Below are 139686 nucleotides of genomic sequence, written 5' to 3'. Positions count from 1 at the left end.
CACGCCACCGTCCTCCTGCTCCCCCAAACCCCCTCAGGTTCCCCCCGTACAGTTCCAGCTGGTGCCTCCCCCAGTCAGTGCTTCCCTGGACCCAGGCACGAGTCAGCAAGTGCCCCTTCAGAATCTGACGGCCGAGCAGCAGCAACAAACCCTCCAGCTGATTGGGGCTCAGCTACAGGCTGTGCCAACCATCAGCCAGCCCTCCCCTCAGCAGAAGCAGCTACTTGACAAGCTGCACCAGGTACGCCACCTTCTAGTCGTCAGTGGTAACTGCATGTGGCACAAACGGTAGTACATACCCTGCTGTGGCCTTAGCTTCTTCAACCTCCCTTTACACACCCCTTTCAGGTGACGCCAAGCATCATCCTCCAGTCGAAACCGCCTACCCAGGCCCAGCCCATCCCAATCGGTCAATTTAATATCAAGCAGGAACAACCCCTAACTCAGCCTGCGACATCATTAGACAGTCACAACAGGCCTGCACAGATGGTGCCAGTGCTGCAACAAGCTTCAGTTCTTGGTAAGGCTCTGGTGTCGAATAATTTCCAAAGTTCAACTCTAACATCCTCGTAAAAAACAAACCAGTAAAGAATAATTTAGGTGATAATAAGTAAATAAATAATAATCGTAAAGTAATGCACAAATTGTAATGTATGTTCTATGAGATGTGTGTCGCTTTGGAGAAAATCGTCTGCTAAATGAATAAATGTAAATGGAGTTATTACTTTTTCTCATTTGTCTGGTTTGATCTCTCTGTAGCATCCAATGATGTGAAGGTGATCTTAGGACCTCCAGGGGCCACACCAAGCAGCCTTACACAGTCTAATCAGGTGAGGCCTGTCAAAATAAGAACTGTGGAGTAAATATGTTAGATATAAATAAAATGTTGAGTTCTTTCCTTCTTTTACCGTATCCCATCCAAACACCAGCCGAAGCAGAGTGTGATTGGTTCAGTTGGGGGACTTTCCCTGGGAAAAGGTGGACTGCGGATCCAGGTCTGCAATACTGGAGTCTCTCAGCTGCCTACGGCTCTGGCTCACCCCCCAGTGCAAACGCAGGTGTGGAGGTTTATTGACTCCCATCCAAAAAGGTTTCAGGAGTTGTTGTATTCTTCATAAACGGGTTGCCGTATAGTAGTAGTGGCAAAAAGATCATTTGGTTTATGGAGAACTTTGAAACACTGGGATTCTGACTTCTGATCACATTTTTTTTAATTTGTAGACGGTTCCTTCAAAAAGATCTTTACCCATGGAGCCCAGCAAAGAGGCAAGGTGAGTCGGAGTGTTTATTATTCTTGATAAAATGGCTTGGGTAAAAGCACCTTTCCTGCTACTCATGAAGCAGGATATCACACTGAAGCAAGAAAAGTAAAGTATCTTTTTCAAGAGTGCAGCAGCCAGGCCTCTTCTGGTTGTCCTCAGGCCCAGAATGCTGCTTGCAACTCCATGTGAAGTTTCAGCTGCCTGTGCGCAGTGCAGTGCTGTTATTCAGTCCGTGTTTTCTCCTTTCTCCACGTGTGCTTTCAGGATGCTGGAGCAACTGAGGAGGCAGCAAGGATCTGTTCTGCACCCAGACTATGCCTCCCCCTTTCGTTCCTTTGAGGATGCCTTGCAAAGACTGCTTCCCTATCACTTGTACCAGGGCACAACCTCCACCCCTGAGGACTGCCACAGAGGTAATTCCTGATCTTTGTCCAGTAGCCCCCACTGTGAGATTGAATGAGTGGTGAGATTTGTTTTAGGGATCTCCTGGGTAGGAGATGATCGCCGTATCATTGTTCTCTCACAGTGGACGATGAGTTTGAAAGTGTGTCCAGCCAGCTGCTGAAACGGACTCAGGCCATGATTGATAAATATCGCCTGCTGCTGTTTGAGGAATCCAAGGTATGGTTTTGTTAACTTTCAGTTTGAGTTTTCTGTTTCACCCTATGATATTTGATGTTTAATATTTTTTGCTCTCCTCTGAGCAGAGACTAGGACCTTCAGCAGAGATGGTGATGATTGACCGGATGTTTATTCAGGAGGAGAAGGTTGCTCTGAACCAAGATCGGTTACTCGCCAAAGAGAGACCAGGTATGCTTCACTTAGGATGGTATCTGGACATTACAGAAGTACAACACACTGGGGAGCCAGAGCAGCACTCACCTTGCCTGTGGCACTTTGTGTTTGTATTATCTGTACAGAGGAGTATGTGGCACATTCCCGTTCCTTGGAAAGCACAGCGACAGGGGTTCTGCCACCTCCCCGTACTGAGCCCTTACCTGCAAGGGCTAGCCCAGCAACATCGGGGACATTGGGAACAGCAGCTACTGCCTTCCAAGCACCTACGCACTTAGCGCCCACCAAAATGGTCATCAAGCAGGGAGGAGGAACAGCGTCTGTAACCTGGTCCTCAAGTTTCACCCCCGGGCCTGCAGCAACAAGGCCATCAGTTGAGCCTTCCCCCCGGGGCTCATCCCTCAGCTCAGCCTCATCATCCTCACGCACTGCTGATGACGAGGACGACCTTCCCCAGCGCTGCAACAGGCCACCAATCAAGACCTATGAGGCGCGGCGTCGAATCGGCTTGAAGCTGAAGATCAAACAGGAGGCTGGACTAAGCAAAATTGTTCATAACACGGCGTTAGACCCAATCCACACACCGACTCAGCTGCATCCACAGCAGGACATACAACCAACACCTGCACAGGAGCACCAACAATCCAAATTCACCATTCCCACATCCACAAGCAATGCTAGGACTCCTCTTCCTGCTGGCAGTGCTGCCCCATCCTCAGCTGTCACCATAGCAACCACAGCGACAAACCCAGGGCAATGTACAACAGCCCTTTCGTGCACAACTCCCTCATTGTGTTCTTCGTCTTCCTCAAGTCAGATGAATGGGACCCTGGAGCACCATGCAGCGGATGGTGCCAAACAAAATCCTGCTGCCACAGTAGTTTCGCGCCAGATTACCTGCCGCCTTCCATTGCGCAAAACGTACCGTGAAAATATTAGCCCTCGCCGGTGTCCCGGGGTTCCTGGAGGTGGGGACGAAAGTGGGGTCATGGTCAGAACCTCGGTCCCCTCGCCAGAATCCCACGGCTCATCTCCCACTGCTGGCCGGACAGTGATAGCCAGCGTGAAGCTAGAGAAGCGGGCAGGCCAGGGCCAATCCCAGGCCCACCAGTGGCCTGGGCCAGAGCATGGTCCGAGAGTAGCTGGCGGTGCCCAGGAGCAGGACTCCTCACCCAGGCTCATCCAGGAACTAGAGGAGGTGGAGGAGGTGTTTTATCACGGGATGATGAGGAACACCCACCGTCGCTGCTCAGAGGACGACAAAGAGGGCAAGGATGATCGTGTAAGTACTGGCAGGTCCAGGGCAGGAACCGGGAAGGGTGGGGAGAGAGACAGCAGATTGTCTAAGAGAGACCGACAGGGGCCGGGTTCGTCCTCCCTAGCCCAGCCCCCCTGCCCATGGGACCCTTTGCTTCCGGCCAAGCGACGCAAGTCGGACTCTCCAGACATGGACAATGCCAGTTTCTCTAGCGGCAGCCCCCCACAAGATGACTCGCTCAATGAGCACCTACAGAGCGCAATAGACAGCATCCTTAACCTGCAGCAGAGCACCACCAAGGGGAGCAGTTCTAGGGCTCCAGAGGCACATCCGTCCCAAACTCATCGACTTGGTGCCCCACCCAGTGGATCCCACAGACAGCCAGTGTCCTCGTCACCCTCGCCCTCTATGGCTCCACGCTCACAGCTAGGAGGCGTCGCTGGGTGTGGGCAGAACGGTGGCTTGGTGTCAAGGACTTGCAGTAGATAACAGACCGTCGAACAGACGGGGACTAAGAGACGCAAGGGCTGGGGAGAGAGTCCTGCTCTATCCTTTTGGCTGTGCTGTGTTTGTCTATTTGAATTGTCCAGAACAAGATAACACTCTATTTTTGCTCTACAGAATGTAACAAACTTACCCTGTGTAAGACACAGCTATTCTAAAGAAAGTAGTGTAACAAGATGTCAGTCAGGCCAGCAGAGCGATGTACTTACACACTGGCGAAATATCAGTGTTGTTTCCCATCATTCTTATTTCAAGTGTAATGTACAAAGGTTTATTCTTTTTTTTTTTTTTTTAATCTTTGTCCTTACCCACCCATAGGAAATTTTTACATAGAGAGCGGTCAGCACTTGTAAGGATGGCTGGAAATTGATGTAAGCAAATACATAGTACGTTACCAAAGGGGCAAGGTTTAGTCCTTTGACACAGATAAGATTCATTCCTTAGAAACAACTTGGGTTATTCTGAGCTGCCACTGTCCGAAGAATAATATCCAAACTCATATAGAATTTATAAAAACGTGTGTGGTCTGCCTATAGGTGGCAAAATGTTACTTTTTAAAGCATTCTTGCTCTACATTAGTGACTGTACTTCAGAGCCCTTTTAATTCTAAGCTAGGATGGCAGTAAAATTCTCTTTTTTTTCATTGAGTTTGCTCTAACTGTGACTTAAACCATTTAGGTCTTTGTGATTCCCAGAGTCATGGATCAGAATTCTCTCAAGAGTTGTAGTCTTCAGATGTTGTTATGTATCCCTGTTAAGTTATGTATCCCATCTGACACAGCACACTGGAAGTACAACAAAACACATGTAGCTCCATTCCCACAACCCGGCTGCTTTATGTTTTCCCCATGAGAAACAAAAGGAGCTGGCTGGATTGGACAGGGGTCAGTGAAATGCCATTGCACGCTTCAAAATTCATCCTTATTCTTAACTATTAACCATTCAGTTGTTTCCAACTAGCCCATTTTCTGATTTTCCTGTAGACCTGTGGAAAGTGCTGTTTTCTTTAATTTATTTTTTTATTTTTTTTTTTTACTGTAGCCTTACAAGGTGTGATGTGGTTTCAGCTCCACATTTGATGCCAAACTGGTAAATGGCTTAACGTAGTTCTTTGAAGGTTATGTCTGATGTATGAGCACTGATGCATGTATGAAGATCAGGATTTTAGGTCTTTCATTAGCATTGAAATAATGCTCATACTCATTCACCCAATGATTGGAATGACAGATTGGTTACCATGGAAGTCCTCTGAGCCAAACCAGCACCACTGTAAAAGTTTGTAATGTTACCTTTGCAATGTTTCATGTTGTGGGGGGGGGGACTCTGGATGGTTCAGCAAAACTTGTTCAGACAAATGGAAAGTTTGTGAATGTAAGAATGTACAGGTGGTTGAAATAAGCTTTCAGGACCCAAGAGTAGCAGACTATTAGTGTACTGTCATAGCAAGACACTTTCTGATGACATGCCCAGTCTTTAGACAGTGTGTTTTAAACAAAGTTTACACTTATTTTTGAGTGAGCTATGCTTATGTAGAACCGAATACCCCAAAATTGTTCAAGTCGCATCTCTCAGTGAAATAATATCCCTACGAAAAAATCAGCGTTTATAAGTAGTACGTGCAAGTATGTGTATCTGGAACACAGACATTTATTAAGCACACCCGTGTACTGCACAGTCAGAGTTGTGGTGCTGTGCAACATGGATGGGCTTAGCGTTTAAACACAAAAACGGTTGGATGTCTCGATGGGCGTCTGTAAACTGATGTATTGATCTTGGAGTTGTGTGTTTTTTCTTTTTTGAGAAAAAAAAAGTCTTTTGTGAATGTTTCCTTTTCCCTCAGTCCCATTCCTCTGACATCGCTTCCAAACTCTTTGGACAATTTAATGCAAACACAGCATAAACAATGAATTGATACAAACTCAATAACAAAAACATTTAAAAGTGTAAGATTTTCAAATATAGTACTTCAGATTAATTTTGTACTGTATTTATTGTGTAAAATGAACATTTTTATGAACTGTACATTTAGTAAAACTGTACATTAAACCCTGCTTCTTAAAAAAGGAACATGCGCATTTCTCTTCCTTTTCTGCAACTTTATAAAGCAGTAACTGAACTACTCCAGTGTCAATAGGCTCGTGGTGTAAAACCACTTGTCATACCACTAACTGCCCCCAGATGGAGCCTGTGAGTCACAAAAGTTGACACTGGCTCTGCTCATATGGGTGGAGAAAAAATGGAGGGAAAAAAAGCCAACAGTGACAAAAGAAAAATGGCTTTTCTTCTTCACAGGAGTTTGTGCTGGAGTCATGCGAACAGCCAAGAAGCCTGGAAAACAAGCTCGAAAGAAGAGCTCGAAACGCTGGGATTGCGTGACTTCGCTTGCAAGCGAGCCGTATTTGTAACGGATGCGTGCCGGTGAGCACGTAGAAGGGTTCGCTTTAGTGTGTGTGTGCGAAGACTGTGGTGCTACAAGCAGAACATCTGACTCCTCCTTGACTCTTGACAATGAAGTGTTGCTGCAACAGAACCTCTTCCCCCCGCTAGAGTTCTACCCCGACTGCTCCTTCCACACCCCGCCTCTTTCAAACACAAGACCTATGCAGCAGATTTTCCAGGGCTTGCCCAAAAGTGTTCATGAGAGAAGGGGGGACAGGCCGAGGGAGGGAGTGTTTCAGTTGTCTCTGTTTACTGGCAGCTTTTCCAGCTAGAAAATCCAGGAGCTTCTGCAAGGCATAAGGATCAGCTGAAACCGATTAGCCCCTAAAGGAAAAAAAAAAAAAAAACATCTTTCAAGACTTCAGATCTGGCTCCTCATGTAATATTTAGGCTGTTTTGATTTGGACGAATGTCTGTATACAGAAGTACGCACATCTGCTTGTAATAGTTCACTTTACATTACTCAGAGGTTGAGGCTGTTGCTCAGAACTCCAGCAAGAGAGGAAAAGCATCCTGTTTAAAAAAGATCTTTTTTTTTTTTTTAATAACTTTTTTGCTTTTGTGGTTTGCCGTCCGTCGCTTCTACGGTCGCAGGTAGGACAACTGATTCTCTTTCTGTTGTGTATTTGTTTTTACTTTACGGCTCATTGAGCTTTACCCTTAGTGGTGACACTTTTTAAAATGAGCAGGGCTCTAGGAAACGCTACGATGCTCAGCTGTCAGCTGATCGAGTAAACGCCGTCAACCCTCAGCCCTCTGTGTCTTTTAAATGCGTTGGATTTACTGTCATTTTTAATGTTGACATTTTTGATGGCAACATGGTGGTTGGGGGACTCCAGAAGAGACTCCTTCAACTAGGAGCAGCAGGTAGCCTAATGATTAGAGCTGTTGCTGCTGGATGCAGGGGTTGTAGGTTTAAATCCCAGCTCTTGCTGTAATACGCATCAGCAACACACACATCCCCAATTGCTCCAGTAAAAATTACTCAGTTCTGTAAGTGGGTAAATAGCTGTCGAATACTATTAGGTATTGCTTTGCACAAGTGTCTGCTAAACGAATAAATACAAAAGCATTTGTTCAGATTCTCTTTACCAGAAAAGAAGGACTAACTCGCTTCACCTGAGGCTCAGTTTATCATAAAGAAATCTCAGATGTCTCATTGGGGATTTATGATTCACCTCTAAAATCTGTAGAGTATATGACACTGCCATGCTTTGACCAGTGGGCTGCACAGCAATGCTTCACACCATGAATCACTCCATGCAGTAAGTCTTGCTTTTCACTCTGGAGATGTTTGAGTAAAGCTTCAGGAGCAGCTGACTGAATATAATGAGCTCTTTATAGACCACCCATGACCACACGTGGCTGCAGCTCTGAATACACCTCTTGCTGGTGTCGCAGCTGAGGTATGTTCTTCCATAAGCAGTTTCCCCATCATATTTTCGTCGCTCTCCCCCTCAGTGTCAACCACCCATCTGGTCTCCTACCTCACAGGCCTTCAGTCTGAACCCATTTCATCTCTTCATCTGTATAATCTCTTCATTTTCAGTTGGTGACATTTTTATGGTGTTTGTTTGCTCTGCGCACCTCTGTGTGTGTGAGTTCTGCTGGCATTTATGTGGCACCCACACAGAATAACACTGTGTTCCAAGATTTCACGCAAACCCAAGGTGTGTTCTCGGGTGGCTAAAGGGCTCCGGAGGGAAATTTTCATTGTCAGATTATAGCAGTTAAGGACATGGACTTGAAGTGTGATGATTGCTGATTCAATTACCACTATGTAGTATTACTGTAGTATTCTTGAGCAATGTAATATCATCTAGCATTATCAGATGCTATAGAAATGCTTTGGATGAACCAAGTTATCCAACAAGTAAATGATACTTATTGTCTTCGTGTAGTGATCTTGTGCAGAAGTCAGCAGACACAATGGTCCCCTTTCTCTCCTCTCGACTTTACCCCGAACACATTAAACCTTAGGAGAGGGAAATACTTTGCGAGAGGCAGAACACCTCAAAATTACAGAGAACGTTCCCTCCTCGCATTTGCCACCTCTGTGCGTCCTTTCACAGTAGGTCGCTAATCGCCTTTCCAAACTTTCCACCGAATACAGCCCCTGGAAAAGTTTCAGGTCGCACGTCAATGCAAGGAAGTTAGCTGCGTGTGTGTCGATGGAGGGCTGGGCATGTGAGCAGCACTGCAAATCAGTCACATCTGAGCACCCGTGGATAATGCGCAACGCTCTCACCCAGCAGGCCTGGATGGATTGTGCATGGACTCTGCACAAAAGGCAGAGGAAGCTCTGGCATGCCAGAGGGGTTGTTGGATTTCACAGGCTCTTGGCCTGTACACAACATCACTGGATGGCGGTCAAAATGAGTACATGATTGATGTGTGGATATCATTTCATTATTTTTTTCACTGCAGGCAGTGGGCCAGAGAGAGCTGCTTACAGGAGACATACAAACAGACAAGTCCCAAGGTTTACCTTTGGATGACTGATACTTAGCTTTTCACATACACATCTGATAAAATATCCAAGGAAGCAGTGAGACATCCAGGCATCCACAAACCACAGCCAAGAGCGAACAGCACCTACAGTTCCACCATTCTGCTGGTGGAAAGTCACACTCTCAGTGGTGCCGCGGTCAAACATTCGCCATGTCTCGCTGGGGCCGGAAAGGAGACAAGAACCGGAAGATGCCAGAGGTGATTCGTACAGTGACGGAGGGTCTCAAGTCCCTGTACCGCAAGAAGCTGCTCCCTCTGGAGACATACTATGGCTTCCATGACTTCCACTCACCAAGCCTTGAGGATGCTGACTTTGACAATAAGCCCATGGTGCTGGTAGTAGGCCAGTACTCCACGGGGAAGACTACCTTCATCAGGTAGATCACCATACTTTTCATGCACAGTCTTTCTACCATAAACCTTTATGAGGCGAAGTCCGTGGGTTTTTATGTTCCATGATGTTATGAATTAAGGAGATATGTAAGTTATGGTTGGCCTTTGAGATGTATAGGGTCATTGTGTCAGCCATTGTGTCCTTCTCTTTGTCAGGTACCTCCTGGAACAGGACATCCCGGGTAGCCGCATAGGGCCAGAGCCCACCACAGATTGCTTCACCGCCATCATGCACGGGGAGGCAGAGGGGATCATTCCAGGCAATGCCTTGATCGTTGATCCCAACAAGCCCTTTCGAAAGCTCAACCCCTTCGGGAACGCCTTTCTCAACAGGTTTGCCAGCCGGGCTGTTTGACGATGTATACCACTTGTTTGAAATTTATCATGGGGCATCACAACAAATGCAGCAGCAAGAAAATGGGGGAAATTAGGAGAGTTAAAAGAAAAAACTCAGTCCTTCCATCAGTGGGAGGACAAGGAACAGGAGAGAGAGAGAAGTGTGTTAGTTTTTGCACTATGGAATGTTAAGTGTCTGTGCCAGAATTCTAAAGAGGGAGGGTCTTAAGTTATTCGTGGAAAAACTGAGTGGAAGCTAGATCACCATAGCAAGAAGTGTGGAGAGCAGGAATAGTGGAAAACATGCCTGCGGGCAAAATATCCTGAATGGCAAACATAGATGATTTTTTTCAACACACACACACATACACACGCTGTCCGAAACCACTTGTCCTGAGCGGGGTCACGGCAAACCGGAGCCTAATCCAGCCGCACAGGGTGCAAGGCTGGAGGGGGTGGGAACACACCCAGGATGGGACGCCAGTCCATCGCAAGGCACCTCAAGCAGGACTCAAACTTGGCTGCAGATTTTTTTAAATCTCTAATTGACACTTTGGCAAATCACTTGCCCTAAAATTTGTGCAAAGATAATTAGATTATGGGAAGGATCCTGTAAAGGCTTGGAGTGCTGGAGGGCAAGTGGCAGTGGACAAACAGATGTTTGACTGATGTTACAAAAAGATTAGTGTCACTGGGGTCCACTGTGGTGATGGACTATCCAGATGTGTACTGCAGATGGCACTAGACTTATTACTCAGTAACGCCATTATTCTAGATCAAGGGTGTCCATCCTTCTTTGGCCAAGGGCCACGGTCTTGACTGTGAACTGGTTTGAGGGCTGCACACGTAAAAATCATTTTATGATATACTACTGTAAATCTTAAATGTCTAAATTGGAACAATTGTTTTATTGGATTACACTGAGTTGTGGCGTCCGTTCAAGTTTTTGTGTCTGTGTTTGTGCGTGATTTAAAAGAATTTATAGTATTTATGGTCAGTATAGTATATCTAGTTAACCCCGCTTTATAGGTGTTCTTGTAGGCGACGCCAAGAGAAACAGTGGTCCGCATCCAGTCTACGAACACCCGCATTTTAGATGATGACTTTGCTTTCAGCCTATGTTTTTGAGAGAATATTTTTACCTTTTTTCTTATGCTTCCTGTCCGGGGAAAACTCGCTGGGGAAACTGTGTAGATGTTAAACTTATGTACAACAGGACATGAGTCTGTTATTCTAAGCAACACACCATTAGCAAGCCTCATTGTTTAGTCTTGGCAAAGGTGGTAATTTTCCTTCAGGAAGCTGAGAGAATTGAGAAGGCCACTTCCACACACAATGAGCTCCCATGGGAGGGTAGGGGACTGGGCTTTTAATTATGTTCACAGCAATGATAAGCCATAAGAGATTTCTTTTTTTAAAGAAAAAAGATCACTACATTAAAGTTCCAGTTTTCTGGTATGGGCCGTGAAGCACGATGTTACTTGCTGAAGTTTGGTTACTACCCAAGTTTTTCTGTATGGCTTGATGAGGAGATCTGCAGTGGTCGTACAGTTCTGAAAGTTGAAGTTTTTCACTCCCCTGTCTTCTAGGTTCCAGTGTGCTCAGATGCCCAATCAGGTTCTGGAGAGCATCAGCATCATTGACTCACCCGGAATCCTTTCTGGGGCCAAGCAGAGGGTGAGCCGAGGTAAGACATGCAGAAGGAGGGGATGGAGTGAAAGGAGTTCAAGGCTAAGGTCACATTCCAGAGTGACACATTCCACTCCTGGGCTCCCAGTCCAGTACATTGCATAACTCTAAAATGAAGGACAAAGGGAGATGGAGATGGGGGGAGGAGGTACGGTTATGACAAGAAGGAGAGTGATAGAGATGAGTGAGATGACTGTTAAAATTCCTCCAGCGCATCTGGAATTGCAAGATGCAAGATAAAGGGAGGGCAAGTATGGATTATGGACATTCCATGAGTACTGCAGCTGCTTTTCTTTCTTTGCTTCCCTCTGATTTGAATTAAAGTACATTATTTTTGAATAAAAATAAAACAGTTATATAAGATGTTCTGAAACACAAGCAAAAGCAGTGCAGGGTTAAAATTTCCATCCTTTGAAAAGTGCAAGCTTGGCTGTGTTCTGGATCCTTATGAGAAACAGAAGTCACCACCAATAGTCCGGACCGAGTCCCACTGAGTAGTGGGCTGCCGAAACACCTTGGAAAGGGAGTAAGGGAAGAGGAAGCAGAGAAACATATCAACAAAGGCAGACAGCGATCTGAAAGAAGGCCAGACTGAGAGAGCCAAGGGAGTGCAGTGGAAAAAACACAAGAAGAGTCCAAGCCTTTAAATTTTTGTCTTTCAGTGCTTTCCTTCTGTTAACCCACTTCAGGATAAATCAGTATCCGTATCACACATCCCATGAATCCTTACAACAGTGATGGTAAACTGATTCTGTACCCTCTCCTATGATGAACACCATCACCATGCAAATGGTTCCCAAATTTCAGGTTCACCTTGAAGATACTTATCCTAACCCTCTCTATATAAAGAGATCTACCTTCTGATGTAGCCTTAAATAGTCTTGGTTCATTAAGAGTCATGATATTCAAAATCACCATTTCACCCCATGTACCCCAACTAGTAGCCCTCAGTGCAACTGAAATCACACCACAACAAATATCGCACTGTAGATAAATTTGATGCTAATTGAAAGGCTCTCTTCTTCACTCTCTTCGTCCACAAAGGCTACGACTTTCCAGCTGTGCTGCGGTGGTTTTCCGAGCGCGTGGACCGCATCATACTGCTGTTCGATGCTCATAAGCTGGAAATTTCTGATGAGTTCTCAGAGGCCATCGGGGCACTGCGTGGCAATGAGGACAAGTTGCGCGTGGTGCTCAACAAGGCCGACATGGTGAGCACACAGCAGCTGATGCGTGTTTACGGCGCTCTCATGTGGTCACTGGGGAAGGCGTTTGGCACTCCCGAGGTGCTACGCGTCTACATCGGCTCCTTCTGGTCCGAGCCTTTGATGGTGCCAGACAACCGTCGCCTGTTCGAGCTGGAAGAAGAGGACCTCTTCGCCGACATCCAGAACTTGCCCCGTAACGCTGCCTTGCGTAAGCTCAACGACTTGGTCAAGAGAGCACGTCTTGTGAGGGTGAGTGACAATGGGCAGACCGCAGTAGTTCCACTCACCGTTGACCAAAAGCGCTTGCCTTCCTTTGTTGGAGGTGAAGACCTTTTATGGTTTGATCCATTCCACCACAAGCAAAAATACACAGGCCTCATTGTTTGACTCTTCTGATAGTCATGTGGGGTCCTCATAACTCACACAGCAGAGTTTACTTGACATGAGACAAGCTGGGACAGATATCAATTTGTTTTGCGGAAGCCACACACCAGAGCCATTTTACAGCACATCACTAGAAACAAATCCTGAAGTGTCCAGCTAATGAAAAAGACAAAGAGGATTCATAAATGTTATCAGTTGGGAAGTCATCCCAGGAACTACATTAAATGCATACCATTATTCCAGCGCTAAAAAAACACTGCTTGATTTTAGTCAGCAATTTCAGTGAAAGAAATTGCATTCCAGTATAATACTTTGGTAGGCAGAAGAACACTGAGGTTAAGTGTTTAAGGTCAGAAAGAAGGTATGTCAAATGAGCATTTGCTATCTCCTCTTACCCAGGTTCACGCTCACATCATTAGCTATCTGAAGCAGGAGATGCCGTCTGTCTTCAGGAAGGACAACAAAAAGAAGAACCTTATCAACCAACTTCCTGTCATCTTCTCCAAGATCCAGCTCCAGTACCATATCTCCCCTGGAGACTTTCCAAATTGTGCCCAGATGCAGGTGCACTTCCATCCACAACAAACACCTCTGCTGTCACCATGAGGTTCAGTTTTGTAGGCAGACCTTGAGATACTAAAGACAAAATGAGAAAACATGTTAACTGAGATAACTGGATTTCAGTGGTTGCATCCAAGTTGCTGGTCTGTTGAAAACACTTTAGACTTTAAGTGACTTATTCTGAACCAGGATATCAGAGAGGTTTCCTCTCAAGCTTTATAAGTTGTCCATATCCAGAGATACACTATAGCAGTGTCAAGTTCAACGCTCCATCTCTCCAATTCCTTGTTACAGGAGCAGCTGCTGGTGCATGACTTCACCAAGTTCAAGCCTATTAAGCCAAACCTGATGGCAGCCCTGGATGAACTGCTGACCACTGACATTGCGAAGCTGATGCCCCTGCTGCGGCAGGAGGAGATGGAAGCGGGTGTCCAGCCAGGAGTGCAGGGTGGTGCCTTCTTGGGGACCCGTGCTGGACCATTCCTGGAGGGTGACCCCTTCGCCCTCACAACTGAAAATGGGGAGGGCGGTGAGGAAGATGAGGAGGAATGGGTGGTGACGAAGGATAAGCCCAAGTATGATGAGATCTTCTACAACCTGTCACCCAACGAGGGCAAGCTGAGTGGCTCCAAAGCCAAGGACTGGATGGTCACCACACGGCTCCCCAACTCGGTCCTGGGCCGCATCTGGAAGTTGTCGGACGTGGACCGCGACGGCATGCTGGATGATGAGGAGTTTGCCCTGGCCAGTCACCTGATTGAAGCTAAACTGGAGGGGCATGGCCTGCCGCCTGAGCTCCCCCCACGTCTGGTTCCCCCTTCCAAACGTCGTCAGAAAGGGTCTGATGCATGAGAAGGCACCACAGCCCCACAGTGACTCTACAACAGCACAGTTGCCACACTACTGCCAATGCCAGCCTCTTACCCTACCCTTTGTCTGTTTCACTCTACCTGTCCACATGCCTATCCGTCCCTTCTCTATGAATATGTGTGTCTGTTTCTCTTTGAAAACATAGTGGTTGAGGGTATCTTTCTCCAACGATGTAATCTTTTTTGCGTCATATTTATCCTTTTTCTTGCACCCTACTAACATTTACTCAGTACTTCATATACTAACATATAAAACCAGCACTAAATTTTAACCTCTGACTCTCAACATTCCCCTGTACCCTGAGAGCTCATCGCTCAGGGTTGGTGCTGTAACCCTGTGTTTGTTTTGGGGGGGATGGTGATAGCTTTTGTATCTGTAGGAATAAGAGTAATTTTTCCTCAATATTGCAGCTGAGTTCACCCGCCGGCTCCCCTTTGCCCCATGCAGTCGCCGTTTGCCTCAACCTTCCTTGTGAAACACCGAGCCACACAAACTGCCGAAGGAACGTGTCCGATGTGAAGCGCGAAGATCGCCAAGCATTAAAGGCGTCTGCTGCGCATGTGAAAGACGAGGGACGCGACGTGCAGGCAAACAGATGCCACTGCCTCAGTGTTGTTCTTCTGCTGACTTTTATACACCTTTGTCAGAGCATCGCAGATATGGCAAAGCACCTCGCTTCTCAACGTCCTGTGCTTCCATTAAACTGCTCCTCTAATCTTCTCTTTTTAAATCCACAGCTGCTCATCTGTCCTTTCACGTGTGCTTTTTATAAATTTTTTTAAAAAAAAAATATTTTTCTATGAAAGAGAACAGTGGATCTCAGTCCATTGTTCAAATGAATGTCACACCTTTCATTTTGGCTCGGACTGCTTTATTAGAAAAATAATGTAACTGAAACCATTGACTGATACTTTTGCTGATTACGATACACTGTCTAAGCATCTCTCTTATGCTCAACATAATTAATATTCAATAAACATTATTTAAACCTTGCTCCAGTTAGTAGTCCTTCTTCATTTTTTACTGTTTTATGTTTTACTATATTTATTTCAAAATACAGAGGAGCAAAGAAGGAATAATTGTTACACATTTTTTTTCTGATTGCTCCTGCCGTTATATAACATAAATGTGTGCTGTGTAGCAATAGATAGATTTTTACATGATTTTTTCCGATATCTTTTATCTGAATGTTTTTTTTTTGAACATTTATTCACTTCTCCAAAACTGTTCATTTTGTCTGCACAGAGCCAGACACGTTACAAGACCCGTCACGCCACTCTTAACCATGGGTCCCCCACAATAGGATTCAAAGCTTCTGTGGGGGGATACAAACACCCTGACAGGGGCAATGTAGGGCTTCCAGCAACATGCTGTTGAAACCCAGGAGGAAACTGGAGAATCTGGGAAAAAAGCTCAAATGCAGCAAGATGTCAACATCACACAAAGAAAAGATGAGTACCCTGTGGTCAGTAGCAGTACTGCGATAACTCGAATCTATAGAGAACATACAATATGTCATACAACACATTACCACATCCACTGCAAGAGTTATGTGCTGTAGTTGGGACAGTTTAGATTTTTAGCAGTACAAGCTAGAAAGTGCAGGATACAAATGCATTTCAATTTTTGTTTTGGAGATGGATTCAAAGGTAGTAAGAAATCCACCCAAACCTATATATGTAATCTCTCAGTGAAAGTGATGGTATATGTGCATGTTAGTGCCCTTACACACAGAAACATGCCATCACATTCCTAAAAAAATGTTTTCCGCAACTGCACCCACACTTATGTTGTACCAGTGGTCTGCCAGTGACCAGCCACAGAAACAGTGACTCATACCTCTCACTGCCAAGACCCACGCCACTGTTTTCCATTTCCCTTCGCCTGAGCTCTAAACTTTCAAACACTCACACACAGATCAGCTTCACCTCTCCGCTACTTCTCGTACAGACCAAGTACTGTAAAAACACACCCGTGTTTCTTTCCAGTGTATATGCCCTTGGAGAATAACTGCGCATGGTTCTGTTGGACCATCTATGTGTATGTGTGTATGCATCTGTGTGTGGTAGGGTGTGGGACAGTTGTTCCTTGCTCATGTAAAGGGTGTGGTGGTCTTCCAGGTTCCTCCTCTGATGCCCCCATGGAAAGAAAAGCCAACAGAAAACAGCGGCAGAGCGTCCCATTCCCCAGCACTCTTCCCAGCCCGCAGTGACTCACACACTAGGAATGCGGTGGGTCGGACAGGGGAGTTATTAATATCTCCCTTTCTTGGGTTCGCAAAGTTTCCTTCAGCTCCTGCACACCACTTGATAGCCATATCTTTTCAAATATGTTTACAGCATCCCCGTATTTGGTATTTTCAATAGGAACAAACTGAACCCCACCCTTCGTTTGTATGTGAATTGCTGGGCAAGTTAGGCAATTCAACCAGGCGGAAACCCATGCAAAGGAATTTCTTTTTTTAATTTTTTTTGAAAGTGTACAGAGTGCCTTCGGAGGCAGGCACAGCGGCCTTTTTCGATCCGCTATTGAATGTTCTTGGGTTATCAGATTTTTCATGCCGCCCTTCTGGTTTGAAAGTTGCCCAAACATCACCCCTCCACTATTTCTTGGCCTTAAGAAACACTAGCATTTAGTACACTAAGATTCCATGACATTTCTCAATGTCTAATGTAATATGCTTTTCTAGAAACGGTCTACTGCAACTGTGGAACAAAGGTGCATGATTCTTAACATTCCATGTAGATAATTTTTTCCAAATTCTGGCATGAGCCTGCTTTTCCCCGGTCAAACAGCGATGTCAGCTGGAAAGTTTTCCAGCAGAAATGTACAGGTGGCACTTAATCTCCATGGAAACATGCTAGATCACATAAACAACAGGATTACGACATGGAATGCCTCCAATCCGGGATACCCCAAAACCTCCAGGAGGGCGGAAGTGAGGACTGACGTCAGTGCCTGTGCGAACGGGGAAGACCCCTCAGAAGGGCCCCGTTAGGGAGACACACTCAATGTACGAGCGCCCTCTTGTGGTACACTCCACGTGGACAAGCACGCGCGCGCACACACAATTACACCAAAAAAGGTTCTATTTACTACATAGATCAGTAACTGTCTGCGTGATTTTTTTTTTTTTTTTGCACAATGTGGTATCAAGTGAAATTCTCATACCATTTTATGCCTAATTTGTTTTAGGCATAACAAAAAGTTATATATTTTATATGCCACATATTTTATGGGAGACCTTACATTACACGTTCCCTCATAACCAGCTGGTTCGTGTTTTGAGGATTGGTTCGTTCAGGCGATAGCCAAAAACGTATTATTTAATCTCAAGAAGTCTGAAACCTCAAAATGCGAGACAATTTGAGTCGCACTGGAACAAAATGTATGGCTTTTGGTTTAGACTAATGAGAGGCGTATGACTGCGGACAGACGCGAGCAATAAAACGACACGGAGGTCCACAATTATTCCGAAGCTCAGGACCGCCCAACTTCCTCACACGTCCGCATCACCCAGTCGGGCACATACGGGTTTTTACGACAGTAGCAGCTCTTTTACGGCTACAACAAGTCTTTTCTGACAACTAATCCGCCTACGGCAAAACGGACCGATTTACGGCCGCAACGCAGCGTTTACGGCAGCAGTCGCGCAGTTGCGTGCCGGTGTCGTGCAATTTGCATAATCACTATGGCGGCCGCACTGAAAGACACTGTGGCGCTTTACGAGAATTTGAAGTCGGAGTGGAACAAGAAGAACCCGAGCCTGAACAAATGTGGCGACATTTTGAGCAAACTCAAGGTAGCCCATCTAATGGATGAGGTGGCCGTGCTCTGCCGCTCAGTGAATAGCCTCGTATCGTATGTATGTTCACTGCTAGCTTAGCTACACACCGACTCGAGCCAGCCGGCGCTTCCCTCACGAAATTGATGAATTTTCACACTAAAAATTTCACCAACTTTGCCGTTTAGTGACGTCCAAAATAGTTCGACCACTCGTTTACTTAACTTCTTGTTACTCTCGTCAAACATCGTCGTTTTACAGGCGTCGTAGCAGTAAACGCTAAGTATATTATTTATGATCATAATGATGTTTTACTTTTTTCAGGTGGACGCGTGACGTGTTAATTCAATTGTGTCTCAGTCATTCGACGTTTTTATTCCCTGTATTGACTTATTCCTGTATGTTTTACACGATGCGGTACTGTGTTGACTTAGGTCAGGCTGAGCAGACGTAGTTTAATTATATTATTTGATGTAAATTTTGGTGTAATGATTGACCAGGTGTACATGAATCATTGATTGTGGCCCATTCTCTCATATGTTCTCTAGATTTCCTTGCTGGAACTCAATTTCCTACCAACTTCAGGAACCAAGCTCACCAAGCAGCAGCTCATTTTAGCCCGTAAGTTTTTCTAATTTTACTTGCCAGTAAACACTGAGTTCGGGACATAACTTGTTTTAGAAGCTTGCTTTTCCCTTTCTGATTCCGAGTTGGAAGTTTACGTCGTTTGCAGGTCTCCACCACCTGCTTGGTTTTGCATCCAGGGTACGATTCTGTCTGTGAACTGCAGGTCACTCCCCCCCTCACACTTTGTGTGTTAAACGCTCTATATCTTGGGGAGACTCATTGTTTATACATTTCTGAGTGGCAAGCAGTATGCAAAGGTGTGTATACAGATCAGATGCCCAGTCCTGTAGAATTATGCTTCTTTGTGCTCAGGTGATGTGCTGGAAATCGGTGCTCTCTGGAGCATCCTGAAGAAGGACATCCCTTCCTTTGAGAGATACATGGCACAGCTCAAATGCTACTACTTTGACTACAAGTATGTTTGGCTCTGTCCTTATTCCCTTTTTATTGACAAAACACTGTTCTGATTTAGTCTTTGTTTAAATGTTGTCTTCATTTCTGCCTTTTGTCATTTAAATGTTTTTTTTTTTTTTTTTTTTACTATTAAGCTACCTGTATGATAGAGAAGGGTAGGAGAGCACACCGAAGCTTAGTGAGATATAGGAAGGCATCTCTCCCAGATGTGCGTCAGCACTGTGATCTTTATGTGTTTGAACTTGTGTGTGCTCTCCTATCTTGTCTAATTTCCCACATATTTTTGGGACTCTGGCACCCAATCTCATTATTCATTCATTTTTGACATTGAGTTGGGTGCAGCTTTGGATGATTCCTGTACATCACTGTATCCCAATAGCTGTAAGAATGCAAGCAGTCATCTTCGCTCTCTCCCCTTAACCCTTGCTCATTTTCTTTTTGTTGTTTTTTCCTATTTTTTTTTTCTCTGTTCAGAGAGGAGTTGCCAGAATCAGCCTACATGCACCAGTTGCTGGGTCTGAACTTGCTCTTCCTGCTGTCCCAAAACCGGGTTTCCGAATTCCACACAGAGCTGGAGAGACTGAGTGCTCGAGATATTCAAACCAATGTCTACATCCGACACCCTGTGTCTCTGGAGCAGGTGACTGGTTGACTCATCCTGAATCCGCCTACTTGTTTCACTGAAAATAGGGTGGGGGGTTGTGGAAGAAGCTGGGTACCTGCCAAAGTTAAAGATCATGAGCAAAACAAATGCAAGTTTACTGCTGGGGAAAACTTGTGTAAATTCTGTTAAATGTTTAGTGCAAAGAGATTGCAAGTTAATTGTACATCATCAGATGAAATGGGTAGTGGACCTTTTCTAACTTTAATTAAGAGGGGGAACTTAGGGAGGACTGTATGCACCTTATGTGGATTACATCAACATTTTTGTTTCAGTATTTGATGGAAGGCAGCTACAACAAAGTATTTCTTGCCAAAGGAAATATTCCTGCAGAAAGTTACACCTTTTTCATTGATATCCTGCTGGACACTATTCGGTAAGCCAAGAGGGTAATATATTATATGTACACGCAAGAATATGTAGCCCTGCTTATTAAAAGGGATGCTTAGTTGTTAGCATATGTATATCACTAAGGAATTGATAAATACAATCCAAAGGTCTTAAGAACTGGTGATGTTTTGCATTTTATTGGGTTCATGTGTTGATACTCATAGTCAGCTGTCATGGAACATTGTGATCTCTATCTTAGGACATTCTGTTTGTAGAGTGCTCTTTTGTGTTAGTGCATTTGTATTTTCATAGCCATTACATGACTGAGGCTGAAGGCAGAAATTATATATTGTGTGAATTTTTGGCAATATATTTTCCAAACACTTGTGTTCACAGAGATGAAATTGCGGGCTGCATCGAAAAGGCATATGAGCAGATCCAGTTTAACGAGGCCACACGTGTGCTGTTTTTCTCCTCATCCAAGAAGATGACGGAGTATGCCAAGAAGGTTAGTGCTTGGGTTCCACAGGTAGCTGCTTTAGTTCCTCTTCACTGCTCCGTTGTCCAGGCTGCAGTGACGTGCTGGTGGAAGTGACCATTTTTTCTGGCCCACATCTGATTTTTTTTTCTTTTTTTTTCTTTTTTTTTGTGTGTGTGTGTGTGTGAGTGAGTGCGTGTATGAGTGGTGTGTCCTTTTCTTTTTTGGCCAGTGCATTTACCGTTATCTCCTTATTTGCTTTATCAGAGAGGCTGGATTCTGAATGCCAATGGTTACTACTCATTCAGCAGTCGTCAGCAGCGCACAGAGGAGGCAACAATTCCCTCCACGGAACTGGCTCAGCAGGTCATCGAGTATGCCCGGCAACTGGAGATGATTGTGTAGCAACCCACAAGCTGTTTTTTGAGGTTATCTGTGTTTAGAAATTGTTTTGTTAGTGTAACATTGCAATTTAAAATGGGAACCAAAATGACTGAATTTCATTAATTTGGTCATCTGTTGGGATTCTGCTGGTTGTCAGTTTTGAAAACCAATGCATTTTCCATGCTTCTGGTTGCTCCTTGCTTTTGCTCTAGTGTCGTTCACAGAATGACTCCATTCTGGCGCCCTTGCCTTGTATCCTAGCAACTGGCAATGGAATTTCTGTGAAAGTCTGAGGGTTTTTTTTTTTTAAAAAAATAATTTTTGACACACTAGACTCCAATTGATCTGGCAAATGGCAAGTGTTTTTCTCTTATGGTCACAAAACTGTAATATAATTTCAACAATAGGCAAACTTTTTTATTCTACTGTTGAATCGTGTATATTCTGCACTTGGTGATATGTAAACACCAGGGATATGTTAGCTACAATAAACCAAGAGCAATTATGCGATTGCAGTCAACTTTGTACTTGTGATGCTTTTTTTTTGTGTGTCTTGTCATATGTATATATCTGTACCTCAGTCGCTGAGGGGTCTCTCTTCTCCAGTGTCACTTTGGCTCTTTCTTAGCCTATCGAAGGGCTGGTGATGATCCAAAGAGGTTTGCCCATGTTCAGCCTTTTGAGTGATGGCAGAAAAGGAATTGACTGGCAGTGAATAAGCAAAACAGTTTGTTTCTTAGACTGCCGTAGTGTTTTCAGCAAAGGGACTGGGGAGTTCAGTCAACTTTTCAGGTGTAGCCTGTAGGCCAGAAGATGATGTCCTGGCCATCAGAGGCAGCTCCTGTGATTTGTTCAGTGGAATGGGTCTACCTACTGGTGCAGCTTTAAAGTCTTTTGGTAATAAAGGCTGCAGGCAGATTTGGAAAGTAAGCTGTGTTTTGGCAGGTTTTTGTGGTTGCTACTGGCTGGAGAGAAGGCAGGGCCCGGTGTAGCAAACCAGTGTATAATGGAGATCTCCATCTAGCCAACAGAATCAAGAAAGAACCAGAAGTCTAGTTGTGTCATTTGGGTTGCAGTTTCTGCTTTATGGCGGGATGTCGAGTTGGTGCTGAAGGCAGAAAATATTTGGGCAAATAAAATGGTGTTTTGCTAATATAGTTGTGGGGAAACGGGAAGGATCCCTGGCTATGGACAAGGAGTGTGTGACTCCTCCATCCTCCAGCATAGGTGGATTTATCCAAAGACCACCTGGGGCAATCTGGCATTCTTATGGGCTTCCTATGGCTGAACCAGTGGAAAATGTAGTGGGCTGAAGAGGGAACAACACCAGATCCAGATTGCTGATGAAGTCCAAGAAGCTTTTGAGAAATTAGGTAAATGGGATTCCTTCTGAGGTCTGGACAGTACACCTCTGATGTTGCTTTTCCCTCTGACCCTAACTGTTTGTGTCCAGTCTGCTTTTGGTTTACCAGAACCTGTTGGATCTGTTACTCCTTTGCTTTAAAACTCAATTGCTGAGAAAGGCAGATTGCAGCATTTGTTGTTAATTGTAAAGTTATGAGAAGATTCATTCTTTTTGTGGTAAGCAAGGTCCTTACATTTATTTTGCTGACACTTTACTCATTTAAACAGATGGGCAATTGGGGATAGGTACTTTGCTCAAGGTGGTATTCAAAGCTGGGACCCCCATCTCTAACCACTACACTACTACTGCCCCCCCATGCATTTGTATACATTTTTTTTTTTAAACATTCTTTTCTCAAGCAGTCAGTTTGTTTCACTAAGGACTTTCTCCCACACATGACAAAGCTCTTTGTGGATAATTTTCACCTACCCCGCAACGGGTTGTTAGATTCAATAGTGCAACTATTCTGTAACTAAGATACACAAACCCTGGACCCTCCGATTAAGTCTGAGGCTCTGCTCTGAGCTATTTAGGCTCAGCTCAGAATAAGTCTTTAGGCATGACCACTTGTACAGGATGCTTTTTTTTTTTTTTTTTTTTTTTTTTTTTGAATCTGCTTTTGAGATTTTAGCAGTTCTCTGGACCATGTTATATAAACTGGACCAGTCACTTATGGAAGATGTCCAGGTCCTGTACATTAATTAGATTTAGGAAACCATGAGCCTTTTAGCACATTTGTTTCTTGCCTATTGATTGTGTCTAGACTTGCAGGAATATCATCTGAAATTCTGGCACAAATCTGTGCTAAAGCCATACTTGTGTAAGGAATACCTTTAATGTGTCTGTAATAACACCCCTAAGAGCTTAGTACATCCTGCTCATTTCCTGCTGGCTTACCCTCCCTGACTGCATCTCAAATGAGGAACAGAGGAACACTTATAGATACATCATTGGTGTTATTATAGGAAATGGATATGGTTTAAATATTAAAACATTTAATTTAGAAATATATCGTGCAGTGTCCATGCAGAAAAAGGTTATTCTCCTGTTAAAAAGAATTCACTGAGTAATAATTCAGTTAATCTGACATCTGATTTCAGAGTACGCTGATGAAAATCCATGGGAAAAATATTTTTTTAAACAGTTTTTGTAAATCGTTTCGATGACATGATTTTCCATATTACCATGCTTTTATGATGTTAAAAAAGGTGCTCTTATCTCACCTTACTACTCTTGTGGGTGTTGCACAAACAAAAGGAATAGAATAAAAACTGAATTAAAACATTGGTTCTTCTGTGGTGCTCAAGGTTTGTTTCACCTTTACATGAAATAAACTCAGTTTTTAGTACACTTGTACCTTGTGTCACGAACATGCAAGTAACCAATTCTTGAAAATAAACACCTGTTTATCAGTTTTTAATAGCATTTTATTTTCTAAAATTTGCTATTGAAGAAAAAATGGCTTGTGTTTCAACTTTTGACCACATTGAGATGGGTTAGAAGGTAAACTATCACTGTGGGGAGAGGAAGGTGCAGTGTCTCAATGCTGTACAGAGGCAATTTGAGTGTGTTTTTATGGATTATAGCTGTATCCCAGACTTCTACCGAAAATTCCCAGGAAATAAAGTGATGTGCTTCTTTGATTGGAAACTGAAAATAACTAGATATTGACAAAAATCTTTATGTAGTGCATTTACATGTAAACAAAACTATTTTACCAGCAAAGAGATATAGATGCAGACATGAGATTCTCAAAGCACGATCAGTTTGTCTGATGCCACTGTTTAAACAAGCATACGCTACATGGGTAGCTACAAATAAATATACGTAGACCTCATACACGATTCATAAAGTGCATCATACATTACATTACGAATAGCTGTATGTAGAATTTATGGGGAGTTTTTTTTTGACACAATGTCCTGAGTTTATGGAGCAGATTGGAGATCATGAGTTGGGTCTGAAAGAGATTTGTTTTGAGATGATTTTGCATATCAAGGGATTCAGCAGTTGTGAATGAGCAAGGGATTTCATTCTACCATATTGGAGTGAGAACTGAGAACCTTCAGGGTGTAAATTTTGGACCTCTTATTTGTGGTCCACCAAGTAGCCAGAGATTGAGTGTATTTATGACTTTGTAGGCCTTAACCAGAGTCTTGAACTCGATATGGGCAGCTACACAGAGCCAATGGAGAGAGGGGAGATAGAGGGGAGGTGCATGGGAACCCTTGTAGAGCAAACACAACTCATGCAGCAGCATTCTAGATAATCTTGCATTGGTCTCCATGTATCATGAGACACAGAGTCAGCATTTAAGATAAAACACTTTTTAATAAATACTGCCAACACAATCCGCTATTACACAGCAACTGACTGTGCCGCTAACGTGCTGGAGAATCATGGCATCGTCTTGCATGTATGAAGCAGAGCAACAAACTGAATAAGGAGTTTTGCAGGTGATGTATTCAGTCATATTAAAGTAGATAATTTCAATGTTGGATCACGTTAAAAGATTATCAGTTTTTATTATTTTATCAGTTCTATTTATAGGCAGAAATCCAGTCCATGGTGTATCACATCTCACAGCCACTGTTTCCAGTACAGAGGAATACGGAGACCCTTCATTGTATGAGCTGTTTATGAAAATGGAATAAATAAAAAATCTTACAGCAATTTTTTTTTAAATTTGTTACAGCCTTACTTGATGTTCAACCCATGAATAAACTGAAGAATAAACTGGAAAAGTTGGTAGTGTAGTGGTTAGAGCTCCTGGCTTTAGACCCAAAGATTACAGATTTGATTCCCACCTCCGAATGTAGTACTTACAAGGTCCTTTGTCTAAAATTGCTCCAGTAAAATGGCCTAAGTTGTATAAATGTGTAAATAATTATAAATACCTTAACATTGTAAGTCGCTCTGGAGAAAAGCACCAGCTAAAATGAATTAAGCTGTGTTATTAATCTTTTATTTATTGTGGCATAGTGGGTGGACTTTCAAACAATTCCAACTTGCAGATTTCTGGTTTCTACTGTTTGTAAGATGAGGTACAAGTGTAACTTTTAGCTGAGACTATACATTGGCTTCTAATGCTGTGAATATCCGACTTGCAAATTTTCAAGGATACAGTCTTTTCTAGTTTATTCCTTATATTTTTTCACCTATCTATTTTCAAATATTTCTGTTGTGGGGTGACAGTGGTGTGCATTTTTGTCCTCAGCTGATAGTTGGCAGTAAAACACCCCTTTTATACCGCAGGGTATTTGTACTACAGCAGTTCGGGGTAAACATGTTACTCAAAGGCAATACAGCAGTGGTAGAAGTAGGGTTCAAACCAACAGCCTTTGGTTTACAAGTCATTATCCCAAACACCTACATTACCAATTGTCTCATAATAAAAAAACCCAAAGTAACACTAAGACCAGTCAGTTCAGATTCTCAGAATCCAATCCAATGAAAAAAACACTACAATACAGACAGTCACTGAGTTACAATTTTTCGACTTTAGAAAGGTGCGATAGCAATACACGTTCAGTAGAAACTGTACTTCGAATTTAAATTTTTTTTCCCAGGCAAGCAATATGTTGTGCGATACTCTCTGGTGATGCTGGGTAGCTGCAGCGATCCGCAACTCCCAGTCTGCCATGCGGTCACTAGTGTATACAACCGATACTCTACAGTGTTCTGTGTTGCCAGCACTGTATTTGGATACCCCCCGTATCTACAGTGTGTTTTGTGCATCTATCATGTCTACGAAACATCCATCTGTGTCTCCTGCTACGACAAGAAGAAGAAGAGGATGGCAATTACTCTTGAGGAGAAACTCAAGAGAATTGTCCAGCATGAAGGTGGCAAGCTTGTAATGGCCATCGTACGTGAACTTGGACTTTCGCAGCCGACGATATCCACCATCTTATAGGATAAGAAGCGATGGTGTTTGGTAGGTTAGGTGTATTAAATGCATTTTCGACCTACAATGGGTTTATCGCAACATAATCCCATCGTAATTCAGAGACCGTCTGTATAGGGTTTGTCTTATTCTATGAACTTCCTTTACTCAGCCAGTCTAGCTCATTTGATAATTATCTAGCTAGGCAATGGTTCATTTAGAACATCAAAACTGGAAGGCAGGAAACATTAACTTGAAAACAAGTTAAACAGCAAGTTTATTACAGCTACTTTTGTGTTGTCGAGCTTAACTATTAAAGTCATTTTTCACAGCTGATGTTGACATTTGTCACAAACCCTAGAATAGACTCCCCCTTCTTGACCAAGGGAGTGTTCACATCTGATATCACTGGTCACTCAGGAGACCCAACTCTGATTCCACCTGACATTACAGGTCACTGTTGCCATTAGACTGTGCTGTTCTTCATGGAATCAACTTAATGCGCACCAGAGCATCAATCCCCTTCCTGTTCTGTTTACTTTGTGAAGTCACTATAGTCACTATCAGTGTGTATAGTTAAACTCTGCACCCGAATCCACCATTATACCTCTTGCAGTGTTTTGTCATGCATGACAGAAGAATCCACTTATAACATGCATTCAACAAAGCTGCATTCAATCAGGACTGTTCAGTCTATTTCTCAGAAACCCTGAACAACAAGTATGGTCTCTTTCTGAACCCATCTCCTGTGGGTTCCCAGCTTCTTCACTGGGTCCACAAATCACCCAGTTCAGGCCATCCTGGGGTCAACATGACTCTTCTGTCAGGAGAAGGGAGGTACAATAATTTGTGGTCGTTTTCACCACATGTGCTCATTCCAAAGTGCCTGCACAACTGCCTGCCGGACTCTTACATCTACCCCCAATACCTAGTAGGCCCTGGTCATGCTTCTCTGTCAATATCTTCATTGAACTGCCAAAGTCAGAGGACAGCCACTCGGGTAGTGGTGGACCAGTTCTCTGAAACTGCTGTTTAATTCCCCTTACAAGCCAACTGACTGCCAAGGAAACCGCAGAGAAACTTTGTCCTTTTGTTTTCCGCTGTTTTTGGCATCCCAAAGGACGTTGTTTTTTACAAGGCTCCTCAGTTCACCTCTTCTCCTGGGAGGGGCACTTGTGATCGGTTGTAGGTTTCAATCAGCTTAACCTCTGGTTATTACCCTCAGTAAAATGTTCAGGTGGAGAGACTGAACCAGGGAATAAGCAGATAACTTCCAGTGCTACTTTAGTGAGAACGAGGCTAGTCAGAGCTGCTCCCTACCTTGGGCCGAGTGGAATTCTACCTCCTGTGACATACCAGCATGGACGACTGGTTCTGGAGGAGCAAGGATGTCGTTCACTCACCCCATGCTCTCATCCAAAGGGCTATTCAGTCATTAGAAGTCAGATCTGACCAGAGACATCACACGACCCTACACTAACAAAGGCGACAGGTTTTGCTTTCAATATAAGACTGTAAATACCCTCCAAGAAAAAAAGAACATTGGCTCTTTCGAGATTCTTAATCAAACCAACCTAGTTACCTACATCTGAACTTTCATTACTGTATTTGCCCAATTTTTCATGTGTTCTTGAACCTCACCGTACTTTGGATCCACAGAACTCCTCAACTCCTCCGCCACCAGGTATTGTGGTTGACTGTTTGCCTACCTACACTTTTCACACCCTCTTTGACTCTAAGCACTAGGTTGGTAGCCTGTTCTGTCTGGTGGACTAGGACAACTATGGACCCAAGGAACATTTGTGGGTCCCTGCCCACTGACATTTTGGACCCCTCCCTTATTTCTGATTTCCACAGAAACCATTTGGATAAGTGCAATGCCTTAGGGATCAGCCTCCTTCCAGTTGTTGACTAGTAGTGGAAGGCACTAGGGATGGATACTATCACAAACTCCAAGACAGTGGACTCCTTCCAAAGGACTGTTCATGTCTGACATGAGCAGTCAATCAGGAGATTCTTTATAACAAGCAACTGCTTGCGTTGTTTTTCATGGACTAGCGTGAACCAGATCATCGGTTCTCTCTTCCTGTTCTGCTTGTTTTTTGCTGACTTTTTTATATTTGCTGATTTATTGTTAAAGTCAGTGATTTGGGGGGAAATTTATACTCTCCACGTGAGTCCACCATTATCCTTGTTGCCATATTTTGTTGTGCATGGCAATTCTGAAGTTCTGGTTTGAAAGTAAATACAGCTTGTTACCATTTTTAGTGAGTAGGTAGCAACCTAGTTACACAACAAGAGAAAAGCAACAGCTCACTGTAACATGTTGTTGGAGTGGAAGTGGAGTTCATGTACCCCGAGACTGATATCCTTTGGCAGACAAATATGACAATGTTCTTGACAAGTGTAAGTGGATGTGCAGCAGTACACTCTTTAGAATTAGGACAACCAAAAATAAAGATGATCAAAAATAAAAAAAATCTCCACAACCTCTTGAATTTCCATTGCTAACCAGTTCATCACACCAAAGTTTGCCAGCTTCTGGCCCCAAAAGAAAAGCATAGCAATAAAAGGAAAGAATATGCAAACTGAACCCGGTTCACTCCCTCTGAAGTTCTGTAGCAATAACCATAAAACATTTTTAAAATTTTTAACTTTCAGCGACATTATAATTAACTCAAAATTATTGAAAATAAAATAAATATAGCAGTTTCCACAAATTTATATTCAATGCTGATTATTGACTGATTTATCCCATAAACAGGTATAATGGTCACCATCTTGTCATTGATCATAAACACTCAGGAATAGTAAACACTGTGAAAGTGCGTTTAATCCAATGCCACATTCCTGTTTTTTTTTTTTTTCTTATTTAGATTCTGCGACATTTTTTAAACAAAGTGAAGAACATTTCATTAAAATTTTGCAAAGTGAAAAAATATTCATATCTTCAGACACTTGGGCCATCTCAAAATGAGGACCCAGCTTGTATAGTCAGAAATACACTCAATTAGAAATAAACTGACCTTTAGCTAAATATGTAGCAACATAAACGGAAATGTCGCTATAAAACGTGTACGTGGTTGCAAATAAACCGACAGCAGAAAAACAGATGTGAAAATAGAGATTTTTTTTCCTCTGCAAGATTTTTTTTCAAAGCTTTCCACTACAGGTATCTCTGCAAGATTATCAAATTCATTATGATATACTGACTCACTCACTCACTATTGATAACCGCTCGTGCTCGCCAGGCACGCGGTGGTACGGCGCCTATCCCTGAAACGCGGGTTAAGTACACCTGGACAAGACACCTGTCCGCTGCAGAGTAGCCACACATAAACACGCATACATTCATACCTTAGTAACATAATGAATGATACGTTACTGATTAAAATAAATGAGGTGCTATATATATATATATATATATATATATATAGTATTATCGCGTAGAAGCGCTGTATTCTAAAAGCTACACAGCCTGCTGCGCAAGTCGCTCGTCGATGTGTGATTTTAATGTACTTCCCGCAGCAGCAGCAACAAATGAGCATTTAGACATTTGCACGCAGAGAAAGAGCGGATCTCACGGGTGAACTAGTAGAGGGATGTATTTCAAAGAACCAACCCGCGTTAAGTGCGACGCGGCTCTGCGATGGCCGGGTCTCCGGAGGAGCTGTCCGTGGTCCTGAAGACGCCCTTTTTTTTTCCTTTTCCCGTCCCGCTTCCCGTTTCCCGGTCTGTGCGGTGAAAATACACACCGGCTTTTGCGGCTGTGCAGCCTAACCCCTCCACCACACACTGACGCGCACGCTGTACCACTGTCGTCGTCGTCGATGCTGCACCCCCTAGTAGTTCATTCAAAAAAATGTCAGCGCAGCCCGATGAATGATTCAGCAATGAATGAATCCCTCGCACGCGCTCAGCCATTCAGGCCGGCACGAGGCACGAGCCTCCAAAGCGGCACCTTTCGGCGTCGTCTGCGCCGCGCCTCTCCAGTTCATAACTGTGCGACGAAGCTCCCGTCCTTGTTCAAGTGAGAGTTTCCGGTAGGGTATGGGATCACGGGTGTGCGCGGCGCACCTCCGCGTGCCGCCTTTCGCCGTCGGGCGGTCTGAGCTCGCGCCCAAACTCGCGTGAAGCACAGGCGCATTAAAAAAGATGAGCGTCTACGCGTTCGCGTCCCGTATCTGCGTCCGGTGGAAGAGCGGCAGCGGCGGGGCAGCGGGCGTCCGGCGGCGGTGTCTTCCGCCGGGCTTCGGTGGACCTGCGAGCCGCTTTGACAGTTTAACAGCAGTCAGATGGGAACGCGGCAGGTAGAGGGTGCGAGGAAGAGACGTCGGGGGAGAGAGAGAGAGAGAGAGAGAGAGAGAGAGAGAGGGAGAGAGGGAAAGGAAAAAGAGAGAGGGTGAGCAAGGAAGGAAGAGAGAAAGAGCGGAGGGAGGGAAAGACCGAGCGAGAGAGAGAGAGAGAGAGAGGGGGTGAGCGAGAGAGAGGGTGAGGGCGAGGGAGGGAGAGAGAGAGAGGGAGAGAGAGAGAGAGAGAGAGAGAGGGAGGGAGATGGAGGGAGGATGCTGCCGCTGCTGCTAGCGGAAAATGGCTGCTACAACCTCAAGACCGTCCTGATGCACCGGGAGGACATAAAGGTGGAGAGAGGAGAGACAAGAATATGAGGTTCTAGGAGAGAGGAGGACCGCGGAGGAGGAGGAGGAGGAGGAGGAGGAGGAGGAGAAGAGAGGACGAGAGAGCGAGCGCGTGAGTGCGCGCGCTCCCCGCGCGCCCGTGTGTGGTGTGTGCCCGGAGAAGCGGGGATAAAAAAGAAGAACCCGGGGGCTCGGAGACATGGAGGGCGAGTAAGTGCTCGGTTTGCGCGCTTTCGTTTCGGGAAGAAACGGCGCGCGGCAGGAGCGGCGGAGAGGCGACGGTCCTGTGTGTGAAAACAGTCGCGTTCCCGTTTGCCGTCGCTGCTAGCGAGACTGACACTCGTCACACCGACAAACACACTGACACAGAGCTCGTGCGGGAACAAACATCACACTGCGTGCGCACACGCACACACACACGCGCGCGCGCGCGCACACACACACACACAGCGGGAATGCGCGGCACGGTGCGAGCGCGGCGCGCGGCGTGGCTCGCGGGCACCGCTGCGAAGCACGGTGTGACCGAGCTTGTGTGCGAAACGCGTCGAGGAGCAGCAGGCTGCTCCTAGGAGCTTCAGCCTCCGTCAGAGAGACAAACGGTTCCGAGGGGCGAGGGACGCGCACGGCGGCCGAGTCGAGTGTGGCGGAGATTCGTTCGGCGCGGCCGGGTGACGGGAGTGAGTGTGTGCGCGAGAGGGAGGGAAAGAGGGAGGGAAGCGGGAGGAAAGAGGGGGGAAAGAGGGAGGAAAGAGAGGGGAAACAGGTGAAAAATGGCGAGCTCGCGGCCGCGCTCCTTCCGAGAGCCGCTGTGTGGAGATGGGGGGTCGCTGGCGGCCGCAGGGGCTCGACGAGCCGCTCCTCTCCACCGCGCCCGGCCTTTCATTATGATTTTTAAAGCCCAACTTTATGAATGAAATGTGATATTTCTCTCCCCCTCGCCCCCCTCCTGCTCTCTCTCTCTCTCTCCCTCTGTCATGTCGCCCCCTCCCCCCCCCCAGCTGCCTCTTCCTCGTTGCCTTCTCATCACCCCCCCCAGGAGCTCGTTGGTTTTAACCACATCCCATTTTTTTTTTTATTGTTTTTGTTTTCCTCTTCTTGGAAATAATGCTTTTCATTTCGGCCATTCTGATTTTTTGTTGCCCTCCATTCATAAAAAGGCGGATGCTGCTGCGCGTGAATGTGTGCGTTCGGGGCGGGGGGTGGGCTCAGAAAAGGGGGATCGGACTCGTTCACAATTATCGCAGCAACGCCGATGAAGGTGTTTAACCCAGTGACGATGATGATGCTGATTGTGATAATGATGATGGTGATGATGATGAAGAAGAAGATGATGATGATGAGCACAGCTGTGTGTGGCGGTTGTGGCTTTGACACACCAGGCCTTGCCATGGCGAACGGGCGCGTTCATTGATACATCCCTCACCGAAACACACTCATCCTCCCTCCTCTTCTCTCCCCTCGCGGTCATTCCGCTCTCCATCAGCACCGATCCCGCACTGCCTCATCCTGCAAATTCTGCCTTTTCTTGCAGGGCCACAACAATATCTCTCCCCCCCCCCACCGCCACCACCACCACCCTACATACAAAAAAGACTTTCGACTTTTTGTTCGGTATTATCATTATGTTCATTGTGTTCGTATGTTCGCCGCTGTCGTGCGCGCGACGCTCTTCCGACATCATTCTGTGTGATATAACGGCCAGGAGGGGCGGGGCGGGGAGGAGGGGGGGGGGGCGGTCACGTGAGCGCCCATTAAAAACACCGCGCCGCTCTGCTGCCATTGATACAAACCTGCCTGCCTGCAAACGCAGCATCCTCGCAGCCAGAGCCAAGAAGCCACACACCATCAACAGCTCACTTCACTTCAGCGTGACAGATGTGAGAACAGCGTTCCGGCTACACCCAAGTCATCATGTATTGGCTGAAAGGGGATGTGAAAATCCTTCTTCGTCCCTCTCCTTTGCCATAAGTGACCGGGAGGTGCTCCGTTTCTGGCACATTTGGACAGCGTTGTGTCCGAAATGCAGAGCTTCCACAGATGCCCTCCGCCACGGTGTGTGTGTGTGCGTTGTGCGTGCGCGTGGTATCACGTGCGCTTGGCTTCCGATACCAGAGCTACAGGTTCATGGATTTTTTTCACGTATTTTCTTCCGCTGTATTTTTATTGCATAGGTATGCTGGGATCCCCTCTTACCGGAGACTCACATGCAGTTCTGACTTTGCCTTTCGATGGAACTTCTTTTGCTTTTGAGATTCGTAACAAGAGCTGATGTTGTGTTGATGCTTGTTCTGCTGACTTTGTTCCCGCATGTCTTCCTCTCACTCTCCTAACAGTGTGCGTGTTCGCGCAGTCGTGATGACACGCGATGACTCTAGTGGCGGGTGGGTGCCCCTGGGAGGCGGCGGTCTCAGTCATGTGATCATCTGTAAGGGGCGGAGCCCGGAGAGCAGGGGACGGAGAGACTACGTCATTCGTGGAGAGAGGCTGCGTGATCGAGCAGTGAGTGTGTGCGTGTGTGTTACGGCCATCTTCGACCCCTCTTGCCCCCTACCCTCCTTCCCCGGCCCCGAGCTCGGAGTGCGGCGGCTGCCGGAGTCGCCCCTCCGCCTCAGCTCTTGCCCCTGTGTGGTGACTCTCGCCCTCTCATCTGCAGCCGGTGCTCGAGTGCGCCGTACAGAGGGGCCTCGTGTACAACAAGGTGAACCCCATCTTCCACCACTGGCGGGTGGAGGATCGGAAGTTTGGCCTCACTTTCCAGAGTCCGGCCGATGCCATCTCGTTCGAACGGGGGCTCCAGAGCATCATCGACAGGTTGGATAGAGGTATTAAACTAAGACAAAGACAGCGTAGACATTCCGAAGTGTTCCGCTGATGGCATGGCAGGAAAGAGTGTAACTCCACATAAAAGAAGCAGTGACTGAGAGTTCGTAAAACCCGCGGCTGCGTCGACCCTTTGGCCGCAGACACGGTGGCCGATGACAGGCCGAGCTATTTAAACGCGGGGTTCGTGTCTCGATCTCTGCTGTGACGAGCCACGTCTTACTCCGTGTTATGGACCTGGAAGTGTTTCGCACCTGAAACACCACACAGTTTATTCCTGATCCCCGATGGAGTGGGTACCAGACTATGCCTGTATTCTTCTTTTCGGGAGAGCGTTCAGGAATTACACTGTGATTAATGGCTGTAATGGTTACTAACTACTAACGTCTGCGTTTGCTTACGGATTCTAAAATTTTAAAAGCAGCATTTAGTTTGTGAGGTTGTGTCACTAGTCATTAAAGACATGTGGGATTACCTTACAGCGTTCTTAATTTTGAGGGGGGTGCGTTTGGCCGGGTCCCGCTCTCCGGTGGGTCTGGGGTTCGAGTCCCGCTTGGGGTGCCTTGCGACGGACTGGCGTCCCGTCCCGGGTGCGTCCCCTCTCCCTCCGGCCTCGCGCCCTTTGTTGCCGGGTTAGGCTCCGGCTCGCCTCGACCCCACTTGGGACAAACTGTTTCAGACAGTGTGTGTTCTTAATTTTGTCATGTTTCCAATGTGAAATATACAGTTTAACATGACATATTTTATTATGTGATAGAAATATTTGCTTTTTATCTACATACCCTGTATATTCGAAAGTGTTCTTCTGGCCTTCAGGCTCAGACTCCCCTTCGTCCTCCACTCCAGAAGAGGGAGACACCGAAGATGATGGCCAAGCCGTGAGTGCCTTTATCACTCTGTCCTGTTGGCTTGGGAAAAAAGAAAAAAAAAACAAAAGTGACGAGATGGAATAGTTTTGCATGCGATTGACTTCCTCATGTGTCCCAGTGCTCTCGTTTGTCACCTTTGTCGGACGTCCCTCTTGTTTCCGTCATTTATTTGCGCGCCCTCCCGGCATCGCACCGTCCCACGTGTGCGTTGAACCTCAGTTTGTATCAGTCTCACACAGACAGCGAGTCGTCCTCCAACAGCAGGAAAGAAATGCTGCCCAAGCCTGTCACCATAGTGACCAGCGAGTCCTCCTCCACCTGCTTCGTGCGCTCTGCCGTGGAAGAATTCGGGTACGAAGTGGGGTCCGCTGCCGTCACCCCCCAGGCCCCTGTCCAGGTAAGGGCGCCGCAGTTTACCGTGACCGAGTGGCAGAATGACGAGAGCCGAAAATAAAGGTTGGGTACGGCGGCGTGGCCGTTCGGTTATTTCCAGCATTGGGGGCTGTCGGTTCTCCCGGTGCGCCGAAAGAAAGGAAGCTTATTTTAAGAGATTTATCTTAAGGTTTTTAAACAATTTTAGAATTCGGATAGCTTTAGAATTAGAGCTGTTGTCGTCCCCCCTCTCTAGTGGAAAAGAATCGTACGTTTATGTTCGCTCGACCTGTTGAGGATTGGTGTGAATTAAGAGCAAGACGCGGTGCCTTGAAGCTCCAAGATAAAGAAGAACCGAGATAGGCTCCGAACCACCGCGACCCTGACTTGCACGAGCGGATAGTGAGTGCGAGCGAGAGTGTAATTGTACTGCGACAGTGTGAAGTCCACCGGAACGACCGCAATGCCGCAGTACTTGTCCCCGTCATTCTGCGCTCCGGGAAGTGGCGAGCGCATTTTTTTTCATCTTTCCCGCAGAACGTTCTCTCCTTCCTTCGCTGCGGTCTCTTAAATAAATGAAGGAGAGAAAGCAACCGAAGTGTCCGGAAGTCCGACCGGATGGAGGAGCTACTCTGTTGTCCGGAGTCCATCGCGGCGTGACGGACAGCTGTCACGGCGAGTCTTGAGAACGAGGAGGCGAAACCATCTCTCGCCGTTTTTTAAAATAAAGTGAAGCCGCTTTCGGCTCTATGGCCTCGAAGAGCAGCACGTGCGGCCACGCTTCCTCGTCGTTGGGGGTCTTTCCTTGTTTAGTCTTTAGCTGCAGACAGGCACTCTGCCGTGCGTCGTGAAGGTATTTAGGTCTGGAAAGCCCTCCGATGTCAGTCGCTGCGCTGCTGAAGAGGGACGGACGCGCACGTCTCAAAGTACTTCGTCGTCCTCATCGCCTTGTGTAGTTTAAAGACCCACTTAACTAAAACGAGGGTCTTTTTCTGTTCTCCGGTCTCGTTTTTTTCTCGCAGATCCATACTCGAGCGATACAGCATCAGCCTCCACAAGGAACAGCTGTTCTGAATCCCCCCGCACCTCCGCCGCCGCCCCCTGCTCCCCCCACCCCACCCGTGCCGCACCCGGTCCCGACATCCCTCTCCCCGCTGTCCCCGACGTTCTCGCTCCTGGAGGAAGGCGACCTGCGGAGCCTGGACCCCTGCAAGGACCTGTGGGGTTCCCGCGGCTACGAAGACTACCGGCGGGCCGGGTCGGCCCGGACCGGGGGCGGAGGATTTGGGGGAGGCGTGGTCGGAGGCGGGGTCGGCGGGCAGGACAAATCAGAGCTGTGTGTGGTGCGCTTCGACAAGGAGCTGGCCGGAATGGGGGTAGCCGGGTGCGAGGTGACGGTGTCTCTGGACAGCAAGGGCTCGCAGCGGCCTTCCTCGTCCTCGCCGACCTGCGCGTCCACACCCAACGCCGTGTCCGGCGTGCCCGCTGTCGGGGGCTCCCCTCAAGATACCGGCAAGGGCTCCCCCTCCCCCTGCTGCATTCACACCTCTCTAGCCACGCCTCGCTCGCGGACTCGGAAAAGAGGCGGGGGCAGCGGCGGCGACTGCGGGCTAGGCTTGGCGGGCTCCGCCTCGATGGGCGGCGCCATCTCCCCCGATGACGACAGCCCCTGCCCTCAAGCATCGTCCTCGTGCTCGTCCCGCTGCGTGTACTGCCGCTCCGTGTTCAGCGCCTCCGAGAACGGGCGCGGGCGCTGCCGAGATGCCCCGGACCCCGCGTTGCACTGCTTGCGCCAGTGGACCTGCGTGTGGTGCGCGGAGAGCCTGCTCTACCACTGCATGTCGGACTCGGAGGGCGAGTTCTGGGAGCCCTGCTCGTGCGAGGACTCGATGGGCGGTCGACCGCACCCGCTGTGCTGCGCCCGCTGGGCGGCGCTGCTGGCCCTCTCCCTCTTCGTGCCCTGCATGTGCTGCTACCTGCCGCTGCGCGGGTGCCTGCGCTGCGGCGAGCGCTGCGGCTGCTGCGGGGGCAAGCACAAGGCCGTGCGGTAAGGACGGGAAGCCCGGGACTGAGCGGGCGGGAGGAACCGGGGTCCCGGCGGGGGGGGGGGGGGAAAGGGTCACGCCTCGATAAACTTTCCTCCAGGCAGCAGGCCCAGGTGTGTACATACCCAACATGATTATAAGCCTCTGCCCTTCTACTGCATTCCCTGGTTGTAACTTGTCTTTGTAATTCAGACTTCAAGCCGGTACTCCGCTGTCCGATGCCGTCGCCGCGCGCGCGCCGCAGAAGGCGCACTTGCTGGGATGCTCGGAGCGTTTTTGTACGGACGGCTCCCCGGGAGGACCGGGGGGGGCCGGGTCACGGGTTCAAGGGGTCGGGGAGCGGGGCCGAAACTCGTGGTGTCGTGGGCGATAGCCGGAGTGAGGATGTGTACCGTTTCAGAGGTTTTTAATTTAAAAGAGTAAAAAAATGAAAACAGAGGATGTTTATAAATATAATTGTTATCATTATTATCGATATTTTTATTCTATTTTATTATTTTGACTGTTCGGCCTTTGGAGCCGCAGGGGACGATTTGGACAAATCCATTTAGCGGTTAGCGTTTATTTTTGTATTCATTTAAAGGACACACTCTCCCTCGTTACCTCTAACTTATTCTGTTGTACCTCAAGTCCTAGAGAGAGAGAAGCGAACGTCACTCGCCGAAGGGGAGAGGGAGGGCGCCAGAGCCTGCGGGCTGACGGACGGGCGGAAAGAACCGAGCCGATGTTTCGGGCTCACGGCGATACCGGAGCGGAGAGGCACCGTCCACGTGTGACTTCTGCCCGGGCTAAGATACTGGCGGGAACGGCGCAAGCGAGCACGTCGAGCGAGATGGGAGAGGACGGCAGACGAGATAGGCGCTTAGCGCAAGCGGAGAAACGTTTCGGACGGAGTTGCGCTACGGTGTGGATCCGACGGCCTCGGAAACGGAAATGCGACGGCCGTGTCCGGCTCGGAGGAAACGTTTCCCGTCTAACGGCCTCGCTGTGCCCCATTTCTGCGGTTTATGGGTCAGTGACCAGGTGCCGGTGTCCGTCAGTCACGGGGCCTGTAGCTGGGGATGGTTGTGCTTCCGACGAAGGGATCGAATTTGATCGTGGGCCGAAATAGACTTTATGTTATGAGGAAGTGGCCAATTTTGCAACCGTCGTGACAAAGCATATCACGGAGGAGGGTCGGTCGTTTGGACCAACGTGCAAGAGTCCCGGGAAGCACGCGTGCCGTACATCACTGCCGCATCGAACCGCACGGTCGCCGTCTTTCATTGAGGAAGCGTGTCTAAGTACAAGCGAAAAAAAAAAACTCTGCCGCAAGCAATGCCGAAATTTTCCCAGTTCATCGAGGCGACCTGATAATTTCGCGTTTGTCAGGAGTCTCCCTTGGAGTCTCAATATGCTTAAATTCTCTAACGAATGGATCGAAGCAAAGTTTTTCTTCAAGGGTTCGGAATCATAATCCAGGCCTCGATGGACTTGAGCGTACAAGTTATTGATATCGCAAGAAAAAAAAAAACGCGCGTGGAGAACAAATGAACAGTGCAGAAATTAATTTTTTTAACGGTTGCTTTGTTTGGTAATGAGCAGAGTCACGGTGGGATGGTTTCCATCGAGAAAAAGGGAAGAAAAAAGAAAAAAAAAAAGGCGCCGTGTCAGCATGTCCCACAAAGCTCTCCGAACCATAACGCGAATGGGAGGATCGCTCCTCTCGGATCTTGCGCGGCATCGCAAACCGTGCCCGTCACGAGGGTTTTTATTGGTTCTTACGATTAATCGCGGTCGGAGAAAGAGCAGACGCGCACGTGGGATTTCGGGTCAAATACCTCATGGCGTTTGAATCCCTGGGAAAGTTGCTTTAAGCACTGCATCTCAAAGCTGCTTTTTTTTGAATCACCTCCAACCTCTTATTAGTCATTAGCAACCTGTGGACCAGGAAGGGGGGAATGAAATTAAGAGGAGCGCTGTTGATGTGGAAAGCCACCCTGCCCGGTGACGGGGGAATTATCGGAGAGGCCGACAGAACCGAGACGTCCTCCCGCAGTCAGGACGGCACGCGGAGGGGGAACTGCAGGCGCTACCCTAACTCCCCGCTTCGAGTCACTTTATAGTAGAATGTGTGCCATAATGGAAATATCTGATTTAAATCTGATCCGGCGTGGTTGCAGTCTTTTCCCAGGCTTCCGTTTCACATCCCTCCTCCCCTTCTAACTTGTCCATTAGGAGCGAACCTGCATCCTTAGACACGGAGACCCTAACCGAGGTTCCGTTACGCATAAAACAACACGGTCGTATTACAAACTGTATCAAGTGACATATCATACAAGTGCATTCGCAGTAATGCGTCAAGTACAAAATAAAGCCCGTCAAATGACATGTTTTCTTGAGAAAAAAAGGTGAATGACAATATCCCCGAAGGCCCCACCCTTACATCTTAATAAATGTGCCTTTTGATTTAACTAATGAATAAACTATTATTTTAAAGTAACTGTGTACTTACGTACTATTTACTTACCAAGTTCTTTCTTTTTGCCGGTGTGTATATTTTAATATGTATGTATTTATTGGTTCATTTAAAAGTAAGTGGTGATCTCTTACCTGTTTGTTCATTTATTGGATATTTATTCTGTTCACTTATTTATTTTTGGAGACGGATTCCTATTTTCTGTGCTGTCTTACTTCTCTGACTTTGTGCCAATGTGCTGCTTTGAAGTGTTACATATTGTGGGTTTGTATCATCAATTAAACCCTCACTCTATATTTTAATGAAACGTCCGCTCTCTCGCCGATGTGTTCGCGTCTTTAACTTTGGGTGCTTTTTCCGCTTTGCTCCTCGCTGTTCCGATTTATCGAAATTCAGTCGCCCGCTTCTCAGGTCTGCCGCTCAAAGCAAGATACCCGTCACAGCCGACGAGGGGCAAACACAGGGACGCGCATCCTGTGGCACGCACACACTGTCTGAAACCGCTTGTCCTAAGTGGGGTTGCGGCGAGCCGGAGCCTAACCCGGCACCGCGGGACGCAAGGCCGGAAGGGGAGGAGACACACACCGGATGGGACGCCAGTCCATTGCAAGGCACTCCAAGCAGGACTCGAACACCAGACCTACCGGAGATCAGGACCCAGTCAGCACCCCCCATGTGACCCTGTGGGCTTCACCAGGGGCTTCTCCAACACGCCTGCAAGAAAGTGCACGAGCAGCCCTTCAGACTGCTGTCACTGTGAGAAAAAGGGGGAACCTACCCAAGAGACCACAGGCCAATTTGTGTACATCGGGCCTTGTTGAATAGCGTCTCTAAAGTTAAGTAGTAAGAAATAATAAAGTAAAATTAGAGTCACTTTCAAAAACAATTAAGTAAAAAGTGAATTCAAAAATCTAATAAAGTATGTGTAAAAAAAAAAGTACCGGGGTCAAAAAACTAGTCAAATATGACATTAAACTGGCCCCTCGTCGTACCGACCCAACTGATACTGGAAGACTGTCGCATTTTTCATTGTCAAAATCACTTCTACCTCCAAGGTAGAGTCACTAAGACCTTCACACAAGTTTCACTCATACATCTCCTTCCGTGACAATTCAGACACATGAGTCGGTGTAATTTGTACCACAAAATTCACGAGTTATCAGCTCGCGCATGCGAGAAACACCTTAGTAGAAGAGAAATTTCACTTCAAATGATGCACCTCGGTGATGTCGGGCGTCACGCAGAGCTATCAGCTCCTCTCCGTGCGTTGCTTCTCCTGACCTGTCCATCTTAATTGTCACAAAGCTACCGGAACTGTTCGCAGACAACTCGTGCCGCTTGATCGTCTGCAATAATAAGGAGCCCTAAAGCAAGAAAAAGCCGACTGCTAAAAGTTAAAAAGACAACGGAAACCCATTTTAAAAGCTGAAGTGACAGAACACATCGAATTGTCTTGAAAGACAATATCATTACAAATGACTTTGTAATTTGATCTACTATTGCTTTCTTGCAAATGATGCTTGATGAACAGCAGAGATGGGTTAGGAATATTACATTTTTATATTTATATTACATTTATTCACGTAGCAGATGCTTTTCTCCAATGCATACACACACACACACTTTCTGAACCGCTTATCCCATATGGGGTCACGGAGCCTAACCCGGCAACACAGGGCGTAAGGCCGGAGGGGGAGGGGACACACCCAGGACGGGACGCCAGTCCGTCGCAAGGCACCCCAAGTGGGAGTCGAACCCCACACCCACTGGAGAGCAGGACCTGGTCCAACCCACCGCACCCCCTCCAATGGATACTATGTAGTGTTATGAGCCCACACACCTTATTCACCATGGTGACTTACACTGCTAGATACACTACTAACACTGGGTCACTCATCCATACATCAGTTGAACACACTCTCTCTCTCTCTCTCTCTCTCTCTCTCTCTGTCACTCACACACTATGGGTGAACCTGAACAGCATGTCTTTGGACTGTGAGAGGAAACCAGAGCACCCAAAGACCTACAATGCTAGATACACTACTTACACTGGGTCACTCATCCATACATCAGTGGAACACACTCTCTCTGTCACTCACACACTATGGGGAACCTGAACAGCATGTCTTTGGACTGTGACCAGTTATTACAATAATTACAAATAGAATTGCCTCTTTAGGTAGTGTTCTAGTAATAACCTTTATTTCATGTACTCACACACTCACTATCTTGTTGAATGCTGGACTGCCACCTATTCCAGAACCATGGGACATTATGGTAAGAGGAGTACATCCCAGACAGGATGTTAGTCCACTATAGGGAAGCCACACACAGATGCAATAGACAACAAGCAATTTAAAGTTACCGATCTGCCTCAAACACGTCACTCGATTTTGGGAGGAGATCCATACAAAGAGGTTGAAAATACAGAAACTCCACACAGACTGAATGGGGGCTGAACATATGTCCATTTGCACGACTCAGGCACTGTGCACCAGCGCTAACCACTGTACCACCATGTCACCTGTGTTTTATAGGTTGCAGACCAACTTCTCAAAGCCCTTTAAAATAAAGAAAGCTATATGGTTTACAACTCTAAAAAAAAATGAATATCAATTCATTATTAATTTGTATGTATCATTTCTTCACTGTCATATGACTGAAGGGTTCGGTAAAGTCAGCAGGACTTGCAAGGTTTAGGAAGTTAGCGGGGTCCGAAAACAAACTGCCTCTGTTTTCATCTTCATAGGGTTGGTCAGTCCACATCTGTGCCTTTAGAAACACTTTCAATATGAAGAGTTGCTTTTTACTTGGGATTTTTCAAACATGAATCTAAATGTCATGAGTGTGATATTTAATATCGCTAAGAATATGATTAGTATGTTTAATGGTTTATATTATTATAGATTTTCTCTTGGTTCAAAGGATAAGGCAGGCAAATTTGATGGATGGAAAAAATGATCACGCGTTTTGTGGCTCTGGAACGCATAATATATTTTTCCATTTTAATTAATAGTAATGAAGAGTTATTATGTAAGGAAATCCTGTAGAGATGTCTTGATTTATTCACTGGTTAGCTGCTGTAAAAGAAAAATGGTAGAAAGCTAAATTTTAAAAAACTGTAAGACTGGGCAGGTAAAGATTTTGTGTCAAGTACAAAAACATTTTGTAAAACAGTCATGAAGAAATTGCTATTTAAAGGAAAATTGAACACTTCTTCAAATTACTTGACTCTTTGTAACTAGAGGATCCAGTGTACATGCAATCTTTCATATATATGTATTTTTTATAGCACATTCATTTTTTGCAATTTCTTCCGAGAAAATAATTTTGTAAAAAACTTTTTTACAATTATCATGCCCACAGAGGCTTTCTTTGTTGATAAAGTTTATCACAGTGAATTTCATTCATCCCTTGGGGAAATAGTCCCAAAAACGGTTGGTTCAATCCCACCGTCACTCCTACAGACCATCTCCCTGCAACTCTCCACCTTTACCTCTAAGATCATCATCTCCTCGCTCTCCTCTAGCTGCTTCCTATTTGCCTTCAAAACTGCTCTCATTTCACCTCTGGTAAAGAAACTCTCCTTGGATCCCAACTCAGCGCAAAACTATAGACCAGTCTCCTTCCTGTCCTTCCTGTCTAAAACTCTAGAATGGGCGGCCTGTGATCTACTATCTGAATTCCTCACCCGGAACCATCTCCTCGATGGATATCAGTCTGGATTCAAAATTAGTCACTCCACAGAGACGGCACTCCTGGCAGTGTCTGATGTTCTCCAGTTGGCTAGAACCGCTTCCCTTTCCTCGGTCCTCATCCTCCTCGACCTGTCTGCAGCATTTGACGCTGTCACCCACCAGATTCTACTCTCTTCTCTTAGTCAGCGTGGGATCAAAGGAACAGCACTAAGATGGTTTGAGTCCTACCTATCTGACAGATCCTACCAAGTGGTCTGGCAAAGCTCCCATTCTTCTCCTCTGCCTCTCTCAAGTGGTGTCCTGCAGGACTCGGTACTGGGTCCTCTGCTCTTCTCGATCTATGCCTCCTTCCTCAGCCCCGTCATTGCCTCTCACGGATTCAAATACCACTGCTATGCTGATGATACTCAGCTCTTCCTCTGCTTTCCACCTGGAACATCATTCATTTCTGTGCACATTGCTGCTTGCCTGTCTGATGTCTCTGCATGGATGTCTGATCACCACCTCCAACTCAACCTCTCCAAAACAGAGATCCTTCACCTCCCAGCTGGCCTGTCCTCCTGTCACGATCTATCGATCAAACTGGACAACTCGCTCATTTCGCCCACCTCCTCGGCTAAGAGCCTGGGAGTAACGACTGACTCGAGTCTGTCTTTCTCTCAGCACATCGAAGCCGCAACCCAGTCCTGCAGATATATCCTGCATAATATTCGCAGGATCCGTCCCTACCTCACAATTGACTTTGCCCAACTACTTGTCCAGGCCATGGTGACTTCCCGTCTGGACTAGTGCAACCCTCCCTTGTGTGGCCTTCCCGCTACTGCCATAAGACCTCTACAGCTGATACAGAACATTGCTGCCCAAGTTGAGTTTGACTTGCCGACACTTCCCACGTATCTCCTCTACACGTTTCTTTGCAACGGCTTCCTATAGCTGTCCAGATCAAATTTAAGACCTTGGTTATTGCCTACAAATGCATCAATAGAACTGCTCCCAGCTATTTACAAGATTGCCAACCAGACTGTTTCACTCTTCCACATCTGCCCGGATCATGCCCGGATAAACCTTTACACAGCTACACCTGTAATGTAACGTAAATGTTTGTGTATCTCAAAAAAAAAGTAGGAAGGGGATCAGGAATCATGGATATTCTGAGTTTTATGCAGCTACTTGTGTGATGAACATTGCTTCGTACGCTGGAAAGAAACGAACTAACTGTACTTAAGAATCACATGTCTACGACTATGTCTCGCTTTCGCCTAATGTAATACACAAATAACTGTAAATGTAAACAGTGCTTTTCAAAACCCTTCACACTGTTCTGTCTTTTTAAAAGTCTATTTTTGGAATGTTGGCAAGAAGAATGACTTGTTTCTACAACATTGACTGGAAACGAGTTTATTTTATGACCTTTAACGTTGCCTTTAATTTACTGATTTTGGCACGAGGGGTTGAACATCTTTCCCTGTGTATTATTGTATGTACATGGAGTATTTGTAAAATTAGGTCCATTTTAAAATGGCTTCAAAGTCTACCGTGAAATCACTTCATGTCCATAGCATTCATGTGAGATGGTCTTTCTCCTTCGCATTAGATGCCAGGACCTGCAGCATGATGGAGCTTCATGTGGGGAAAACAAAGTAAGAAATGTTTCACCTTAAATGCCCGCTATGTGCCTCATGGTAATCTAATAAAATTGACCACAAGGAAGCCACTAATGCATCACATAATTGTTTGTCAGCATTTAGTTCATTTAAATTTGCTGTCAAAGAAGCAAAATAATAGAAACATATGTCTACGTCTTTGCTAGGTAGTTTCAGTAAACGTTTAGGGCAGAACTGTTTTTAAGAACACGGCAATGGAAATCCATCCAGGAAGCTGCCGTTCCCACCCTAATTGTTCCTATTCGCGCTCGGTGCATTTTGCTCCCCTCTAGCGGTGCAACTGGACATTTCCTCTCAGGAGCAAGGAAATTTCAGGAAATGTAAGGGTGAGGAAAGAGGGGTGTGGTGGTGCAGCAGGTTTGTCCGGATCTTGCTCTCTGGTGGGTCTGGGGTTCGAGTCCTGCTTGGGGTGCCTTGTGATGGACTGGCGTCCCGTCCTGGGTGTGTTGCCAGTTTAGGTGCCGGCTGGTTTCCCCTCCCTTTCAACATTCTGCCCAGGGTCTCTGGGATAGGCTCTGGCTCACTGTGACCCTGCTTGGGACAAATGGTTATTGAAATTGGTTGGTTGTGACAGTGAGAAAGTGCAATTAAATATAATAAACTAGGAAAACTATTTTTTTTAATTTGTAACTGGGATTTTCTTAACACAAAGTAAAAGTGTATCCAGATTTCTGTATGATTGTTCCTAAAATGTGACCCCATGCTCATCTAAGTTATAGTAATACCAACCAATTTCAATAACCGCTTGTCCCAAATAGGGTCGCAGTGAGCCAGAGCCTATCCCAGAGACACTGGGCGCAAGGCTGAAGTTACACCCTGGATGGGATGCCAGTCCATCACAGGGACGCAACTAGTTACCCAGGCACACACCTGGGTGATGGTGCTGGAGCGATTGCAGGGCAAGCACCTTTCTCAAGGGCACTACAGCCACAGGCGGGGATCGAACCAGCAACCTTCAGAGCCAAAGGCAGCTGCTCCAACCACGATGCCAAAAGTCACCCCCCTTTATTATAATAAAAAAGTTTTATTTAACAAGAAACACATTATAAACTGTTATATTTTTATTGAACAAATTGTTTACACAATCAAAGTCATTGATGGAAACAGCGTGTGAACCTTTATGACTAGCGGAACCTCCTTTATCGGCTATAACGTCAACCAAGCACTTTTTGTAGCTGCTAATGAGATGTGCACAGTGGTGAGGAGGTATTTCGTCCCATTTGACTACACAAAACTGTTTCACTTCATTCAGTTGTTCGCCAAGCTTGGAATGCAGACTGCACACATTTCAACACCAGCCAAGTTGACGTCATCATTGCTTAATGCATTGCGTCATTAAACTGATGATGTCACCTCGACTGGTGATGAAACGTCTGCAGTCTGGATGCCAAGCTCGGCGAACACCTGAACATCCGAATCAACAACCCGAGCTACAAACACCATCAATCTTCTCTATCTACCTCTGTTTCACTTCATGTTTATTTTTTGAATGTCTTGCTCGAATGGCCTTCCTCAAATCACACTATGATACTTCAATAGGACTGAGATTATGAGTCTGACCTGGCAACTTGAAAATACGGAATTTCTGCTGTTTTGAATCATGCTGTAGTTTACTCCTGTGTTTTAGGCCACTGTCACCCAACTTCACCTCAATTCTGTTATGAAGAACAGGTAACTAAATAGTCTTTTTATGTGGCTGGGTAGGGCACATTGGAACTGACTGCAATGGCAGCCAATGGAAATGACAGAAGTCCACTGACAGCGAAGAGGTCTTGCTCATGGTCTGTGGTAACGGCGACTCGGTAGGTGAAAAGGTAAAACATTCAACGCAAAGAGTTCAGAAGTAACAATGATAGAAATAAAACTTTTTTCTTTACTGTATATGTAAACATTTGCAACATTTACCATGAAAAGCACCACTCCTCAAAAAAATTAAGCACAAGTAATTGAGTAAGTGTAAAATGTTACCTCAAAAGGGACTCAAACCCGATGCCCTTTGTATGGTATGTGGCATTTTTCTGCTGGCAGTTTCCATTTGGTGTGGAAGGTTATACTTCCACTGTGGTTCTTTAATACCAATATTCAAAAAAGAAGTGACGCTTACAAGGTTCTCTACACATGTGTATCCAGTTCTGTTAAAATATACCTACAATATCTACAATGTCCACATGATGGGAGTAAAGATTTGACTCTATAACAGAGATACAATCGGACTGTGCGACATTCAAAGTACGTATGACCCATACATGGTGTCTAAATCCAGCAAAAACAGAATTGTTTCATTTTGAATATGCAGTGTTTTATGGAGGACAAATAATATTTAGAATACTAATTTATTATTATTTTCAATGTAATAATTTACAGGGACTGAAAGGGTTACCGTATTAATAATGGCTCTAAAGCAGTGTGATAGAAATCACCTCCAATTATTTATTGAAAAACAGTCTGAAGAAAAACAAGAAAACAACCCATGATCTTGAAGGCACAGAAGGCATTCCTAGTCCACCCATGACTGACAACACTGCAGACTGCTGCACCCAGGTGCTTTTCTCAGAGTCGAGCGCTTGATTTTAACCCACTTTTACTCTCATTTCTGCACCCTCTTCTGCACTGGTCTTCAGAGGTGCTGCCTCTTATGTTTCAAGATCTCAGTGGAGGTAAGGGTCAGGTCCTTGTTGCAGATGTCACAGTGGTAGACCCTGGCCAGGCTGGAAGAGGCTGACGTGGAGTGAGTCTGTTCACTCTCTGACTCTGTAAATGAGAGGAATACGATGAGCGCTCAATGACACCTGTCCAGTACAAAAAAAAACTACCTCCATTCCTGTATCTTTCAATAAAACAAAACAAAAATGAATTTGTGGGAGGTATGAAGGATTTGAAAGAACACCCTTCTCTCACAGATAGCCGCTTTTTTCATTACGCAGAAACAACATTTAGAAGTATTACCAGTGTGAAATCATTTTGTACCAGCAGGATTCTGTCCCTTCCCGTCACCGCATCTCACCTTCCACAGACTGCGACTCCCCGGGTGGCCTGCAGGTGGCCTCGTGGTGCATTCGCTCCAAGGGTGTGACAGGCATATAGAAGTCGCAGTGCGGGCAGCTCCAGAAAGCCCGAAGACATTCGCTGTACAAGTCCTTTGAGTCCTACAAGCACATACACAGCAGCAGCTGAATTCGGTCCTCCAGGTCCACACACACACAGCCCATGCACACGATGAAAAGGACAGTAGCCGCTGCTGTTGTGTGACTCGAACCAGCGACCCTCTGCTGTGACAATGTACACTCACACTCAGACAGTTGAAGGTGAAGAAGCTGGTGACCCTGAGACCTCCCTTGATGGGATCTGGATGAGCTTCGATTCCAGGCAGGAGTGCATTCACCGCCAGGCCTCCTACAGAGTCCACGTGTGCCTGAGGTCCGACGTACAGGTTCTGGGATTCCAGAGCAGTGAGGCGCCGCAGTGCGTAGCTTACCTGGACAAAGCATATCGGAAAATGTCACACACCGCCACCAGTATAGCACGGTGTTTACAGCTGCTGCCTTCCAACCCGCGGGTCACAGGTTCGATTCCTACCTCCGGCTATAGCGCCTGCGAGCAACGTACGTCCCCTAAATTGCTCCAGTAAAATTACCCAGCTGTATAAATGGGTAAATAATTGTAGGGTGATGAACAGTCAGTTGCTTTAGAGGAAAAATGTCAGCTAAATGAATAAATGTAAGTGAAAAAATATAAATATTGTCCTTAATGTGAAGGAAGAAACAAGTTTATAGTAACTATATATTACACAGTGGGGAATGCGGTGGCGCAGTGGGTTGGACCGCAGTCCTGCTCTCCAGTGGGTCTGGGGTTCGAGTCCCGCTTGGGGTGCCTTGCGGCGGACTGGCGTCCCGTCCTGGGTGTGTCCCCTCCCCCTCTGGCCTTATGCCCTGTGTTACCGGGTAGGCTCCGGTTCCCCGTGACCCCGTAAGGGACAAGCGGTTCTGAAGATGTGTGTGTGTGTGTGTGTGTGTGTGTGTGTGTGTGTGTGTGTATTACATAGTGGTTTTTATTCACTTTCACAGCTTTTATACTTGTTCACGTGAAGCTACTTGAGTTTCGCAGTAGGGACCCCATCTTGTGAGGAGAGCGGGGCGGCGGGTCCGTCACGGTACCTCGGTGTACAGCAGGAAGCGCACCAGGCCGTCGCTCAGTCGTTCCACCTCTTTGTGCGGGACAAACACCCCCTCGGCACCTGCGCCCAGCTGCGCCTGCAGGAGGCGCTCCCAGTCGGCACGGAGCCTCAGAGCGGTGGACAGCAGGCGCAGGGCCGCCTCTCCGTCAGACAAGGCCAGCTCCAGCCAGCCATCAACCACCAAGCGCGTGCAGTCGGCATTGCTGTCCAGTGAGCCACCCACCAGGAGCAGGGCCTGCCAAACGTGCACGCACGCGCACACACACACACACAAAAACATACATACACTTTACCACGTCATTTCTGTCAAACCCGCAGGGAAACGTGAAAACATATCTTACAAGTACACAATTGCAGCGGTGAATCCAACGCACCTGAAGGGCCGGGACACGTATGCAATTGCACACATAGGGCTTGTTGGTCTCCAGCAGGGTGACAAAGGCCAGCAGCTGGTGTTTGGAACTAGCATTCTTCTCGGCACCTCGGTACATAGACACACACACGAGAACTCTCTAAGTGTCTCCAACTGTGACACCCTAAGAAGTCGCTGGCTGAGCTCTGGTGGCGCTGCTCCTCACCTGGTTCCTGCTCGGGGACGTGCAGCACCTCGGGGTTGCTGGCGAACACGCTGGTGGGGTGGATCACCACGCCGTGCTTGTTCCGTGTGTGGAATACCTGGAACACACAGAGCAGCATGCCATCACACGCCCACCTCAGCAAGGCTACCGCATCCCCCTGCCCCTCCCTCTGCTGCCTCCCACCTGCTCCGAGTCCTTGCGTGTGGCATTGTGCTCGTCCGGCAGAGCCAGCTGGGGGTACAGCCCGCGACACAGCAGCAGTCGGAGCAGGGCCTGCTGGCGGGAGGACAAGTCCTGGCTGGCGCTGGCTGCCTCCTGCAGCTTTGACACATTGTGACGTAGCTTGAACTTGACGTCCTGCGGGAGAGCAAACCAGTCAGAGAACCAGGAGACCGGTGGGAGACGACCTACGAGACACACCACCACGCACAGCGGTGTGTGTCCGATCTCCGTCAAGACGCAAATCAAGTGAAGGAAATCCAGCAGAACTAACCGGACTCTGGCACGGTAAAAAGGTCAGACACCCTACACAAGACAGCAGGTAGGACAGAGGCTATAACTGCACCCTTTTAACCTGGGGGCTGCAGGACGCCAGGTTCGAGGTCAAGTACTTAACTCAAACTGCTCCAGGAAAATATCACCCATTGATTACACAATGTAACAAACATTTTACTGTGTCCATTTTTGGCATTTTCTATTCAGTTTTGTTGGATTAAACATACTTTTAGTCGGCATTAGTTTGCACTATATGTCACTTTTTAGAAAAATACCCCATATTCTTGAAATCAGCAGTTGTTGACACCAGGTTCCAAGTGCTGAATATTCCAGTACCTTTTAGGATCTGATGCTTTCTAGAAAGTTTTGTTACTTTCTACAATGTTCTGGTGCCTTCTAGAATCTTCCAATGGCTGTAAAGTACCAAACTAAAACTGACGTTCTATAAGAACTAGTGCTATTTTAGTAATCGGTAAACTTGAACCAATCATAATCAATGCACAAATCGTCATAAGTAAGAACTTTGGAAAATTTTCTTGCTTTGTTTTATCAATGACTGCTTGTCCAGTGCAGGGTCACCGTGGTGCAGAACCTATCCCAGAAGCACAGGGCACGAGGTAGGAAACACTGTGCGTGTCATCACACACGTCACAGATACACTCACACACAGGTGAGACACTAAGAACTGCTGCGATTGACCAATCCATCTGAAGCACATGTCTTTGCAATGTGGGAGGAACCCCATGCAAACACTGGATGGCCTCGCAAACATCACACAAACTAAGATGGATTCGAACCCACAGCCTGGGAGCTGCAAGGCACCAGTGCTACTGATGTAAACTTTAAGCCATTACAAAGGTAACAGAGTGAATATTTCATGGTCTCAGTATGTCCATGTACCTGTATGTCCACAGCTCCTCCAGCAGCATCCTTGTTCTTCCTTCCTCCCCTGCCGTCCTCCCCCTCAGACCCCGAAGACCCCAGAGCCTCCTCTCCATCCTCCAGCCTCAGCACTTTGCGCCGCCTGCCCTCCTGCTGCTCGTGCTCCCGCTTCAGCTGATGGAGCCGACGCCGCTCACTATGCATCTCCCTGCGCCGCTGCCGGTCCTGGCTATAGGGGGCGCTCTGCTCCTCTGTAAGCAGCCCGTGGCTGGACAGCAGATCCTGCGACACGCAAGAGGCAATCGCAGCCCTGAGAGATGCTGCGGACACCCAGTGTTTGTTCTGTAAGAGCTGTGTGAGTTTTGCACAGCCTGGTTAGAACAGTGCCACATGCAGACAGTGTCCAGAGGGTAACAGGAGGAGGGAAACGGGTCTGACTGGGGGATAAGATTGGTGGACCTGAGAGGAGAGAACATGAAGGAAGGAAGGAAGGACAGCGTGTGGGGGGTGGGAAGGGACTAAAGGGATCTGGAGTTTTCTTGTGCAGAGATTGTGATGGGTCAAGGTACACAGCCTTACATTTACATTTTTTTATCTATCTGACACTTTTCTCAAAGCAACTTGCAATGTTAATCTACATACAATTATTTACAATAATTTATTTAATAATTTTTTATTTATACAGCTGGGTAATTTTACTGCAGCAGTTTATGGTAAGTACCTTGGTGAAGGGCACTACAGTCAGAGGTGAGATTCGAACTGGCAACCCCCCCCCAATACTGATGCGTACACCGTTTTGCTCCATTTACCTTGAACTGGCGCCGCAGGTTAACCATCTCATACAGCCGCTGCTCCTCCAGTCCCCGGCGGCGGCACCACTTTCTGGATCCTCCACCTCGCTCCCCCTTTACCTGAATGTGACAAATTCGACATCAAGACCATCCTGAAGGAACAGACCAGTTTGCAGTAACGGCCACCAGGAATTCTCATCTGTAGGGTAAAGATGTTAGGGTATGTTTGTGTCTGTGCTGACCTGCACCCAGGCGTTGAAGGTGTTCAGCAAGGTAAGGGGGTCTCCTTGGTCGCTCTGCAGAGGCTGCCTTGCGGTGGAGCAGTCGGGATTATGCTGGGCGCTGCGCAGGAAGGGTGACTGCACGCTAAGAGCTGCAGCCACTGTCAGAACTGGTTCCACCAGGCTGAACACAGAGCCCAGGACCAGCATTTTCCCTGCGAACACACACACACTTACACCTATTCATTTAGTCGACACTTTTCTCCAAAGCGATTTATGATGCTGGGTGACTCTCAGTTATTTACGATTTATATAGCTGGGTAATTTTTTTTTTCTTTTTTTTTTTTTTTACTGGAGCAATTTAGGGTACACACCTTGCTCAAGGGTACTGCAGCTGGAGGTGGGATTCAAACGTGCACCCTTTGGGTCCAAAGGCAGTAGCTCTAACCACTACGCTATCTGCTCCAAATGCAGACAAACATACTTCATAAGCACTGCTCTGTTTTATGGAGACTCCATGATTGATTTTGAGACCAACAGCAGGTGCCTTTTTTCCACTTTGGATTTATCAAAGTAGCCCAGGATGATTTTCTAGAGGCAGTTTCCCCTCCCTAGTGTTGGGGAAGCGTTGAACAAGTAAACGCTAGAGGTAGCGGGTAAACTCCTACCAATGACCACATCGACGGGCAGCTGTGCCAGCAGACTCCCGATGGAGGTCAGCTCCTCATGGCAGTCAAGCGCTCCCTGCTCCTTCAAGTAGGTCACCGCTGTCTGGATGCTGGCGGCCGGCGGAGGGTCAATAAAGGCAAAGGACCGGGGGTCTCCCAGCCCCATACTCTTCATCTTCAAAAAACACAAGGAGCAGACCATTGGAAAGCTGCCCCCGTTTCTTCCCAAATGAACATTTTCAGCCCTTTTAAAAATATTTATTCTGTAACTATAACTACAGACTGGTGACAAGGACACCTATCCAGCCTACGTCAGGAATAAAAACATGTGTGTGAGATTAACAGCTTGGGGAAAATAATGACAAAAATGAGACCGATAAAGAAAGCAGGAAGGAGGTGATACGCGAGGGGTGGTTTCGACGGAGGATCCAACCTGGAGCACAAGAGAGTCCAGGGCCACTCTATGGATCTCGGGGACAGGGTAGGGGGCGAAGGCCTCATAATCTGACTCCGCATACAGACGGTAGCAGACCCCCGGGCCAGTGCGACCCGCTCGACCCTTACGCTGCTCTGCACTAGCCCGGCTGATCCAGAACTCCTGCAGCCGCTGCATCTTCGCCTTTGGGTCAAAACTCATCTCCTTCACTTTTCCTGCAGAACAAAGTAACAGGACATGGTAACAGCCCTTGCTATCCTACTGACAGCAAAGCAAACAGTCGAAATGATGGAACTATACTGTAAATTACAAATTTCCAAGAAAAATATGAACCTCTGTTGTTATTATTCACTCATTTCACTCTACTAAAGCAATGCAGCTTAAGTCATTCACCGGAGAACACATCAGCAGAGTCACTCCTGGAATTTGAACTGGCAACGTTCAGCACGTAGGTCCAACTCAGCACACACCCTGCTGTCCTCTTCCCAGCAAAGTTATTTCCACAGCTACTTTATCTCCTGGCAGACTGAGATACGTGGCAGCAGAAGACAAACATCACTGGATTCTCTTTACCTGAATCCACAACGAAGCGTACCCCATCAATAGTGACTGACGTCTCTGCGATGTTGGTGGAAATAATGCACTTTCTAACTCCTGGAGGGGCAACGTCAAACACCTCGGGAAAGAAACATGTAATCGCAGAAAGACTGTCAGATTGTACCCTGTTAGAACAGCGGAAGCTCAAATCGCTGGTGTGAATATTAGTGTGACTAAATGTGCACCATCAACCCGACTGAATGGTCTGCCAGAGATTCTGACTGGAGAGTCACACCTTGTCCTGCTGCGCTAGAGAGAGGGTGCTATGCAGGGGTAGCACAATCCAGCAACGTGTGTGCTGGGCATACGTCTGGCAGGCTTCGAGGACAGAATCAATCTCCGCCACACCACTGAGGAACAGCAGGAGGTCACCCCTCTCATCGGCTGGGTAGCGGTGGTCTATGCTCTGAAGCACACGCAGGTATGGCCGGGGGTCCAGCTTCTCGGAGCGGGAGGACAGCTCCTCAGGAGGCACAGGCTGGTAGATCACCTGAGTGGGAGCAGCAGGAGGGAGAGGTGGGCAAAACAAAAACACTCCAAAGGAAACAGGGAGGCACCTTCACACCATGAAAGTGGTCAAACTCTGTTCCACGTGTCTGTCGAGTCCAGTACTTTGTCACAAAGTGTGATTAAAAATACGACATCACCTCTGAAAATGACTGTCCTCTGCTAGCCACAGTTGTACATCTAGAAAAGATGGAGGAATATCAGAGGTTCTGTCACCAGGATGTATGCCCACCTGTATGGGGAAAAGCCTGCCTGGCACCTGCAGCACAGGAGCGTTGTGAAAGTAGGTGGAGAACAGCTTGATGTTGATGGTGGCTGACATCAGGACGAGGCGCAGGTCTGGGCGGACGGCTAGCAGCGAGCGCAGCACCCCCAGCAGGAAGTCGCAGTGCAAGTGCCTCTCGTGCACCTCATCCACGATCAGCACCTGGTACTGTCCCAGTTCCCCGTCCCGCTGGATCTGCCGCAGCAGCAGCCCCTCGGTCAGAAACAGCAGCTTGGTGGCAGAAGTTCGGCTGGTCTCGAAGCGGATCTGGTACCCCACCTGGATAGTTGGCGCAAGATGTGGTCACAAAATGCTTCTCTCATATCTTGAAGCTCTGCCTGCCTAAACCCTCGCTCGCTGACACTATACTGTCTATCTGCATGGCACCTGAATAAGAAACATCTGAAGGCAGCAGGGTTCTATGACTAAACCTATTTATAGACCAAATTAAGTTAAAAATCGCACAACTCAAATAGAAAGTGCTGGAAGAAAGCATGTGTGAAATGCAATGGGACATTCCGCTGCCGGGCTCCACCAAAGTAACTCCCCGCTTTTGACTGCTGGCTCTTCCAGATTGTGCTTTCCTAAAGGGACAGTTCTGATGGCCACTGAAAATCAGTGCTGTGTCCTTTTTCCTTAAATCTGAATTCACCAATATTGTTTTTGTCAAACATTCAGCTTTGTAAACGTTTAAACTCGCGAATTCTATGCGTCCATGAATATGGATTTCTTACACATCCAAGCACGGAATCCCAGCAGGCTTCCCTTACTAAACAAAGCAATGCTTTTGCTGTCCTCTGAGTCCTTCCCTGTGTTCTTCCTTATCGCTTCAGCTAAAGCGCAACCTGGAAACGGAGAGGCGAAGGTCCTTCGCACCTTGGAGCCGTACTGGTTGAGGCTCTCAAAGCTGACCCTCTTGGCCAGGGAGATGCAGGCGATGCGCCGAGGCTGAGTGCAGGCGATGTGGTCGAAGCCGGCAGACAGCAGGTACTGGGGCACCTGGGTGGACTTCCCACAGCCCGTGTCCCCGGCCACCACCACCACCGGGTGCCTCCTCACCAGATCCACAATCCTGTCCTTGTACTGGAAGATGGGCAGGCTCCTCTGCTCCCGCCGCAGCTTGGCCAGCTTGGCAAAGCTCTGCTTCTGGCTGAAGTCCAGGTAGTGGAGCAGGGCCAGGCGGCAGGCAGCCACTTCCTCGCTCCCTGGGCCTTTGGAAGCGCTCCGTCGTCGCTCCTTCCCACCGAGTCGCTCCTCCACGTCCTGAGTGCACACCGATACGTTGATCCGGTAGCGGGCGTCGTACTCCTCGGGAAGCCCAAGGTCAACGCCCCCAACATCATTCTTCTTGCATCCGGCCCGCTGTTTAAGATCGGCGTCTGCTCCGTCCTTCGATCCCGACATCTCCTTCTTCTGCTTGAACCGCTGGAAGCGCTCAAAGAAAGCCCAGAAGTCCTTGTGCTCGGAGCTGCCCGCCTGGATGTAGTCGTGCGGACGGAAGAACACTTCATCCAGCTGGGCCCGGCACCGCGAGCTGTCCCAGTCCCACGCCTGGCTCCGCGGCTCCATGCTCCGCTGCTTCGACGGGGGCGTCTCGGACGTCTACCCGCACCGACGCCGAAGCGCAAAGACGCCGCGGTGACCTTTCTACACGGTCTTCCAAGCTGAGCCGAGAAAGGAAATCTGGGCGTCGATCGATGAGCTGGAAATAACCAGAATGTGATCATCATCCTCTTCCTGCAGGGCAGCTGGCTGTCAGACGGGAGGGCACACGCGAGCTTACCGAAATACTGCTCGTTTGTTGGGCTGGATGGTGCGTTTCGGAGGCAAGTCTTCATCAGAGAACTCCGTCCTGTGCCGTGGCAAGAAAAAAAAGCATCACATTCGATCCGATTGCCTTCCTCTGACGAGCAACAAAAATGTATTCTAGAAGCTTGCGCGTGTCTGTTATCTCATAACCCAGGTAGTTCTGGACAAGTCTTTCACTTTGTACGTGGCTATTCACACTTTCAAGGAATTGTATGATTTCTGTCATTCATAACATCATTTTACCACCACCATGAATCATGATCACCTTCATAGCTACTAGTAATAGTATAATCCCACGTCGCTGGTAGTTGAGTTTCCAGAATTTAGCAGTCTCTCATTCGTTGCGACGTGCGCGCTTCTGCACTGTTTATACCGAAAAAGAGAAATGATTACAGACTAGTGCAAACATTCTTTAAAATATTATTATTATTGCTGGTTAATATTTGCTTGGCAACACAACGAATAATTACCGTCCATGCGATGTGTGCTCAGGGAAAGGCTGGAGAGAGCCGGAACGAAAATAAAAACGGACCACTTCCTGTTCGTCCCTCAACGTCGTTCAACGTTTCTGCTCTGCATTGTTTTAGGGGAAACTAGACAGCCGGAATAAAAATAGAGACGGACATTTTCCGGTCGCCGCTGAAAATTCTTGTATCAGACTAAGAAGTTTAAAATGGTCTTATTAAAGAAGTGGCTTCACCGAGGAAAGAATATTAGGTCCAGTTTGAAACACATCTTTAATTGTAGTGGGTGAATTCCTGACCAAATAAGGGGGTCCAGACAAAACCGTCTCTTTTTGAAACACAAACCATTATTATTGATTACCAAATTATAAGTAAAAAATGACAAGCTCCTGCTTTTTCGCTGTTTTTGCACTTTAATGCCATTTAATATCATTATACTTGGAAGAAAACTATAAATTAAGTAATTTAATACTGAAGTAATCCTAAAAAATATTAGAATCTTTGTGTCGGTTCATTTCTGGCATGATGATGGTGTAGGTAGGACACAGCATCAGGTGGTAGTAAATGAAATTTAAATAAACGTTAACACTCAACAATGTTTTTAATATTGCAACGATATTATGTTTTTTTAATTATGCTTTTTTATGATGTAAAACAGTAAGCTGTAAATTTATAATGCAAGTATTAATGTATGGTACAATTCAATACTTAGAATGCTTTCCTTATTGCAGTCTAATTATATAATAAATGTAGTGTGTTACAATTGAGCGAAGTGTTCATAAACTACAAATAATCAGAAGAATAAAAATTTCGTTGATCATTTGTCCTGAGGGGGGTATTGTCCCGGGGAGATTTTGTCCTACACTCAAATATAAGACACCTGTTACATCAAAGGAATTTTCCATAGTTTTTGAAGCAATACCTTCAGGTGTCATCATGCTGTTCAGAAAGCAACAGCCCTCTTTAACCCCTGCGACCCCAGACATGGATCCGTATTCCTTTGCTGCGGGGCAGATCTGTTTCTCACCCAGTCCTCGCATGAATAGGGGAGCGATCAGGGCCTTGTTCCAAAGGGATCTTGTTACAGTGTCATACTGGAATAAATTTATCAATAATACCAATGGGTGTGGAAGTTACCCATGAAATTCCTTTTGACTAATAAAGTGAGAGACACCTCCTGTAAATTAATTCCCAAAGTTTACCCAAGTGCTTTATCCAAAGATGTAAAAGAAGACATTGACACCCGGTGCTCGTTTTGAGAAGGTCCCTCAGAAACGGCTCTCCACCGGTTTTGCTTCTGTCAATAAACACAAAAGTTCTGCTCGGACCTACTCAACGTGGCGGAAACCTGGTTTTCCTCTGATTTCTCCCTTACTTTTACACGTTTTGCTTGGATTTTACAAATGTGACAAATGGCAATAGGTACCATATAATTAACCTTGTTTTTAATTAGCCAAATATCATATACATAAGTGTAAATTTAGGAACTCAAAGTCTTTCTTTTCCTTGTTTGTAAAAGAGATTAAACATTATAAGAACACTATTCTATTTTCTAAAAACCCCAGAGCTGTGAGAACTGTACTTATACTGACCTCTTACCTTGTTGGTGATGGATAAGTCTTTATTTACTTTTTGTGCACATTTGTGTTTTAAATCAATTAGCTCCCAAGCAAGGTCATGGTGAACCAGAGCCTAACCCAGCAACACAGGGTACAAGGCTAGAGGGGAAGGGGACACACCCAAGACAGGACACCAGTCCATCACAAGGCACCCCAAGCAGGACTTGAACCCCAGACCCACTAGAGAGCAGGATCCAGCCAAACCCCCCTGTGCCACTGCACCACCATGCCTTTGCCAGGAGTCAAATTTATTGAAATGTTTATTGCTGAACCCTTTATATGCAATATTTACCTTTAGGTGCTGCCAATCCTCCAGTCCAAGCATAAATTGCTGCTCCATTGTGATTCAAGTATGATTTTCTGAAATGTATGTTCTGAAGAGATTAAAAATGTTGACCGAGCATCAGTTTCTATAAATTAATATAACAATCACATTCATTACTATTTTTAGCCTTTATTTTGCTGACACCTTTCTTCAAGGTAACATGCACTGTTAGGTAATAACATTAACTGGACTTTCCATAAAAAATGTTCAGAATTCAGAGTTTTTCCCTCTTCTTCCTCTCGGAAATTGGGATGAGCTTCACTGTTTCTGTGCGACTCTCTGTTGCGGTTATATTCCATGCTTGATAGGCTGTCCTGCAAAAAGGGAAATCACACTGATCTCGTTACATATTCGAGCGACATGCCATTTAGCACAGTCACTGTAAATGGGTAGAGCAAACAAATGTAAATTCTACTCAGTATATTTATTCTGATGGCTGTATTGCACGTGCAGCATGAACATACCCAGCCCACAAACTGAACTAATGCACAACGTTATATCTGTCACACGTGGTGTAGTTTACCCTCGATCTCCTGGTAGTCGAGCGAGCAGGAGGTGATCAATTTTGACCCTCCTTTTCCTCCAGTTCAGGTAGAGGAAGCGTTCGGTGTAGAACTCCATCAACAGCGTAATATATTCGTCATCGTGGTCTGCCGACACCAGAAACCGGTACACTTTTGTTGGGTTGAATTGGATCATCGATTGACTAAACACAAGAAACAAAGATTAAAGAGCGCTGTTACCGTACTTCTCTCAGTACAGTTACAAGAAGTCAAAATTGTTATGCTTTTTGCTTTATGTATATTTTTCAAACGTGTTCTCTTTGATACCGATACCGGTGCTTGAATAAGCCGTAGGTACCCTGTCAACGCCATGGTAGGTGTCCTCGTTGACATGCCACTTAGCTGGACCAACAGCTGAGCTTCCAAAGGGGTATCTCCTCCGACGTGTAGCTCCAGAAGAAATGGGGCGACTGTGTTGAGGCAGAGCACGCTCATGGATGAGCCACTTAATTCTACCTACGATCGCTGTTGAAAAACAGTAGCACTCATTTAAATAATCACGATCGTCCATCTTCTCACCGCAAAAAGGGGCGACCGGCGTAACATCCAGGACCACACTGAGGTGCCGGAACGGAACGGGGCGCTCCCGAGTCAGCCAGCTGATGTTGTAACCTGAAAGAGGGCGAGAGATGTCAGTCCACCCCCCCGCACGTCGCTGTCAGTACCCTGGACTGTATGCACGCCTGTGTCCCTGTGGTTGAAGGGTGGCCTGCCCTTACCCAGCCGCGGACATTCGTGGAGCCCAGACGAGTTGCAGTCCGTGCACAGCCCTTTCTTGAAGTCGGCAAAGGAGCGGCAGGGGAAGGCTGTCATGGGACAGGTTGAGAGGATGGAGCTCGCGAAGAGCTGTTTAGCACGTTGATGGCTACACAGCACATACTTCTCTCCTACAGCAGCAAAACCAAGTGCATATTACACCAGCAGATGCTATGCTGTCCCTCCCATGGGGTGAGGTGGACCATGCTGGATTAATAGGAGTGCTATCGATCTCCTACGTATCAGAGCCTCCGCCCACACACTCACTTCCAATGAGTCCCTTTGGACAGCCGGGCAGCTGGTATCCGTTCCCAACGTAGAAGTCAACGTGACCTCCGGGCTGGGAGGAGCCTAGTGCTGCCACTGGCTCGTTGGCTGAAAAACCAACAGCTCCGTCAACTTTATAGCCATGTAGCGAGCCTAGTAGTACTCTGTTGCAGCGGTTACAAATGTCTATTACTTTCTCATCCTTGAAGCAACTTACCTTGTGTGGGGCAAGAGACACATTTGTACAGGCGTCCCTCAAGTAACATCTAGGGTGAATTCTCCAAAAACAACCTCTGTTTTGTGGAGGGTGTGGTGGCACAGCGGGCTTGATTGGGTCCCGCTCTCTGGTGGGTCTGGGGTTCGAGTACTGCTTGGGGTTCCTTGCGACGGAGTGGCATCCTGTCCTGAGTGTGTCCTCTGTGCCCTGTGTTGCCAGGTTAGGCTCCAGTTTGCCACGATCCCACTGGGGACAAGTGGTTTCGGACAACGTGTGTGCGCGCAATCTCTCTTTCGGAAGGGAAAAGCAAATACTTTGGCTCCTCACATTACGAACATAGCTGACACCAGAAGGCTGCTCCAAACTTGATTTGATCGCTAAGACAAAATATGATCTTAACAACAGAGGCACCTGTGGCTTCATTAATGAGTTTGATTCTTTAAAAAGTGAAGATCAAGTTATAATACATGCTTTCTAAGAGTTCACTCACTCACTGCTGTTAACTGTTTGTCCAAGCTACCATGGCAGTGATCTGGAGCCTATCTCCAAAGCCCAGGGTTGCAAGAATACGTAGGGTACACCCTGGAGGGGACACCAGTCCATAGCAGGATACCCACACACACTCGTACATACACTACGGGCAATTTAGTCACCAATGCACCTGAAACACGTCTTAGACTGTGGGAGGAAACAAGAGCACCTAGAGGAAGCCCACACAGCTACTGAAATTTTGTCCAATTGCACAGTCACGATGTTGTTAGACACCCCTGCTACCTGCTGTGCCGCAATGTCTCCCTCTGTGAGACGATGTTTTTATCAACTTCACACTGCATTAAAATGAAACAATTAAAACGGAAGAATTTAAAATACCTCATCTCCACAACCCACACCAACCGAAACCGCTTGTCCCAAGCGGGGTCACGGCGAGCCGGAGCCTAACCCAGCAACACAGGGCGTAGGGCTGGAGGGGGACGGGACACACCCAGGGCGGGATGCCAGTCCATCACAAGACACCTCAAGCGGGACTCAAACCCCAGACCCACCGGAGAGCAGGACCAGGACCAACCCACCGCGTCCCCTCATACTGCACCACCACGCCCCCTATTAAATGGAGATATAGTGTATACATAAATTGTAGTGAAACGCTCGGTGGCTGTGGTGATAAGACACAAACCTAGATTCTGAACAATACTACTAGTCATTGCCTCTGCAGGCCTCCAGTGCTTTGTGTGAAATGTACCGCAGTAATTTTACTTTGCGGCCGACCCGCACTGTTAGACCGAACTAAGCTTCGGTTTAGGTGAAGAAAAGGCGAAAAGAACCAGTCTCACGGTTAAAGTTGGTGTGCACCACATCCACGTACTGCCCGTCAGCATAATCCAGAGTGTGAGATGAACCTGTTTCTGTGAAGTTTGGGGCAAAGGGGTCCAGACCTAGATGCAGTAAGAAAAACGAATGATAGCAGGAACTAATAAAGTGTTGATCAGCGTCCACAAGTATTTGCCATGTTTCTGCATTACGTTAACTGTTTACTTCATTCAAAAGCAACTGTCATAACTGTGCCGTTGTACACGTCTACATCTACATCGCACTTTACATTGATGCGTTGTGACGTGTTCCTTTCAGGATGAGTATCTCTGACGCTGGGATCTTAAAGGTTTTCTTCTTTCTTTCGAGAGTTTATTACTTTTGAATAAATGTCATTCGTCGTGTCCGCTGGGACTGCCCTACCTGTGATTCTTCCAATGGTGCCGTTCAGACTGGCTCCAGCAATGCCAGCTATGTGTGCCCCTACTCCAAAGCCAACGAGGTGGACCTTATCCGGGGAGGAGCCTTCGGCCTGAGAGAAGGACACATCCTCATCGGAAGAATACATACACCTGTTCACATCGCGGGTAACATTGAGGTGAGGTATCTGCCCTCTTGTAAGCCTGAGCAGAACAGCAGATCCACGCCCGTACAGTATAGTTCACTTTGCATCGAAGGTCTACTCCAGATCAAGCGTTGGTGTACAATTAAGCATCCATGCGTGGTCTCCCTGGAGTACTGAGCTGGTACCCACCACCAGTGCCCTCAGGATGTTTGCCAGCCTCTTCCCCACTTCAAGGGCACCGCTTATCATCTCCAGGTCCTTTGGCAGAAGCCAGTCTGCCGCGAGCACGTTGCTCCGTGTGGTCGCCAGCAGCGCCAGCGCGGTGCGCCTCACCCAGCCGGGTCGTGCTCTAGGCGGCCGCCTCCCGGGCACGATCACCACAGTGGGCCTTGCTGGATCCCAGAGCGCCCCTCGGGGGCCTGGTGCAGAGTGCAATGGGGTGCCGCATGGCCCGTGCTCTTCTGTGAAGAGCAGAAGCTTCACCACTGGCTGAGTGGGAGGGCAGTCCAAGAAGTCGGCGCAAAAGAGACGTTTACCTGGAGAATTACAAGATTGACGTATGGCTCGGGGTCTCCGGCTAGACTGCCGCAGCTCTAAAATGGCATCGTAAAATTTTCTCAAAGGGTTACAGACGCAAATACTCCAGTAGGTACTCGAGTCCTCTTGTTACATTTATTCTTTTGGCAGATGCCTTTTTCCAAAGCAATGTACAATGCATGTTGTGAAGTATTTCACGGACGCTTTTTTACCCAAAGCAACTTACGCTGCCAGATACACTTCAGTGTACGATCCAGTCGTCCGCTTATCCAAGATGAAATGATGTGCCTATTAATGTGGCCATTGCCTCTTTGAGCCGTAGCACAGTTTCCAGTACTAGCTATTACAATTAAGTTCATTCCCTATCTATAATGCAGGCATTTTCACGATTCTTCCCAGTGATTCTGCTCCCCCAACACACCCCTCAAGTTGTTCCCCAGCACTGTACCTGCCACCTGGGTGCACAGCAGCCACATAACGCAGAGCGGTCCCAGTGTCCAGACTTGGTGTGCTCGTGCTCCAGCTCTCCCCATCTCCACAGGCTCAATGCAAATCACCCAGCCAGTCGTGGCATTAAACACTCCCATGGGTGCAGGATAGAGATCTTGTCTACAGAAATGTTCCTGCTGCAAACAGAGCATCAGCACACCCTTTCAGCATGTAGGTCTTACCTCTACTAATATATTAAAAGGAGCATCCACAGATATTTCTCTTTTTGGCACCACCAAAATCTGAATTTATATATACTCAGTATTGGATTCTATTTTCAAGTTTCAAGTTTACTGTCATAGGTAGCAGTACCGTGTACAAGTATCATGAAATTCTTCTTGAATGCTTCTCCATGGACTATGGACAAAAACAACAGAAATACTGCACAAAACAAAACAATGACAGTCACAGTGTAATTTACTAATGCGCTTGGGTGGAGCAGTCCAACTCTAGTTACTAAGGGTGGCACATTGGTTAGTGTTGTATAGTCTTACAGCAGTGGGGTAAAAGCTGTTCCTGTACCTAGCTGTGTGGATTCGAATAGACCTAAGCTGTTTTGCACATGGCAGGGAAGAGAAAAGTGCCCGTGCGGGGTGACTATGATCTCTCATGATGCGCATCGTCTTTTTGAGGCAGCGTGTGGTGTAGGTGTCCTCGACTGCTGGTAGCTGTGTGCCGATGGTTTCCTCAGCTGTTTTGACCACCCTCTGTAGGGCTTTTTTGTCCTGTATGGAGCAGCTGTCACCCCAGGATGTAATACACCCTGTGAAGACGGACTCCACAGCACACCTGTAGAAAGTGGTGAGGACTGTAGTGGACATCCTGGCTTTCTTAAGACGCCTGATGAAGTGGAGGCATTGATGAGCCTTTTTGATGGTTGATGCTGTGTGCTCAGTCCATGTGAGTTTGGCAGTGAGGGTGACCCCGAGGAATTTGAAGCTGTTGACCCTCACTACCATTTCCCCTCCTACGTAGATGGGTGCCTGAACCGTATCCTGTTTCCTGAAGTCAATCACCAGCTCCTTAGTTTTACTGACATTGAGAGACAGGTTGTTGTCCTGGCACCACTCTGCCAGGAGCCTCACCTCCTCTCCGTAGGCCGTCTCATCGTTGTTAGTGATCAGACCCACAATGGTGGTATTGTCAGCAAACTTCACGATGGTGTTGGAGCTGTGACTGGCCACACAGTCATGTGTGAACAAGGAATACAGCACCGGGCTCAGGACGCTTCCCTGTGGAGTGCCAGTGTTGAGGATCAGTGGGGAAGAAAAAATGTTAAGCAACCCCAGAGTTACTGTTTAGTAAGACGATTTTTTTGTTAATAAACCTTTACTCACAAAGAAAATGACAGGACTTTATTTCAGATATTTACATTTACATTTCAAAAGAGATCAGAAGCCATACCTGAAAGAAAAAACTGCATTGTTTACAAATGAAAAAGGTAAAGACTCATGTTCTGAATTATCCTAAGAAAGTGGTTTAGGTTCTGTAGATTTCCATCCAAAACTTTCCAGATCATAGGCACGACACTACAAAAGTGATGACGGATAAAACAGACACATAGTAAAGAGCAGTAACAGAGACTTTTCAGTCAGTAAAGTAGAAATGACACTTAATATCAATACTCTTTTTTGGACAAGTCCATCAGTGATTCTTTGTTTAATAATAATTTTTAAAAGACTAAAAAAATATAATACATACAAAGCAATTACATTTGACTGGATAAAAACACTATACAAAAGTTTAAAAATGCTAAAATCTCCACTACAACTGGGCATATATCTAATACAAAGAGGTAGGGGGCAGCCACAGAGATCCCTCACCAGTGCACAAACACCTTTCAGAGCGCATCTTAATGCAAAGCTGAAGAAAAGGGAAAATAATGACTGCACTGTAGTTGTAGTTCCGTTTGCAAATTCAAGACACATTTACACATGTTAATTTTATGAATACACGTAACCTACAAATAAAACACAAAAATAAAAAAAAAAATTCCTAAGGGACAAAATGTCTTTTTATACATTGTCCTGGTTAACTTGTCCATGACTATATCCTGGCATCAGGTGCCAGGTGACCTTCACTGTTTGTGGTCACAGCAATGGCTTTTACAACACAGACAAGTCCGGGGGCAAGTTCTGCTAAGTACATAAAAGTGTAAATGTCTGGTCATCTACAAAGCTGACGGGTGCATGACAGGAACCTGACATGGAAGCACCTGCATGGAGCAGGAGATGCGATGCCCCTCACTCCCACTATCCTGTTTGGATACTGCCCAAGTCCCTAAAGGTAGGCTCTGCCTTGCAGCGATTCTCAGGTCTGCTCTGCAGGATTATACGCCTGTATTCTGTTTGATCCAGCCCCGGAATCTGGTGACTCGTGTGTAGATACCAGGCTTGTTTCTGCGGGCACAGCCATCACCCCAGCTCACCACGCCAGCAAGGAAGTAGCGACCTCCAAGCTCCAGGCTGGACAGTGGACCACCGGAGTCTCCCTGTTGGGGAGGAATATGTGAATTGGAGAGAAGTAAAGAAACAAACAAGGAAGTAAAGGACAGACAGAGAGAGTATCAGCACAGCGGGAGGTACCTGGCATGCATCCACCCCGCCAGTTAGCACGCCCGCACACAGCATTTGTGAGGTGATGTGGTTGGACATCAGCTGGTTGCACACTGTGCTATTGATGATGCGCACCTCTGCCTTCTGAAGCACCGCTGCACCATAGCCTGTGGAGATTGGCATTTCCCCTGCTTCAATTATCTGAACTTTTGATGCCAAGTGTTTTACGCAGTTCTACATTTTCCCCATTCATACAGCTGGATATTTCTCTAAAGGCATTTAAGGTTGCTACCTGATGAATACAACAGCCTCTCCTGGAACTGGAATCTGTTACCCATTAATCATGTTTTGATCACAAACCTACCTAAACTGGTAAAATATATAATCTATGATTGAGTTCAGTTTAATTCCTGAAGAATATCATGTGCTTTGTATAATACAGTCATTGTAAGGTTAACATTATTTCCAATCAATGACATCATCACGCTTGCCATTGCTTCACATGAGCGTGCCATTTTGGACCATTTTTACTAATGCCCACTTTAGGTGCCACAACCATAAGTATGTTTTCAATAACGTTCACATCTAGGACTGAACTTGTGTAACCTACCTGTAAAACTCTGCGCATAAGGACCTAAAACATACATCACAATGTATACCAAACTTTCGATAAAGAACTTATGCCTTTCTAGTTCTCTGTTTTTGGTGGGGAGAAACAAAAATACAGTGAATTAATCGTAAAACAAATGTATACATGTATGTTCTATTATTTATATAGAGAAAAGGCAGTGCAGGGTGGACTTACACTGTGTTGCATTAAAAAAAAAAACCTCAGAAAACAAATAGTGAAACAAACACATAAAAAATATTAAATGGGAGCTTGTGGCAGCAACTGCATCAACAGCAGTACAGCCAGTAATTCAGGTCCATGCTTATTTTTAATGTGCAATACTTTAAAAAAATATTCTAAAACAGCTGTATATTGCCATTCCCCAACCGTTTAACCAAAACAGTACCACTCCAACAATCTCATGGCTAGTGGGCAAGTGCGGTTACAGGCAGTGTTCTGGTCCCTAATCCTGATCTTAACTCATCTTTTCTGACATTTACTTGATGTGATCTAACACCGCCCGGTGAACACAAAACGCCTCGGGAATGGTTTAGGAAGCTTACCGTCCTCCTTTGTGGCACCCCAGCCTGTGACCCACACGGCCTTGCCGGCAGGGAAGTCATGGGTAACGCTGGGTAAGCAAACAGGAGTGATGTACTGGTTCAGTGTCACGGGGCTTTCCAGCTCCATGAGGGCGATATCGTTGTCGAAGGTAAAGGAGTTGTAGTACGGATGACAAATGATATTCTTCAGGTTTCTCTTCTCTGTCCACTTGGAATCCGTTTTTCTGGTCTGGTCATGAAGCCCAAGGTAGACTTCCCACACACCTGGCTGCGAGTACCTTTCAGAGACACACGCTAAAGCTGAGTCTTGTTCAATAATTAGTAATCACATCGACAATAAAAATCCAACACTTTTAGGGCTGTGTCCTTCTGACAGATGGGCTAATAACTCAGCTGAGGTCACACTCACTTGATCTTGGAGTCATCCTGAACACAGTGTGCAGCTGTGACTAGCCAGCGGTTGCTGATGACAGAGGCACCGCACACATGTCCCGCACCCTTGATGTGCAGACTGACCTGCCAGGGCCACTCTCCCTCTAGGGCATTCTGCCCCCCCACAATACGAGAGGTCTTGAAGGGCTGCTTTCCACAGGCTAAGGGGACAGCGCAGACTCAGTTATTCCCAGTTTCCCAATTTTTGAAAACTTCGTCAGGGTTTGCAGTCACGTTTAAATCATTCTTGCCTTTTATGAGGAAAAGCCAAACAAATCACCCTACCCCACCCAAGGATGACCATGCTCCACTATCTACACAATCAAGGAAGAGCTCTCAATCTCTCCGTAATTTCCATAGCTTTGTAGTGAGTCTGTGTGTAACCCCTACAATTATAGGCAGACGAATGCTTGCAAGTGCAAACTGCTGTCTGCCTTCTTCTGACCTGTACCTCCTTGTTAGACAGAAATGCATCCTGGGGTAGCTCTCAAAACTCTGCAACTAACATCCAGGCAAACGCAGACTGAATAAATCTGACAGCAAAGTATTTAGCTTCATTGGTTTGTGTGGCAGGGGTGGACAAAGAATAGCAGAGCTTCTCTTACCACAGTTTGCCTCATCCGAGCCATCTTCACAGTCCACGACAAGGTCGCACTCAGGGTTCAGCTTGCTGATGCACTTTCCGTTTTCACATTTGTAAGTGTAGTCTGTGCACAGCACTACGGCTGCTACTCCAAAGGAAAGGGAGCAAGAAGGGAATAAGAATGACTGTTTGCCCACCTATGGGCCTTAAAAAAAGTTTATTCCTTCATTTATTTGTGAAGTAATTAAAGGCGCTCACAGGTTTGGCAGTTGAGTTCATCAGAGCCATCACCGCAGTCGTGCTTTCCATCACACTTCTTCTTTTCCGAAATGCATTTTCCTTCCTGGCAGGGGAACTCCCCAGCTTTGCATTCCACTTCTGGAGTGAGACCGGACCATCTGTCACTATGAGACGTTGCCACCTCACATCATCAAAACCACCCCCACCACCCTGCCCATACTATCTGTTTTGTATGGAAACACCAAAATGCAAAGCAATTTCCGCTGCTGGTGTGGCAACAAGGTTCCTTTCCATATTGCAGGAAACGCAGAAACTCTTACTGCAGTTCTCCTCATCTGTGTTGTCTTCACAGTCATCCACGCCATCACACTTCCAGAAACTGGGCTTGCACAGGCCATTCCTGCAACTGATCTGAGTAGCATTACACTCTGCAAATGCAGGAACACACACACAGTTTCAGACAACACACTGAGGAAACTGAATGACTCTTTGACCAAAATACTCCATTATTACCTCAATTTAAATAGACTATGTTGTGGTGCATGTACATTTTACTTTCACACATTTACAAAACTATGTTTGCAACTGACGTTCGAGTGTGGGAAATGTTAAGGTACTATATCCACCTTTGCATACTTGAACTTCAGAAGTAAACAGTCGTAGTGCGTACGACTGTACGAAAGACTGTGAATGTAGAGTACGTCGAGTATGTCCTCACCACAGTTAATCTCATCGCTGCTGTCTCCGCAGTCATCCCAGCCATCACAGTGCAATTTTACGTTAATGCAGCGGTTGCTCTGACAGTGGAATGCTCCTGGGCAAGCTGCGCAGAGCAAAATGCATTAGCAAGAGTTAGAGATACTGAGCACATTAGTACTTAGTGATGGAAAAATAACATTCAGAGAACAATGAGGACACAAAGAACAGGATGATTTGCAGGAGTATAGGATTATTCAGGAAGTATACTGACAAATCAATAATTGCTAAATATTGTACTTGTACTGTAGACAGGACATTTTGCTCTGAAAAGAAAGAATGTCTAAAGGATTTTAAAAAAAATGAAAATGTCAACTATTTACGTTCAGTGGGTTCGAAGGCCTCAAATTCAGCAAAGAAGCCACGGTCCACAATGGACATGTCAGAATGGAACAACACCTTCAACTGGTTGCGTTTACTGGTGACCACGAAACCATATTTCTTTTCTCCGCAGAACCTAAAGCAAGACGAGAACATCGATTCAGCATCTAAGAGGAACAGCCAGTACAACAGCAAAAGCATTTCAGCATTTTAAATCCCAAACTCAGAAGTTTCCATTAGGTTTCAACTCACCTTTGCCCCTCAATTTCTACATAGTCTGTTAGGCAAACGGTAGAAGCCTGATATGTGTTGGGCAGAAGAAATTTCAGAAATTTCACCTTGATGAATTTGCCTGCAGGTACCTTGAGACAAGCAATTGGGGACACCCAGTGAGAAAGGGCTATCTGCGGACAACTTTGAGGCCAAATAACAAAACAACGACAAGGTCCTAGATTATGGGACATTTTAGGGACAAAAACTCTTTTACAAAAAAAAAAGGAAAGGCATAAGACTTCATCATTAAGTCTGTTTACTTTCTCACCTCAATGGTCCACACACAGTCGACAGAAGGAGGGTAGTAAGAGGGGAATTCAGGACTTTTGAAGGTGCCTTTGAGTCCTGTAAGGTGGCTTCCGCATGCTGAGAAAAAAGAAGAGTCATGTAAATTCTGAAATATGAAACAAGTCATGGCAGACCTGAAACACTTTCCAACTGTAACCGGCCCGTATATTTTTCAGTATGTGACACACTAACACCGATAACAACTGCGGTCAAAAGGGCTGTACCTCGGCTGTTGGCAGGGACTTGCGTGACATAAGCCATGAAGCCAGGGAAGTTGTTTCTCTCGTTAGTCACCAGGGTAAGCAGCATAACATTCCGTGAGGAAATAAAGCTCAGGGGTTCAGTTGGGGCATAGTGTCCACACTTTCTGTCCACATGTTTGAGAGGGGAAAAAAAACAAGATCAACTGACTAAATACAACTGATTGTTGAAAACACTGAATCACTTCAAGAGGTACTGCAAATACAAACGCCTGTAGTAGTACATGTCACCAGTAGGTGTCACTTAAGGAACAGCAAGGCAACCTGATTTTGCAACCTCATATTGTGCGCTTTCAGGGCCTTAAAACGTGGACCACCAACTTAAGTCCCGCAGGCTCGGCTGGTTTTTGTTCTTATTTGCTTTAAGCGATGACATACATATAACTCCTCTTATGTTGCGTTCCAGAAAAAACCAAGAACAAATTAAGAAATGCCGTGACATGCAGAAAGGTCTGCGCACCTAGACTAACCCTTCGTCACCTCTGGTGTAAATTCCCTTTATAGGGAATGCATGCATACGATCAGCACGCATTCCGATTAAGTGTCAGGTTCCACATTCACATTTAATGAGTTACAAGGATACACACTAGTTACTTTTTATATCTGGTAAGTTAATAACCATTATATTGTAGCCTGTGTATACTGGTCATGTTATAGTTTCTTGTACAGACTGATATTAACAGAAGCTACTAAAACTGAGGGATAAATATTGCACTTGAACCACTTTGCACCTTCTGTGGCTATGAGTGTATGCTAGGTTATGAGAAAACAAAGGACTACTCACTCTGCAAGGAGGAAGCTCTCTATTGCAGCCAGCGAGTCGTACACCTTAACAAAGTCATTATTGCAGTTACTTTCCACGCTGAAAGAGTCAAAGGTGAGCTTGATCACATAATTTGGGTCAGACCGCAAATGCCACTGGGTGAAGGTGTTGGATGGATATGGGAGGTCAGGGAAGCCAGGTGACATCAGACTCTTGTTCACACCATTTGAGGTGTGAATGTAGTAGTCATTACTGGCTGCAGATGGAATAACCAAATTGTTAGAAACAGGAGAGCAGCAAGCTTTCCCCACAGGCAGCATGAACATGCAGAGAATTAATACACACACACACACACACATTGTCAGAACCGCTTGTCCCATATGGGGTCGTGGGGAACCGGAGCCTACCCGGCAACACAGGGCGTAAGGCCAGAGGGGGAGGGGACACACCCAGGACGGGACGCCAGTCCGTCACAAGGCACCCCAAGCGGGACTCGAACCCCAGACCCACTGGAGAGCAGGACCCGGTCCAACCCACTGTGCCACTGCACCCCCCTCACACACATATATAAATAAATAAATAAGAAGACACTTACATTTGAACGTTTTCCAGACCATGCGAGAATCCACAGCTGTAAGACAGAGAAGACACCACAGATCTATGTGTGAGTACCTAACCAGGGGAGAATGAATAACTGTTCTGCCACATTGACACACATTCATTTTACATGCATTAGATCCAAGTTATAAAAAAAACTGGCTATTGTGGTCAGCTTTCTCTGCAGGAGGCAACAGAACATCCTTTCTAGGTTTCTAGAATTATGCAGACTACTAATACCTGAAGAATGAGGTTACTAAAGTGGTACAAACAGGTCACATGGTCACTGTCGCTCCATTAAGATTTCAGTGGAGTCTCAGAGGGAATGTTATACCTGATGAAGTCATGTTGACAATCTGAAGGGGGTCAGTCATGTTGATTCTGCGGCCCTGCAGTCTGTCCACGGAAGTCATTGCATTATCTATGGCGGACTGCAGCTCCACCGGTACTGTGAACTCGGAGTAGTAGTAGGCAATCACGCTGCCCTCGCTAAGATATGACAAAGTTACACATGTGCAATACATTGAAATTTACTTACATTTATTGATATAGCCAATTCTTTTCTCCAAAGCAGCTTACAATGTGAAGGAGGTGGGTTTCACAACTGCAACATCTCAGTCCAAGAGCAGTATCTCTAACCACTAGGTGACCTGCTTATCTAAAAACAACTGATATATTTGCATAATTTATTCTATGGCTTTACTGAACACTTAATTCAGATGTGGCTGTGTTCATTATTTCTATACTGTAGAATCACTGCTGTTTCACACCTACTAACATCATTCTGCATGAAACATACCCAAGTAAACAGAATGACTTGCAAGTACACCAGAGGCAACAGACACAAAGTCTTTCAATGTGGTAAATTTATAGTTGCCAATTCAATAAATGTACATGGGAGGAAACTGGAGCAGCTTAAATCAGCTGAACACGGAGAGAGCATGAAACTTCAAATAGAGAGAAATCATTGACAGATGTAATCCAACAACTCAGGATTAATAAATTGCCTGCTACAGAGCCACCTGACCATTTCCTGTCACGGGAAAACTTTGAACACACCAGTGTTTGCTGCTGCTTGGCTTCGCTACTAGGGTAATCAAAAAAGTAGTTAGACTACGGTAACAAACATTATTTTGCCATTACCACAAGATCTGCAAAAAGCCTATGATGTCAAACATTGTTTTGTAGAAGTTAACATCTTTTTCTTCAAGGCTAGATCACAACACACCATTCGTGAGCATCTTAGCTGCTCACAATACATCATCATTTACTTAACGGTAACAAGTATGGACATTTTTTCAGTGACAGATATGAACAGACATTCATAACACACACAAAAATGTACCAGTATTATAAAGAAATAAACTTACAATCATAGTCTATTTAATCCTAAACGTACCTGAATGCTTGCACCGTGGAACCTACATAATGTTTGGACAGCAGTGAGTTTTTAGAGTAGATCTTCTTCAGCTTTAATAAAAAAAAGCATCCTTGTTATGAAAAGATTTTAAATACACATCTCGTAAGGTAAATAGTTTTGTAAAGGTCTTTACAGGAACCTTGTGTAGTAAAGAAAGCCAGATGAATCCGAAATAAGACCACGCTTTTGTCATAGCTGAATCTGGCTACCCCTCACCTGTGACACCACCTGCGCAGCCAGCGCTCTGAACTCAGTACTGTTAGGATGCTCATAGCTCTCCAGGAAAGCCTGGTTTGTGATCCGCATGGAGCCAGTGTACATTTTATTGACCACAGTTTCCTTGCGGACTGTATGGACAAAGGAAATGTAGTAAAGGGCAGGATGGGGTTGAAAAGAAATACTCTTTATAATAATAATCATCATCATCATCATCATCATAATTCATAATAATTAAAACAGGTCCATCTGCTCATATGGTCTCTAGGTGTGGAATAATAGAGAGCTATTCCTGAGGAAGACAGGGTCTGTACTTACAGTAGAAATGCCAGGCCAACAGGCCAGTCACAAGTGCAAGGATGGCAAGAAAGATGACCAGAATAATTGCAGTACATGCCCTTCCTGGTCCCTTTTTCTCCAGCATCCTGGAGTCAGTTGCAGGCAGAAACTGGACAGAAGAATCCCAGTCCTACGGTTCAGCAGGGAAAGAAAGACTGTGAAACTGACTAGAGCACTGTGGTACCACCATTAATATCCCTCCCAGTTTCAGGTTCCATATTCTTGGTCTAGATGCCCAGAAAATACCTTTCATTCCCAACACGACAGCGTAAATAAGGTTACTGAGACAACAGATGATGTTGGTAACAATCACTAGAGTATGAAGCCATAGCTGAAGATGAGGAGACAGATTAGCGAATGAGCTAGTACTCAAACCGGCTGCTTCAACGAGCAGTGAAATATTGAAGCCACATACCAGAAAAACAGAAGAAGTGAGTACGCTTTCCCTTTATTTAATATATTTCATACTAGATATGATCCTTGCAGTGTCTGTCCCTTCCTTTACAGTTAGTCATTGACACTCAAAGTGTATTTTAACCAGAAATTGGTTTAATGGGGGTTTATGAACACACAGATTTCCTTTAGTACATTCTTATCTTATAACATTCCAACCTGTAACAATATAATGTAATATAGTCATTTAAATATTGATAAGAGGTTCAGTTGTAAACTGCTTTAAAAAAAAAAACTCATAAAACTAAATAAACAGAAAATAAAGCTTGCTTATCACAGCCTCTGTCTTCCTTGAAATGAACATGGGTGCTACCTATCTGCTGAAATGTGATGAAAAATGAAACATCTAGTAGTAGTATATCTATCTTTCATTCAGCTCGACTCTTAACAGACTAAGTATTGAGAATGCAAAATAAAAAGAATCATTTACTAAACCAGCATAAATGGATTAAAAATACATTAAAGTTCAACTGTCTAGGATACCAGCCAAAGAAACTGTTAAGAGTTAATAATTGGCAGTGTCAGATCACCACCACTAAAGGATTCATGCAAAAGAAATGAGCAGAAGAACAGTCAGGAATTAGTGAGCGATTACAACTGTGGCAACCAAGCAATTTTAATCATATATTTTAAACAGGGGAAAAAGTACTTATTTTATTAGTGTCACTGAAAACTTTTAACAGATTAAAGAAAGACATTTCAAAACTTTTTGTGTAAAGAAGACTTGGAGCGGCACCCTTCACACAAACTCAGCTGATTCCCATACAAAGCAGCAGATTTTTTTCCAAGATACACACACACACACATTTTCAGACCCGCTTGTCCCTTACGGGGTCACAGGGAACCGGAGCCTACCCGGCAACACAGGGCGTAAGGCCGGAGGGGGAAGGGGACAGACCCAGGACGGGACGCCAGTCCGCCGCAAGGCACCCCAAGCGGGACTTGAACCCCAGACCCACCGAAGAGCAGGACTGCGGTCCAACCCACTGCGCCACCGCACCCCCGTAAATACCTACACACATTGTCTGAACCGCTTGTCCCATATGGGGTCGCGGGGAACCGGAGCCTACCCGGTAACACAGGGCGTAAGGCCGGAGGGGGAGGGGACACACCCAGGACGGGACGCCAGTCCGTCGCAAGGCACCCCAAGCGGGACTCGAACCCCAGACCCACCGGAGAGCAGGACCGCGGTCCAACCCACTGCGCCACCACACCCCCCTTTTTCCAAGATAATGTAACCTATATTAAGTTGCTGTCATATTTTCACAGTTTGCAATGCTGGCAAAAAATTTGCAGCCCATGGAACTTTGCCAATTTCCCCAGGACACGGGTATCCAAGAAAAACTGTTCTCAGATCTCATCACTGGTTGAGAAGAATTGCTGAAAAAAACCAGCACATGACTTCCAAAGATTTAAACGTTGACCTGGAGACACCTGGAAAAATGGTTTCACCCCACACTGTCTGCACTAAACCAAATACAGTTAGAGACCCAGGAGGATTCCACTGCTAAGAGAAAGACTGAAAACAATCAGGCTGAACTTTAAAAAGAAAAAAATGTTCTTGAAGAATCTTCAGTGTTTCTTGAAAAGGCTTTCTGGGAGAGATGAAACAAAATCTAAATAGCTGGAACTGAAAATCAGCCTCATGTTTACAGATGACAAAATGAGACCTTCAAAGACAAGAACACCCTCCCTAAAGTTAAACAGGAGATTTCTTAATGCTGTGGGGATGCTTTGCCAAACGCTGCGACTGGTGGCGTTGAATGTGAGAATGGCAGCATGAAATTCAAAGATTACCTTTTTTATAATGCAATGTCAATGTCCAACTCAGTGTTTTGAAATTGGGTCCTCCATCAAGCTAATGATCCAAAAGGTAAATGCAAATGAACCCAGGATATATGAATTTTCTTTTTCCATTTTCAAGAAATTACAAAAAAAATACATTACAATGTCACGTCATCCCCTGTGGTCAGGTGCAATTTGGTGCAAATTTCATTATATAGCAGGACAACGACCCAATGCATACTTCTAACCTATGCAAAACCTTTGGTGAATAAACAGGAAGCCGGAGCACTGTCATTCATGGGTTGGTCGGCACAACATCTAGATCTTGAACCTGGTGGGAAGAGTTTCACTGTAAGGCCAGAGAACAATGCCCTACAAGCCAGTCGCACCTTTGGGAAGAGCTACAGAAGTGTAGATTGAAATTTTCCCTGAATATATTCAGAAACGGACAGCTAGAATGCCAAAAATCTGCAAAGCAGCAATTGTTGCAAATGCAGGATTCTTTCATGTAAAGTTTAACATATAGAACAGTTATATAGAATAAAATAATGTTATGACATTGTCAATGTAATGATTGTCATTTCTGATCAATTTAATGCTACCTTGGTGAAGAAAAGCATCATTTTCTATCAGAAACATGGAAATTTCTGGCTGATTCCAAACTTCTGAATGCTAGTGTATGCATATGTATATAGCATTAAAGAATAAGAAAAATTTGCAGCTGAAGAGTGCAGAATAATTTCAGCAGGAAGATGCAGCAAACTAGCTGGTACTTACAAGAAGTGTTTAGATGGGGTTATAATCTCTAAAGGTTGTGCAACTAAGTACTGATTCTTGGGTGTCAATAATTTTGTCTAAGCCTTTTTTCAATACAAAAAAAAAGATTTTTTTTAAATTTAAAGTTGAAACTAATAAAATGAGGAGTGCATACTGTAAATTCTCGATTTCTGTTTAAGAGATATAGTTAACATTTCTTGAGTGCCAATAAATTTGATGCAAGTTTAACTTGACTAGAAGGGGTAAGGCATTGTATGTTAAGGTATGTCTTCAGGTTTTTAAACAGCTTCATGTAGGACTTCAAAGACTATTAACATGTCAGTGCAGGACTGAGGAATCCACTGGCACAGGTATTCATGCGATCCTCGTTTGGCTAATCGCACCCACACAGCTCTCTCACAAAAATACACCCTACAGCAGTCATTTCTTTACCTGCATGTATGACAGCAATAAACACAAGAAAACTTTAAGGTACTCCAGCCGCCTCCGACCCGATGTTCACTGGTCCTTCGCTAGGGACTGCTGAAATCTCAGTGCAGCCGCCCCATGCGCCCTGATTCAGCCACCCTTAAGGTGGTTATGCTCATTCCCTTTCTGTTAAAGTTCTGTTTAGTTGCTACTTGCTTCTCCAAAAATCTAATCTCTGCCAAAAATCACAACAGGAAGAATGTTAGTAAAAAAAAAAAAAAACAATATTGATCTTACATATTTTGTGGATAATTACGTATATGATATCAGTTTAGCATAATCCAACACAGTCAGAAAACAGGAAATTCTGAAACCCACCCACTTTACACTAGTAATCTGGTGTAGCACAAACGTAAATGCATAACCCCTGGATTTTAATTTATTTGCCTTCACATGAAGACTCCTAACAGACAAAGCTGTTCTCGACAATGGACACCCGTGCAGCATAATTCACCCAAAACAAGGACTATGCCGAAAGTTTTCCAGAAGAAAAACGGCCGTATTAAAAAACATTACGGACACGACTAATTTAACGAAAACGGCAGCGGAAGTGGGAAAATGCACAAGAGTGACTCGGCTAAGAATAACTATATTTAATAATAAGCAGGATTGTGAAACGGAAGAACGTGACAGTATCACCGAGCGGAAACAATACCACCAGACTCCTCGGTTTGGGAAATTCAATGAACGGTTGTGGCCCGTGTTCTTGCAATCTGAAGGTGCTGGGTTCAAATCCCACTCCTGCTGTAGCACCGACTGACACATTTACTACTGTATAGATGGGCATAACAGTGCAAAGTTGGTCATTAACACAGTTACTTTGTACAAAGACATCAAAGTTAATTATTACTTCAAGTACTAATAATAATGAATGGCAAGACTCAGAAAGGACAGGGGCAGTTGGTAGAGTAGTAGTTAGCGCTGCTGCCTTTGGACCCAAAGGTTGCAGGTTTGAGTCTCCCCTCCAACTATACCGCCCTTTAACAAAATACTTACCGTAAGTGCCGAGCTTAACGTTGCAAGCGGAGAAACGTGTCAGACAAAGGAATAAAGAGAAGGCAGATGTAGATCATGTGAATGTGACCAGCAGGAGCTTGAAGAGGTTCTCAAAGCTCCCTTGGAAGGAGTGCAATGAATGGGGAGAAGAACAGGCTGAAGAAGGTAGGTGTAGGACCCTCCTCAGGTGTAGGTGGTTCCTGAAGGGACCTTGTCTGAATGTCTGTGAGCTTGAATTAAACAGCAACAGTGGAAGGAGCCCCCAGACCATGCTCCACCAACCTCTGTTCACATCTGGAGAGAGCGAGAGGAGGAAGAGAAGGTGGTACCTGCGCCCGTGGGCTGTAATACGTTCTGGAGGCGAGCGGATCCATGGCTCTGGGATGATGATGATGATGGAGGTCAGGTGGGCAACGAGACGAGAGCGCGCGCGGACACCTCTCACCTCGTCCTCCTCCTTCTGCTGCTCTACGGCCCTCGACTCCTCTTCCTGATTTTCGGGAAGATTCCGCACAACGTCGACTTGGTGCTGAAGTAACTGGCAGTTTCGCTGCGTGACCGCGTGTGAGTCAGTGTGCGTTTCGGGCGTGTTCCTCCTACTGCTTCCTGCCCATACAGGTGATACCGCAGGAGCGCGGGGTCGGCGCGCGCACCACCGGCGACGTCATTTTGTCGCTTTTGCGAGTAAGTTTTTTCCCCCCCCACACTAAAGACACTAGTTGGTGAATTAAAACGCGGTTTTTTTTGTACTCGGCCGTTACCTCCCGATAGTCCGCAAAGCACTTTATTCCCAGCGGCGGTTAACATTTATTCTGACATAAACATTTAACGCTGCTCTCTGTGTCCATTTTATTGCTCCACACTCGGGAGCGCGACGCGAGGACGTAAAACGGCCGTTATGATTTTTTTTTTTTAACATTTGGTTTTCTTTAACGGACGCTTTTACAGTGTTCAGTGCTATAAAATTACACTGACTCATATATGGGTAATTGTTAATAGTTAATATCACAAGTAGCAAGTCTCACGTAACGCTCATTCGGTACATAGGACCTATATTATATATAGGTTCAAGAGGACTTGAACCATTCAGTACTGACTCTTGTGTAAGTGTTAGGTTTAAATAGTCAGGAATTATGTTGACTTATTATGTATAACTGCTGTAATGCAGCGTCGTGGTGCTCTGGATCCTATCCCAGATGCAGAGACCAAAACACAGTAAACAGGAGTCTGCTCCTTCATGGGGAAAGTCAATCACTCTGTCACTCACACAGTGGGCAATTTAGTGTGACCAACTCACATCACATTTATTCATGTAGCAACACCCAACTTAGTGTTCATTGTTTACCCATTTATACAGCTGGATCATTTTACATTTATTTAGCAGATGCTTTTCTCCAAAGCAACTTACAAGAAGCACTATGCTAGTGTTACTAGCCCACACACCTTATTCACCGCAGTGACTTACACTGGGTCACTCATCCATACATCAGTAGAATACACTCTCTCTGTCACTCACACACTATGGGTGAACCTGAACTGCATGTCTTTGGACTGTGGGAGGAAACCAGAGCAAACTCCACACAGACTGAGAGGGGATCGAACCCACGTCCTCTCGCATTCCCCAGGCGCTGCGAGACAGCAGCCCTACTCACTGTGTCACCCATTTTAATGGAGCAATTTTAGGGTAGGTACCTTGCTCAAGGTACTACAGCTGGAGGTGGGATTCAGACTTGCAACCTTTGGGTTCAGAAGAAGCAGCTCTAACCACTGTTCTACCAGCTGTACCAGCAAAAACACATTTTTGGATTATGGGAGGAGACCAGAGAAAAAAACACCAGAACGTGCAAACTTGAGAGCTGGGGTACCTGGTACTGTAGTGGTTAGAGCTGCTGCCTTTAGCCCCGAAGGTTGCAGGTTTGAATCCTATCTCTGGCTGTTGTAACCAAACTCCACACAGGCTGAGCAGACTTTGAACCCATGTCCTGTCCTTTCACACCATGGAGGCACTATGAAACAGCGGTGCTGCCCATATGCATACACAGTGTAATATACATTAAAATATTTTGTATTCCTTTTGCTGTAAAATGAGGGGACCCCACCCTGTGAAATTACACAGGCCTCATCTACCCTAAATCTTAAAATATATTCATGTTTACATTTATTCATCTGGCTGATGCTTTTCTCTAAAGTGACATACAACTGAGAAAAAAGTACATTACACCAACAGATGTAGAGATCCACAAGCATGAAGTAGTCAAATTAGGCCAATAAAGTTTTTTGCCAGAATGCATTACAAATGGCTGCAAATAGATCTGATAGTAGGCAAGTTTAAATACATGAATAGCAAAGTTTATGGAGCAGAGTGGGTCTGAAAGATGTAGTTTGAGACTCTTGAATGTTGAATACAGAAGGAATTTGAGATGTTCTTACAGAACCAAGGGGGTAGAAGAATAACACGCTGTATAGTGTCTGTCAAAGTAGTTTATTGACATGTTTTGTGATAGTCATTTTCACTAATATTTGCCTACTCTTACCTTTGCCACTTAAAAGGTCTGAAGCAATTTTCCTGCATAGACAGTTGCAAAACAGACAGTCCCACCAAGACAGAAAATAGAAAATAAAAAAAAAGTAGAAATACAGAACAATGTATGCTAAAGATTTTGTCCTATAAAAGCTATGATAGCAATAAACTGTCATATATAAACATCAAGGAAAAAATTGCATTTTTTTTTTTTAATACATGGGGAAACAAGACTGCTCATTGGAGTCAGATTAAACTGTACTGTTCATCCAGGACCCCAGAACCACATGGTTCTTTCCCATGCAAATGGGTTTAAACAAGGAAATCCCTGATTTGTTCCTACCCCTGGACTTGTGCAATATTGCCACTGTTAAGTCAGATTAATAGTTTCAGCTGGTAACCACAGACTCTTGGTTCAGAGGTTCATCAACCTGAACAGCTCTCCTCTTTCCTCTCCTCCCCCCCCCAGCTTTCAGGTAGAGTTCTTTAGGTGAATTGCTTTAGGTCAAACTGCATGCACACAAAACAGCCATTTATGCTGGCACTGACTTTTGGAAATATAGTGGAGAGAGAGCAGTCACGCTGTATGACCGATTCGTCTCATAACAGCAGTAATGAAAGTGGTGCAGGGCCCCAAGAACGTTGGAGGCAGGGGAAAGGTAGTATGTTTGTGTTTCTTGCCCTACAAAATGCCATGTTGCTGTAACTTTCCACAATGCACCCTATTTCAGTCCTGCTACACAGCATAACTGACTATCAGTTGTGTGGTTAAAGGATGAAAGGGAGAACTATACAAGGGTTTTTTTTTTTTTTCCCCCCCCCTCCTTTTAAGTGATAAAGAACTAATGATTGTACTGACAATGCATGAGGAAACAAAGAAAGCTGCATTTACAAGCAATCTTGAAATCATTTAATATTTGTGAAATGATCATACCAGTAATGAAACAGAAGTCATTTTAATTGATAATCTGCCAGGGTGAACATTATAATTTGTCTATAAAGTTTAAATCCAGCTTTTGTACATGATTAGTTGAACCACTGAAGTTTCTCAGAAGAGACCAAAAAGTGTTAAGCAGTAGCAGCAGCAACATTTCTGGATTGTTTTAAATGCATCAGAATTTGCATTTTATGCAGGATGATTTTTGACACAAGCAAATGGTATTATTGGTCAGTAGTATGTCCTCCCCTTTTGCTTTAACTGGCTCCAGTGTCCCCTGGCTCCTCAGGCTAGATGTGCATCTGCTCCAGATATTTGTAGGTGGGATTCTCATACCCATGGTTTTGCATCTTGGTCAGATGACGCTCTTCTGGTGAGAGCATGGGATCCACCTTTGCCAGACACAAAAAAAAAAAAAAAAATTATAGATAAGGAAAAAAACTGCAACAACATTCCCAATATATTCTGAGTTGACAGTACATCAGTGAAAACTGTTGCTCAAATGCACTCCGTTCAGCCCTCTGGACTTCGCGACCTCTTCAGTTCCAGTCATAAGATTGATGTACTGGCAAATGGAACGATGGCCTAGAATACACTCAACTGAAGACATCCTTGACCATTTACAGCACTAGCTCCCCCCCCACCAGCTCAGAGAATTCACTTAAGTTTGATCAGGAAATGAACCAATGTCTTCCCAGCTCTTCTGCAGCAATTCCCAGAGGTAGAATACTTGTGTGCCACCTTTCACTCTTTGCAGTTTCTCCCATATAAAAGTTACATGGTGCTCAGGTGTACACAAACTTTTCAGTTGTACTGTAATCAAAGTGGGACTTCATTTCAGAACAGCTATGAGCTAATTAGCAACATGTTGCTAAAAGAAACTGCCTTGTGGAGTTTGACTGCTGCCAGGAATGTCTTCTGCAAAGACAAGGTTGCATGAAGCTGTAATTTTGCCCAGAATGGGGCTCACCGGTCACCTGTGACAACTCACCTCCACAATACCATGGCTGATTGTCCCGTAGTGCCTTTTCCGCAGCATCACGAGACTAATCACAATTACCATTACAATGGCCACAGCAACAACGAGCAGACCGATCAGAGCACTGGTCCCGAAGCTGAACTCTTCTTCCAGAGGCTTGAAGGATTCCTGCAGTGGGAGATGAGACTGCAAGTCAAAGGTAGAAGTATAGGGAGCCATACATGGATACATAGGTTTTAGAAGACATTACTACTATACATTGTGTTCAAATCTACACCAGTCCCTCACATAATGGGGTTAATTCTTTCCATGAACATGAGGATAGAATTATTTCCAATAGAGGAGGGTGGGGGGGAATCAGGTGCTAGATAACTATAACTTAATTTTTTCCCCCCAGTTTATATTTCTCTGAAGGGGGCACAGTGGGTTGAACCTGGTCCTGCTCTCCAGTGGGTCTGGGGTTCAAGTCCTGCTTGGGGTGCCTTGCGGCAGACTGGCATCCCATCCTGGGTGTCCCCCCTCCGGCCTTAAGCCCTGTGTTGCCAGGTTAGGCTCTGGCTCCCCGCAACCCCGTATGGAACAAGTGGTTCAGACAATGTGTGTGTGTGTATATAATATATACATTTCTCTGCCTTTGCAGCTTTTTTCTGACTTCTAATAATCTGGTTCACAGATGTTTATGGCAGACTATGTTCTTAAGACCTGGACACATATGGTGCCAGACATGGCCATAACCATTTGTGAGTTCTGAGCTGAGGTTACCTCATCCCTCCACAAATTTAAATTGGTTATCAGGGAAGAAGTCAATCAGCAAATCTCATCTGAGCAGGTGTTTGCAATTTCATCCTCCTGTGTAAGTACATAGACACTATTCCATTAGAGGTGCACTGCAGTGTTAATGTAGATTTGATGCTCTCCACTTGCTTGTCAGTTTTGCAATTGTGTATGGTATTAGTGTTGATGGTTTTAGATTTGGTTTTGTAGTTTGTAAGCATTTAATCAACCTTTATTCAGCCATTATACTTGCTCATTTGTGTATATTTTTTTTAAAAAGTTATTATAAGGGTATCAGGACTTGTCTATCCTGTGTCTTATGCACCTACTGAAATGATGAACCTCAATGCAGCAAGTGGTAGGGAACAAACTAGGTTTGCTTGAGACTTAAGTCTGCAGCTATGTCTCCTCTTAATGTAATGCATAAATTGTACTTTTGCTGAGATGTACATCGCTTTGGACAAAAGTGTCTTCTAAATGAAGTGAAGTAAATGTAATTTGCCATTTCATGTGTGGTATTTATTTTAATCAATGTTTCTATGTAGTTGGTTTTATGGAAGTTTTACAAAATTACCATCTCCACCCATTGGATAAAGTCCAACAACCATTTGAACCCTACTTGTACAGTTACTGTCATTGCTGCTAGCATCATATAGAGGTTAATACAGAAGATTTAGCCAGGAGTGAAGCTGAATGAGGAACAACTTTCAGTTTGTAACACCAAGACTGCATCTCTGCCACAGAGCATTTGACTAGTGAAAATGCTGTTGTACAGAATAAAAACCTTTCTAAATGTAAAATGACCATGCAACAGGCAAAAATGCCATTGCATGGAATAAAAACACTGTTGCATGAAAAAAGGCCATTAGCCTTTGTAGACTTTCATTGTATGGAAACCCTTTACGCAAAGAATGAGCATATTCAAAATATTCCATTGCAGTGTTTCTTGCACTATAATTTAACTGGAGATCTACAGGCAGTACTATACTTACCATTTCATCATCGTGCATAATTCTCTCTGAACTGTAAATAACCTCTTTAACATCCAGAGACTCATCTATGACCTAACACAGGGGAAGAGGCACAGTTTAAGCAATACAGACCTTTACAATTACACTCAAACATTAACATGGATCGGCATTGTTTTGACAGTAGTAGAAACTTATACTAAATTAAAAAACATACATCTAAAAAAAGTGGTTTAAAAAAATGCTATGCCCACAAACAAACTCAAGGGCTGCTTCTGTAGAAAGATATGGGTTAATTATCAACATTCCAGGAATATGCTCTCCCATTAACTTGGAAGTTTACCCTCCCAGAATGTGCTCTTATGTTGGAATTGGAGAATTTAAACAAGGTTAATGTAAAACCCTAAAATTATAGGGAGTCAGGAATGCATAGAAACTTTACTGAAAGACAAATACAATCAATCAATGTAGCTCTAAACCTGTGAAAAAGTGAGGAATAAAGTTGTACTTATAGCTGTCTGCTCTTCAGCGTTAAGGTCACTTACATCATCATTCAGCTTGGGCTTGCTGTTGATCACAGCCTCCTCAGCACCAATCAATCCATTAAGTCCTGATCCTAAAGAACAAACACTGAGTCAGAGGATACAGGAGTGCTCCAGAGGGGAACTTGCAAGATAACAGGACAATTTGTGTCACTAACTGCATTGCTTAATGTACCTACCCACAAGGAATTTAGTGAATATACCACCACTAACAGAGACCTTTGAACAAGTGGGGCACCATATATAGAAGATGCACAGGTAAATATCTGCAAGGTGATTAACAGACCAAACATATCACATCCACAGTCAGTTGGCATGAGGGTGAGTCACCCATCTAAAAGTGAGTCAAGCCCTTACGGGTTTAAACAATTGAACAAGATCTAAAAGCAAGATTATGCAAAGTTTCAGTAACATGATCCATCTAAATCACAGCCTTACAAAGTGAAGATGAACCCAACTGTGGGTTAATCAACAGCTTGAGTGTAGAATTAAGCAATGAAGAGAACTGGGGAGGCAAGAGCACTGGAGTATCAAATTATGTGAAGATTTACAGAGAGCCACTTCTAGTCAGAAAGCAAATTAAGATCCCAAATGATCTCAGCAGGTACAATAACCTGTTCACCCTTGTAGAACTGAACAATGTTGTAGAAAGCAAAGAATTCTATGCATTTTGATGTGCAGTTCAGGTTGCAGCATATGTGATTTGTGACCCTCTGCATTTATAACGGCCACCCCAATAAAATTACTGGAGTCCTGATGTTTGGTTGTCATGTGACAACTGCTCCATCTGCTGTATGACAATGTTGGGTGGACACTCATTTGTTACTGCTGGTGTCCCAATCAGTGTTTTGGTGTCTAGCAACAACTTGTGCAATTCTCTAAAGGTTGTCACTTTCAATAAAGTGAAAATGAGTGTCAGGGTCCTGAAAAGAAATGTGAAAGCTTTAGAAATTGATGTGAAAATCGTATTTACTGCATTAATTAGTGGTATTAGAATTTTCACATTTCCTACATTACAATAAGTATTCACTAAATAAGCAAAAAAGAATTCTACAATTTGCATTTATGGATGTAAAATGTTTGTAAGTGTATGCCTTTGTTAAAGGCAATTTAAAAAGTTGACGACAAAACCCTGTCATAAGTAGAGGACCACCTGTATTAACCTCTTTACCTGATGCTTTTGTTCCAGGAAATTTAAATGAGTTTTTTTAATACTGAAAAGTATTTTATACAGTCATGTTTCCCCCCCGAGCAATTCAAGGCAAGTACCTTTCTCAATTGGCCTTACAGGAAGAGTGGGAATTTGCATCCAGATCCTTTGACTATGAGGCAAAAGCTCATGCTACCTGTTGCCTCCTCAGTTCATCATTTTCAATTACAGCTCTGGAGGGACCTTCTTGGTTTCTTTAAAGACCAAAACCACTGAGTATGCCAAGTAAAACAATGGAGATTTTGTGCACAATTGTGCTGAGTGCTCTATGAAAATAAATTGAATTGCATAGTGTACTGAGGAAGAAGCAGCAGCAAGGCAACAAAAATGAAGGCCACACACACACACACACACACACACACACACACACACACACAAAAAAAAAAATCTGGAGGTTGAGATTCAATATGAAAAAGCAAGAGGAAAACAAATTGCAAGAGTCATGGAAGGCTGAAAGAAAGTAAAGAGGAAGCAGGAACCAACCTTTCTTCATGCCAAGGGAGGTGTTGGGCAGAGCGCCTAGCCATTGGGACAGTGCAAAAAGGAAGAAACAGGAAGTGGAGGAATGGAATAAGGGTTGAAAATATAAAAGGTGAGAAGAGAAGACATTTCAAACCACTATGGAGCTCCTGCAAGGAGGCACCACAAATCATAATGGGACATAAGCAATTACTTCACAGCAAAGAGTGAAGGTACATTGGGCCATTAAATTACACTGCAAGGTCAACACAAATTAGTATAACAAAAGTACCACATTTTATTGCATTGCCAACACTTACGAGTGACTTACCCATTTATACAGTTGGATCTTTTACTGGATCAATTTAAAAACATTGCTTTGAGGCCAACGAAAACAGAACCCCTTAATGGGATTTCAGCAAGCAGTTACAGAACCTATCCTCGATTGCCATGCATCCAACAACCCTTACTGCTCATTAATTTCGTGCAGTATCATTGTAAGTTTGTGTCCCAACTTATAGAATGTTAAAGTGTTTGATGGAAAGTCTGGTGCAGTCATACTAGGTTAGATAACATGGTCAAAGTATTTTGTTGTAGAGCATACATTCATGTGCCTTAGGGACTTCATTACTTTTTTGTTCTGGGTGAACTTTCAAAAGACTAAACCACCATTTTTTTAAAACCTAGAAGAGCAAATGGGGGAAAAAAAGCAATGACTTTTTTTTAAAAAAAGGGGGATACAATGAATGTCAAAGGTCTGCCACAGCTCACCCTCAAGTCCTGGCTGGACACCCAGAGAGGTGACCTTGAAGGGGCGGTAGGAGCTGTCTACCAAAGATGGCTGCTCCGCACGCTCCTTGGATAGCACCATGTCATCTGGCTGGGACTTGGAAATGGAGGACAGGAACTGGTCCATTTCCGAGTTTTGTTCCCGGAGAAGCTCATCTGGAAGAGCGAAGGGGCACGGGTTCCAAAAGCAGACACAAACAAAACCAGAAGTGGTAAGGTGCAGTGAATGACTGACTTTATGAATCAATTTCCCAAGCAGCAAATATTTAATGCATGCACTCTCAAAGAACACCAATTAGTCTTCGCTCACAAAAAGTTCTACTCAAACCTGCAGATCACACAGACTGAGTCAGAAAACAGAAGCTGTGACCCAGTTTTGTCACCATTTCAGCAGACCAAACTGACAATTGCCATAATATAGTCACTTATCACCAAATAGAATGCACCACTGAGGTATGAACATCTACCATCTCTGCTCTGACAGACAACTGGTTCAGACAGTTTAAAATCAAAAGCTCTAGAATAGTTCACATTGTTGATTTGAAAAATACCAATGAGACATTATTGAAGTGCACTGAAAAAGCAAGAGTCTCCTGGTAATTTGATGTCAGCCAAATTCCAACACATCCTGTGGTTTTACTACTTGAACTAGCAGGGTACCTTGATGAATTAAGGTATTTCACAGCTTCAAAATATGAAAATAGCAATTTGAAAGATACATTGATGGCTTCCCATCACAAACACCATTTTGAGAGCAAGACAAATAAGTTCATTTTATATTGTCATACTGACCAATCTCATCCTGGATCTTCTCAGCAACATAAGGCACCTTGTAGACCATGGACACACTCTGGTTCATCCTCTCCTCCACAAAACGCAAGTGGGTCATCACCTGTAGGCAAAAAGGGACAACGTGGATAAACATTTTGAACAATGATAGGCTAATCCTGTGTCTTGTTAGAAAAAAAGGACAGCATATCTGACCTGGGAGTTCATCTGGGCAGCCTTCTCTGGATCCACAGCCATCACATGCTGGAAGTGGCGAATAGTATGCTGGCGGTCCTTGTTTTCTGCACGAACGTATCTCCGCATGGCCTGCAGGATGCGGTGGGGCTGCAAAAGGAAAACACTTCTAAACTGTCAGATTTTAAAGGCATCTAGGAAATCTGGATAAATATTAAAAAGCTGGGTTGAGGTTTAAGGGCATGGAGATACAGATAAGATTCTCTTCCACATAGAATTTTTTTTTTTTTTTTTTTTTTTTTACACACTTCTTCCACAAAGACTTTGAAATTCATGAATTGGTCTCAGCATTTTAATCCTTCACCATTAGTGTGATGGCTGAAGAAAGATGTGGTAGTATTTTACCCTGGGGGGTTCCGCCACAAGGGTGGCCAGATAGGACTCCAAGGCCTGGCGTCGACGATCGTTCAGCAAGGCCTCCACTCGCGCAAGGTGGGTCTCTACCAGCTGCTGCTTCTCACTAGCTGCTTCTTCTTCCAGGGATTCCACCATGGCTTGAAAGTGCTGTGTGGAAAAACACCAAGTGCCACCAAATCAACAGAAATTAAGTAGGGTTTAATGTAGGGGCAGCAATGAGACAAACCTGGATCAGTGTTTGTCTCTCAGCCTTGGGCAGGTTCTTAGCCTGTTGTTCAGCTTCCTCCCATTCCTTCCTCACCTGGAAAGAGACAGAATGAAAGGGTAGGGTAAATGAGTTCCTCACCCCTCTCTGAGGTGGTGTAAGAGGAGGTGACACCAGCTCACTCTTTCCATGCGCTTCTGATGCCGGATCTCCAGCTGCTCCTTGGCTTTCTGGAAGCGGATGTGCTCTTTGTCGTCAGCCGGCGTCTCGAAGTACACGTCCACGTCATCAGTGGGCTTGGGGGTGGGTTGAGCTGGGACTGAGGTAGGCACAGAAGGTAAGGTCAGCAGTGACTGGGCTCACTTTACAAGCACTGGTCAGTTGTGTGTAGCATTAAGTATAATAAAACAAAGAGGGACAAAGGCAAACACGTAAGGACATTGGGCCAATCCAGAGAATGCTGACAGAAGCCAGCATTTTGTCCCATTTCTTTCATCTCTCAGATCATATTCCATCTGCAGAGCCAAGCTTATTTAGAATACCAGGGGCTTCCAGAGCAAAGGGCCATTCTAGGTGTTTAGTAGAAGGGGAAAGTGGGTGGAGTTCTTTGCCAGCTATCCCTGCTCAGCTGGGCACTCCTGCTCAGGCCTTCAGAGGGTGACAATGTAAAAGGAACACTTGCAGAGGTGCTGCCAGGTCTCATGCAGTGAGCAAGTGCAATGGATGGATGTTCCTGCACACCAACCCCCCCACCCAAGGTATCCTCTATTACTTTGGCTCCATCAGTTCCAGGCTGGATTGGAAGCATGGACAGACAGGACACAATCCAGGACAGACAACAAAAGGTTAGAAATTGCAGGAAGCAAAGGATACACTGGTGGACAGGCAGAAAGAAAGAAAGCACACCCAGGGGCAGAAAATGTTCCCCAGACAGTGAAGAATGCAAGTGGACAATAATGCAAGATTGAATTTTGGAACTGTGTACACATTTCAAGACGCAGCTCTTAACTGAAACGGATCGCCTCCCACACTTGCAAGAAAATTCAGTGCAACAGCACACTGAGCAAAGTCACGAGCCTAGCCCCTCCTAGCCTTTAACCAGACATCATGTGGGGCTGAACGGTGCACGCCTTCCCAAGAGGCCTCTTTCTGTGTGCGACTTACTCATGCGCTGACACACTGCCATGCAGTACTCCTCAGAGTCGAAGTTGTTGCGGTTGCCGGCACAGCCGCCATAGACAAAGCGGGTGCACCTCATCTGGGCCACGTCGAAATGCCAGCGAGGCACGGAGGCACGGCACGGGCCTGTCTCAGCTGCCATGGAGCACACCTCTAACAGGGGACAGCCATTAGACTTTCACGCCACATTTGAGCTTTGTGCTGGATTGGCTGGTTGAGCCATCAGTTTGCTGTCCAAATGTACCATTTATGGTACACTGCCAGATATGCACAGCAAGGCAAAGAAGGGTGGGCATAATTGACAACATGAATGAACAATGTGACTTGATCATGGGTGAAATGAAGGATAAAATGGTGTCAGTGACAAATTGAAAATGATTAAGGCACAAATTTACACACTGAAATCCAATTTAAAAAAATCCCAAGTTATACATATAGTTACTGACCTTTAACCTCCTGCAATGTCTTGTCTTCTGGGGAGCCATTCTGAGAGCTGTCCCACTCCTTTCCATCTTGGTCTTCCTCCTCTGGCTCTTCCTCATAAACATACTCTTCATCAACCAGGTCAGTTGCCCTTGATTTTTGTGTAGGTTCTTCAGCAGGGGTCTCACTGGGGTGGAAAAAAAACCATTTTCAAGTTTGCCTTTATAGTCAAAGAAGCTGAAGTCCAAGGCATCATACTGAGACACACTGCCTCTCCCTTCACAAACACACAAATACACACACCTGTCATCATCTAACTCTGTGGCCTCATCTTCTTCATCTTCGCTTTCGTCCTCCTGAAAGTGGTCAGACGCCTCAGCATGGGGCAGCGGGCAGCATACGTACTCAGTCCCGTGAAACTCGTCAATGCCACAGGGCAACAGCATGCCGTAGCTATGCAGGGTGGCACCAGTCTTGGCACATGCCTGGACACAAGACAAGTGAAGACTTGTCATGTTACTAAACAAACACTCCTGTCAAGCACACTGCAAGAGTGCGTAACAGACCTATATTTCCACCAATCCCTTCCAACGGTGCCTGTACTTAGACAGGGGCACTAACGGCATGTGGAAATATATCCTTGTCATGTAATGGGCTTATAAATTACAGCTGAATTGTCATTATGCAGTCATTCCATTTCCATAGATGTCCTTCATGTGATCCTGACGAAAGGTGCAGACGATGACAATACAACCAGACAAATGTGCAAAACTGCCAGCCACAGCTTTTGGTTCAAAGCAGTCATTCAATAGAATTAAGTATGGAACAAAACACTCCAGGGAACATAAGGGGATTCTAGAAAAATTAATTCAATGTAGACAAACAATTACGCCTCGTAAAAGACATGCGAGAATAACGTCCCGTCAATGACAATGTCAATTTGTCACTACTGATTAGTCATCAATTCATTTAGTGCCCAGTTTCCTCCAAAGCAACTTATGGCATTAAGCCCTTTACAATTATTTACCCATTTATACAGCTGAGTAATTCCTACTGGAGCAATTCAGGGTAAGTACTTTCCTCAAGGGTACTATGGGGGGGAGGAGATTCCAACCTGGGTACTTTGAGTCGAAACAAAGCATTGCTAACTGATGATATGCCATCTGCTGCCCCTTAAACATTACAATGTGTGAACAGGTTTTATAGCAGGATTAGAGACCCTGGAAAACTACATCTGTGGAATAACAGAAGCAATCATGCATGGTGGCCATATCACTGTTCTGTGCGTGTGCCCTTTCATAAGTATGCAGTTGGAATATGAAGAGCCCAGCAGAAGTCAGACACCAGAATAAATGTCCATAACCCAAGACTCCACACATTTAGCCAAACCTTTTCTCCAATACAGCTTACACACTGTTGAGGTATTTACAATTATTTACCCATTTATACAGCTAGCCTTGCTTGAGAATACTACAGCAAGAGGTGGGGGGGGATGAAACCTGTGACCTTTTGGTCCAAAGGGACAGCTGGTGGTGTAGTGGTTAGAGCTGCTGCTGCCTTTGGCTGCAAAGGTCCAATACTACCATTTCATCTACACTGTTGGCACAAAAGGTAGTAATGGAGCAGCAGATGGCAGAAGGCAAGCAAGCCTGAAGTGAGAGGATTAGCCACATTGGAGCCAACTGCTAATCTAATTAGAGATTTTAGAGGGTGAAAATGCAATCCCTGTGGCCCTCCACCTGTGGGAGAACCAGCAGGAACAAAATCCCCTAAAAGGCACTTTCCAGTGCAGTTGTAGCGCAGCACAATGTCATTCCCCTGCTCTGGAGACCCCTACCTCTTTGGCCACTCTGTGCCACTGCTGGTGACTGGCGCAGGTGTCCATGAGCTCCTTGTGGAAGAATCTGCACTTCTCCGGTACCAGCAGCACATCGCTCACAAACTCGCCCACTGCAGAGAAGAGTGGAGACTTTTTGTAATGGGGTGGGGAGAAAAAAAAAAAAAAAAAAAAAGGGGTGCATATCATACAAGCCTGTGGGCTGAATGCATTCGACACAAAAACTGATGTATTATGAAACCAAAAGCCCTGCATGCCTTTCCTCTTATTCCACTTAACGCTGAAGTAGTTAAAGCAAACTGATGTGCACTTCCCAGGAAAAAGGGGGATGACTCATGTCCATCCATAAAGATAGGGCATTAATGCAAGAAAAATACAAAAACAGCCCTTTCATCTCCATTACTGACACATGAAAGTCAAACCAAAACAGAAGTGTGTTGAATGTTAAGTCCATTTAAGGGGACTCTTGTTCCCCCCCACCGTCAGCAGATGTCTTTTCACTTGGGATTGCAGTTCGTGTGATCAGACACAGATGTTCCTCATAAGTTTCAGTCGAAGGGCTTCGAGCACAGAAGCATTGAGCTTGATTCCAGCACACCAAGAGTGTGCAACCATGCCCCCCCCCCCCCCACCCCACCCCACCCCGCAGGCCAGAATCTTACATGTTCCATGCAATACTTTACAAGTGACAGACACACTGGTGAGGTGGCTCACTCTTCCTTTGAGCCTCGAGTTAAACTAATGTGGGGGTTCGGCTGAAAGAACACTCCGTGGTCCTTGAGGTCCAGCAATGGGCACGTCCTCTTCTGCTCAAACTTAACAGGAGGTTTTGTTGCGAGGCAGCAGACACAGGCCTGGGGGGGGAAGTTCATGTAGCACCACAAGGAGGCTCCAGGCTTATTGCTGTTTTGCAAGAGGAAAGGGGGGGGGCAGTATTTTGGAAAATGAAAGGCAAGGAGAGAAGAGCTGTAAACAAGAGGCCGCCGTCTCCTTGCCCTGCCTATGACGGGAAGGGGCGGGTATCTTCCAGAAACCTCATGGCTACTTCCAGAGCCGCTTTCACCGCTCTGCAAACCTGCTCGTTTTGCGGTCGCAACGTTGAGGCCGGAACGGAAAGCACGACAGCGGCCCACGATGCCCCTGGATGACCTGCGAGGGTTGTACGGCCCTGTGGTCTTGGCTCAGAGCTCCGCGCAGCATGAGGCTCCGTTTCCCGCAAGGGAGACGGAGCTGCGCAGCTGGATCGTACCAGCGATTGTGGAGGAGCTGCACGGGCCAACTGGAAGGACTCTACCAGAGGAACAATAAACCATCTTCCTCTCACAAACAAACTTTACGATAATACTCTGGGGAAACAAGATGATTTTTTTTTTTTTTTAAACTGACTCCAGAGGAGCTGTGCTGGACCCATTGAAATAAGGCACTTTAACCCCCTGCAGGGAAGGGGGGAGGAGAGAGAAGAAAAAAGGCCCACCATGTTTCATACCAATTCTCATCAGCATGAGGAATTGGTGCCATCTTGTGCAATTCTGAATTTGTGTGCTCAGCTTTTTTTTTTTTTTTTATTAAGCAATTAAAATATTTTGCCAAACTGGAGAAAGCTGCACAACTAGAGATTAACTTTGCACTCAAGGGCAAAGCTTACATCTACCGTACGGTGGCCGTTTCCCAGAAACCCATTCTACCTGAAACATCAAGTCACATTCGTACAAGGTGACTGCACGAGTCCAAGCTAATCTGAACAGTGTGGGTGTCTTCAAGGTGGCAGGTTCCTTATGTCCTCTCAATACCGAGCCAATTAACTCAATATGAATTTTTAGACATTTGCTTAACATCCGATTGTCAGAACCTTGTGATTATGGCTTATTTCCTGCTAATATTCTTTTCTCCAGCATTCTTGCCTTCTCATTATTTTTAGACTTCTGAATTCTAATGGCGCGTGCTGCTAAAATGTGATTCTGCACGCTGGGAACTTCACGCTTATTTCTCAACGGAGAACCCGTTTTGACACTTGCCAGAAGACATGCTAATGAACGCTGCCACTTGGCTGACTTGCCAGTTTTGTAAGTGGGGAAAACATTTCAATATCTCTATTTTATTATGCTTGGCAGATGGATTCATCTTTTCTGTTAGTAAACTTCTAAACTTTGGGAGTTTGTGACTAAGAGAAAGTAACTCCTATTAAATCAAATCTGATTATATTCATGGGATCTGGGAAACCAGTATGGTCCCAGTTGCATTTCCTCTTTTGCAGATGCTTTTCTCCAAAGTGATGCACATCTTCAAAATACAAAAAGGTCATTGCATGAATTAATTTAGCTGAAACTTTTCTCTAAAGAACTTGTTAGGGTATTTAGTTAATTCACCCATTTGTACAGCTGCATAATTTTACTAGAGCAGTTTAAGGCAAGTACCATGCTCAAGGGTACTGCAGCCAGAGGTGAGATTCAAACCTTTGACCTTAAAAAGGCAGCAGGTCAAAGCACTACAATACCAGTTGCCCACTGCACTAAAGATAAAGGCAGATATGCGATTCTTGAAATACGGTCAATTTGCCACATACACAACACATGTAGCCACCTAGAGCCTCCCCTTTTTTTTTTTTTTTAAAAAAAATTGCATACTTTGAGGCACATAAGATATCATGGGAGAAGCAAGTCTGCAAGACATGTTCTGAAACCCTTCCTGAAGGAAAGGAGACTCAGCAGTGCTGAAAGAGAGGGAGGTCATTTTACCCACATGGGAGCTAGAGCAGAAAACCTTTATGCTTTTGATATTGAACCTCTTGTATGCAGGACTACCAAGCAGCCAGAAGTACAGGAGCACAGTGATATATTGGTATTTACAGATTCCTAAGCATTCATTTCCTTCAGTGGACAACCTGGGAGGGGACTTGCACGAAGAAACCCAAGGGCTATTTCAGGGATTTAGAGCAACAATGTGGCCCGCAGGGTGCTTCCGGTAGCCAGAGGGGAAGGGCGATTCGCCTGGATTATCTATTTATACACAGAGTCTCACATGTTTGGTTGTTCACAGAACACAGGAAAAATCTGAGTAGTCCACAGATCAAGTCTAAAAATCACCCTGAAGCATGAAGTGCAAAATGAGGTAAACAGCAACCAACCTCCCTAACATGCACTCCATGGAAGCAGAGCACTCCACCATGGCATAGGTAAATGTTTATAAAGCAAGAGTCAGGTATAATTAATTTAGGCAGTCATCTCCAGGGGTTAACAAGCATTAAAACAGAAACTGAAGTGCAAAAAGCTCTCAAGGTGGCAAGTGTGAGATCAAGGAGAGATGAGACATCCATGGCTGTTGACAAACCAGAGGGACCCCCCCCCCCAAAATTTAAAAAAGCTGCACTGAACTGTCTGAGAGGGGTTTAGCCCAGGCCATTGTCAGGTCCCCCACAAGTCTGGATGTCAGCATTTCTGTGGAACTAGGGCCGTGTGAGCCTCTGACTGTCAGCTCGTTTCACAGTCCGCTGACGCCGCTAATGGTATCCCCATCATGTATAGCAATGGCTCAGAGAGCAGCTAGGGGGACAAGCTGCAAGGTGGTGAAATCTCACCATTACTCTGATGAGAGATCAAACTAAAAATTCTCACAGCTTTAATACAGCTGCAAACTACAGCAGAGGTGAGGCTGGAGAAACCACTTGTGTCCAAATAGTTCATGTTCTGTGTCCTGGAACAGGGCAGTGGAATCTGGGTTTGTGTGGGAATCAAAAACAGATGGACAGAAGTCTTTACCCCACCTCCTCCCCTAAAGACTGTATATTGGCTCATGTAATGTCAAAAGCCACACAGGGCAGCTTATTCATGCAAGAGCAGACCAATGTTAACATCAGCCATCTGAATTGCTTCTAAAAGGACATGCTGCACATTAACACTCAAAATCTTTGAACCTGGTAGAAGGGCAAATAAAAGCTGCAATCCTTGCAAAACATGTGATGAAGATGAGGTCATTTCATCTGCATTCACCCCAAGTTGCACACATACCCAGGCATTTGTATGGAACCACAATGTGGGCGTGGCCTTTGCACTGCTTCTTCTCTTTCTTGCACCAGTTCTCAATCTTCACTGGCTGGTTGGCCTCCACCACATTTGTGATTTGCAGCTGGGGGTAAACCTGCAAGAGGACGGGTAGAAAGCATTTTAAGTAGCACGCTGGGGAACGTATACGGCAGTCCCATGATCCTTTTCTCACTGCTGCAAGACTAGCTAAGCTCATTCTCCTGTCAAGTGCCATCAAAGCTAATCAATAACTTCCAAATCTAACAAGCCACAACTCTTTCAGAATTTAAAGCGAAGGAGCTAATGAGGCAGAGAGTTTTTTGGGTGATCGATCGGATGGAGACAATGTGTAAAGGGAGGGTTCAATGTGTTGTGAAAACCCCCCCCCCCCCACTGACCAAGAGAGGGAAGGGGTCCTTCCCAATGCAGTCATGAAGCCACTGACTGCATGCCCCCTCAGTGCAGAAAATACTTGCCACCACATCTCAACATATACTTTCACAGTTGTTTCAGTGGACCATTTTGAACAGTGACATGCTGAGGTGGCCAATTCTAAGTAGAATCTACAGCCACTGAAGAGCATCCAGCTTTTAAACATCTTCAGCAAGAGCTAAAAGTGGTCATCCTTGCAGTGATTTGATCAGCTTTAGTAGTGGCCATCTAACCTCCTGGCAATACTGCAGTACAGCCTCCTTGGTTCCCAGGCAGCTCCATGTGCCTGAGGGGTCTGGTTCCCAATGTCCCGTTTGTATGTTGACATGCATGTTGAGCTTCCCGCAGAACATGGCCACTTGCGGCTCAGCCACAGCGAAGCCAGTGGCTGCATTAGCTGCCAGGGCCTGCAGGAGAGAAGAACAGAGAATAAGGCTTTAAAACAAACACCTGCAGTACTTTGGAGATTGAGGTCTACAAGTCCCAAACCTTTGCATTCTGCTTGTCCATTAACTTGAAGGGAAACATCTTTCAACCCTGAATTAAGTTGTTTACCATCATAGCACCGATTACCTAAGAGCTATGGCGAGGTTTTGTACAAGTCATTGCAAAACAAGGAATTGCACTGGCCAGGAGAGAAAAATACATGGTAATTTGTGGAGGATAAGGTGTCTGATCTAGTAAATGGACATGTTGCAGTGCCTGCTCTGGGTAGATTATCCAGATAGCAAAGGCAAGATGTATAGAGAAGAGATGAGCTTTAAGCCATAGGGCCAGCAAGGCAGGGTACCTTCGTATCAGAGCCCTTCCCCCAAGCGGCATCCTATTTAAGGATCACTACGCGCCCCTTCGTTGGTGCTACTGAGGGATTCCTGCTACATCCATCCAGCTCCAGATGCTCCTACCGCCCCTCCACGTTCCAGATCTCTGCAGCAGAAAGCCCTGAACCGCCTACCCCCACTCTGCTAGACAGACTAATTAAACAGATCTTGCTCTTACATGCAGTAGCAACACCAGGAAAGCAGGTTTCCAGCCACCTTAAAAAAACATGCGATACTTACTGCATCCAACCCTGTGATAACCGCAGTAATAATGCAAATGAAAACCCAGGTTCTAGACTTCAACTGCTACCAAAAATAGTCACTGAAACATCACAATATTCCTGTTTGTACATGCCAACATAAATCTGTTTTACATTAGTGTTTTGGTCTCTGAAGAACAGTGTTACTACATTCAAAACTCCTTTCAGAGTATTTTAGGCAATCATTCAAACCAACTTATTTTGTGCAACTGAATCAGAATCAAGTTAAAATAGTGGTTAGTAAAAGACACTTCAGGTCAATACAATGATGTGGCTGGGACTTTTGTTCCTTGCCAGAAGGTCAGATTTACTGCCCCAGGTAGTAATTATCTGGTGGTCAAATACCACTGAGATAAATCCTCTCATTAGTGACTGGAAGTCTTGGGAAAATGGCAAAACTATTTTCAATTGCTGATGAATGACATGCGTCTTAAGAGAAGCTCAGCGTCAGCAACGTCGCCCTTCTGTTTTGCGTTCATGCCAATATCCTTCAAAGTCAGTCAGTCAGTCAACACTCTGGCATGTCAAGCCAATACAAGACTGTCAAGCTCAAAAAAGGAAACATTTGCTAATGGTTTAGATCATGTTCATAGTAATGTGAAAATGCTACCTTTCAGTGGATGGCATCTACCCATCAACACAAATACATCCTGAAAGTTCTTCAGTCTGTTCACCCATATGTGATGAGTATAATAGACCATGGGGGGGGGGGGGTGAAAAACACAGCTCCTGTTATTCAAAAATCTGCCACATTTAGAGGAAACCCTTTACCACAATCCAATTTCAGTGCCACTGATGCATACTAAATGCCCCAGGGGTTTATGCTGAAACAATAGGCCCTGTATAAAACTCTGAAACCTGACCTGATGCCACAGTGTTGCTCTATGCTGTTGGTCCCACATTACTATGGGAAGCTAGGAAATATACCAGACTGCACTCTGGAGGGGGGTGAGCTGATACAGTTCAGTTTTTAGGTTTGGAAGGTCTGAATCTTCAGTGGGGAATATTTTCTTGGACAAACTGCAGATTTGGGAGGTTACGGGTAAAGAATTCAGAGTCACTACAAGGACAACAGGTGAAGGAACATACAAGATGACATGTATTGTCTGATGGATAGGGAAATCAAGGAGAAGGCAGAAGACCAACATCTGAGTACAGGCAGCACATTGCTGCTTTTGTTTGCAGACCTCAATTCAGTTTAACACAAAAGTCATAACTATTAAATATGGTCTGGGGGAAAAAAAAAAAAAAAAAAAAAAAAAAAAAAAATCAATCTCAAGAGCAGAGAGCACAGCAGCTCATTCATTGAAGGGGGGGGAACCAGCACATGAAGTGTCAACTCTTGCACATGTGATTGACCGCACAAGCTTAGCTCCGATTAAATTCCCTCCCGTTGTGACTTAATGCTTTAATAAGATGCTTTAGGGCAAGCGCTTTGGGACAAGGTGACAAACACAGGATGGCCACACATACAGAAGAAACTGTCACAGGACAGGAAGCGGAGGACCTGCTGAATTTGCATACTGTACTCATGGTATTTCCCCTCCCCCCCACTTGAGAAGCTCAGAATATGAGAAGAGGCCAATAGGAAAGACTAGGTTTGGACTTCTGTTCCCAGCCCTGGAACAATAGGCCACTTCAGTGACATGCAAAACTATGCAAAAAGGAACCCAAGCAGCCCCTCTTGTTTTTGTAAGACAGAAGCACAGTGGCACAGCAAGTAGGGCTGCTGCCTCACAGTACCTGGGTGGTGCAAGAGGACATTGGTTTGAGCCCCAGTCTGTGTGGAGTTTGCATGTTCTTTGCACACATGGGTTTCCTCTAGGTGCTCTGGTTTCCTCCCACAATCCAAAGACATGCTGCTCAGGTTCACCCATAGTGTGAGTGACTCAGTGTAAGTAGTGTATCTAGCAGTGTAAGTCACCTTGGTGACTAAGGTGTGTGGGCTCATAACACTACATAGAGTTCATTGAAGTCACTTTGGAGAGCAGTGTCTGGTAAATTAATAAATTTAATGCAAGTATGTGGAGTGAACAGCTCTAGGTGTGAGGTATACCCTCAATATACCACAAAGGCTGAAAAATGCTTAAATACCCTTTGGGAAGTCTCATACAAGATGGCTCTACAAAATCCTACCACCATAAATCAGACATTTGAAAGCCTTCTGCAGCTCCACAAAATTGGCACTCTTTCACAGAACTTTCCCTTTATTCCTCCTTTCTTGCAACTTCAGAGTCAGATCACTCAGCGAGACGCACCGGTTTGGCCACTGACCCGAGTCAGATTCAGCATGATGACTGAATAACCTTTGTGGAAATGGAATCCCAGCAAACACACACACACACACACACCTCTCTGAAGCCAGTCCCCACTGTAAAGCATTTGCTTGTTTCCTAAAACAAGGACTCCATACATGGCAGAGCCCTAAAAACAAGAGTTCTAAAACTACAGGAATTGAAAGGATCTACATTGTCCACATCCACACAATGTTATTCATGAAACAAGTACAACAATGCATATAATAAAACAATGACCATTAATACATTTGTATATGAAATGTAGCAACACCCTGAATTACAATGCTGGGTGTTACACAAAGCTTTTGCGAGGGCATCCGGAAGCAAAGGGCCTTGAAGGTACTGCAGAGGCATTAAGGATTGCTTGTGACCACATCTCCACAGCAACCTCCTGTGAAATCTCACCTTTTCAAACAAACCCAACAATGTGATGAGCAGGGTGGGGGTTAATCAGAACAAATACAATGAGGTTGCAAAACAAGACAGGAAGAAAGGAGGTCTGGCACTCATTACCATGACATAACATAAGAACAAGAGCTGTGGGCTTCTCTAAACAGTGAAGATGATTTTTTTTTTTTTTTGAACAAGCACCATTATAGCCTAGTAACAAAAGCTCAGCATTTTTAAAGTGAAAAAAATTCCCAAAAAGTACAGCTAGGAAAAAAGATGCAAATTTCTTCCAGCCTCTTGCCTTCCTTCAAGCAAACCCATACAAAATGTAAAAATCAAATCAACAGTACTGTTTAGGGGCAGCAGGTGGCACAGTGGTTAGAAGTGCACTCTTTCACATGAACAACCCAGGTTGAAATCCCACATCCTGGGAAGAGATTTGTCAGCTAAACAATGTAAAATGTAGTGGGGCAGCTTATTCTCCTTTTTGCCTCTCAAGGCCGTTTTTTGTAAGAATGAGCGGCTATAGTGGTCCAAGCACTTAGAGTTGGCATTTTCTGGGCAGCCAGAGTGCTGTCTGATCAAGCAACGGGTAAGCTCTCCTCCTCTTCCTTAGTTCCTTAAAAGTTTACCAACATACCCTTGTGGAATTACTTCCCCACAGATTACAGAATGCAGCTCTTGCGTTCTTGGGGGTGACCCCAAATCATGAAAACACAATATGGCCAGGTCCCTTTTTGCCAAAGTTTTAAAAAGCTGAAAATCCCATGCTGTTGGAAGTTATCACTTTAGTCCATCACTAGTCCAGACTCATTGCTAAACTACTAGATGGGAAATGGAGGATCTTAAAAGAAATTAGACTGGTGAGAATGAGAAAAGCAGGAGCTCAAATGACTCAGAAAAGCCACCTCCTCTAGGACTTCCACTGTTGCCACTCTTCTATACATGCTCCAAGTTTTTTGCCCTACCCCGGCAGGGCATGTCCATTAGCCTCTTAAAATGGCCCTGGCACAAACAAACCTCTCCACGCTTTCAACACTTCGTTTCTTCATCCTTGGCAATGTCTGCTTTTTCCAGCAATCCCACTTGGCTTTGACCTGACAAAACAGTTTACCAGGCCCTTTACTCCCTGGCTCCTCTCATTCCCCATGCAGCCCGTGGGAGTGGGCAACCCTCTCCATCCTAGCTTACTGTCCACGTGGTCTTGAGCGGATTACACCCCTGACATCACCGCACCAGATGTTTGCAACCAAAATAGACAAGAGGGGTGAGAAACACATACACACCATCCAAGACCGCAGCATGCCCACCAATTTGAGAACTTGCACGCTTCAGTTACCTTCAACACTTCCCAGCTAATTCTCCTTGCTGCTCTCAGTGAAGATCTCTACACACTTCACAATGAATCAAGTGTTTCCCCTCCTCCTCTTGAGCCCCATGTCAAACTGCTTGGGCTCCACCAAACCCAGAAGTGAGAAACCACCACTTCATTTGAGTCAGTCAACGCAAATATGGATATTTCAAAACTAACCATTTCCCAGCCATGTCTTAAAACAGCCTGCAATGCCGATATAAGCACGTTACACAGCAGGAGCTGGAAGGAAGCATTACATCAACACTTGAAGAGAACAGAAATGTGAAGGCCTCTGGGAGGAACGCCATTATGGGCCATCCTTCTACAGAGCCATACAGGGGATTAAGGACAGGAGTGTGGCACTTCCAAGGTGAGCACCATTTAATCCTGGCATCCAGGCAAGTGCAGGATTTATGGACAGGACTGCCAACAATAAAAGCCTTCCCTTCAGTCTCTACTTTCCTGCCGTTGAGATGTATATTGCTTTGTTGTACAGTTAGGACAACCACCAATGAAGGGAGTAGGAAGACTAATGGTTTGAAGCAAGTCCATCAGATTTTTCCATTGGCGAAACCACTACTTGATTTCATACTGAATGGGGGAGGACAAGGAGAACGGCTCAAATTGCACACAGCAAGAACAAAACGCTGCTGAAGGCACTCCTCTGCTCAGTGAACGTTATCTTCAAGTCTGCAGAGAGTAGATGGGTGTGACCATAAGAACCTCTTATCAGTACATGCCAGCACAGCTGCGTTAGGACTGTAGAACAGAATGTGCAGCCAGCCAGACGGCACAGAGCCGCAGAGGTGGGAAGCACATCTGCAGCCTTGGAAAGTCAACACCTCCAGGTGGAACGGGCTGGGCCTCAACAGAAGTCCAGCATGGTCACACTATGACCCAGCATGTAGCTAGACCACACTAAACATCCCAGTGGTATTCTAACAGATGCTGAACATTTAGGGGAGGAGGAGGAGAGGGGGAAAGGAGGAAAAAAAAATCCAATTTCATCTTTGCCTCTGGCACTGAACGACAAATTATGACAGCCATTTTCATAAGGAAAAAATAATGAAAGCAATTTGGATTCACTTATCCCTCATTAAGGCACCATCTTTTGCTTCCACACATAAAGAAGGGGGAGTTCAAGCTTCAGGTTGGGATTATGGTTCCTCTCTCAGCAGAGAAGTTGCCAACTGCATTGCAAGCAGAAACAGAACTAGCCCTGCTCTCCAAGTTCCAAATTTGTGGCACACCACCACTTCCATACTGCTACTGTCCATCAGGCCAGTCTCAGAAGAGACTGAGAACCAGAGTCAAGCATTAGGATGCTGGAAAAAGTGCTTGCAGAGTCCACTCTCACTTCAGTAATCTTAATAGATTTCCCGATCCCGTTTCACTGGCCACACGACAGATCGCGAATGATGGAACGGGATGGCACGGAACTCATGCACGTGCTACGGATCAAACGGTTTGGGGGGGGGGGGAATCTCCGTCTCTGCACTTGAGTATTTCTGCCGGCTGCATTTCAGCCTCACCCAATTACACACAAAAAAAAAAAACCCTCACCCAACAACTGGAGCATGACTGATTTTCCCCACACAGTTGGAGGATGGAGAAAGAAGGTTGTGTGAGATTACTGTTGAAAGCAGCTTAAACCAAGAATTGGCAATACCTTAGCCAGGACAGGAACAGGTCACAAGCAGTGGCCTTTCTTGCAAAACCCAGAGTGTGGTTGGTATATTAACACATACTGCTCCTGAAGGCAGAACAAGTCTTCGCACAATCAGGACATTAAACGCTATACACTTATTCTGACACAAAAAAGGAACGAGGATAAGCGGGAGCAGGTCCGAATAGCATTTTCTCCAACGAAATGAGGCATGGGATTCGCGCCACTACGCGGACGCAACGAAACGGCACCAGCTCCTTTCGAATTCCGCAAGGACCGTCATTCAGCAGGGAGCGCGGCCAATTCAACATCCACGCATGCGAACGAGGGACGCTACAAAGGCATCCCACACTTGACAGAAGCTTCTTCCCTCAGATTTGTTTGTGCAGCTGAGCATGTAAATGAAGGCCAGCTCAAGAGATGGGCGTAGCCGTACCGCCTTTGAGCGTCCGCCGCGTTTCAGCTCGGCAGCCTTCGACAGGCACGCACCGGGCACGTAGGACTTGCCTAGACGAGCATGGCTTGGAGATCAGCCAAGAGACCGGCTGAGACAACAAGGTGTCTAACGTACAACGGATACATGGTGTCTCCATAAACCAGCTGGGGGGGAAACAAGACGCTGAGAAAAACATGTTTTTTAAAGCTTTGCACTGAGTCAGAGCAAAATATTAGCTTGGACACCCAGGGCTTACTTGCATTTCCATATGCAGTACTTCTACAACAGAAGCCAACCACTAAAAGCACTGATTAAACACTATGCAGCAAATATAGTGCTCAGGGGCGATTAGTAGGTTTGGGTTCGAGATTAGACGTTTGGTTAGAAGCGTAGTTGCTCTTATGCTAGCCCACCTGTAGCCATAATCGGGGGCACAGCTCTTGTATATCTATGACAGCAGGACACTAACCAAAATGACTAATTCAATTACAGCACTGGAGGGTATCGCAGCAGTTCTTGGCAACCTTATGGCCACAAGACTCCTTAATCGCATCACCACCTGCTAGCTCCTGACGTTAAATATTTGCTGCGCATCAAGTGGCCGATAGTGTGGGTTAATAGATGGCTGAATGGCTGCTCAGCGGGGGGGAAGTAGGTAATTAAAGCACAAGTCCCCTTACATTCAGCCTCACTGTCCTTCAGAGAAAGGTACCACCCTCCTGGCAGCACCTCAAAAAACACCATTGATTGTAAAAGGCTCATGGCATCTCCTTTCATTACTAGGGTTATAATATGCTCTGTATGTTAGACTTCCGGTGCACTGACAACGTGCTCGTCTTGTGTGGTAAAGTCGGCAGGAAACATGGAAGAGCCAAACAAACTTGCTGACACACCCGAGTCCTACATTACCAACTCAATAAAACGCTTCCTGAGCTTGTAAGCATTGCCTAATGTTCTACCCTTATTTTAAGTTCCTCCTCACATTAATATACAGGTATATGCTGACATACGGACTCCCAGTTTACAAAAGTTCTGTAAAACAGCCTTAGGAAAAGCTGTACCGATGCTCAGTATACAGACCGACTGCTCCCGATATTACCACTTTATTCCCAGCGTTTGAGGCAGACCGTTCCTTGACGAAGTCCTGAGCCAGACACAAACTTCAATATACAATCGCTTAAATTTTGCCTTTCAAGTTGTTTCACGGCAGCCAAGAATTTTTGTTCATGTACCTCTCTGCATTTAAGAGGGGTCTCAAAACACCCAACTCACTCTTTTTGTAAAAGCTTGATGAACATAAACTGGTTTAATACTGGAAAACCCTATATTCATTTACTCCTGTAACGTATTCTGGCTTATGTTGTGGCATGCGACAAGTTGTACTCAAGAATCACAGCCGCACCCAAACCTCTCCTGTTGATGCAGTGCGCTTTGTTCCAAGATGATCACTGGAGGAAAGCATCAGCTAAATGAAGTCTTTAGTATGTTTACATGTACTTACTGTACAGTGGTTTAAAAACATTTGTCCTAGTTTACATATTGATCATGTTTAATATATCCTAATGCTTTGATAAAACCATTTCTTGAGACTTGAGTGCTGGAGGGTGTTTATGGACTCACCCAAGTATTTCCACAAATTACAGGAAAAATCCATCTTCCATTTAAAATAAAGAGGAAAGGACCACCTGGTTTACAGACTTGAGAAAGTTGCACAACACTAAAAAGGAATGTGGGAAAACAAACTGGCAGGTTTTTTTTCTTTTTCTTTTAAATCCCAAGGATCAACAGCAAAGGAGGTAAAAAGCAAGCAAAAGCACTTTGACGCATTGTTTGCACAGGTGGCAGTTGCAAATAGGGCAAGTGTGTCACATGGTGAGGGCAGGTCAGGTTGGGTCAGAAGAACAGACCGTTTATTCCCCACTTTAAAAGCCACGTGCAAGGACATTCCAGACTTAAGGAGATTTACAGTTGAGTACAGCACTGAGAAGATGTGAAAAAGCATAGAGCCATGACTAAAGCAGCACAGAACAGGTAAACAGAAGGCCCTTAAGAACCCTGAAGAGTAAATAACACATTTGATGGCACTTTTTCAATGTGGTCCTCCACCAAAATGACCCTACGGCTGGAATATCTCGACAAACGCGAGCCCCAAGCGCCCTGACAAAGCGGAGAAAAGCTGATGTCTAGAACAAGGCTCACATGGAAGGACACCAAATCCCAACACCTTGATCTCAATACACAGCAGGGCACAGTCCTCAGGATTTCAACTCTTGCAATACCTAAAGCAAAGACATTTTAAGACCGCACAAAGCCATCTTATTTCTCAGCGGAGTGCTTCGGAAAAGCGCGCATTTGAGTTGCGCGTCATATGGAAACTCCAATGAACCCCACAGTCTGACGAGAATTGCGCCGGAAGACCGCAAAAACCTGTCTCGAACCCATCTGGAAAGCAATTAATTTGGGCTCCATTTTCACCGCATGAGAAGAAATGCCCCATGGCAAGTCAACCCATCAAACCTGCTAATGCATTTTAACCCGAATTACTGTACAGCCATTAGGAGGTGACCAAAATAAAATTCAAAAAAAAAAAAAGCCCCTGCAGCACAATTCTGCTTTTTTGTTCTCCGCCATACCAAAAGAACCTAGAGGCATCTTCATTAGGGCCACACAGCACTCTTGACCCTCCCCCATGCAGGCCCACACAATGGGCCTCAGCTGGCAGACATTCGTGACACAGCAGCCTCCTCGAAAAAAATGCATGCCCAATAGAGCCTGCCCTCCCCAACCCCACTGTCAGATCCCAACATATCCTCCCAGGATAAAGAATCCAGAGACAGAACAAACATTTGGTTACGAAAAATTTAAACAATATTCTCTTTTTTTTTTTTTTAAAGGCATGCAAGAGTGATTTTTGACCAACATTTTCACAGCACCACTGTTGAAACACTATTTTCATTAAATCATGAAGGAGGGGTGGGATGGGGTCAGTGGTGCCAAGCAAGGACTGCACACTAAGTAATCACTTTAATTAAAGTAAAAACAGCTCTAAGCACTAAATGAGTCAGACCAGGCAAATTAAACACAATCAGGCCACTGACTGCTTTGCTTAAAACCTCCAGATCACATTTGGGGCTGAAGTACAAATATGAGAAGATGCATTTAAACATTAGGTCAAGTTTGTTGGCTTCCCTGTTTATTACTTTCCTCTTCTAGGCACACGTAGTCCAGCGACGAGGCTCAATACGAACCGACGTATCGCCGCCTCACCAAATTGTGATGGTAAATTAGGGCAGGTCCCCCCGCAGACTGCCTCTTAAGCAACGCAAGATGCATTTTTGCAGAAGTGAGCAGTTTGCTGCCATTTCAAGTTAATTCTACTTACATTACTTATTTATCGGATGCTTTCTCTCCAATGCAAAAGAGTGCTAATTTACAATTTACCCATTTATACAGCTGGGTCATTTTTACTAGAGCAATTCATGAGTGAATACCTTGCTCAAGGGTACTACAGCTGGAGGTGGGAACTGAACCTACAACCTGTGGGTCCAAAGGCAGCAGCTCCCAGCTATTTCCAGTTGATGCAAGACACTGGGCCACACTGCTTTGACAATACTAGTGAAAATTAAAGTGTTCAACATGGGTGATGGGTTATAGGTGTTCCAGATGTTCCAACAGCAGCCACCTGCACCAGAAGGTGTCTGGGAACTCCCTGCACCACGCAGATATACAACAGTCAAGTATCTTTCATAACCACCCATTTCAATTGCAGAAAAAGCCCACCCCCCAACATTTCATTAATTGCATTTGCAAACCCCTTGAGGGAATGGCTTTTTCGGCAAATGAGGGAAAAAAAAAAGCAATAGAACAGATTGACTGGGTTTAAAAATAAGACCAGTAATATTTTTAAAGCCACCAACATTTTAACATACTGATCTGTCACAGATCACCAGGGCAGCATTCCCTGGAATTACAGTTCTGCTTATTGCACATTTCTGAGCCTGGACTGTTCAGCTGTTCATTGCAACACCAGTTTCTAACAGTTCTGGAATCCACTGCTATTATAATAGGCATAATTGAGGGATGGGAGGTCAGGTGCCACCCAAAATTAAATCAAAGCACAATGCATCCCCTCAATACATTTTAAACCTTCACTGATTACCATGACTAAATACCACCTCCAATACCATATTTTTATGCCACTGCACAATGCAGTCAAAATCAAAACAAAAACGAACAATTTGGAACACAGAAAACGCATTTGCACTTCCAATGCATTTTTACAATTGCCACTTTGATTACACAAATCGACATTGTTTCAGGCTTTAACCACAAAATCGCCACTTCTCTGCTCTCGAAGTGCGTAATTACGTTTTCAACAATCTGGAGCCGGTGCAAAGCGTCACTTACACAAGGACTCCATTATTAGCTCTGAAGCGGAATTATTGGTTCAGTCACCATTAAGATACTGCTGCATAAACATGGAACAAATAATGTTTTAGGACTCAAGGGTGCTCCACTTATAGCTGGTGGTGGAAGCGATAAAATTAGCAAGACTGTTGGAAAACAGATTGGCACGCTCAGGATAAGAAGATTAGACTGTTGGGAGGGGAGGAGGTTCATAAAGCAATGAATTTATGAGCTATGCAATGACAACTGTCAATTGTACATGATGTACACAGTTACAAGAAGACCGACGTATTATTCAGAAACTTATTTTGCAATCTTACCAATGCCTACCCGTATGGACTGTGTCCCAAGACAAAATGTTATGCATGCCTCTGGTGTTTGTCTGCCCAGACAAGGAGGGAACCGGGGGGGGGGGGGGGGGACTGCAAGGGGACGGAAGCTATAGATCTTGGTCCGAGAGCTCCAGGGATGGACCATTTTAGTGAGTCATCTTTAGGACACCTCGCCAGGTCAGCTCCGTTGGCCGCGTGCTCCGAAATCCCAGCGTCGGCAAAGAAGCCGTGCAGCGTTTTGTCTAGGAGGACTAGACATCTGTGCAGGCGGTTTTAGCGGAGCGTGCACTTTTGAGGTCAACTGTGCAGCTTTTTTGGCCACCGTGCTGAATGACACAGCAACCCTTCAGTTAAAGCCTCAAACAAAGGGAGGCAAACAATGTCAGGGTGTTACAAGGGTCATTGCAAAGGCATGACCCTTTTAGCTACATGCATCGAATATGTATGGATTGACATATTCGACACGAGCCATTTACTTATCTACGGCAGATGATCACCAGCGCTGGACTTCGGTCTGTAAGGATGTTGGCAGAAGTCTTGTGTGTCACACTTATAACGAAATAAAACCGAAAGGCACAGTAGTGCTTCCAGGCAACACGCGCCCAATGAAAAGGTATTAAAACCAACATATCTGAAACAGCCAGACATGTAAGAGGCAGAACAACAAACCAATATGACAGCAGAGCAGATACATTTTCATTTAGCTGGGATTTTCTCCAAAAAAATTTAGAACATTAAGGTACTTATTTACCCATTTAGACAGCTGGGTAATTTTACTGGCATAATTTAGGTTAAGTACTTTGTTCAAGAGTACTACCACTAGAGGTGAGACTTGAACCTGCAACCTTTGGGTCCAAAGGCAACAGCTCTAACCACTGCCCTACCAGATGTCATCATAGAGTGACCAGCTGTCCCTGCATTTAGGGTGGACAATTATTATAAGAATATTAATATTTTAACACAATGACAAGCAATTAAAAGAAAAATTAAGGAAAGATCAAAATGATGTGTGTGTGCGGATGCATTAATTTAATTAGAAAGCTCACTGAAACAGTTGCCTTTTGGATACTATAGCCAGTACTCTTACCTGGCATTTTACTGTAGGGAACATGGTAAACGTTAGAGAGCAGCAACATAGTACCAGAACACTGGGCTCAGGACTAGCGCGCGCGCGCGCGCACACACACACACACACACACACACACACAGGATCACCTTTCTTTTGGCCTGATCGATGCAGAAACGGTTGATCACACGAAGTGTGTGTGTGTCTTTATGATAAAGAGCAGGACTTTACCTCGATGTACCCAGCGAGAGCTCGAGCTACGCTGCACGCGAGCAGGACGTAGAGCACCGGGAGCGAACCCATCATCATCTTCAGCAGCAGCGCTCGACTCCCCTCCGAAATTCTTACGCACAACAAAAAGCACCTTTCCAAACTCCAGCGAGTGTGATCGAATAAGAGAGGGAAAGGAAAAAAAAAAAAAGAGGAAAACCAGGTTGAATAAATGCCAACTAATACGTTTACACAAAACAGACCTCCACTTGGCCCGATGGTCTATTTAAATGGGAATTAATCGGCCCTAATTGAACAGCGTCTCCGCTCCCTCGACCGGACTCCTCCACACTAAGCAACCGCGCCTCCAGCTGGGTGGTTCAGCACTCGCCGGAAATGACGCGTCAACGCGAGCATGCAGAAGCCACGCCCCCTCCCCTATAACTTTATTTAATTCGTTCTCGCGCTTCGCCCGTGCGTGGTATACAGTGTTGCGATCAACTTTTTTTGCACCTCCACATTATAACAGTTTATTGCGCAGTCCTGGTGTGTTGCCGTCGATGTGTGGCGATATTAAAAGCCACTCCCTTTCCCTTTATTAATACACCCATATATGGTCGTGGCCGCCCCCACAATTCACTGTTTCTCTGTTCTCATGCAAACGATCAATTATTAAAATGTGTAAATAATTAAACGAGTTCCCCGCTATTGAATTGAAATATTGGTAGATATTATTTAACTGTAATTATAGGCTAATTTATTTACACAGTGATACACGCTGCAGAGAAAGAATACTTGTAAAAAGGTCACCAATCATTAGTTACTCAGTTACCGGTGTTGTTGTTATTCTTGTTGTTAATTAAATGAATGTTACAATGATTTTCAGTACAGTACAGTATTCTTAGTTTATGAATGAATTGTTTTGAAGAAAAGCGGAATTCCAACCAGCTAGGCGTCTCCAGATTGCAAGAGTTTTGTTTATATGTTATATCAAATGTGTACTTTCACTTAAAAATTGTCACGGGAACATAAAGCGAACATAACCTGACAATTTGCCTACAGTAAAGTCTCTGACAATGATGCGACAATGAGAATATATGAAGAGGATTCATATCTGAAGAGCTGCTTGAAGCTTTCAGGAATGACTCATGACTACACAGGAATCACTGAATGTATTTCATAAGCAGATTTGTCTTTTTTTAAGTACAAAAAAAAATGATTCAATGAACTCCTGCAATATATATAGATATTTGACTCTTTTTCACATCACCCACTTAAATCACAGGAATTAACATTACATTTACAGTGGTCTCGTCGTAATCTTACCATCAAATTATGTCCAAATAGTTAAAATACAGACAGTCTGTAGGGTTTGTTTTCAGTTTCCTGCTTAGGCACCAAAACAATCCCTCCTTTGGCTAGAAAACCACCTGCTGAACTATCTGGTGGAATCCAAACATCAACCTATATTGAATAACTTTGTGTGCAACCCAATGTGATGAGGGCAGGTAATAGTCAAAATATATCTCAACAGTGTGTCTGGAGAGGAACGTAAGAGGAACCCATGGAAACTGGAGATGGATCGAAGCCACCAGGCCAGTGCAATGCTTAAGGCCAGTCTCATAAAAGATGACAACCTATGAAATAAACAGATTATGAAAATAAAGCTCAAAATCTATACATTCCCCATTTATTCTGGGGAATGTTTTGATATTGATATCAATAATTCATCCTTGAAGTTTATGATCTTAACACTTTCTGATAAAGGAGTCTTGATCGTTGAAGGGGTTTCTAGAAGTGGGCCAGATGTGCTTTTATTGTAAATGATTGAGAGAAAGTGCTTTTACTTTAAAAAGTTATGGGCGAGGATTGGCAGAGGTACAATATAAATGTCAGCAAAAAGAACAGCAACCCTTGAACTAAAGAGACTGCAGAAGTCTGTGCAGTGAAGTCAGGGACCAGAATTCTCATCCCTACCGGAATAAAAGCTTAGCTCCTGTAACAGGTAAAAACTCCTGCAGGTTGGCAGCGATGCTCCCTGCACTTGCTGAAGAACACCAACCAGCACTCATGTAATACACAAAGTTACTGGAATGTTCTCCAAGTATTCTGACATCATATATTTTAATTCATTTTTCCTGTTCCAGTGTCATTTTAATGCTAGAATACATTAACAAGTTCTGAAAAAGCCAATTCTTCACTGAATAAGCGATTCGTTCTTGTTGTTTTTATGGCTTTTCATTTCATCAAATATTTACTAGAAAAGAGATGGTCACATTACATAACTTCACCTCATTTCAGCAGCTGATGGAAACATGATGTGCCAGACATGATTAATTGTGAAGACAATTGAAAATGTATTCAAACTTTAAAAAGGAAAATTCAGTGCTGTTTTTAAGAGCCCATGGGTCCTTCGGCCTGTTATACCACAATTTTGCATTTTCAACAGTCTGTGTGCCAGCACCAATAACAAGCATGGTACAGTCAGAGGGAGAGGAATTAATTAGCTCCCTGGAATGTACTGTGAAGATCCTGGAGCCTGGAGATAAAACCACTGCATCAAGAGTGTTTCTCAAACACATGCATTTCTGCAAGAGATCCAGACTTTGAATAATTTCTTTGATAAAAAGAGAAAAAAATATCCCTATGAAAATAAAGTTTCAGCAAGGTATTCCTCCTTAGAGAGAAGTTATGCAGTAGAATAAAGTCACATAAAATCACAACAACCATTCATAAGGGAGAAATTACTTGACCAAAACATTCTTAAACAATTCAGATGAAATATATAAATAATTGTATTGTCAAGATGACAAAGCTTTTACTGTGATGAAAGTACCATCATAGGAACATCACAGAAGTTAAAAATATATCACATTTGAGTCCTTTAATTCAAGGACCAGTTTGAAAATGATAGCATGTCACAATCCACCCCAAGCATTACGTAAAGAAGTTGGCATCACATTTCTCCCATAAGGTGTGTACTTAGCAAAGTATTGTTTAACCAAATCACAGATCTTCATCCCATTGAGCAAGTCTTCAACATTTTGTTGACAGCCCTCACTTATTCTGTTTTGATTATATGAATGTAAAAATCTATAGTAATGTAAAACGCTCAGTTGTTAGGCGAAGGTCTATATAAAGCAGCAGCGTACAGGTTGCTGAAATAAAATGTGTCAAACAGAACTGCGATCAAAAAAACAAGAAAATCTGCAATTGTAATTTCTACAGATGTACAGTTCGAGCTGAAAAGAATAGTTTCAGTGGAATCACACAAAAGTCAGTTTTCTTCTAGAGTAAAGAAAAGCACTACGAGTCTAATGATATGTTAATAATTGAACTACTGTACTGTAATGCAGACTACACTGTTCAACAGAGTTAAAGGTTCAGTTATTAATGTTATTATCATTTTTGTTCTCACAGCAGAGAATGAGTGAATGAGTGTTTACTTCATCAGTGGATTTTTTTTTTTTTCTAGATGCCATGAAGGAATATTTGCTAAATCATAATCAGCCTCATCTACTGATCATGTAAAAGAAACATCTGCTTTTTTGGAGTTAGAAGTGGAAAAAACGTAAAATGGGTATGAAACAATCTGCACTTGCTGACTAGCACTAAACGTTTGGCAAAAAAAGTTTCAATCAATGGACTACCTCATAAGGTCTGTAAAGGGGAATGAATGAGTGAATGAATGAATGAATGAATGAATGAAACTTTATTAATCGCAGAGGGCAATTCTGCTAGATCGCAGCAACATAGGATGTATAACACACATACACACGTACAAAACAGAAAAAAAATATTTCAGTTAAATTAAGATGTATTTATCTGGAATATATTATACACATATATTCAAGATAAAGAATGACATGTTCATTCCTGAGGCAAAGTATGTGCAAATTTGACAATGTAACTTAGTAAGTATTCACAAATTTAAAAAGATAAATTGGACAATTTAGTAAATATGTAAATTATTTACATACACACAAACTACAAGACAACCAACTAAGGGATTTTTCCGAATCAGGTAGCAGAGTATGTCGGTATGCCATGGGTGGTAGAAATGACATAAAAGTAGAAACCTTAGTTACAGAAAAACCTAAATAGCACTGAAATTTCATAAAATGAAAAACGTAAATAGCACTAAAATTGCGTATCATACAGCAGCAATGAACAATCACAGACACCGCGTACTTGGTACGGTGTACAGTTATAAATATATCAACTTGAGCAATTGGGCGAATTTCCATCGGGTCTCTCCAATGTGTATTTCTATTGGCGGAGAAAGAAAAGGCGGAATACTTTGATTGGTCCGTTAGAAATCCCGAAAATACATGTTGTGGAATATATATCTAATGTAAACCGCGTAATAACGCTTGTCTCATGTTGGAGATTTCCAAGGCAGAACAATAATGTCGAAACGCGAAGAAGCAACGGTTTACGTTTCATCGGAATGTAAGTCTATCGATTTATTTGCCGTCGCAGCGAGAACGCTGCCAATCGCCACTCAGGGCCCCTCGGTTGCTAGGAAGATTATGTTAATATATGCAATGCAGCCATCTCTGCAGCTACCATTCTGAGGTAAGAACTACTTGTACTTTTGCATTAAAAATACTAAAATTCGAGAGTACGTTCGCGCCAGACCCAAAGTTCCGCCGCCAAGTTGTCTTTTTGTAAGTATCTGTTTGGGATTCGCGAGGCCACGGCGCTTTGGTTAAGTGGCAAGAATATGCGGCTTTACTCGGCTCTCTTCTAAGGCGGTTGTTGTTGTTTAGTCCCACCCAAAATGGAGAGTCTCCTTCCTTGTTCTGCTGCAGACTCAGGGCTGGGCTCAACTCGAAGGGGGGACGGGTGGGTCTATTCCGCACATTTGGGGCTTGAACGAAATGCGCGGGCCCGCGCTGCACGAGGGGCCGCGGCGGTATGCCGTGCTCCCCGGGGCTCGCCGTTCGTGGACGGGGGCCGGCGCGCTGCCGCTTTTACCCCGCGTGAAGCGGCTCGCCGGTGCGCTGAGCTCCCGGCTTTCCGCGGCTCTCGGTTGTGTGGTATGGTCCGGTTGGGACTCGGAACCTGCGGGGTCAGAGCAGGGGGGATGGGGCTACGGGATTCGGTGGCTCGCCGGTGTGCGTGGACGAGCCCGAGAGCGGGCGCTGCTTTCCGCGGCGAGCGGGCGCTCTTAGCGTCGCCGACTCGGCGACTGTCGGCTCCGGACCCCCGTGCAGCGGGGCTCGTCCGCACGGTGGCAGCGCCGCGTCCGCGAGACCCCCGCTCGGCCGCGAGCAGAGCCAGGCCGCCACCCGCTGCTGCGGATGGCTGAATGGATGGATCATGGATGGAGACACAGTCCCCGTTCCCTCGACATGATGATCATGATGGCCCACAAATAATCCCACCACGATCCATAATGGACCCCCCAGCTTCCCACTCATTTATAACTGGAAGTTAATCATCAGCCCGTTTCCCTCCCTTCCTCCTCCACTCTCTGATTCCACGTCCTGCAGCCCTGGTACATGTAACATAGTTGCAGTAAGTGAAGGGTCACTTTATTATCAACAACAGCTCTTTCCAAGGTCGCTTACAACTATATTTAATGACCAACTTCACAGGAATTGCCTGTTTATGCACCAGGGAGGGTGTTCTACCACATCAGTGCTGGGACAAGGCCAAGGGCCAAGGGTACTGCAGCGGGAGGGGAGTGGGATTCGAACCTAGGACCTTCAGATCACGGGGCGCTCTCTTCTAATCCTTAGACTTCTGCTATATAAAGATATTAACAGCTCAGTTTTTTTTTTTTTTTTAATTCAGATTATTGCAGCCTCACCTCCTGCGTTTCCTCCCTGACAAGCGGCATGTCAACAATTTGCACATTTTGCGTGTTAGTCACAGCCTTCTTGATCTACATGTTGCCATTTACACATTAATAATATAAGCCCACAGACTCTTGACCCCGTGTCCTCCCTGCGCTTTCGCCAGCCGTATTTGCGGCGCAATCAGGTGAAGGTGGCGACAGGTCTGTTCCGCGGGCCTGGTGAGAAGTTGCCATGGAGACCAAGCAGGAGGCTTCACCAGTGTGGAACCAGGCGCCAAGCAATGAGCCTGCCGGTGCCACGCAGGTCTGTGCTTCATTCGTTTCACGACTGTAGGTTTTTCTTCTCACTCTGCCATCATGAACTGTGGCTTTTGCTTCTCTCTGCTGATGACAGCGTTTGTAATAAAAGTGCAACGCTGGACTTAGCGATTTAACTCGTTGATTGCAAATAGCTTCTCATTTTCAAAATGATTTTGCTTCAGCTACATTTGACCTGTAGGTGTTATGGCAGAGCTCCCATGAGCAGGCTTCCTTAGTGCGTGTAAGATTGAGCAGACTTCGGGTTGGCTGGGAATGATCTGCAGGTACATTTTGAGGGCGGCACCGTGGCCCAGATCGTGTACGGTGGGGATCAGCCGGAACGTGGACAACAGCAGGTGGTCTACGCCGATGGCAGCTCGTACACCTCAGTTGAGTCCTCGGAGCACACGCTGGTCTACATCCATCCGGCCGATGGCACACAGGTGGGTCTGGGGGACAGACGGATGCCTACCACATCAGCACCGTCTCTCCAAGGTAAAACATCATACCTGACGTCACTGCGTCTCTCTCGCTCTCTTTCTGCAGGCTGTATTTGCTGACCAACCACAGGTGGCTTACATACAACAGGATGGAACGACCCAGCAGGTGAGATCCCAGGCCCCGAAAAGCCCCTGGCTGCCGTTAATGTAGAGGAGTTCAAACAAGGAAAAGATGATATACTGGAACTGGGTTCATTTTCTGTTTGGTGTGTTTAGGTGACCGTGTTGCTTCCAAGCGGTCAAAACATGAATACTGCTAACCTGCACGTGCTGAGTAATGTTGCAGAGGCACCCCCAACTATCCTGGAGCCTGTTCCACAGGTGAGAGCAGTACCTGGGATGGGAGGTTGGAAGTGCATGGTTTAGTGTGGTCAGGCTTGTCCCAAACAAGAATGAAAAGTCAACTAGGAACAGCCAGGAAGTGTTATTGATTAAACACCTTTTGGAATAAATTATTGGGCATATTCATGTTTAGGTTAAGCGAGAATTCGTGGCACATTGTGATTTTTATTTATTTCTTTATTTATTTTTTACATGATATGTTATGCCGGGATTATGATCTGTGGTCTTTAGAGATGTCCTGTTTTGGGAGTTACAGTGCTTTGCCCATTCTTTCTTGCCAAGGGGGCACTGTCTGTTTCCAGCACACCCCTGCCCACCTTAGCTAGCGTGGGGGATCCCTCTGCCAGCCCCCTTGGTGCCACAGACTCTACTGTGGACTCGGAAGATGAAGAAGAGGACGAGGAAGGGGATGATTCGGAGCTCGATGACTGGGAGTCTGGACCTCGGCAGCCTTTCACCCCTCAGAACCTTTGTGAGTTGCATCAAAGTACATTTTCTTCAGTTTTGTTCGCTGTACAGTGAGCACATCCTTTGTGCTGCCTCTCTGCAGTTGAGACCAAAAGCAAAATGTGTCAAATGTAAAGGCAAAATTTGGAACGCAGTGCCATTTCTTTCCTCAGTTAATCCTTCATATCTGTGAAGTGATGGCCTAACATTTTTTCATCCTCTAACTCATCCATTTTAATTACTCTACCCTCATGCCCTCACTTTTTCACACCTTTTATAAAGAAGTGGTCATTGTATGGTATACAGAGACATAAAAAATGCAGTCTTACATCTTAGCCTCTCCCTTTTTCATGCAATCTTTAAAAATACTTACTAATTTTCTGGTTATTCTGTGTCTGGATGTACAGGGTGTGAGGAGTGTAACAATGCCAACCCGTCTGTGTGCTTGAAGCACGGGCCCCTGCACCCCATCCCTAATCGCCCGGTGCTGTCCAAAGCTCGAGCCAGCTTGCCTCTGGTCCTCTATATTGACCGCTTCTTGGGTGGGGTTTACTCCAAGCGCCGCATCCCCAAACGTACACAGTTTGGGCCTGTGGAGGGCCCAATGGTACGGCAAAGCGAGCTGAAGGATGGCTATATCCACCTCAAGGCAAGTGGCCCTGCTCTCATGGCCCCTGAACTCTAACGTTAGCTTCTGCTTAGAGAGCAAGAATGTACATTAAACCAAGAAATGCATGGAAAAGTTTAAATGTCAAACTGGGTGGCAGGTAAACCTTCGCCTGGTTCAAATTCTTTCTTAAAAATACGTAGCTTGAGTAAGGTTACTTTCCCTCTATGGCCCGGTAAAAATAGCATGATGTATGAAACAAAGTAAATTATAGATTATATATTAAGAATAGTAAATTTAAGTGTAAACATGTAGGTGCTGAAACCAGTTGAATGTGGTGAAAGAAACAAAAGGTATGACAACTATACCACAGAAGATGGTAGAACCTGTTACATCGCATCTAGTCCTCATTCCAGCCACTGATGCTCTTCCCACAGCTTTCTCTCTTACGGCTCCATCTTCCACTTTGCTAGTTCCTTTCGGTTATGTCTGTTACAAGCACATAATTTTTAAACAGCCGAATAAGCTGTTCAGAATCAGTCTTGATATACTGTCGCCATGTTACTGAGAAATTGTCATGAAACCTTCACTCTGGTGGAATATTTAGGACACACCCACTTCAGTCACATCAAATTACACTGATAGTACAATCTTATGAAACATGGTACCAACTAATAATAATGAATTTGCGAAAGAGAGCTTTATGTATAAAGGTTAGAATAATATTTTTTGGATCATTTTGAGTGAACCTGAGTCTGTCTGGAAAGGATTACCTTTTTTTTTTTTTTTTAACATAATAGATGGAGGGAACAGCTTCTTCAGTATCTGGACCTACATCTTCCAGATGGGTTTTTATGAACAAATTTGGTTTGGATAAAGAGGGAATGATGCTCATGGTTCGATCTGCAGTATAAATGGGGAAGAAGCTGGACATTTCTTTTGACCTCATTCCAAACCACAGGTGTGCAAGCTGGATTCAGCTAAAGAGCGGGAGAAGACTGAGGACTTGTGGCTGGACCTGTCTGATGAGGAGCGCTGCAACTGGCTGATGTTTGTCCGACCCGCACAGAACCATCTGGAACAGAACCTGGTAGCATATCAGTATGGCCCAGACATCTTTTATACCACAATCAAGAACATCCAGCCCAAGCAGGAGCTTAAGGTGGGCCTGATGTCCTCAGGGACTCTTTTTACCTGCCCGCATACTTCTCCTTACTGTATACTGAAGTGATGTTCTTATCTAGAGATACTCTAGTTTTAATGTATGTTGTAATATCTTTACCAGTAATTGAGAACTAATGTAACCTTTGCCCAGGTGTGGTATGCTGCATCTTATGCAGAGTTTGTCAACCAGAAGATCCATGATGTTACAGATGAAGAGAGAAAAGGTATTTGTTTGTTTCCCCTTTTCTCTTTAATGTGAAGGAAGCTATGTTTGAATATGCCTCGGTTGTATGAACTCACTGTGGCCTGTGGCACTTGTTCCCTGCTCCCATATCCTCCTCTGCATCTCTCTGTGATCCAGTCCTAAGGGAGCAGGAGAAGAATTGGCCGTGTTACGAGTGCAACCGGCGCTTCATGAGCTCCGAGCAACTTCAACAGCACCTTAATATGCACGATGACAAGCTGGATTTTGTCAGCAGGTGAGCCTTGGAGTTGTTTAACAGGACCTGCATTCCATGCATTCACATAGCGAGAACATCTTCGCATGTGGGCAGAACAGTTGGTGAGGATGGTGGCAGCAGGTAAATGGGGTAGCAGGTGAAGAACATAGACTTGTAACCCCGAGGACTATGGTTCAGGTCCTAAGTGGGCCCTTACTGTCATGCATAATTGTTCCAGTGTAAATTTCTGGTCGTAGAATGGATGAAATAATGTGTTCGGATAAAGCAACGATGTTGGTGATAAACATAGACTGAGTACAGGAAATGTTTTGTAACCAGGTCCGCCAGTCTGATCAATAGTGAATGATTTCTCTGTTTATTGGGCTAATTTCAGGGCAAGGGGTCGCAGTCGAGGCAGGGGTAGGAAGCGATTTGGGACAGGGCGCCGTCCAGGGCGGCCACCGAAATTCATGCGCCTGGACACGCCAGCAGAAAGCAGTGAGGATAAAACAAAGGTACATAACGTTTCATGAGCAGCTTATTGAGCTGCTACCATGTGCCTGTTTTAGTTTGCCTGACGCTCTCTGCTGGCTGCTTGTGTGTTGCAGGATGTGCTCGCCTATCCCGGGAAGGGCGTGTTCTCAGACGCTGTAGAAGGGACTTTGAATGGTTTGAAGAGCGTGGAGCTGCCTGCTGAGGCAGGGGTTACGGACGCAACCAACCAGGTGGAAACCCAGACGACCCATTCAGGGACTCCATCTGATGGCGAGTCTGCCGCACCCATGGACCCTCCACCCCCTGCCACAGGAGTTTCCGAGCCCGTGAAGAGTGACCCATCGCTGGGGAGCCAACTGGACTCCCACCTGACGCACCAGGACATGCGGAGGGCCAAGAGGATACGGGTAAGACAGGGTCTCTGTCAGTGTCGCATAGTTCAGTGCCCCTAGGGACTTCTCGCTTTGCCTTGACCTCTGTGTTTTTCTGTTTCTCTCACTCTGCACTCCTTCTAAAGATGGATTTGCAGGTAGGCTGGGTCTGGAGGACAGTGTGCGATGCAACGCACTGTGTACTAGCGTGTCATACTGGGCAACAGTTCTAGCAGTATAGTGGATTACCTTCAGTTTTTAGCCACACCTGTTTTGCAGGCTTTCTTTGCATGTGCTTGTGTCTTATTTTCTGTGTAGCAGTCGTTAAGTGTTTTTTCACTGTGCTGTTCTAGAATGCGGCGCTTCAGCACCTGTTCATCAGGAAGACCTTTCGACCTTTCAAGTGCTCACAGTGCGGCAAGGCCTTCCGCGAGAAGGACAAGCTGGACCAGCACCTTCGATTTCACGGCCGTGACGGCACCTGCCCGCTCACCTGCCACGTGTGCAACAAGGGCTTCCTCAGCAGCGCCGCCCTGGATGACCACTTGCACCTACATGCTGAACAGAGGACCTACTCCTGCCTCTTCTGCACCGACTCTTTCGACCGACTGGACTTGCTTAAGGAACACGTAGGCATCCATGTGGTAGACGGATGCTTCTCCTGTCCCACGTGCAAGAAGACCTTCACGGACTTCATCCAGGTCAGACACACGGCTCTTTTCTACCTTCTTATCAGGGTTTGCGCAGCACTTAAATCTGTAGTTGTGTGACTAATGACACTGTTTGCATAGTAAGTCACACGGTCAGTCAATTAGTCACTAATTAAAAAATAACAAACCCGCAAACTTGTTTCTTAACGTCTAGATTTCCTGTTTGATACTTGTTCTACACCTCACAGAACAGTAGAACTAATAGTAGTAAAGCCATATCTTTGCTTTGACCTTTAGCCAGAATTTTTAGTTAGCAGGAATATTGTTTTTTTTTACATGATGGGGAATTAAAATGAGATCATTCTAAATTTGTAGAATAATGATTTTTAGAGTAATTGTGAAGTGTTTGCCAAAGCACTTTGAATGATTTATTTAAGTGAATGATTTTGTGTGCAATGTGTGAGAAAACGCAACAGTTTCAGGATATTTCCAGATGCCATGTGAATTCCAGGTTGGAGCCCCTGATGACCATTTCACTCTTTTGCAGGTGAAGAAACATGTCCGTAGCTTTCACTCAGAGAAGATCTTCCAGTGCACGGAGTGCGACAAGGCCTTCTGCCGGCCCGACAAGCTGCGGCTGCACATGCTCCGTCACTCGGACCGCAAGGACTTCCTGTGCTCCACTTGCGGGAAGCAGTTCAAGGTGAGGTATCAGAAAGAATCCCATGAATGCAAAGTTACATGTTTACGCCTCTAGTGTGCTGGGCTGCAAACGTAGTGGTTGAACGACTGGATAGCAGTAGGCATTGCCAATGCACACAGCGTTGTAGCCCGAATGCTGCTACTTTGACCCTCAGTAGGTGACCTGGCGTAACGCCTTTTGGTAATGTCTTTATAAAATAATATTTACTGGAGCAATTTAGGTCATGTTTTATAAAGCAATAAGCTAATGAATTAACAACCAGACTTTTTTTTTTTTTTTTTTTTGCATGATGAAGACGGCCATTATACCCTAATAAAGTGCGATTAGTTAATTCACTCTTAGCCGTACAAATGGGCTACTGTGTAAATCTAATCAATCATGATACCAACTGTCACTTTACCACTACCCAACCTCTCTCTGTAGAGGAAAGACAAGCTGCGGGAGCACATGCAGCGCATGCACAACCCAGAGCGGGAGGCCAAAAAAGCCGACCGCATCCATCGCTCGAAGACACTTAAGCAGAAAGTGCCCACCACGGACTTTGAGAGCTTCATGTTTAAGTGTCGGCTCTGCATGATGGGCTTTCGGCGCCGGGGCATGTTGGTAAGGGTCCTCTTCCCCTTAAAGGAGCGCAGGGATATGTAGGCGCTATGTGCATAATGTTGTGCCATCCTAGGTGACACTGCTATATGCACCGATCTATGTCACAACCGTGTCTCTGCAGGTAAATCATCTGTCCAAACGGCACCCGGAAATGCGGATCGATGAGGTGCCTGAGCTCACGCTGCCAATCATCAAACCCAACAGAGACTACTTCTGCCAGTACTGTGACAAGGTCTCTTTCTTTTCTCACCCTCAGCTGGACTTTCTCAAATGTATTTCTGGATTGGCATATTTTAGTAAAAAGCTCTATGTTGTGGGGACCCTCCCACAAACTGAGCGTCCTGCCCAGAGCCCTCAGTATGTAAAGGTCCTCCTACAAAATGATTGTGGGACTGCCAACACCATGTTTGGGATCTGCCTCAAGTTTTGGGCTGTACCACAAGACACGCTGGGACCTACCTTGGATTGTGCTCTGGGTTTTCAGTAAACCTGCCTCTGATTGTTCTTGAATGATTGAGACAATTTACATTTATTTGGTGGATACTTTTCTTAAAAGAGACATAAAGAAAGGTACATTTTGCAAAGATCTTTGGATAATCACACATTATTATCAATGCATAGCTTGTTTTTCGATTCTGCCATTTTTGTGGTACGCATTTGTCTACAGTATACAAGTGAAAGTAATATTAGTAAGAAAGTAAGTAATACTGCTCAACGAGATTAATACATGCATAGATGGTCACAGTAGAAGGTGCTGGACAAATGTAGGAATCTCTCAGGAAATTAAGTAAGAAGTAAATGTGGAAGAGATGGGCTTTGAGGCCATTTTCCATGCTGGGAGGGATTCAGCAGTTCTGAGGGAGAGAGGAGGTTTGTTCCACATGCTGGGGCAAGACCAAGAACTGATTGGGTTTCAACTTTGGGCCCCTTATGAGTGGAACCAGCAAATGGCCAGAAGTGGAGGAGCACAGTATGAGTTAAAAGCTGATGTTACAATTGTCAGAGGTTCCTGAAACATTGGCTAATTTCTTCAGTGTGCTGGGAGAAGCAGGGACTTCAGTCAGTTGTTACTCTCAGGTCGATGGTCCAGCAGGAAGATGTCAGTCTTACTAGGACTTGTAGATGGTGATTATTTATCTAGTTGGAAACGTTGTGTTTTTCCCTTCATACCAATATCAGTGTGTGCTTCTCTGGCAGGTGTACAAAAGTGCCAGCAAGCGGAAGGCACATATCCTGAAGAACCATCCTGGAGCCGACCTGCCCCCCAGCATCCGCAAGCTGCGACCGGCTGGCCCTGGCGAGCCAGACCCCATGCTCAGCACCCACACCCAGCTGACAGGCACCATTGCCACGGCACCAGTCTGTTGCCCCCACTGTGCTAAGCAGTACAGCAGCAAGGTAAAAGCGCTCGTGCCCAAATTTTCTGTAGGCCTCCTTTACAACATGAGTCCGCTCCTGCTCTCACCTTTCCGCTGTACCATACTTTTTGCTTGCAGACAAAGATGGTGCAGCACATCCGGAAAAAGCACCCAGAGTTTGCACAGCTTGCCAACACCATCCAGGCACCCCTGACCACAACTGTGATCAGCAGCACGCCGGCAGTCCTCACTGACGGGAACACTGGGGAAGCAGTGGTGGTGAGGGACACACACACACACACACACACACGCGCGCACATATTGTCAGTACCGTCTATGGCTGAATTAATTGTTGTGTGTTTGTGTGTGCGTTTCTGTCCTAGACCACAGACCTTCTGACACAGGCTATGACAGAGCTGTCCCAGACTCTCACCACAGACTACCGCACACCCCAGGGGGATTATCAGCGCATCCAGTACATTCCCGTGTCACAGTCAGGGGGTGGGCTGGGTCAGCCGCAACACATCCAGTTGCAGGTGGTCCAGGTGGCACCGGTAAGGATTCTTCCTTTTGATGTGTCTACACATGAGATGACAGATTGAGGTGGAAAGAGCCCTGCTGTGTTTGTGCCTATAGGCATCCTCCCCCCACTCGCAGCACTCCACGGTAGATGTGAGCCAGCTGCACGACCCCCACAGCTACAGCCAGCACTCCATCCAGGTGCAGCACATCCAGGTAGCAGAGCCCACTGCCACTGTGCCAGGTGCTGCCCAGGTAACTAAACATGCTTAGCAAGAGTTTCCAGATTGTCATTAACAATTTTAAACATGTTGCTATTTACTAGCTCTTAAAAGAAGTACATCTAATGTGAAAAATGTGAATTAATTGGAAAAACACAGGTACAGCTGCAGTAGAGCGGTTAACAAGTATAAAAGCTCTAGCAGGTTAAGGTAGAAAATACGCCACACCTCCTGTTCATCTATGTGAACTCAAAGTGCCCACATTGAACTGAAACTGTTTTTCCAATAGGTGGCTGGTCAACCACTCAGTCCCTCATCCCAGCAGGCAGCCCAGGAGCTGAGCCCTGCCCAGCTGACCCCAGTGACCCTTGCCCAGGGCCAGGCCCTACAGACACCTTCCTCTCAACAAGGGGCAGTGCAGCATGCCTATCTACCTGGGAACTGGAACTATAGGAGCTATCGTGAGTGCTGCCCCTCGCACTGATGGCCTTGATTGGCCTTTTCTGTATCGCAGCCTCTCAGCTGTGTGAATGACTCTCGTCTGTTGTTCCTCTCAGCCTCGGAGATTCAGATGATGGCCTTACCTCATGCGCAGTATGTTATTGCAGAGACAGGGGCTCCGGTAACTTCTGGAAACACCAGCCAAGTGAAGACGGTGAGTTGCTCCAGTGTGTTGGGTTGAGGAAAGGGCTGGAGGGATGAGAAAAATCTCAAGAAGCAGCAGGTGATGTACTTACGGAGGTTCATTAAAGTTAGGTAGTCAAGGAATCCTGGGGTCTGAACTATTGTACCATGTGTACACTTAAGAAATGTACTTTAATTACACGACTTGAGCAGACATGTACTATAACTGGGCTGAAGTGTGACATTACGGGCCATGTAATTCACAGATCAGCAAAGAGATCAGCAGATAGCAGCATTGTAACATCTCAGGATGCACTGAATTCCACGTGCTTTTCGCCTTGTTTCCTTTCTTTACAGACACATTACGTCATCTCTGAGGGGCAAACGGAGCTGGATTCCAAACAGGCTGCTGTGGTGCAGAGTGCCAGTCAAGTCCATCCGGACCAGCTGGATCAGCAGCCGGCCGGTCAGCAAGCCACCACGCAGTACATCATCACCACCACCACCAATGGCAATGGTGCCAGCGAAGTGCACATCACAAAACCGTGACCTCAAGTCCCGCCCTCCGCCCTTCCCCCAACCCACTCTGCGTGCACACGCCCTTCAGGACCTGACTGTAGCATGCCACCCCTGCTCAAGGTTCCACTCACGCACAAAGACTTGGTTCCTCTCCCCAAAGAATGCGGAGGAGGAAGACCACAGCGTCACGAACCACAAGTCTAGAGTTTCATTATCGCCCAGCTGTAAGCTGCCAGGAACAGCAATTCAAGCGAATAACAGGAGAATAACTCTGGTTTCACGGAGGCTCACCTTAGGATTTGACAGATGAGTAGCCGTCTCACAAGCAGAAGAACCCAAGAAGAAAAGGGAAAAGAGATCAGATCACTGGGAAGTTTTGTTTAAGGTGCTGAGAAGAAAAGCTGATGGGAGCTACATGAAAATGTAGATAATTAGCTTACCGAGCTGTCAGTCTTCTCTTCCTGCTTACTTTTTAATTAGCTGAAGTGTAAATTTTTCGGAGCACGGATGGTTGGCAGGAATCCCCTTATTTTGAAATTGTTTAACACCCAATTTTAAATGTGTATTACAGTTACTTTGGCTCATTGAGGAGATTTGGTTGAATCAGTTTGACTCGATGTGCCCATATACACATCTTTATCAACTATTAAGTCCTTTCACAGAGAAATGTGACACTTCCAACAATACTGCAAAATAAACTGCTCAGATCTTTAGTAAACTCTTAGCAGGAAACCAAGACAAATTGCTAATGATAGAAATATCAGAATTCCACTTGTTTCCTAGTGAGGATCTGTTGCAGTGTAAATACGCCTGAAGAAAAAAGGAAACGAGGGAGGAAAAAAGAGCTTGTCACCTTACTAATGTCATTCTTTCAGATATGTTTCTCGCCCTGTAAAGTAGCATGGAAAACATGCTTCACAAACCAAAAGTAAACCTTGATTGGTCCAACCCAACAGTCGGTTCAGAGTGATTTGGATCTGATGGGAAGTGGTTAACGCCCAGGGCTGCGCTGGGATTAGTCTGCATCTGATTCAGTCTTCTAGTCCACTGCCACATGCCGCCTTCAGTCTGCCATCCTTCTTGGTGTCCAGCTGCGATTCTGTCTCGACCGCTCATTTTGGGAGCTCTCTTCTACTGAAAACCTAAGAACTGACAACACTGAATCATGAGGTGCTATCACACTTGATGGTTGTTGCAAATATGTAATGTGCTTCGAGGTTTTCTTTCATTTTGCCCTTGAGTAATGGTGCCCAGCATCCTTTATGCCCAAAAGGGAAAAAGTCTTTTTTTTTTTTTTTCTCCTCAGTATTTATATTTTCAAAGTATACTCTCAGAACATACTTGTACAATGTAAAAAAGCTATATTATTAAGAATGAAATAGTTTCATGTACAGAAATTCCCATTATTGTTTCCAGTGAAGCTGTCCTGTTGTCATTAGTGTGGGAAAATTAAAAATAGAAATCCTTTTATATCCATTTTTGCCGTGACTCATTTTCATCCTTTTGCCATATTAAAAGTGTTATTAATAGTGAAAAATATACATTTATCAAGTGTGCCAGGCTGTTCCCACTATCGGAGGAGGGGAACGTATTTGACGATCACTTTTCATTGATTATATGCTTCACCATCCTGTTACTCTTTCACCCCAATCTGAGCAAGGAGTTCCTGCTATATTTCAGAAATGCCCCTCAGTATGCACACGTGTGACCGATCCATGTGATGTAGGCAGTAACCCTGTGTTTGTATGCGAGCTCACATCGCAGCCTCGGCACCGTGCTGCTGCTGCTGCGGCGTGCGTGTGTGATTTTGGGACGGTTTGGGGCTCACGTGAGAGCAGCGCATGCTGTTTGACAAGGCACACTGGGTGACATTCCTGCACATGGGCTGAGCGAAGGGCGGGGCCAATGCTGAACAAATAATGAGCCCGGCATTCCACAAATAACTGAGGGCCCTTGGTGCGACGCTGGAAAGGTGACATGGCACCGGCGGAGACGTGACGAGGGGAGGGAACAGGTCGCACGGGCCGGAGCGGCCGCGCTTCCTCGGAGCCGTCCGGGCCGTGAGCGCTGGGAGTTTCTGGGTGCGAGTGAACACGCTGCCCGCTCCATGCCTTGGGGGGGTGCACCGGGAACCCCAGGCTTGGACCGCGGCGGGAACCAGGGGTGGTCAAACGGGGGAGCGGAGCAGGCAGGGTGCGGCGGCCGGGGGACCAGGCGCCCGTACGTCGCAGAGAGGACCGCACAAGATAACAACAGGTGAGGTTTGCGTCAGCCTGAAGGACCCCTAACCCCTGTTCTGGGGCTTGTGGGATAGCAGGCTGCCTGCTTTGGGGGGGGTCAGAGTGCAGCAAGGAAAGCCAAGGAGCATGGTTAGCTGAATGAGGTTCAGGTGGGAAAGCGGTCAACGCTCTGATTGACCGATGAGCACCAGCTTCTGCTCTCCGGCAGCACACCAGACTCCCGGCAGCAGTTCTGGCCGAATTTATCTATGGCAGAGGGTTGTCTCGCAAACAAGCCTTGAGATGTCAAGAGTGGAAAAAGAGCAGCTGTGGCATGTTTAGTGTGATAGGAAAGGAATGTGTTTCGTTCACTTATGTTTGAGTTGCTTTATCAGCCTGCCCCGGTGTTCTGGAGTAACCTTGTACTCCTCCAGCACAAGTACGTGTACCTTCCCGCTCTTCCCTAAAGCTCCCCCCTTCATCCGGGTATCGCGGTAAACCCCTGCGACGATGCCGCCGCTCCAGAGACTTCCTCTTTTTGTCAGGTTGGTAGACAGCAGGTGTGGAGAACAGCACGGTCACGTCCGTCTCAGTTTATTCGCCGGACTTCAAGAGTTTCCACGTCGCAGTGTACGGGCACCTTCCAACTGCAAAGCCCTCCCTCGTTCGGACACCTTAACCGAAATAAAAGGAACGCGGTGGCAAATCCCTCAAATTAAGGACTGCGATTGCTGTTGGAGAGCTAAAAACGTTGTCCCTCGCAATGTCGGAGAAGCTGCTGGCAGGCTAAGGACATGGTAAATTGGTGTATTTCTTTAGTTGCGCTGTATTTGCTGTAGTGCGCCAGGAGTCACCCTGAAGGTTCCCGGTTCAAATCTCCCTCCCACTGTAGTACTTTTTATCAGGATTGCTGCCCTCAACTAAAACAGTAAAAATACCCTGCTGCATGTAAAGGTCATTTTGATGAATGGAACTTGATTAATCCAAGTGGGTTCATCGTTCAAGAAGGTGCATAAGACACAGGATGGACAAATTCCGATACCCTCCTACCAGTTTAAAGGCTTTATGTGGTGGTGCTCATGAAGTTACGGTGCATCATGAACATTTACACCGTACGCGAGCTGGAGGGATCTTGGGCGAAATGGGTCCGGAAAAGGTGAGTTTTTCAGACCCTTCTTGAATGTAGACAGAGCTTCAGCAGTTCTGAGTGGGAGGGGAAGGTCATTCCATCACAACGGAGGCAGAACCGAGAACCTCAGAGCTTTACCTTTTGTGCGCGGGACCACCAAGCGAGCAGAAGTTGATGAGCGATGGGGTCCTGGTTGGGGTGTAGCGGTTGATCAAGACCTGCAGATATGTGGGAGGAGTTCTGTTGATGCATTTGTAGGCAATAACTAGGGTCTTGTGCGTACGCACACGGTACAGAGGTAGCGACCAAACCGACGCGAGTTAAACACACCGGTGTGTTTATACACGAGAGAGTGTGGCGTGAACGGCGGTGGTGCAAGGTGAAGTCTGATGACTGCTGATTGAAATGACTTCTGGTGATGCTCCTTGGAAAAGCGCGACAGGACCAGCCTGTTCCTGAAAGTGCTGCCGCGTTTGACCGAGGTGGCGTGCGGAGGATGCGAATTGTCCGTAACGAACCGGAGTTTTGGATTCTGTCTCGGTGTCACTTGACCAGGGAGCGCAGCCTCACTTCAAGGACTGCGTTAATGCTACCGCGCCAGCATTTCGGTGCAAAAACCAGTTCCAACCGACTGGCCCAACACCAGCGACACGCATGCTCCGAAGGACCTGAACCTCCTCAGGATGGAAAGGTGACCCTGTCCTTTCTTGAACAGGGTCTCAGTGTTGCATGTCCACTCCATCCAGCCTGTTGTACCTGAGGGCACCCCTGGACTCATATGTCCCTCCTACCACCAATTTCACTCCAGCACTTTTCACTGGGCACACTGAACCCTTGAAGTCCACCATCCCTCGCTTCCATTGACTTAGTCTTTTTCAGTGTTGAGCAGGGGGATGTTGGGTTGGCACCGCCGAGCAATTGCTGTCGCGTGAGAACTTCTGCAGATGATGTGACTTGGTGTTGTACCTAAAATCAGAGGTGTACGTGGTGAAGAGGAAAGGAGTCATAACTGTCCCTCGTGGGGCCCCCATCCTACACACAGCCTGCAGTCTGGACCCAGGACACAGCGGATGGGTCCACTTGCATAGACCAAAGCTTCTCTCCCAGCAGCCCAGGCTGTGTGGTGTTGAGCACGCTGCAGAAATCAAACGGCGTGATCCTCACGGTGCTGCTTGGCTTGTCCAGGTGGGACTAGACTGATGTATGGATGAGTGACCCAGTGAAAGTAGTGTATCAAGCAGTGTAAGTCTTTGGGTGCTCTGGTTTCCTCCCACAGTCCAAAGACATGCTGTTGAGGTTCCCCCATAGTGTGTGAGTGGCAGAGAGAGAGAGAGAGAGAGAGTGTTCCACTGATGTATGGATGAGTGACCCAGTGTAAATCACCACGGTGAATAAGGTGTGTGGGCTCATAACACTACATAGAGTTCATTGGAAGTCGCTTTGGAGAAAAGCGTCTGCTAAGTGAATGAATGTAAATAAATGTAGACTGTTGGCCAGGTAAATGATGATATCCCCCCAGTCCAGTGCGGTCCTAGTGCGCAAACTGGGGTGGCCTAGTGCAGTCCTCACTAGGACTTTAAGTTATGCTTGGACCAACCTTTCAAAGGTCTTCATGATAAAGTTTCTTGCCCTACAAAAAAAAAAGTTGTAGGAGAAAAATATGAAAGAGTGTGCTATTTTAAAAAAGGTAAATTATAAGAATAACTTGTTTTACATTACATCTAAGTGTAATGACTCGAAAAACAAGTAAACGTGTAGGGAAAGATGTTTCATAGGTTTGGATACACACAAACACAGTCTGAAACCGCTTGTCCCAAGTGGGGTCGCGGTGAACCAGAGCCTAATCCGGCAACACAGGGCGTAAGGCTGGAGGGAGAGGGGACGCACCCAGGATGGGACACCAGTCCATTGCAAGGCACCCCAAGCGGGACTCGAACCCCAGACCCACCAGAGAGCGGGACTCGGCCACCGCGCCCCCCCTTAAGTTCAGACACTTAGTTCTTATTATTTAAACGGTACGGTTGATCGCGTTGACTTTGACAGTTGATGTTCTTGCCAGAATTCCACTGCTAACCCTGTGCTTCATCTCTCCCCCTGCTCCATAAGCCCTGAGCTGAGGCTCTATCAGCAATGGGGTCCTGTGCTCCTGTTGAGTGCGCTGTGGGCCCTCTGCCAGGAGGACGTCCCCCTCTACCTCCCCGTCAACATGGACCGCGTACTGCAGAGGGTTCTGCTGGCGGGAGGCTCGTGCGCTGCGCTCGGGATCTGCGTCCTCTGCGTCCCAGTCCTGCTCCGCTTTTCCAGGCAGCCGGTTTCAGCGGATAACCTAACGGGACCCGGACCGGTAAGGACATCGCTAGTTCAGATCTCGGGAGGATCCCAGCCTTCGTGATTCCTAATCCAGCCAAAATTTCCCAAATTAACTCACTTATAAATATCAACCTGTATGCATGACTCTATTATTATTTCTTTTGGCTGATGCCTTTGCCTAAAGTGACATTAATGTGCTTAGAATGACTCCCCATCTGAAAAGCGGTGTAGTCTTACTGTAGTAATTCAGGGTAAGTACCTTCATCAAGGGTACTGTAACTGGAATAGATCTCGAAGCAGGAACCTTCAGACTGCAAGGAAAACGCCTTAGCCGCTATTCTAAGATTACGATGCCTTAACCGTCCCTAAGTAGCAGATGAGGTTCTGCCCTACATCCTCGGGGTAGTTAACGCTACAGCGTTGCTCCTTCCCCTGTCATTTCAGGAACAGGAGTCGGCCCCCCTGCTTACTGAGGAGGTTGTACGGGGGGTGGCGGCCCCCCAGGAAGCATGGTAAGTCATTCCGCAATCAGGGCTTTCGCTGCTGCTCATGGCAGCCTGGAGATATTTGGACTGCACTGTTCCGCACTGACCACGAGAGAGAGCCAAAACCCAACCGGGACTCAATCAGCGCTGCTCAGCTACTCACGTTTCACGGTGTACGTTTGGCTGATGCTTTTCTCCGAAGCGGGCGGCACGGTAGCACGGCAAGTAGTGCTGCTGCCTCGCAGTGTCTGGGTAGTGCGAGAGGATGTGGGTTCGATCCCCACTCAGTCTGCGTGGAGTCTGCGTGGAGTCTGTGTGGGTTTCCTCTGGGTGCTCTGGTTTCCTCCCACAGTCCAAAGACATGCTGTTCAGGTTCCCCCATAGTATGTGACTGGCAGAAAGAGTATGGCTGTATGTATAGATGAGTGAGCCATTGTAAGTAGTGTATCTAGCAGTGTAAGTCACCTTGGCCCTTACAAGGGTGCTGGTTCAAATCCCACCTCCTGCTTGTGGTACTTGCACAGGTTTGAGCCTCACCTCCACCTGTTGTACTGTTGAGCAGGGTGCTTGCCCTAAATTGCTCCAGTAAAATTCCCTAGCAGTATAAATGGGTATATAATAAGTACCTTAAAATCATAAGTCACTCCAGAGAAAAGTGTCACAGCTAATTGAGTAAATGTACGAGGCTGGAGATTTACTGGCAAAATCTGTGGCAGAAATGTTCGTCCTGCATTATTGGTCCCGATTGGTGACGTGAGCTGTTCCATCTTCTCATCCTTCAGTGCACCGGTGGAAATGAGTTCAGGTCTCCCTGTGTCCACCGGACATGCCCTGGTGGACAGCCTGCTGGTTTTCCTGCACTCGGAGTCCTTGGAGGAGCTCAGCGCAGGACGCATCCTGGAGCTTGCGGCTAAGCTGGAGGTCTGTCTGCTGGGGGTGGAGCTCGGATCTGAGCTGGTGACTGAGAATTATGAGCACAGCTCACCGCGTGTCCAAAAAAAAAAATGTCAAAATTATGTGGACAACACTTAGAATAATGAAATGAAACAACGGGCAGCAGGTGGCACAGCAATTACATCGTTTGCCGCCGCACCTGGGGTCTGCAGGTTTGAATCCCACCTCTTCGCATAATACCCTCGAGCAAGGTACTTACCCTGAATTACTCCGGTTAAAAAAAAAAAAAAAAAAAAAAAAAAAAAAGTTACCTGGATGTACACATCGGTAAATCATCATAATGACTTTGACATTCTAAGTAACTTTGGAGAAAAATGAGTGATCGAAATGTAAATGTAAGGCGCCAACCCATCCGACGCGGTCTTGCAGAGAGCGGACGAAGCCCTCCGGAGAGGGACAGCTGTCGATACGCTGCCCCGGTGGGGAAGTAAGGATGGCCAGACTCTGGCTAGAAGACTCAGGGGTGTCGGCACCTATCTGCAGCAGAGGTGAGCTTCCTCACGCATGGACATCAAGGCCACGGACCCCCAGCTGGCCCCCACTGACACCGGCTCTGTTAGGGCGAGGCTTCTACGCACCCTGGGGCAGACCCGCGGGCAGTGCGAGGACAGCGAGCGGGACGTCGTGCTCGGGCTGGAGCTCTGTTGGGAAGAGCTGGAGAAGATGCACCGCCGCATCGCTGTTCCTGGTGGGACAGCGGGAGACCTGGATGTCAGGGAGGTGCTGAAGGAAGTGCAGGTGAGGTTCTGGGGATGGGGGGGCGGGGACACACTGGAGATGAGATCGGGCAAGTTTTCTTTTTTTTTTTTTTTTTTTTTCCCCCTTTAAATAAAAACTACGAGCCGTTGCCTGCGTCCAACTCTGCGTTCTCGTCAGGGTCTGTCCGCGGAGCTGAGGCAGCGCAGAGAGCGGCTGCAGCTCTGTCAATCCCACCTGGCGGACACTACACGCGTCCTGCAGGTGAGACCTTCCCTCTCCCCCCCCCCCCCCCCCCCCCCCCTTCCACCCACAGGGCATCGAACCCAGACACCCTGACCTTCCGGTCCGTTGCGTTGCAGGAACTGAGTCGCAACCGGAGGGAACTGGAACGGCAAGCTGGAAGCCCGACAGATCCCCTCTGGACGGAGCGCCTCCTGCAGGCCAGCGCTGCGCAGGTGCACAGATGTCTCCGGTGTCCCGTCCCACGGCTCTGCAGTAGGGACTGCGCTTGTCCCCATTACTCTTCAGCTGTTCGCTTTTGAATTCACCTCCCTTTAAAGATGACCGATCGCCCCTGCCCCGCCCCCACAACACCAGTCTACATTGCAAAAGGAGGTTGACTTTTTCTGAAATGAATCGGTTGGACCAACTCGGTGTTGTCCCCCACCCCCTCGCCCCACAGAATGAAGAGATCCGCTCTAAGTTCCTGTCTCTGGAAAGCATCGCAGACTGTCTGCGGACACACCTGGAGGGCCTCCGGGTTCAAGGCCGGGACTCTGCATCCTCAACCTGCCCCCCAACTCCGGTTGAAACCCCCCCGGCAGAGCTGTCTCCGCCTCCCAGTCCCTCTCCGACGTCCCGATCCTTGATTCCGGCGCTGGACTGCCTGTGCGGCTCTGTGAGACGGAGATGAAATTTGCTTCCCGCAGTTCTTGACCTTCGCCGCAGTTTGAAGATGCTCTGCCTCCTGGAGAGGAAATGTGCCGCTGACTTTGTATTTAACTATTCGTACAGGTAAACGAGCGTAATAAATATTTTGGTTTTTACAGAAATGGACGTCTTCCTTTTAAATATTTCTGAAACATTTTCGGTTTTTCCTCCCCCCCCCATTTTCCATTCAGTTTAGTTAGATTAAGGATACTTTTGGCTTAAGTTTGTATTATAAGTCAGTTTTTAGAAAAATATTCCACATTGAAATGAGCAAATTTTGGTGAATTTTGGCATCGGGTTCCAAGCACCACGAATTCCAGCACCTTTCAAGATCGGATGCTTTCTGGAACATCTTGGTACCTTCTAGAATCTTCCAATGTCTGTACGATCCCGTGGCTAATAGTGACACTTCAGAAGAACTAGTGGTATTTTGGTAATCGGTAAACATTAATCATAACACAAAAATCCACATAGCGACGAACTTTGAAACACTGTTGCAATTACTCTTATAGTGGAAGAGAATTAACCGCTGTGGCCATCCTCATATACACAGGGGGAACGTCAGCTGTAGACCATAGTGGTAAAATACATTTCCTTGCCAAATATATAAGACGAGTCAACCTGCATTCCATAACCTGATAAGAACTGGATTGTGGTTTAACAAGAAAACAGCGGAGGAGAAATTGAACATTCAAGATGTTGACTGGGGAGCAGAACTAAGTTCTTGTACCACCAGGGGGGGGCAGTACATCAAAGATTGCAAAAAACTGGTCAACACTCAGCATCTGCATGAATTATTTGGTTGCTATGATGTGACTGACATCATACTTTAAAGATATTGCATTTACATTTACTCACTTAGCAGATGCTTTTCTCCAAAGTGACTTCCAATGAACTCTACGTAGTGTTATCAGCCCACACACCTTATTCACCGTGGTGACTTACACTGCTGGATACACTACTTACGCTGGGTCACTCATCCATACGTCAGCGGAACGCACATGCTCTCTCTGTCACTCAAACACTATGGGCGAACTTGAACAGCGTGTCTTTGGAATGTGGGAGGAAACCAGAGCACCCGGAGGAAACCCTCACAGACATGGGGAGAGGTATTAGGTATGTGGTGAGGGCTGCCTTTGGTGAAAGAGATCTGGACGTGGGCAAAAGAACGGTGCCGAGTTTCTACAAATCATTCCAACGCAAAACTTCGTAGAAGTGGTTTCTCGGGAGCTTTTCCGGACTCTCGTTTGAATTATGTCGGCTTCGCCATATGCGGACCTGCTTATGTCAGATGTTTGTTGCACCACTTTGTCTTCCTGTCCACATATAGATAGCCGGTCTGTGGTTCTCATCTGTCTCCTGGCTGCTTCCCCACAAATTACCTTCTCCCATGTGAGGGTTTGTGAACAGGGCAGGTGGGGCTGTGGTTGGAGGGGGGCGTTTGCCATTGGTATAGATGGGAAAAGTCCACTGGGAGCCTAATCCTCCTTTATGCTGATTTCATATTGGCTTAGAGCCACGGCTTCCAAAAAAGGTCTTAGTTGTGTGTGTCACTGTGTGTTTAGCACCAGGGTACCCCCTTCGAAACTGAGGGTTGCGAGGGTGGCTGGACTGCGGTCGCCTGTCACTTGTGCCACTGTTTGACGGTTGATCGCAGTCACGAGTTTAGTTAACTGGGGGGGGGGTTGGCGCTATGCTGTTCACACAAGCTTGTGAGTGGGTTGCGACACAGCAAGATCCTGTTAATGTGAATCTCTAAAATGGGACTGATCACACTGTGCAGCCTTGCGTCCGGAGAAGGTGTGTGTGCACATGATGTACATTTACATTCATTCATTTAGCTGATGCTTTTCTCCGGAGTGACTTACAGTGTTAAGGTCCCAGTCATTACAAGCTTACAATCATTTACCCATTTATACAGCTGGGTGATTTTACTGGAGCGAAAGGTACTACAGGCAGAGGGTGGGGATCGAACCTGCAACCTTTGGGTCCAAAAAGCAGTAGCTCTAACCACTGCGTTACCAGCTGTCCCATGGAAGGGTGTTTTGGGACATGTACCTGTCACCCTGCTTCAGACAGTAGCCTAGAGTACACACACACACTGTCTGAACCGCTTGTCCCATGCAGGGGGGCGGGGAGTCAGAGCCTAACCCGGTAACACAGGGCGTAAGGCCGGAGGGGAAGGGGACACACCCAGGACGGGATGCCAGTCCGTCGCAAGGCACCCGAACCGGGACTCGAACCCCAGACCTACCGGAGAGCAGGACCCAGTCCAACCCAGGCCAACCCGCTGCACCACCGCGCCCCCCCCTAGCCCAGAGTAACAGAAGGGATATGGACATATGAACTAAAGTCTCAGAGTCCAGGTCACAACAAGCCCCTCGGGTCAAAAGCAGCGAATGCGAGGAAGAGGAGGATGGTGGGATGGGAGGCTTTGCAAGCGGGCGGTCCGGCGAACGGAGCCGGAACGTTCGGAGCAGAAACGCAAACCAACTTTTTAAAAAAAAAAACCCTTCAGTTGTTCGAGTTTTGGCATGCTCCCTGCATCACTCCGGACGCATTTTGATTGGAGAGTCCGCTTTAATTGCGAGATTAGGGCCCAGAGCCCAGCGCTCATTAAGTGGGGGATTCTGGGAAAGAGAGGGGACAGCTGCAGCGCCGAAACAAAAAGCTCGAGGCAAGAAGCACAGATGTAGGCAATTAGTAACGCGGTGGACGTGGGGGTTGGGGGGTTGGGGGGGCAAAGGTCCATAAACTTGCACACCAATCGTGGGCGACCCTCTCGTTCCCTGGGGCAGCGCTTTGGTGAAGTAAAATGGAATAAAGTAAAGACAATGCGCCGATCAAACAGGCTCCAGATGCAGCCCAGGGCGAAAGCGGAGCTGAACGTACGGCGCGACCCTTCGTCAGTAGCTTAAAATTACGGTTCGAAATAGCCGTAGCCGCTCCCAGCCGAATGCGAACGAAAGCCGGGCAAACGCGCACCTTAAACGCGCACGCTGTAAACCTGCGTTTCTCTCGCTCTGTAGAAATGAACGGGAATAAAAGCTACGAAGGACACTTTCCCACCGAGGAATGTTTGAATCGCTGGAGAAACCCGTGTTTTACAGCAGTGTAAATCTGGCATGTGCAATTTTAAGTGGGGAAATAAAATCATTTTTTTTTCCATCAGTGTGTGTCAGTAAATGGGGGCATGGTGGTTGAACTGAGTCCTGCTCTCCAGTAGGTCTGGGGTTCAAATCCCGCTTGGGGTGCCTTGCAATGGACTGGCATCCCATCCTGGGTGTGTCCCCTCCCCCTCCAGCCTTACACCCTGTGTTAGGCTTCAGCTCCCCATGACCCTGTATGGGACAAGTAGTGTTACAGTAATTTTCTTCTTACAGGGAGTACTGATGATCAGGGTTCTTCACTGCACACACACACATATAACAGCTGCTTGTCCCAAGCAGGGTCGTGGCGCACCAGAGCCTAACCTGGCAACACAGGGCACAAGGCTGGAGGGGGAGGGGACACACCCAGGGCAGGATGGCAGCCCATCAGAGGGCACCCCCAGCAGGGCTTGAACCCCAGACCCAGCACAGAGCAGGCCCCAGCCAAACCCCCTGTGCCACTGCACCCCCTGCTTAGTTGCTTCTTGCTTCCTAATTCACACCATCTCTCATGTAATTTGTCCTGCTCTCTGTCCTGCTTTGATTCATTTCACTGGTGTTTTTTTCCCTCAAAGTCAAACTAAAATGCTGAGTTCCTTACGATGTGATGTACTCATTTATGCAGCTGGGTGAGGTTTACCATACCAATTCAAGGTAAGCACCTTGCTCCAGGGTACAACAGCAGGGTACAACTTGGGCATTTCAAGTGCAAGGGAGCAGTCTGACCACTAGGCCAGACTAATGATTATTAATGATGAACTAATGATTATTAGTTATCCATCATCATTAATTTTTATTAATATTACCATTGTTAAATAATAATAATAATAATAATAATAATAATAATACTAGTTTAAGCAGCCCTTGTCTGATGTTTCTATAGGTCAGTATCCAGATGATGAGTTTGTACAGTGATGGCATTTTATTTTCAGTCATTTTGAATTTCACTGTCGCTTGAAGTTAAGAAAAATGTTGCAATGGAAAGTCTTTTAATTTATTGTAAGTACGCTGAAGATTTTACACAGTCTTGTCTAAGTAAATTGAAGTGCGTGCATTACATACACACACGCAGTCTGAAACCGCTTGTCCCAAGCAGGGTGACGGCAAACCGGAGCCTAACCCAGCAACATGGGGCATAATGCTGGAGGGGGAGGGGACACACCCAGGACAGGATGCCAGTCCGTCGCAGGGCACCCGAAGCGGGACTCGAACCCCAGACCCACCAGAAAGCACGGGGAGTCCTAACCCGCTGCGACACCCAAAGTGAAATGTAAATAGTTGGAAATAAGTTTCATGTTGGACTGGCAATCTGCATGCGGTACCTTGCCTTGCACCCTGTGTCTCCTGGATAAGCTCAGGATAGAGTGCGTAGAGTTTTTTTTATTGCTATAACTTTAGCTGTGGTTATTATAGAAACCAGCCCTGAAAAGTTAATTGATGTCTGTATTCAGTCCATCCAGTTTCAATAACCGCTTGTCCTCAACAGGGTCCTGGTGATCCGGAGCCTATCTGGGAAGCACCGGGTGCACGACTGAGGGGGGTACACTCTGGACGGGGCACCAGGCCATCGTAGGGAAGGTCTGTATTATTTATCTTTTATTGAATATGACTTGAATTTCCAAACAAATGTCCCCTCCCCCTTCAGCCTTACACCCTCTGGTGCCGGGTTAGGCTCCGGCTCGCCGCAACCCCACTTGGAGCAAGCGGTTTCAGTCAATGTGTGTGTGTTTGAGTTCCAAACAAATTGAGTTACGAACAGACTTTGGGTACCAGCTGTGTTTGTAAGTTGAGGAGCCCATGTAAAATGTAGTAAAATACCCTTCAGCTCAAGGAGAAAGTGATCTATTAGACACATGAATAGACTGATGTATGGATGAGTGACCCAGTGCAAGTAGTGTATCTAGCATTGTAAGTCTTTGGGTGCTCTGGTTTCCTCCCACACTCCAAAGACATGCTGTTCAGGTTCACCCATAGTGTGTGAGTGACAGAGAGAGTGTGTTCTCCTGGAGTATGGATGAGTAACCCAGTGCAAGTAGTGTATCTAGCATTGTAAGTCTTTGGGTGCTCTGGTTTCCTCCCACATTCCAAAGACATGCTGTTCAGGTTCACCCATAGTGTGTGAGTGACAGAGAGAGTGTGTTCTCCTGGAGTATGGATGAGTAACCCAGTGCAAGTAGTGTATCTAGCAGTGTAAGTCACCGCGGTGAACAAGGTGTGTGGGCTGGTAACGCTACATAGAGTTCATTGGAAGCCGCTTTGGAGAAAAGCATCAGCTAAAT

At 45.9% G+C, this 139686-nt stretch overlaps 9 protein-coding genes across 19 annotated transcripts in view; 6 read left to right on the top strand and 3 right to left on the bottom strand.

Annotated features, from left to right (window-relative positions):
• The window catches only part of bicra (BRD4 interacting chromatin remodeling complex associated protein), a 14654-nt gene extending 9042 nt beyond the window's left edge, over positions 1–5612 (top strand). For both annotated transcript variants that reach the window (XM_018764831.2, XM_018764822.2), the window contains 9 exons: positions 1–241; positions 349–520; positions 760–830; positions 930–1058; positions 1222–1271; positions 1527–1675; positions 1789–1883; positions 1970–2072; positions 2183–5612. The exon at positions 1–241 is cut by the window's left edge and continues 353 nt beyond it. In XM_018764831.2, the coding sequence (XP_018620347.1) occupies positions 1–241; positions 349–520; positions 760–830; positions 930–1058; positions 1222–1271; positions 1527–1675; positions 1789–1883; positions 1970–2072; positions 2183–3804 (2632 nt within the window). In that variant the 3' untranslated portion in view covers positions 3805–5612. The remainder of the gene's footprint in view (positions 242–348; positions 521–759; positions 831–929; positions 1059–1221; positions 1272–1526; positions 1676–1788; positions 1884–1969; positions 2073–2182) is intronic.
• Positions 5613–6407: 795 nt separating this feature from the next.
• On the top strand, positions 6408–15199 carry ehd2b (EH-domain containing 2b). The gene is made up of 7 exons (XM_018763425.2): positions 6408–6852; positions 8686–9146; positions 9319–9495; positions 11088–11185; positions 12232–12644; positions 13179–13343; positions 13635–15199. The coding sequence occupies exons 2-7, from the start codon at positions 8920–8922 to the stop codon at positions 14190–14192; spliced, it is 1638 nt and encodes a 545-aa protein (XP_018618941.1). The 5' UTR covers positions 6408–6852; positions 8686–8919; the 3' UTR covers positions 14193–15199.
• A 2659-nt stretch (positions 15200–17858) lies between these two features.
• On the top strand, positions 17859–21408 carry psmd8 (proteasome 26S subunit, non-ATPase 8). Its single transcript, XM_018764130.2, has 7 exons — positions 17859–18012; positions 18543–18615; positions 18934–19036; positions 19510–19675; positions 19972–20072; positions 20423–20534; positions 20772–21408. Exons 1-7 carry the CDS (start codon positions 17902–17904, stop codon positions 20907–20909), a joined length of 804 nt encoding a protein of 267 aa, XP_018619646.2. The 5' UTR covers positions 17859–17901; the 3' UTR covers positions 20910–21408.
• A 9311-nt stretch (positions 21409–30719) lies between these two features.
• spred3 (sprouty related EVH1 domain containing 3) lies at positions 30720–36994 on the top strand. 5 transcript variants are annotated; one of them, XM_029255223.1, is made up of 6 exons: positions 30720–31026; positions 33150–33315; positions 33470–33638; positions 34453–34514; positions 34735–34902; positions 35900–36994. In XM_029255223.1, exons 1-6 carry the CDS (start codon positions 31016–31018, stop codon positions 36926–36928), a joined length of 1605 nt encoding a protein of 534 aa, XP_029111056.1. In that variant the 5' UTR covers positions 30720–31015; the 3' UTR covers positions 36929–36994. The 5 variants fall into 5 exon arrangements, with proteins under 5 accessions (XP_029111056.1, XP_029111055.1, XP_029111053.1 ...); XM_029255222.1 differs by having other exon boundaries at positions 33150–33327; XM_029255220.1 differs by having other exon boundaries at positions 31815–33327.
• An 8864-nt stretch (positions 36995–45858) lies between these two features.
• Positions 45859–63262, bottom strand: dhx34 (DEAH (Asp-Glu-Ala-His) box polypeptide 34). The gene is made up of 26 exons (XM_018763777.2): positions 63235–63262; positions 62439–62785; positions 62108–62216; positions 61708–61809; positions 60160–60267; positions 59856–60023; positions 59656–59748; positions 59435–59546; positions 59097–59279; positions 56148–56208; positions 55233–55958; positions 54324–54635; positions 53820–54074; positions 53561–53663; positions 52985–53202; positions 52552–52726; positions 51905–52098; positions 51681–51782; positions 50890–51153; positions 49678–49851; positions 49495–49591; positions 49291–49397; positions 48897–49151; positions 48032–48217; positions 47747–47888; positions 45859–47493 (listed from the first exon to the last, which is right to left on the bottom strand). The coding sequence occupies exons 1-26, from the start codon at positions 63260–63262 to the stop codon at positions 47360–47362; spliced, it is 4755 nt and encodes a 1584-aa protein (XP_018619293.2). The 3' UTR covers positions 45859–47359.
• A 1418-nt stretch (positions 63263–64680) lies between these two features.
• st14a (ST14 transmembrane serine protease matriptase a) lies at positions 64681–78756 on the bottom strand. The gene is made up of 19 exons (XM_018765108.2): positions 78300–78756; positions 73471–73621; positions 73153–73283; positions 72916–72986; positions 71851–72005; positions 71515–71550; positions 70941–71175; positions 70121–70263; positions 69877–69974; positions 69588–69697; positions 69338–69471; positions 68977–69081; positions 68579–68686; positions 68277–68396; positions 68041–68163; positions 67413–67596; positions 67004–67281; positions 65861–65997; positions 64681–65766 (listed from the first exon to the last, which is right to left on the bottom strand). The coding sequence occupies exons 1-19, from the start codon at positions 78342–78344 to the stop codon at positions 65605–65607; spliced, it is 2526 nt and encodes an 841-aa protein (XP_018620624.1). The 5' UTR covers positions 78345–78756; the 3' UTR covers positions 64681–65604.
• Positions 78757–80951: 2195 nt separating this feature from the next.
• Positions 80952–110234, bottom strand: LOC108941835 (amyloid-like protein 2). Of its 2 annotated transcripts, XM_018764709.2 has the most exons (17): positions 109885–110234; positions 96858–97031; positions 96178–96307; positions 92174–92286; positions 90640–90821; positions 90360–90523; positions 89899–90066; positions 88917–89053; positions 88756–88830; positions 88518–88676; positions 88134–88262; positions 87942–88041; positions 87132–87305; positions 84695–84765; positions 84174–84245; positions 82420–82575; positions 80952–81820 (listed from the first exon to the last, which is right to left on the bottom strand). In XM_018764709.2, exons 1-17 carry the CDS (start codon positions 109960–109962, stop codon positions 81719–81721), a joined length of 2184 nt encoding a protein of 727 aa, XP_018620225.2. In that variant the 5' UTR covers positions 109963–110234; the 3' UTR covers positions 80952–81718. The 2 variants fall into 2 exon arrangements, with proteins under 2 accessions (XP_018620225.2, XP_018620235.2); XM_018764719.2 differs by lacking the exon at positions 89899–90066.
• A 3941-nt stretch (positions 110235–114175) lies between these two features.
• Positions 114176–127002, top strand: prdm10 (PR domain containing 10). 3 transcript variants are annotated; one of them, XM_029255852.1, is made up of 24 exons: positions 114176–114315; positions 115834–115973; positions 116254–116412; positions 116516–116575; positions 116686–116790; positions 117094–117283; positions 117666–117907; positions 118827–119027; positions 119181–119253; positions 119391–119508; positions 119864–119984; positions 120078–120371; positions 120482–120493; positions 120689–121036; positions 121533–121688; positions 122112–122291; positions 122413–122523; positions 123489–123689; positions 123788–123928; positions 124033–124203; positions 124286–124423; positions 124679–124850; positions 124947–125044; positions 125371–127002. In XM_029255852.1, the coding sequence occupies exons 2-24, from the start codon at positions 115902–115904 to the stop codon at positions 125560–125562; spliced, it is 3555 nt and encodes a 1184-aa protein (XP_029111685.1). In that variant the 5' UTR covers positions 114176–114315; positions 115834–115901; the 3' UTR covers positions 125563–127002. The 3 variants fall into 3 exon arrangements, with proteins under 3 accessions (XP_029111685.1, XP_018618998.1, XP_029111686.1); XM_018763482.2 differs by lacking the exon at positions 114176–114315 and adding an exon at positions 114382–114441; XM_029255853.1 differs by lacking the exons at positions 114176–114315; positions 120482–120493 and adding an exon at positions 114382–114441.
• A 486-nt stretch (positions 127003–127488) lies between these two features.
• On the top strand, positions 127489–134376 carry LOC108941138 (uncharacterized). Of its 3 annotated transcripts, none has more exons than XM_029255287.1 (9): positions 127489–127788; positions 130987–131224; positions 131635–131702; positions 132458–132596; positions 132999–133117; positions 133190–133367; positions 133506–133589; positions 133688–133783; positions 134011–134376. In XM_029255287.1, exons 1-9 carry the CDS (start codon positions 127640–127642, stop codon positions 134239–134241), a joined length of 1302 nt encoding a protein of 433 aa, XP_029111120.1. In that variant the 5' UTR covers positions 127489–127639; the 3' UTR covers positions 134242–134376. The 3 variants fall into 3 exon arrangements, with proteins under 3 accessions (XP_029111120.1, XP_018619236.1, XP_018619246.1); XM_018763720.2 differs by lacking the exon at positions 127489–127788 and adding an exon at positions 127848–128190; XM_018763730.1 differs by lacking the exon at positions 127489–127788 and adding an exon at positions 127851–128296.
• The last annotated feature ends 5310 nt before the right edge of the window (positions 134377–139686 follow it).

Source organism: Scleropages formosus, chromosome 10, assembly GCF_900964775.1.
Source record: "Scleropages formosus chromosome 10, fSclFor1.1, whole genome shotgun sequence".
Classification (NCBI taxonomy): domain Eukaryota; kingdom Metazoa; phylum Chordata; class Actinopteri; order Osteoglossiformes; family Osteoglossidae; genus Scleropages; species Scleropages formosus.
The sequence above is the reverse complement of the archived record's forward strand: the minus strand, read 5'-3'. Positions and strand labels throughout refer to the sequence as shown.

Bases quoted from the DNA above. Each gene is read 5' to 3' on its own strand.
- ehd2b (XM_018763425.2), top strand. From the start codon at position 8,920: ATGTCTCGCTGGGGCCGGAAAGGAGACAAGAACCGGAAGATGCCAGAG. The intron at 9,496-11,087 runs GTTTGCCAGCCG...CCTGTCTTCTAG, and splicing joins GGGAACGCCTTTCTCAACAG to GTTCCAGTGTGCTCAGATGC. The intron at 12,645-13,178 runs GTGAGTGACAAT...CCTCTTACCCAG, and splicing joins AGAGAGCACGTCTTGTGAGG to GTTCACGCTCACATCATTAG.
- LOC108941835 (XM_018764709.2), bottom strand. From the start codon at position 109,962: ATGATGATGGGTTCGCTCCCGGTGCTCTACGTCCTGCTCGCGTGCAGC. The intron at 92,287-96,177 runs GTATGTGTGCAA...TCTTCTCTGCAG, and splicing joins GGTTCCATACAAATGCCTGG to TGGGCGAGTTTGTGAGCGAT. The intron at 88,677-88,755 runs GTTTGTCTCATT...TTTTCCACACAG, and splicing joins AGAGACAAACACTGATCCAG to CACTTTCAAGCCATGGTGGA.
- psmd8 (XM_018764130.2), top strand. From the start codon at position 17,902: ATGGCGGCCGCACTGAAAGACACTGTGGCGCTTTACGAGAATTTGAAG. The intron at 18,616-18,933 runs GTAAGTTTTTCT...CTTTGTGCTCAG, and splicing joins GCAGCAGCTCATTTTAGCCC to GTGATGTGCTGGAAATCGGT. The intron at 20,535-20,771 runs GTTAGTGCTTGG...TTGCTTTATCAG, and splicing joins TGACGGAGTATGCCAAGAAG to AGAGGCTGGATTCTGAATGC.
- spred3 (XM_029255220.1), top strand. From the start codon at position 33,124: ATGTCTTCCTCTCACTCTCCTAACAGTGTGCGTGTTCGCGCAGTCGTG. The intron at 33,328-33,469 runs GTGTGTGTTACG...TCTCATCTGCAG, and splicing joins ATCGAGCAGTGAGTGTGTGC to CCGGTGCTCGAGTGCGCCGT. The intron at 34,903-35,899 runs GTAAGGGCGCCG...TTTTTCTCGCAG, and splicing joins CCCCCCAGGCCCCTGTCCAG to ATCCATACTCGAGCGATACA.
- st14a (XM_018765108.2), bottom strand. From the start codon at position 78,344: ATGGATCCGCTCGCCTCCAGAACGTATTACAGCCCACGGGCGCAG. The intron at 73,284-73,470 runs GTAAGTACAGAC...TTGTCCATACAG, and splicing joins GTTGGCCTGGCATTTCTACT to TCCGCAAGGAAACTGTGGTC. The intron at 69,975-70,120 runs GTACAGCCCTTT...CTTTTTTCTCAG, and splicing joins AGTCCCTGCCAACAGCCGAG to CATGCGGAAGCCACCTTACA.
- dhx34 (XM_018763777.2), bottom strand. From the start codon at position 63,262: ATGTGGCTGCTGTGCACCCAGGTGGCAG. The intron at 53,664-53,819 runs GTGTGACTCTCC...TTCTTTCCCGAG, and splicing joins CTCTAGCGCAGCAGGACAAG to GTGTTTGACGTTGCCCCTCC. The intron at 52,099-52,551 runs GTAGGAGTTTAC...GTGTGTTCGCAG, and splicing joins GCCCGTCGATGTGGTCATTG to GGAAAATGCTGGTCCTGGGC.
- prdm10 (XM_029255852.1), top strand. From the start codon at position 115,902: ATGGAGACCAAGCAGGAGGCTTCACCAGTGTGGAACCAGGCGCCAAGC. The intron at 121,689-122,111 runs GTGAGGTATCAG...CTCTCTCTGTAG, and splicing joins CTTGCGGGAAGCAGTTCAAG to AGGAAAGACAAGCTGCGGGA. The intron at 124,424-124,678 runs GTAACTAAACAT...TTTTTCCAATAG, and splicing joins CTGTGCCAGGTGCTGCCCAG to GTGGCTGGTCAACCACTCAG.
- LOC108941138 (XM_029255287.1), top strand. From the start codon at position 127,640: ATGCCTTGGGGGGGTGCACCGGGAACCCCAGGCTTGGACCGCGGCGGG. The intron at 132,597-132,998 runs GTCTGTCTGCTG...GCGGTCTTGCAG, and splicing joins AGCTTGCGGCTAAGCTGGAG to AGAGCGGACGAAGCCCTCCG. The intron at 133,784-134,010 runs GTGCACAGATGT...CTCGCCCCACAG, and splicing joins TGCAGGCCAGCGCTGCGCAG to AATGAAGAGATCCGCTCTAA.